Source organism: Mustelus asterias, chromosome 17, assembly GCF_964213995.1.
Source record: "Mustelus asterias chromosome 17, sMusAst1.hap1.1, whole genome shotgun sequence".
NCBI classification, from domain to species: Eukaryota; Metazoa; Chordata; class Chondrichthyes; order Carcharhiniformes; family Triakidae; genus Mustelus; species Mustelus asterias.
In genome coordinates this window covers 69,500,082-69,621,977 of record NC_135817.1, presented here as the reverse complement: position 1 = coordinate 69,621,977, position 121,896 = coordinate 69,500,082, and the positions used below count along the sequence as shown (strand labels likewise).

Here is a 121,896-nt window from a genome sequence, read left to right as displayed (position 1 = left end):
TGGGGTCCTTGATTATGCTGGCTGCTTTGCCGAGTCAGCGGGAAGTGTAGACAAAGTCAATGGATGGGCAGCTGTTTTACATGATGGACTGGGCTTTGTTCACGACCCTTTGTAGTTTCTGCGGTCATGGACAGAATAGGAGCATACCACGCAGTGATACAACCAGAAAGGATGCTTTCTACAGTGCATCATCTGTAAACGTTGGTGAGAGTTGTAGCACACATGCTAAATTTCCTTACCATCTTGAGAAAGTAGAGGCATAATCTCACTGCATGTCTTGCAAATACTTTCATCATACCCGGATAGAATTCAGAACTCAAGCAGCACAGAGGGGGCATCACAAGGAATGATGTGAAACCAGGAGAGAGAAAATGTACAACTTCCTCTCATAGGGACTGCCAAGCTCTTCTGGAGGACAAAGATGGCAGGAAGAACAAAGTCCTGGGTATGGGTATCCCAAAGCCACTCAGAAATATTGGTCATTCTATCTTGAAAGAGGCAATGACTCCTGTTAATATGTGGAAAATAGCTAAGAAATTCACACTTGCTCCTTGTTCTTCAAGGATAATGGTGTCAGAACTTCCTGAGGATTGTTAAAATGGCAATGTCATTATTAAATGATAAGTTTAAGAAGTAAAATTAGCCAAATTGTCAGTGGTAATGAAAGTAATTTAAAACCGTAGCCTTGAAAATATTATTACTTGATCAAGTAATTTACACTCGAGTTTAAAGGCAGAACTGCTTTATCTGGAAACAATTTTGACAACTTTTACTGCTGGTGCCATATCGAATTCGCTCTGTTTATGCTACAGGGCAAATACTGCAATATCAATGGCAATAAGCAACTGCCACATGCAAGATTGTGAATGCACACTTACTCATCAATCATGCTTTGTAACTTTACCACTGGCTGTAGGCATTTTCTAAAGGAACAGTAAGCACTTTGCATTGATATATGGCTGTCAGCCTGTAGAGGATATGCCCCAGTGAGGCACTGTGACTAAAGCAGAGCTACGTGTTAAGTAGCAGTTTCTAAGACCAATCAGAAAAATGGGTCTCTCCTGTCAGGGAAACACAGGGAAGAAAGAGTCTGGTAAGTGGTGTGCTGTGCATACTTTTTGCCATACTGTATTTGGATTTTCATAATGCATCAGAACTGAATTTATTTTGTGTTATTTAGGTAATATGACATTTGGAATGCATGTGTGCACAGGATTGAAAAGAATAGACCCTGTCAGTGTGTTGTAGTGGGATACAGTGAATAATTGTATCTGAGTTCACGAATGTGGAAAAGAAAGGTTTGATTGTGTAAAACTGTTAAACAGTTTGATTGACAACAGCAAAAATTCAGAATTGCTAAAATCGTGATGAGTAGTTTAAAGCAAAGTAGCTGGCTACAACTCCCCTGAGATATTTTACATAGTTCTCCAATTAGACTAAGTTTATGTTACAGAATCATATCAGCTAGAGGCAGCCCTGTAATCACTGCCAGCTTTTGTGCTGCAGAGTACCCTCTGGCAAAGTGATTCCACCTTGACTGCAAACAAAAAGTGCATGTGTAAGATTGCACGTGACCACTTGTTTGAAAGTTCTGCTACACAACAAGTTGTGGTGTTCAGAACATCTCAGAATACTCCACGGGTGGTCTAAGCAGGGTGTTGTATAACTGAAGCATGAATCTCAAACCCTCCCCCAGCCCGGCCTCCCATGCCTTGTATTCCATTTCTCTAGATTAAGTCCAGTATTCAATTAGCATTTTTAATTCAGACCTTGTTGTTTTAATTGTCTGTGTATGCGGAACCCCAAGTCTTTGAGAACCTCCACTGCTTAAGACTTTTCAACATTTAGAAAGCATCCTGTTCTATATCCTTTATATGTCCAAAATGGATGATGTCATATCTGCCCAATTTTAAATCCATTTGCACAGTTTTGCCCATTTACTTAATCTATCAATCTCTCTTTGCAATTTTATGTCTCCATCTACACTACTTATAGTGCCGCCCAACTTAATATCATCAGTCAATTTGGATATGAGGCTTTTTATTGCATTATCTAGGTCATAAATAATTACAGTGAATTGCTAAGAGGCTTCAACATAGACACTTGCGAGACACCACTAAGTTACATTCTGCCAATTAAAATGCTGTCTAGCATCCTCATCTTGTTTCCTATCACTTAGTTTGCTACCCGGGTCAATAATTTCCTTGCGTAGAGGTTACTGATGGGTGAATGATGTGGTGTGTTGCAATGAGCAATATGTGTGGTTGGTGTTGTGGTGAGGAGGAGATAGCATTTAAAGATGCATTCACTAATCTTGATCAGTTGTGTGAGATCTTTGAACTTATGATGATACAGTCTCCAGGTCCTCCAGGCATTGACTTCTGTGGCAATCTGCTCTTGTTGCCTTCACCGTGCATGTTTGGAGAGCTTCCTGACCTACTGCAGAAAGATGATTATTCCCCTACTTTCCGACTCCTGCACTATTGATCCCATACTGCATTAAAGAACCTCAGAGTCCTCAGGCCTACTGCTCTGTTACTCTGGCTTATTTCTTTTCAGAAAGTCCCTGCCCCTTTTAGCAATTGCTGCAGCCAGAGTGGACATCCACTTTAAGAGGTGCGGGTTGGCTTTAGGAAATGCATGGAAGTTTTAATTGGTGCTGGTCCCTGCTGAGCATGCAGCTGCATCCCCCTTGCAATCCCTCACAGAAATGAACAGGTCACTGAATGGCCTGCTTGTATGAGGAGTAACCATGAACAGAATTTGCCTACTTCAGAGAGACTTTATGAAATGTCTATTTTTGAATCCGTTAAAGAGCAGTTTTATGACAGCATAATTTTCTAAATATCCTCTCCATGTCGTGCTAATTGATCCCTCTGCCTATTTTTTTTTACACTAGTCATTAGCTACTAGTTATACATTTATCACCCCTTGGCTGATATTGTCTTCATTACTTATTTCTGTTTCAGTGCTGTTGCCGGACTAATATCGTTTTAGCCAATGTGAATTTTTAAAAAATCATTTACAGGATGTATTGCCCACCTCAGGGTCAACCACATTGTGTCACATGTAGACTAGGCCCAGACCAACAGATTTCCTTCCCTAAAGGAGATTAGTGAACCAGATGGGTTTTAACAACAATCATTCCATGCACTTTTAATTCAGAGTTTTATTGAATTCACATTTCACCATCTGACAAGGGATTTGAACCCAAGCCCCAGGTTGTCTGGATTACTAGTCTCGTGACAATACCACGACACCACTGCCTCCATATCAACTTTGAACAATTAATTAAGAACTATTTACAAAGAGTTACGTCATTAACATCATTATGGTCCAATTAGCATATCTACTAGCCTATTACTCTACATTTGATTTGATTTGATTTATTGTTGTCAAATGTATTAGTATACAGTGAAAAGTATTGTTTCTTGCGCGTTATGCAGACAAAGCATACTATTCATAGAGAACGAAATGAGAGGGTGCAGAATATAGTGTTACAGTCATAGCTAGGGTGTAGAAAACGATAAATGTAATGCAAGGTAGGTCCATTCAAAAGTTTGCTGGCAGCAGGGAAGAAGCTGTTCTTGAGTCGGTTGGTACGTGTCCTCAGACTTTTGTATCTTTTTCCCGATGGAAGAAGGTGGAAAAGAGAATGTCCGGGGTGCGTGGGATCCTTAATTATGCTGGCTGCTTTTCCGAGGCAGTGGGAAGTGTACACAGTGCCAGTGGGTGGGAGACTGGTTTGCGTGATGGACTGGGCTTCGTTCATGGCCCTTTTTAGTCCCTTGCGGTCTTGGACAGAAGAGAAGCCATACTAAGCTGTGTTAGAACTAGAAAGAATGCTTTCTATGGTGCATCTGTAAAGGTTGGTGAGAGTTGTAGCAGACATGCCAAATTTCCTTAGTCTTCTGAGAAAATTGGGGCATTGGTGGGTTTTCTTAACTATAGTGTCGGTATAGGAGGATGAGGACAGGTTGTTGGTAACCTGGACATCTAAAAACTTGAAGGTCTGGACCAATTCTACTTCGTCCCCATTGATGTAGACAGGGGCATGTTCTCCACTGCACTTCCTGAAGTCGATGACAATCTCCTTCGTTTTGTTGACATTGAGGGAGAGATTATTGTTGCCGCACCAGTTCACCAGATTCTCTATCTCTTTCTTGTCCTCTGTTTCGTCATTGTTTGAGATCCGACCCATTACAGTGGTGTCATCAGCAAATTTGAAAATCGAGTTGGAGGGGAATTTGGCCACACAATCATAGGTGTATAAGGAGTATAGTAAGGGGCTGAGAACACAGCTTTGTAGGGCAAGGTGTTGTGGATGATCGTGGAGGAGGTGTTGTTGCCTACCCTTACTGGTTGTGGTCTGTGAGTTAGGAATCCAGTCGCAGAGGGAGGAGCCCCAGGCCATGGAGCTTGGAGATGAGTTTCATAAGAATAATGGTGTTGAAGTCGATAGTTAGGAGTCTGACAATGCAGCTATGTCACTAGAAAACACATCTGTACTGATGAAAAGTCTGATCCCAGCTATCCTGCAAGGGAGGACTACCTTTTTGGAACATGCTAGCATGTTGTCATCTCCAAACCTGAAGCACGCTTTCATACTCCTTGACCTTGCGCCAATTTGTCTCATCAAGAGAATGCAGGTAGGAGTTAAGCCAATTCACCCCACACAATGTGGAACTGCAACCACTATCTAAAACTGCACAGTTAAATGAATCAGCCACCAAAATACTAATCACTGGATTATCCTCTCGTTGACCAATACAATTCCTTCATGGCAATCCCTTTCATCATTTCCAGCCTCAGAATTATCTGCTTCATGCGTTATTTCGAGAACTTGATACTTTCGCTGTGGGCAAAGCAACGATACTTGGAATCACACCAGTAACATTGATTAACCATTCCCTGTGGAGTTCTCAGGTTGAAGTGTCTGAGATTGCCATCCCAGACCTGCTTTTTGTCTCGACTCTCAGATTGGTTAAAAGTACCGGTGCGGCCATCTTCAGACTGTCTATTAATAAGCCCATCTTTTCTTTAATATTTTGTCGATCTTGAAACTTGGCCACTGCCGAATCCTCCTTCCTTTGGTTTATTACAGAGTTACCTGTTTTCAATTGGAAGATAGCTGGTAATGACTATTTTCTGAGCAATTTTTTTTAGGGCAGCAATCATTTGGTCTTTACTTCAGAATTGAGCCCAGTCAATACTAGAAGTCTATTGACATGAATCAACAGTCATGTAAGTTAAATCCGAATACTGACTCCAGGATATCAAGTTAAAATCTCTTCAGTGTCTAATAATATCTGTCAAAATCCATGATATATTCCTCCATGGACAGATTACCTGTTTTCTTAAATCTATCAAAGGCTTACCAAGGTTCATATGTGTAGCGGGATCCCTCTTTTTAACTCCACTGGGCTTATTTTAGGTTTGGTTCTCCGCCACCCAAACCCCCCCAATGCCCGAGTGATTCTCTCTCTTGCCGATGGAACAATGGCCACCTTGCGTCTACTTCACTAGAGTAGCGCTCCCAAGAGAGAGAAAAGGAAACTGCTGCCTATCCACTACCTGGCAGCCTTTCCTGAGTGGGCGGTTTTGAAGCGCCCAGAGTACCCTCAGTTCTAGACTCCGGAATTATGGTAAGGAATATTTATATTGTGACTTAGTCAGAGATCATTGGTGAGAAATTGAAAAGATCAAAACGGACTCCAACGGAAGAAAAAGATATATATATATATTTATTAAAACATCAAGGTCAAAGGTCACCAAACACCAGGAAAACAACACACCATGCCTTATGCTCTATAAGACTATAAGCTATGGAAGGAAATACTAAAACGGACACCTCGGAATTCTTACTTTATACAAGTTTACCAGTGTCTTAAACTATGAAAGGTGCATGCAAAAGCCCCCCCCTTTCCCCAAAGCCTCATCCACTATGATGATCTCGGGAACTTCGCGAATTACCAGGGGATACTCACAATCCTAGTTTAAATTGCTCAGTGGGCTTCAGGCTGCGTACTGGAGACGACCGAGTGGAGAGTGCTGTCATGCTGGTCCGAAGAGAAAAGAGCAGAACATGGCCGGCCTGACCATCCTTTTATATTGTAAACTTGAATTATTTTTCCAGCCAACTCCGCCCCCCTTCCAGCCGGCAGTTCCACAGACAAAGGCTTGCTCGTTATTTGCAGCTGCGATCTTACAGTCCATAGAGACCAGATGGTCCCATCCCAGGTGATAGGTCTCTTGCTGTCCTGTATTGTTCCATCGGAGATCGTTTAATTGTTTTCCCATTAGGGAAATGGGCTTCTCCTCGCTCTGGGACAAGGCCATTATCACCTGTATTGAGTCCAGACCAGGTGTATTGTCTTGCTGCCAGCCTAGTCTGGTGATGTCGTGAGGTTCTTTTTGTGCTGCTGATAACCTAATCAGCAGTCTGTCTGGTTTCTGGCTGCTTGCAATGTTTGGACTGGGCCCCTTCACACACACACACACAGGCTGGCTGGGCTCCCTGGGACATTTTTTGGTCAAGTCCTGCAGTCAAGTGTGGCCACTTTCACAGTTCTTTAGGGTTCAAGTCCTTTTCCCAGCTCATAAAAAAAGGCCTGAGTTGCCCGAAAAACTTACATATGCTTCCAATAAGTCATCCTTTTTGGAGAATTTATCCAAAAATTTTAACAGAAGCTCCAAACCCTCTTCATTATTCAAATTATTCACATTATGATCTGAAAACACTTTACTCTTGATTTTACTTTTTACTGGTAATGATAAAGCCAGAGACATATCTTGCTTCTTTTTGGGTAGTGAAGGGTGCAATTGTTGATACATTGACAGTCTTCGTGTTGTCTGTTGCACCACATCTGGAGCACTTGAATATAGATGGAAGGGTTCTCCCTGCCTCTTTGATGTTTTTGACGGCCTTTTCTCAGAGGTTTTATTGGATGGGGTTCCTGACCTTGCGCCGAAGCCTTGATGTCACTCTGAATTACATTCTGATTTTAGGGTTTTAACTCAGCTTGCCTGGTGAATTGTTCAGCCTTTTCTTGGGTCAAAAAACAGACTGTATGTCATTGAGGTCACTGACAACAATGCAATCTCTAACCAATTTGTGTTTCATGGCTCTGGAACTGCAGTTATTTACCAATTAGTATCGGTCATTGATGAAGGAATCAATGGATTCCTATGGCCTTTAGCTCCTCTGATTGAATTATATTCTTTCTAGAACCAAATTCTTTTGGGGGCTGAAATATTTCTCAAAAGCCTCAACAACTCATCATATAATGCTAGGATTTGTTGATGCCTTGCCACGTGAGGGCATCATCAGCTATGGCTCCTACAGCATATAAAATTGTACAGACCTGATGTTTCTGAGGTTTCTCTTGTAAACCTAATGCCATTTTATACCTTTCAAACTGTCTCTTCCAGAACTCCCGTCACTGTCCTAGCTGCAGATCCTGAATATGTTAGAAAGGTTGTGAAATGGGTATAGTTACTCAGTGACTATTAACATCATTGGTATCTCAATGTCCGCTCCACTCTTTTCTGAGTCTGATCTTCCCCACTGCAAATTTATTTCTTCACTGACCATCACTCTTGGGTTGCCAATCATTGGCCACAGTGTGATGAACTATGGTTTAGGGGGGATGCGAGGAAAAGCTTTTTTACCCAGAGGGTGGTGATGTCCTGGAATGCGCTGCTTGGGAGGATGATGGGGGTGGGTTGCCTCACATCCTCTAAAAAGTACCTGGACGAGCACTTGGCACATCATAACATTCAAGGCTATGGGTCAAGTGCTGGTAGGTGGGATTAGGTAGGAGGTCAGGTGTGTTTTGCATTTGGTACAGACTCGACGGGTTGAAGGGGCTCTTATGTGTCGTTTTGATTCTATGATTCTAATATATCCATTAACCCACTATTCTGCAATTTCCTCGCACAATTATTTATTATAGAGGATAATCAGATATTTGAAAAATGAAGCTCGTCCTTCCTTCTTTTAGAATCCCATGTTTATCATTGAAATAATTGGATATATTGGCATTGGAGGGAGTGCAGAGAAGGTTCACCAGGTTGATACCGGAGATGAGGGGTTTGGATTATGAGGAGAGGCTGAGGAGATTGGGTTTGTACTCGTTGGAGTTTAGAAGGATGAGGGGGGATCTTATGGAGACTTATAAGATAATGCGGGGGCTGGATAGGGTGGAGGCGGAGAGATTCTTTCCACTTAGTAAGGAAGTTAAAACTAGAGGACACAGCCTCAAAATAAAGGGGGGTCGGTTTAAGACAGAGTTGAGGAGGAACTTCTTCTCCCAGAGGGTGGTGAATCTCTGGAATTCTCTGCCCACTGAGGTGGTGGAGGCTACCTCGCTGAATATGTTTAAAGCGCGGATGGATGGATTCCTGATCGGTAAGGGAATTAAGGGTTATGGGGATCAGGCGGGTAAGTGGTACTGATCCACGTCAGATCAGCCATGATCTTATTGAATGGCGGGGCAGGCTCGAGGGGCTAGATGGCCTACTCCTGCTCCTATTTCTTATGTTCTTATGTTCTTATGTTCTTTTGCTGTATGATCTGATTGAGTTCAATTATTGACCTTTAACTCTTCAACATGTTCAATAATAGCAAGGATACACTGCGCATGATTTTTCACCCATATATTTCAGTGTGCATTCAGGAAATCCTTAATAGCTGTTGGGCACTATAATTTCAAATAGCATTAAAAATGTTAGAATTGCCAATCCTAACAAAAGTGTGATAGCTTAATCACTGGCTAAAACCATGGTACTGAGTGAATCATAGATGAGTAGGGTTCTTTTATATGAGATGTGTGCTAATCAGCTTCATTACATTTCTTTTTACAGAGATTGTGTAGTTCCTGTTCTATTTAGATTACATTACACATATTATTTTGAGAAACTATGTAATTTAATAATCCCTTTGTCAAATATTCACTTACTTTTCAATTTGGCCTGCTTTTATGTATAAATAAAAAGGGTCAGACAATGAGTCTCATTTCACAATAGGAGATTAGATTATCATGTTACAAGCATCTCTAGCAACTACAGATGCCCAAATCTATCTTCTCTGTTTCCTTATTATTGGCTTCCAATTTTCTCTATTTGTTTCTCAGTGGAGCTCCTGTATTATAGCCAACGCTAAGTCAATAGAAGTTGTGGCAGAATTTAAGCTTAGTGATCAGAAGAATAAGCATCACGCAATGGCCAGAACCTTACCACCATTCACGCTGGCAGGATTTTCCCACCCAGCTGCAGTGAACGGAGATTTGGCTGGCTGCCAAATTCTCCAACCTCGCTGCAGCGGGAGTGTGGAGTGAGCAATAGGTAAGATCACACCTAATATCTTACTTACTAAGTTCCACAATTAAAAATGCAGCAGTTGCTTTCCCTTCCCATTGACGTTTTGTGTTCCATGTGTTTTTTTTATTCATTCATGGGACATGGTAATCGCTGGCTGGCCAGCATTTATTGCCCACCCTTAGTTGCCCTTGAGAAGGTGGTGGTGAGCTGCCTTCTTGAATCGCTGCAGTCCATGTTCTGTCGGTTGACCCACAATGTCGCTAGGGAGGGAATTCCAGTTTGATAGTCTTATAAGCAGCTCCCGGTCAAAAAACTGTTGGGGTTTTGAGAAATAATGGCAATGGATCCAGATTACCTTGTGTGTTCCATCAGATAGCAGTGTTCCCTCTAATTTATCTTTTCTGTATATGCCATGTTTATTATCTTGCATGGCACATTGCAGTTTGCATGGCTGTCAGAGCAGCTTAGAGGAAGCATTGCCCAACACCCACCATAACTCCCCATTAATGCCGGATGCACGCTAACTCTGGGTGTTTGCAGTCACCCGCAAGAGATTCTGTTCCTGCCTCCTGCAGGAATCCTAGCTGACAGGACAGAAAACTCGGCGGACCATTTAAAGGTCCGTTGACCTCGGGTGGAAATTTCCGGTCTTGGGACGCATGCGGATGGAAAATCAGTGGCATTACTCTATGCAATATCAACATACGGACACATTAACATGTTCATAAAAGATTTCTCATCTTTTTTTAAAAAAACAATCAATCCAGATTGCGGAAGTTAAGTCCTGCCTCACTGCACTTTCAGCAGCAAATTACAGGACCCAAAATTTCCGCTCCATGGTATTTCTAAGATGCAGTAGCTAAGCTTTGGTTCCTTCCCACAGTCTGAAAGACATGCTGGTTAGATGCATTGACTTGAACAAGTGCCGGAGTGTGGCAACTAGGGGAACTTCACAGTAACTTTAATTTTGTGAGTCAGTTATTTACAGTCATAGAAATGCAGAAATCGGCACCTTCAATGACTCCTGTCATTGTAGGAACAATGGTCCATCCAGTTTGCCTTCTACCATCCTGGTAGTCACATGATTTGATTTGATTTATTATTGTCACATGTATTAACATACAGTGAAAAGTATTGTTTCTTGCGCGCTATACAGACAAAGCATACCCTTCATAGAGAAGGAAACAAGAGAGTGCAGAATGTAGTGTTACAGTTATAGCTGGGGTGTAGAGAGAGATCAACTTAATGCACGGTAAGTCCATTCAAAAGTCTGACAGCAGCAGGGAAGAAGCTGTTCTTGAGTCAGTTGGTACGTGACCTCAGACCTTTGTATCTTTTTCCTGACGGAAGAAGATGGAAGAGAGAATGTCTGGGGTGCGTGGGGTCCTTAATTATGCTGGCTGCTTTGCCAAGGCAGCTGGAAGTGTTGACAGAATCAATGGATGGGAGGCTGGTCACATGATACAATAACTATGGAGTTGTAGCAAATGTCAACAACAGTCAAATTAGTCAACAACAGACCCAGAGGTGACCTAAGGAAAACTTCAGTGGTGGAGAACTTTGGGAATCATAACTCCAAAGCCGCCTTCTTCCTCTTCTGCATGAAACATTTACCAAATTTCATGCCTCATATGAATCGTATATTTTCTCCCCAAATTTTATTTTATCAAATAAGTTTCTCCAATTTGTACCGAAGTGAATCAATCCCAGTCATTTCCATCATCCATCTTGGGAATATGTTCCATAGATTGACCACCTACTCACTGATTGGCTGGAAGTTTCCGGCCGTTCACACCAGCTGGATGTACATCACTGATGCAACAAGGTGAAATAGTTCGTGATGGTCAGCACTTTCTAATAATTTTAGAATCCTAAATACAGTAATCATATTCATTCTCAACTTTCTCTTTTCCAGTGAGAACATGGTCAATTTATATAATCGCTCCTCATAATCCTTCAATTATTCTGGCTGTACGTTTCAAAGGCTGTAACATCCTTCTTGTCCTGTGGTGAGTTACATAACTAATGAAGCTTGTAGCTGACCTTGTTACACAAGTAGATACCCCTATATCTGCTTCAAATTATATCAACCATCATATGGCAAAGGGTGTAGGGAATGATAGTATGGAAGTATTGTTGTATTGCATAATAACTCCAGGAGTGGGCTGTAAAGGAACAGTGCTTTATTGCACAAAATAAAGCAAAACCACAAGACTGTGGTGAACACAACAGGTCCCAACCAGGACTAAGAAATAATGGACCTACTCAGGATCCTGCTTTATACAGGCCTCGATATACAAGCTCCACCCAGTTAATTAATTGCCAATTCCCAGGGAGTTTGTATTCAATGAGTCCTACAGGGAGGTCAATCAATGATTCCCCATTCAAATCATTGGGGTTATCACACATTGTATGTGACTTTTTCATGGGATGTGGGCATATTTGGTTGGACCAGCATTTATTGCCCATCCTTGAGGGCAATTAAGAGTCAACCACATTGCTGTGGATCTGGAGTCACATATAGGCCAGACCAGCTAACAAAGACAGATTATCTTCCCCGTGATTCGAACCCGGGTCCCCAGAGCATTCCCCTGGGTCTCTGGATTACTACTTTGGCTACAATATTACTGCGCTATTGCCTCCCTTTAGCCCTGGGGAGAATGCACCTGACTTCAGGAGTAATTGCCACTTTGGAAGCAGGTCTATTGGTAGCAACAATGTAGACTGAATTAATGTTATTCATCTATTATTAATCACTAAAATCACTCAAAGCTTGTTAAATTCACAAAGAGCAAATTGAGAATAAAGCATTGGAAACTTCTTCCATGGCAGTGGAGGCCGGTGCCAACTGTTCAGTCTGCCAGGTGAAACCTGGTAGCATTGTGACCAGGACAGGGATGGTACCTTTTGTTTGGGCACCCTGTGCCTATTGAAAACCTGCCCAAGGTATTATCCCATCTCAATGGTTCCCCGCCCCCACAAGCAATTTACCTTTCCTCACCTCTACCCAATCTGCTTCCATATCCTGGTTTTCTCAGCTTAGATCATCCCTCCCTATTGTGTTAAAGTCGTCTTTAATTAACAGAGCCATCCCTCCAGCTTTCCACCTTTTCCTAGCTTTCTATCCTTCCTAAATGTCATATATCTTTCAATATTCAGGTCCCAATTTATTATATCCTGCATCCATGTCTCTGATGGGGTTTAGATCTTCCTTACTATTCTTTATTATCAGTTCATCAGTTATGTGCATTCTGATATTTTGTTCTAAAAAAAGATGCTTAAAACGTTTCTGCGGGCCAAAATTATATTCTGGGACATTGGAAAGATTGTACATATGTTGCCTTTGAAAAGAATGGAGGGGTGGGTTTTTTGAGAAGAGGGTGAGAGTAAAACATTTTTCAGGAAGTGTTCGAGTTTGATGAACATAGAACATAGAACATTACAGCGCAGAACAGGCCCTTCGGCCCACGATGTTGCACCGACCAGTTAAAAAAAAAATGATGTCATAAGCATGAAACTGATAAAGTTGTAAAGTTAGGAGTCTTCGTTTATTTATTGGACATGGGAGTTGCTGGCTGGCCTGCATTTGTTGCCCATATCTAGTTGCCCTTGAACTGAGTGGCTTACTGGGCCATTTCACAAGGCAGTTGAGAATCAACCACATTGCTGTGACTCTGGAGTCACATGTAGGCCAGACCAGGTAAGGGCGGCAGATTTTCTTCCCTAAAGGACATTAGTGAACCAGGTGAGCTTTTTCGACAATTGACAATGATTTCATGGTCATCAGTGGATTCTTAATTCCAGATTTTTTTTATTGAATTCAAATTCCACTATCTGCCGTGGCGGGATTCAAACCCGGGTCCCCATAGGCTGAGTTTCTGGATTAATAATCTAGCGATAATACCACTGTGCCATCACCTCTGGGGGTGCAAGAGTACCAAGACGGATCCTAAACGACATGAACCTCTCAGGGTGGGATGGATTGTAGATGTTGGGTTTATTATTGATTGGAAGAAGTGTGGAGTCCCTCTGAGGGGGATGGAAGCAGGAATGATCGATAATTTAAAGGACATTGGATGGGCACCTGAGGAAAGTAAACTTTGCAGGGATACAGGGATAGCGTGAGGGATGAGACTGACTGCATTACTCCACAGAGAGCTGGCATGGACTCGATGCATTGAATGATTCCCTTTTGTGGCATAATGACTCCAGGTCAGAGTTTTATGTTGCCTAAGGGGGTGTGTGCCCAACCCGAAATCTGGCGAGAAGATGTCGGGCACGTGATATTTCAGTCAGTAGGGCATGTGGGAGTCAGCAGCACAACCAATGACAATTCATCCATCCATTAAAGAAACTGACTGGAATAGGGGTGGCACGGTGACACAGTGTTAGAACTGCTGCCTCACAGCGCCAGGGACCCAGGTTCGATTCCTGGCTTGGGTCACTGTCTGTGTGGAGTTTGCACATTCTCCCCATGTCTGCGTGGGTTTCCTCCAGGTGCTCTGGTGTCCTCCCACAGTTTGAAAGATGTGCTGGTGAGGCGCATTGGCCATGCTAAATTCTCAATGGAATACAGAAAGGAGAGTTGGAAAACATGGTGACTGATCCTTGATTAAAATAGCTCAGAGAAATAATTGTTTGAAATAAGACTTTATTGCCTGTCTTTTTGAGAGAGGAGTTTGGACACACTTGTGTGACAATCATCTGGGGGTTCTTTGAGGAGAAATCCACAGAAGGTCGATTGAGTGGCATCTGCCACAGGGTTTTCAGAGTGGGTTGTGGTCTGACCCTGTTAACCGGTTGCGTTTCAGGAACTGTGTATTTACTGAGAACATTATAACATAAGTAATATTGTTTAACATGTATCATCCTTGAAATGTGTGTATACTTGTAAAGATAAGTGAGGAGAGAAGGAGTAATGTATTATAGTCAAATGTGTTCTGTTTAATTAATGATTTTTCTTGTTGTTAAAAGCTAATTGGTGATTCTGTACCTCCATATTCTCTAAAAAAGGTAAAAGTTAGAGTATTTTGAGCCAGGGTTATATTCTGTGACCTTCTTATCCAGTCAGAACATCAATGTAAATTGATGCAAGGATATGCTTTATAGGCATAATTAATGTGTACGCAGGGCAAATATATTCAGCATTGATATTTTCTTTCCCAAATTTATCATGATGGGGTGGATATTGAGCTTGGTGTAAAGTAATTTTTCCAATTCCAGTGTATGAGTGAGGTAGCCTGATGGGTATTCATAAAGACACCAGCAAAGTGAAGACACCAGCAAAGCCTGATGGTTAAAAGGGCTCAGAGGACCATGGGAGCAGCCAAGAACAGGATGTGCAGCTATGGAATAAGCACGAGATTTGATTGGACAATGGCTGTTGCTATGAAACAACCTGTGATTGGAGGAGAAGCGTGCAGGTAGAAGGTGTGTGGTGGCGGCGGCAAGAGGCACCCGAGGACTGGAGTGGCGTCGATGCTGAGCAAGACCCAAGTAGCAGAATGGTGATGGCGAGTGAGCCCTGAGATCTGGAATGGTGGTGGCAAGTGAGGCCTGAGAACCAGATGGGAACGGCAATGGTGAATGTGGCCTGAGGACTGGAGTAGCGGCTATGAGTGACATCCAAGGATGACCAACCATCCCATGCTGGGGGAAGACGCACTCAATGTTCAGGTTCAGTGGCAGGTGGTAAGCCTGAGTCAGCGATGGGTGTTCCTGAATGCACATTGTACCGTATGGGTTTAGGATAGGATACGAGTGAGAATAGCGAGATTGAAAGTGCCAGAACTGACTGGTGTCAAATCAGTGTTACTGATGTCCCTATCTGTGTATTTCTGACACATGCTCACAAAGCCTGTATTAATGTGCTCACCAAAATGAGTGCCTGGCGTGCGCTGTATCAGATATATCTATACTTGGCCCAGATGCTTTTTTAATTCCTAATGTCAAGTCAAATGTAGCCGCAATAGAGTTGAATTTTATGGGCATTCACTTCTGTTGGCAATGTTACCCCATACTGACGTGTAGAATAATGTCCTCTGAATTATCTGATTAATTTTCTGATATATTTGAAGTCCGCCCAAAGATTAAATTGATTTCAAGTACATGTATCTAATTCAACAGCTTTGGTTCCAAATTATTTTGAGAGATATTTGAAGTTTAAGTTTATTTATTCGTGTCACATGTAGGCTTACATTAACACTGTAATGAAGTTACTGTGAAAATCCCTTAGTCGCCACACTCCGGCGCCGGTTCGGGTACACTGAGGGAGAATTTAGCATGGCCAATGCACCTGACCAGCAAGTTTTTTGGACTGTGGGAGGAAACCGGAGCACCCGGAGGAAACCCATGTAGACATGGGGAGAATGTGCAGACTCTGCACAGATAGTGACCCATGCCGGGAATTGAACCCGGGTCCCTGGTGCTGTGAAGCAGCAAGTGATAACCACTGTGCCACTCTGGTATAGACACCCCAAAGTCTTTTCAAATTGTTGGAATTTGAAGTGCAACCACTGTTGCTATGTATAGGATGAAAATGAGCCAAAGAGTATTCAAATGTTGGAATGTGGTGCAAGAAAAGGAAGACGGAGACATTTTCTTTACGTACAATTTATTATATAATGGTCGTATGAATGACAATGTCATCAGAGTACAGCCCTGCAGTGCACATTGTTACTGAGGTATTACAGATCAAGAGAATGATGTGTTTCAGACTCATTCACTGGAGTTATCCATACACTTGTCGTGAGTTAATGTTACAGCTCGTTATTCCACTATGGGCAATCAGAGCTAGGGGGTAGCCCATTGCTCAGCAGGTGCTACAATTTACACTAAGAATGACTCAAAACTTATAACATATTATACAACTGCACCAGCTTGTGGACTTCTAGAACATTCTGAGTGTTTTGGTTTCTGATGGGAAAATCTGCTTTGCTTCTGCATTTCCATCGCCTCCAAAGCTTGAAAAAAATAACGGTTTTATGTTCAGGCTTCTCATTTGGCAGCGTTTTCTGTTTTTGTTTGCACAGGTTTGAACTTATTTAGGGTGCAGAATAGTTTTGATATTTTCAAAACTAAAAATGGTGAAAAAGGTGACCCAGGTCATTTTTAACATATTAAAAAAGTCTGTAGAAAAAAGCAAAAATGAACTGCAGGCTAGTAGACCTATTACTGTTAGACGAGGCAGCGGAACGTAATAAGCAATGGGTTATTTTCAATATCTAGATAATGTAGCAAATTGTTCATTAAAGTTAATAAAGTGCCAGGATAGTTCTAATAATTTTACATAGAATTTTAATGGAGCGCAACTTCTGGCTCAAACTACTGAGAGCGAGGCTTGCCATCACAGATACAATTTTGGGAAATTGCTCCCATCAGATAAAATATGGAGTAATGTTTCTGATCCTGAATTCCCAGCAAGAAAGTTCAGTCCACGGGGTAGAAAGCCTGTGCTTTTGTGATGGATTCCTTCTCCCAATGTGTTATTGGCTAATCCGTGTTCTTGGCATTGCCTGTTTTAGCATCATAGAATCCCTACAGTGCAGAAGGAGGCCGTTTGGCCCATCCATTCAGCACCAACCACAATCCCATCCAGGTCCTATCCCCAAAACCCCATGCATCTACCCTAGCTAGTCCCCCAGACACTAATGGACAATTTAGCATAGCCAATCCACCTAACCCGCACATCTTTGGACTGTGGAAGGAAACTGGAGCACCTGGAGGAAACCCACGCAGTCACGGGGAGAACTCCGCAGTGACAGTGGCCGTGAATCGAACCTGGGTCCCTGGTGCTGTGAGGCAGCAGTGCTAACCATTGTGCCACCGTGCGTTTCCTGTTGCTTTCGGGGGTGGTGTCAGCAGTGGTTCAGTTGGTAGCACACCTACCTCTGAGTCCGATGGTTTGCGTTCAAGTCCCACTTCAGGACTTGAACATAAACGTCATGGTTGACACTCCAGTGCAGTACGGGGGAAGTAACGCATTATTGGAAGTGTTGCTTTTTTTGTCAGATGAGACATTATACTGACACTTCATCTGCCTTCTTAGGTGGATGCAAAAAATCTCATGCCACTATTCTGAAGAAAAGCAGGGAAGCTATTCCCCCCCAGTGTCCTGGCTAATATCTATCCTTCAGTCAACATCATAAAAAAAACAGATTATCTTGCCATTATCATGTTGCTGTTAATGGGAGTTTGCTGGGTACAAGTGACAAGCCACAGTCCCTACATTACAACAGTGACAACTCTTCAAAATTATTTCATTGACAGTAAAGCTTTGGAGTGTCCAGTGGTCATGAAAGGCACTATAGAAATGAAACTCTTCCTTTCTTTTCATTGGACTCACTTTTTTGTCAGCATTTAATGCTTCATTTCTTTACAGGCAATTTTTGTTCCTGGCAATGTGGTGTAAAACAGACAGTTATACATTCTGCCCATTTTTCTTTTCTGTTATTGAGTATAACATCCTCATGGTTAAATCTTTGTGATGTTGAAGTATGCAATGAGCAGCCACTAACTAAAATACATGATACCCAGCGTCCTATGACCTTATAAATACCTAAAATGGAGCCAGCAACACTGCTTAAGAATTGAGACATGGTGATATGTTACTGGAACACTGATAGAAAAATGGAAACAAGTCATGTTTGCACAAGGACAACATTTCAAACTGTAGTGTGAAAAATACAGCTTTTCAAACAAAATCTGGGCGATACAATGAATTTGTTGACCTGTTGCTTCTGAGATAGAACTTCTGGAATTTTCCGGACATTTTCGCTGGCGGGATCTTCTGGTCCCGCTGGCTGCGAACCTGCGTCGCGGGTTTCCTGGCGGCAGGGGATGCATAGAACAGGCAACCCCGTTGACAGCGTTGGGATCAGAAAATCCCGCCACCAGCCAATGGCGGGCTACCTCCGATGGCGCGAAACTTGCTACGGGGTTTCAAATTCAGCCTGCGCTGATGGAATAAAAATCTCCTTTAACTATTGGTGTTAAAAGACCTACATGAAATAGGTTTTGGTAGATTCAATCCAATTCTAATGACAATGCACCCACAGCAGAAAACCGGTTTCCACTTGGCATGGAAATGACAACCTCACTTAACCTAGCCATGGTGTGGGAATTGGAAATATCATACTGATCCAGAGGGGAAATGTTCTTTTTCTGACCTGGGAATGCTTGATGTCAATACTGGGGTGCCTGTGGTAACAGTGCTCAGCTTAAAATCTAGTCAAAACATTCTCGAAATGTCGCAATGACTCACTATTTCTTATCTCCCTTTCATACTTAAGTTTAATGGATAGTTGTGTTCCATTCCCAAGTTAATATATCAAGCAGATGCCACCATTACTGCCAACTCTTCAGCTTGCTATCAACATTTTGGAGCCAGTCCCTCCTGTACCACCAACCTAGCTGATGTCCAAGAAATGGGACGTTACCTTAAACTATCGCCAAGGATTTTATGGGAATAATTGTGTGTTCTTTCCTGACTGTTGAATGGTAGGAAATGTAAATGAACTGGATTACAACAACATCTAGCAGGTCTATGCTTGATTCTTAGGATTTAAAAAAAAAATCTCATTAGCTCCTGCCCTAAAATAGCGTAATCAGGAAATATGCTAACCAACTGTATTATATAGATAAGAAAACCATACCCTGGTCTAGCTAGTTAAAAACAGGATTTCTGATTCCAGTTAAAGCGCTACTATTTTGCCGTTTCCTATTAAGAACGACAGAGGTTATAAAAAAGGAAATGGTCATCACACTCAGGATTACGATTCCAGAAACTAACGAAGTTGTCACAGAGTTGAAGTGAAAGGTAGTTTTTCCCATGTTGCCTGCAAGGAAAACGTAAAAAAGGTCAGAGATTTACCAATTGCAAAATATTTGTTTATCTAACAGTAAATTATCTTGTGTTGTTTTGAATAAAATTCCACTTCAACATTAGCAATTTGATTTTGAGGCTTAAGTGATTCTTTTATTTATCTAGGTCTATAGAGATCTGATTCAAGCATCACTTAAAGCGCATAATGTTTTGAGTATCTGCTGACTTCACGCAACCTTGGTATCTATTAAAGAAAATTAGGCAGTTGTTAAACACAACACTAAATTGTCCAGACTCTTCTCTCCTGATGATTTGTAGATGAATGTTGGTGGGCAGGGCAGGAAAACATAGGGCTGGATTTTATGGGGCACAAAGACCCCAGTTAGGAAGTCAGTGGGGAGCCCGCCCAGAGGAAAAATGGCTGCCCCACTGATTTAATGAGCAATTGGCCAAGAGGGGTGGGATCTCCACCCTTCAGGAACAGGAGATCCCACCTCAGAGAGCTGCCAGCCAATCAGATGGCCTGTAGCTTTGTGCTCCCAAGATGGTAGCCGCTAGTGGAACTACATGCAATGGAAATGGACAGCAAGGTAAGTCGGGGGGGGGGGAATTTTGCTGGGGTCAGGGTGGTGAGGAGATAGGGGATGCAGGTTTGAAAGGACAGGGAGAAGGATAAAGTGGAAGGTGTAAGCTTGGTGTGGGGGGAGGAGCTTTACCCCTGATGGGTAGAGAAGACCCGTAAAGGTCCTTCCCATCTTTGCCTGACACCTGTTTACCAAACAGAAGGCCAAATGCACGGGAACACCACCACCTGGAAGTTCCCCTCCAAGTCACTCACCATCCTGACTTGGAAATATCTCACCTTTCCGTCACTGTCACTGGGTCAAAATCCTGGAACTTCTGCCCTAACAGCGCTGTGGGGGTACCCACATGACATAGACTGCAGCGGTTCAAGAAGGCAGCTCATCACCACCTACTGAAGGGCATGTATGGATGGGTAATAAATGCTGATCTAGCCAGTGAAACCCACATTGTTTGAAATTAATTTAAACTAAAAAGTACTGAGGGGCTTGACAGGGTAGATGCTGAGAGAATGTTTCCTTCAAGACAGAATCCAGAACAAGGAGCACAGATTCAGAATAATGGATCTCCCATTTAGGACAGCAATGAGAAAGAATTTCTTCTCTCGGAAGTTTGTAAATCTTTGGAGTTCTCTTCCCCAGAGAGCAGTAGAGGCTGAGTCATATAATATATTCAACAGTGAATTAAATAGATTTTTGATTGACAAGTGAGTCAAGGGTTAAGGGGGCAAGTGGAGTTGAGGCCATGATTGGAACACCCATGACTTTACTGAGTGGTTGAGCAGGACCGAGGGGCCGAATGGCCTACTCCTGTTCCTATTTCTTGTGTTCAAATAATGGAACTAGGGACGTAATTGTTGATGTCTCTTAGGCAACTCAGGTAGGGACTCAGGGTTGGTGTGTTGCCTACCAGGGGCTGGGGTCCGGGATGTGTCTGACAGGGTATTCAGGACTCTTAGGGGGGAGGGAGATAAACCACAAGTTATTGTACATGTGGGGACACACGACATAGGGAGGATAGGGGAAGGGGATATTAGGCAGGGATTTATGGAGTTGGGGTGGAAACTAAAGGCCAAGACTGACAGAGTGGTTATCTCTGGACTCTTGCCTGTACCACGGGATAGTTTAGAGAGGAATAGGGAGAGGGAAGGTTTGAATTCATGGCTGAGGGGATGGTGCAGGAGGGAGGGGTTCAGGTACTTAAGCAATTGGGGCTCGTACTGGGGAAGGTGTGACCTCTATGAGAAGGATGGTCTACACCTTAATCAGAAGGGGACCAATATCCTGGGGGGTAAATTTGCTAAGGCCATGCAGGGAGGTTTAAACTGATTCGGGGGGGGGGAGGGATCCTGAGTAGTGGGGCTGAAAGTGAGGGATGCATGGATGGGGACTGCAATGCACGGCATTGCAGAGGTGGGGTGGAGCAGGGTTTGAAATGTGTATACTTCAATGCCAGGAGTATTCGCAATAAAGTGGGTGAACTTGCAGCGTGGATCAGTACCTGGGACTTCGATGTTGTGGCTATTTCAGAGACATGGATAGAGCAGGGGCAGGAATGGATGCTGCAGGTCCCGGGGTTCAAATGTTTTAGTCGAAGTAGGGAAGGAGGTAGAAGAGGGGGAGGGGTAGCATTATTGGTCAGAGATTGTATCACAGTGTCAGAGAGGAGGTTTGATGAGGACTTATCTGTTGAGGTAGTATGGGCGGAGATTAGAAATAGGAGAGGAGAGGTCACCCTGTTGGGAGTCTTTTATAGACCTCCTAAAAGTTCTAGAGAGGTTGAGGAAAGGATTGCGGAGTCAATCCTGCTTAGGAGTGAAAGTAATAGGGCAATTGTTATGGGGGATTTTAACTTGACTAATATTGACTGGAATTGTTATAGCTCTAGCTCGTTAGAGGGGTCAGTTTTTGTTCAAAGCGTGCAGGAAGGTTTTTTGACTCAGTATGTAGACAGGTCAACTAGAGGTGAGGCTATATTGGATCTGGTGCTGGGAAATGAGCCAGACCAGGTGCTAGACTTGGAAGTTGGTGTGCATTTTGGTGATAGTGACCACAATTCGGTTACGTTCACCTTAGTGATGGAAAGGGATAGGCATGAACCTCGGGCCAGTGGTTTTAGCTGGGGGAAGGGTAATTATGAGGCTATTAGGAGAGAATTAGGAAACATAGGTTGGACTAGGAGATTACAGGGACTGGGAACGTCCGACATGTGGAGTTTTTTCAAGGAGCAGCTACTGCGAGTCTGTGATAGGTATGTCCCTGTCAGGCAAGGAGGAATTGGTAGGGCTAGGGAACCGTGGTGCACCAAAAAAGTTTCTTTGTTGGTTAAAAAGAAAAAGGAGGCTTATGTTCGGATGAGACGTGAGCACTCGGGTAGTGCACTAGAAAGCTTTAGATTGGCTAAGAGGGAGTTGAAGAGCGAGCTTAGAAGGGCTAAAAGGGGACATGAGAAGACTTTGGCGGATAGGGTTAAAGAGAATCCTAAGGCGTTCTATAGGTATGTCAAGAACAGAAGGTTGGTTAGGGCAAGTTTAGGGCCAGTTATAGATGGCAGAGGGAAGTTATGTGTGGAACCGGAGGAGATTGGTGAAGCATTGAACCAATATTTCTCTTCGGTGTTCACGCAAGGGGACATGAATATAGCTGAGGAGGACACTGGGTTGCAAGGGAGTAGAATAGACAGTATTACAGTTGATAAGGAGGATGTGCAGGATATTCTGGAGGGTCTGAAAATAGATAAATCCCCTGGTCTGGATGGGATTTATCCAAGGATTCTCTGGGAGGCAAGAGAAGTGATTGCAGAGCCTCTGGCTCTGATCTTCAGGTCGTCGTTGGCCTCTGGTATAGTACCAGAAGATTGGAGGTTAGCGAATGTTGTCCCATTGTTTAAGAAGGGGAACAGAGACTTCCCCGGGAATTATAGACCGGTGAGTCTCACTTCTGTTGTCGGCAAGATGTTGGAAAAAATTATAAGGGATAGGATTTATAGTTATTTGGAGAGTAATGAATTGATAGGTGATAGTCAGCATGGTTTTGTGGCAGGTAGGTCGTGCCTTACTAACCTTATTGAGTTTTTTGAGAAAGTGACCAAGGAGGTGGATGGGGGCAAGGCAGTGGACGTGGTATATATGGATTTTAGTAAGGCGTTTGATAAGGTTCACCATGGTAGGCTTCTGCAGAAAATGCAGATGTATGGGATTGGGGGTGATCTAGGAAATTGGATCAGGAATTGGCTAGCGGATAGGAAACAGAGGGTGGTGGTTGATAGTAAATATTCATCATGGAGTGCGGTTACAAGTGGTGTACCTCAGGGATCTGTTTTGGGGCCACTGCTGTTTGTAATATTTATTAATGATCTGGATGAGGGTATAGTTGGGTGGATTAGCAAATTTGCTGATGACACCAAAGTCGGTGGTGTGGTAGACAGTGAGGAAGGGTGTCGTAGTTTGCAGGAAGACTTAGACAGGTTGCAAAGTTGGGCCGAGAGGTGGCGGATGGAGTTTAATGCGGAGAAGTGTGAGGTAATTCACTTTGGTAGGAATAACAGATGTGTTGAGTATAGGGCTAACGGGAGGACTTTGAATAGTGTGGAGGAGCAGAGGGATCTAGGTGTATGTGTGCATAGATCCCTGAAAGTTGGGAATCAAGTAGATAAGGTTGTTAAGAAGGCATATGGTGTCTTGGCGTTTATTGGTAGGGGGATTGAATTTAGGAGTCGTAGCGTTATGTTGCAACTGTACACAACTCTGGTGCGGCCGCACTTGGAGTACTGTGTGCAGTTCTGGTCCCCACATTACAGGAAGGATGTGGAGGCTTTGGAGAGGGTGCAGAGGAGGTTTACCAGGATGTTGCCTGGTATGGAGGGGAGATCCTATGAGGAGAGGCTGAGGGATTTGGGATTGTTTTCGCTGGAAAGGCGGCGGCTAAGAGGGGATCTTATTGAAACATATAAGATGATTAGAGGTTTAGATAGGGTGGATAGTGATAGCCTTTTTCCTCTGATGGAGAAATCCAGCACGAGGGGGCATGGCTTTAAATTGAGGGGGGGTAGTTATAGAACCGATGTCAGGGGTAGGTTCTTTACCCAGAGGGTGGTGAGGGATTGGAATGCCCTGCCAGCATCAGTAGTAAATGCGCCTAGTTTGGGGGCGTTTAAGAGATCCGTAGATAGGTTCATGGACGAAAAGAAATTGGTTTAGGTTGGAGGGTCACAGTTTTTTTTTTAACTGGTCGGTGCAACATCGTGGGCCGAAGGGCCTGTTCTGCGCTGTAATGTTCTATGTTCTATGTTCTAACTCTGCATCTATTAGTCCAAATTCTAGGCAATCTGTCTGGTTGTTTGCATACCTTTCCACCCCTTGGAGAAACAAGTAAAGAGGTGTGAGGGTTAACAGGTTGGATAACTGTCTCACGGACAAAACATCAAAGCTCCTTATGTGGTTGCCAGTTTGGTAGTTAATCCTCTATGATGGGCTTTACGGGTTGCCACATCTTATATGGTGGGGAAGCGAGGTGGAGGTCTGGGGATGGAGGCAGCATCCACACTCACCAGATGCGGACATCCCTGCCGCCTGAATTCATAGCCAGGACGGAACTCAGAGTAAAAGTACAAAGTAAAAGGCTGCTCTTGCAGCCTTTGTAATGATCCACAGGAGTACCCCGTGCACAGTCCTTTGCTTTTTAATTCCTTTTGAATTAGGCTGTGCTGGTTATAGTACATTTTACCAGTACAAGCTCTATTGTCCTTACAAGTTCAGAAGAAGCAGGTTCTGGCTAGACTTAATTTTAAGGAGCACAATTATAACATTGCTATATATAGCAAGCCAAGCAATTACTTTCCCTCTCCTCTGTTGAAGGTTTTAGTGAAGGATATTGTGAGGGACAATGAGACATTTTAAACTTGGGAAGTTTGTGGATGATGTTTCTCAAACACCATTTGGTCCTTCCATGTGGATGCTATCATTAAGAAAGCCCACCAATGCCTCTACTTTCTGAGGAGATTAAGGAAATTTGGCATGTCAGCTACGACTCTCTCCAACTTTTACAGATGCACCACAGAAAGCATTCTTTCTGGCTGTATCACAGCTTGGTATGGCTCCTGCTCTGCCCAAGGTCGCAAGGAACTACAAAAGATCGTGAATGTAGCCCAATCCATCACGCAAACCAGCCTCCCATCCATTGACTCTATCTACACTTCCCACTGCCTCGGCAAAGCAGCCAGCATAATTAAGGACCCCACACACCCCGGACATTCTCTCTTCCACTCTCTTCCGTCGGGAAAAAGATACAAAAGTCTGAGAAAAGAGCTGATGTTTTGAGTCATTTTATTTAATTTTTTACTGTTCTCTACCTTTTACTTCTTTATTGTCTCTCTTCATTTTTCTTCCCCCCCACACTCTTTCCCCCTACTTCATGCCCCTTACCTTACCTTTTCTCCCCCTTTGCTCCTCCTTTCTAAATCTTACCTCTGTCATATCCATTTTCCTCCCACCACGCTCCCCCCCCCCCCCCCCCCCCCCGTCCCCCCCCGTCCCCAACATCTTCATTTTAGCTTCTCTGATGTTTGGCCATTCACACCCTTTATTCTCTCTGTGGACAGCTATTAGTTTTTTCCCCTGGTTTCTGTGGCTATGACTTATCTTTCATTCCCTCACCCCGCAGTGTAAATATCTCCCACTTTCTATGCCTTTTAGCTTTGACAAAGGGTCACGTGGACTCGAAACGTCAGCTCTTTTCTCTCCTTACAGATGCTGCCAGACCTGCTGAGATTTTCCAGCGTTTTCTCTCTTCGTTTCAGATTCCAGCATCCGCAGTCATTTGCTTTCATACAAAAGTCTGAGGTCACGTTATCAACCGACTCAAGAACAGCTTCTTCCCTGCTGCCATCAGACTTTTGAATTACCTTATGTTACCTTATGTTAAGTTGATCTTTCTCTACACCCCAGCTATGACTGTAACACTACATTCTGCACTCTCTCCTTTCCTTCCCTATGTACGGTATGCTTTGTCTGTACAGCCCGCAAGAAATAATACTTTTCACTGCATACGAATACATGTGACAATAATAAATAAAAAGAAAAAAAAGAGAATTAACAGAGTATGTCTTACCAACTTGGGATTTGTTTGCTGCTGTGTCATCTGTCAGAGGCAGAAGAAAAGTAAAGAAATTAGGCAATACAGGTTTTATGCAATTTATAGATCTGCTGAAATAAAGTAACGTTTATTTATCAGTGTCAGAAATAGGCTTACATTAACACTGCAATGAAGTTACTGTGAAAATACCCTAGTCGCCACACTCTGGCACCTGTTCGGGTACACTGAGGGAGAATTTAAGCACGGCCAATGCACCTGACCAGCACGTCTTTCGGATGCAGACACAGAGAGAATGTGCAAACTCTACACAGACAGTGACCCAAGCCAGGAATCAAACCCAGGTCCCTGGCGTTGTGAGGCAGCAGTGCTAATCACTGTGCCACCGTGCCGCCTAACATGTTCACACCTGTATAAAAATAACACTCCATCGGAATATATCCCAGATGTTCAGCAATGTATAAAAACTTCAACAATTAAAATATTTACCCTGATGGAATTCTAACTTATTTGTGTCCCTGTCCTATTATGATTTTGTAGCAAAGTATTTTAATTCCCGACAACATTTGGTTGTCCCTTGCTAATAAATGTTTATTAAACTGAAAGGCAAATTTCTTTTATCGGTGTAATATTACATTGCATACATATTATTTTCTGGTAATCTTATAACTCCAGGTTGAAACACCCATTGCAATACTGCATCATAGTGTTCAATCACCCATTATTCTTCATTGCAACCTGTCATCTCAGTAATGGAGTCAAGTCAACCCAAAACAATGTCAGGCATTTTTCTCAAAGAGGACACAATGAAAGCAATCTTTTGAACTGGGTGGCACGGTGCGTTAATAAGCCATCTTTTTACTCCCAGTACCTGGATGTGAATCAAGCACAAAATGTTCTGATCAAAGTTTCTTCTCTGTGCTGATTGCGAGGATTCGATGTGAAAAGGGTTTGGACAATGTCAGTAATGTCCTGGATTGTGTGTGTTCACAGCAGAAAATTGCCCAAATTGTCAGTCGTACTCAGATTGAACATAAAGATGTTCAAAGATGGAAAACGGAAACATTCACATTAGAAGTTTGGGGAGCTTGTTGGAGCAAAGTAGAAGGAACTTAGTTTAGAATCCAGCTTTAACTGGTGTCATATTTTGCTGTTTGTACTTATTGACCAGGAGGGAATTTTATTTAATATATTAATGTAGTGATTTTCCATCCTTACCAGCTGCATGGTAATAAGAGAGAATAGATTTCCTATCCATTTTCATAACTGTCATCCTGTAATATCCCACGGGATTGACGATCACCAAGTTTAGTAAGTAAACAAACTATTTATTGCAATGAATAAACGATGTGCAGAGTGCAAGAACTGTGCTCCCGATTACTTCAACTCCAGTCTTAGACCGGGTGGGAAAGCTTGTGCTCAGGTCCCAGATCCAGGCGCTTCAACCTGATTGGCCAATCAGGTCACATGACCCCCAAAACCTCGCCCCTAAAACGGGCCTGCTACTACATCCCTTACCCCTTAAGTCCCTTATTACCATATACAGACAAAAATTAAACTATTTGCGATAAAACAAAAATAAACAAGTTTTTTAACACAGTCCATTATAAGCTCAGTCTGTCAGGGGACTTTCTCTTCTGCTGGGAGTGATTTACTTCAGCAGGTGGCATCTCCATAGCCGAGGTAACTTCAGTTTGACTTTCAGAAATTGGACTCTCAAGTTGGAAGGGTGCACCTGTGCTTATTACTTCTTCAGTTCCCACAGGAACCTTACTTGACCCTTCCTCAGGTTGACTTTCTTTGATACTTTCACTCACAACAACATTACAGATATAATTGGAGCAGACTGCCCCACTGGTTCTCTGTGTGACTCTCTTTTTCTCAACTGAGCCAAATGCTCTTTCAGGATTTCATCTTGAACTTCTACCTCATGTGATACCGGGCCCATTTTGGTAATGGCAACACCTCGGAGCCAACTCAGTCCAGTCCCAAATGTTGACATACACTAGATTATCCACTTTGAATGTCCTCTCGGTCTTTGTTGAATTGTAATTCTTCGTTCGAACACCTCCACCTTCCTTGCCAAATTGGGAAGCACAAGGTTCTACCTGGTCCTCATATGCCTACCCATCAGCAACTCCGCAGGAGTTACTCTAGTGGTCAGGTGTGGCATCATCCTTTTGTTAAGGAGAAAACGTGCTGATTTTGTCTGCGGGGATGCTGATGTTTGCTTTTTCATGGCTGCCTTAAAGGTTTGTACAGCCCTCTCAGTGAGTCCATTTGATGAGTGGTGGTAAGGTGTGGTCTGTATATGTTTGATGCTATTTGTTGACATGAAATGGAGTCCGAGGGCCCTATTTTACCATTTTCATTCGAAGTGCTGGGCGGACTTGAAACTGGGGTGTTATAGATCCGACTTTTAGACGCGTTCTGAGGCGCGACCCCATATGCACTCTGCCTGCAAAAATATCAGGGATTCTGAATCGCGCTGCACAAGCCTGTGGGTGGGGCTTAATGTGCTCGAAATCTTGCAGCTCGATCGGCGCCTCCAACTGCGCATGCGCAGAAAAAAAAATGATAGAATGCATGCTGCTCCCCTGCCACATCCCTCCCGGGCTGGATAATGCCTGCCCCTGGCCCCCACAGACATTGCCCCACCCCGACAACATTACTGACCCCCTTATCCCCCCACACACCCGCCACCCAGACTGATCGTGGGCCCCTCCTCCCTTCCCCCCACCGATCACACGCAGAATGGCAGCGGACTCCCCTGCCCAGCCCGTCACCCCCGCCACCCCTCCCCTCCCTTCCCACCCCCCCCCCCCCCCCCCCCCCCACCCCCACCCCCACCGCCCACAACCGATCTGAGTGGATCCATCTGACCCACCTCCCTCCCTACCGATCTGATTCAGAGAGCCGCCGGATGCTCGGAACTTACCTCCTCAGAAGCTGGAGCACCCGAATCGGACCTTTGCGGAACATGTCAGTTTTGCACCGAATCTGGACGGGCAAACGCGGTGGTAAAAGGGGAAATGCCAGTAAGTTTGGGCATGCAGCCCATTAAGTCAATTTAAATGCATGCAGATGCATTTAAGTCCCTGGCGCTGTGAGGCAGCAATGCTAACCACTGTGCCACCATGCTGCTCGTAGTTGCACTGCTTAACTATGCTCTCTATATCTGCATCTAGCCCAGGCCACCAAACATAGCTACAAGCCAACATTTTCATCTTGGACACCCCTGGGTGGGCCCTGTGTAACTCCTAAAGTAACGACTTCCTGCCACGCATGGGGATGGCCATCCTCACTCCCCACAGAAGGACGTCATCTTCACAGCTCAGTTCATGTTAGTGCATCCACTCTAAAGCCCAAATAAGTCACCTCAATCATCTGAAAACTACATTTCTCTCTCTTCAGTTTTACTCCAGCTTTCTGGAACCATTTTAAAACTTCCTCCAGGCTAGTTAGGATCTCCTCTTCTGTGGCTCCTGTGATTAGCATGTCATCCAAGTAAATGACTACTTTAGGCAAATCTTACAATAGGCCTTCCATTGTGCATTGAAAAATTGCACACGCAAACAAGACTCCAAATGGCAATCTGGTGTACAGGTACAGGCCCTTACATGTGTTAATAGTGATGGAAGCATCATCCAGTCCCAGCTGCTGGTACGCATGTTTCATGTTTAACTTGGTGTATATTAGATCCCAACCAGCTTTGTGTATAAGTCCTCTATTTTAGGTATAGGGTACCTGTGTAAATTCACTGCCCAGTTTACTGTTACTTTTTAGTCTCCGCAAAATCATATGATCTAATTGGGTTTGACTACTGGCACAATGGGAGCTGCCCACTCTGCAAATTGCACGAGCTTTTTGATGTCCAAATTTTCTAATCATCTAAGTTTGGTCTCCACCTTCTCATGCAACAAATAAGACGCAGGTCTGGCTCTGTAGAATTTAGGTGTACCTTCCAGATCCATATGAAATTTGGCTTTCAAGACTCAGATTTTTCCCAATTCATCCTGCTATAAATCCTGATACCTTCTGAGGACTTCATGTAGCTCTACGCCCTTCATTACTTTTAAAATTTTCTAACCAATTTAATTTAATTCCCTGAAGTCAATCTTGACCCATCAAGCTTAGTCCTTGGCCCTCAACTACAATTACGGTGAGCTGGGTAGATTGTTGTCTGTAACTTATAGGGGTTGTTGCTGTTCCCAATACCTGTATAGCCTGCATTTGCTATTTAGTGTGCAGTGTGGTGTGCTGGACCACAACTTGCCTGTTAATTCACATAACTAGCCTCATATTAACCCTGAACGTTAGAGTATGAAATAGATATTGTAAATTGTTTTATCTATCTGACCTCATATAGTAAAGTTTATTTATGTTTGTGGAATCCTGTGGCTTTATTCATTGAGCAAGTATCTTGAATCGCAAATGTTGTCCACTTCAACCAACACATAATTGGTCTGTAACTGAGGGCCTGATTTTACCGAAACTTCGTGCCCGATCTGCACCCGATTCCAAGCAGATCACGGCTTTACCGACACCCCATTCGGGCACGGGTCCGGCCCGCGCCCGAATCGGGTGGCCCGACGATTTAAATGCATTAGCATGCATTTAAATCGACTTAATGAACCGCGTGCCCAACTCTACCACCAAATCCCACTTTACCGTCTTCTGGCCCGATTTGGATCCACGCTTTTAACGACCTGGTAAATAAAAGTCTGAAGTCGTCGCTGCAGCTTCCAAAGAGCGGGCTCAGAGCCTGCAACGGCTCTCTGACCCGGGCGGGGGGTTGCAGGGGGGCGGTGGGAGGAGGGGGGGGTGGGGGGTGGTACACTACCAGCCACAGATTACTCCTCCCTGCAGGGGCAAGAGAGTGGGAGAGATGGCTGTGGCTGGTAGTGTACCAGTGATGGTGTATCCCTTTACAGGCCCAGCTTGGTCCTTCTCCAGTGTCTCCTCTTGGACTTGTACTGATCTTGTAGCCAGTTTTCATGCGGATCCACTGTGGAATCGGCTGGTTCTGCTTCATCTTCTTAGCGAGGAATCGCTTCATCCTGAAGGTTTTGTGGGATGGCATGGCCGCACGTCCACTCCGGCAGGAGGGATTCGTTCTTCCGGTGGGAAGGAGGGATCGCCCGCAGAATGGCAGCGGACCCCCCTGCCCCCTCCTTCCCCACCGATCGGCTGCAGACTGGCAGCAGACCCCCCCCCCACCAACCAGAGGATGATCTGGGTCCCACCCCCCCTCCTCCTCCCACTCCCCCTCCTCCTCCCACCACCCCACCCCCACCCCCAACCAGAGGATGACCGTCAGAGAGACGCTCTCTCCGCTTTCTGCTTTTTTTTTCTTTCGCGCCTGGGCGCGCTCTGTCAGATTTTTTTCAAACTGCGCATGCGCAGTTCAGAGCTCCGATTGGTCCACCAGTGCTAAGCCCCGCCCACAGCGTGAATCGGACCAGAGCAGGCAAAACGCGAATGTGCGCGCTGGAAAGAGCATTCCAGGCGCGGATCTATTTGACGCCCGGATTCGGCACTTAGACTCAAAATGGTAAAATCAGGCCCTGAATCTTATCAAAAGCATAATGGTCTGGTCAAAGATCGTAACAAAGTCTATAACCAAATACAATGGAACAAACACAGTGCCATTTGTTTGCCACTGAGTGGAAAATCTGGCCAATTAGAATGCTAAAGCATGATTCAGAAATTGGTCACATCGTGAAAGTAACAGTGATTAACAGCCATCACTACTGTTTCAAAGCCATTTAGTTGGAAAATCATGTATGGTACATATCCAATTTCGATATGGCTTGCGCATGAGTTCTCTCATCAAATTATCCTTGAAGTGTTCATCTGCTTATTATTGCCAACAGTAATTTCTAGCCTTACAGCACAAGATACAATCACATGAAATCTGAACTTATCTTAACACTGATAATGAATGTTTGTTGTCGCACTATAGCAGATTAACCTTACCACTTTCGCTCCTGGTGATAATAGGTCCTGCAGTAATTACTGCATTCCCAGTGGAACTGCGAGGGATTGTGGTAGTGACCTCCATTATGTCTCTTCGCTTTCTCTTGTAGCAATTCTGTCAATTGAAATCAAATATAATTTACTCAGTCGACATTGATGATACTTCCCGTAATGTGAAGTCGTTTCTAATGGGCCACGTTTCATCACGCATTCTAAAATGTTTGCAGTTAACAGTGACTGAAAATAAAATTGGGTGGTTGCACTAATTGGAAGACAGCCTTGATGGATCAGCTGGCTAAAGTTGAACCAAAGAAAGTAGGAATGTTGTTCATTGTTCCTATGGAACCTCTATATATTTTGTGGATCTTTATTCCTACAAAAATATCTCCGACCTCACCCTCAAACAGCTTCTGGACTTCATTTGTGACATGGGGGCTGGGGACGGGGATGGGGTGGCGGGGGGGTGGGGGGGGGGGGGGGCGCGCGGGGAGAGAGGCGGTGGTGAAAATGGCCCGGTGGTATTATCACTGTTAAACCAGAAACTCAACTAATGCTCTGGGGACCCGGGTTTGACTCCCGCCACAGCAGATGTCGAATTTGGATTCAATCAAAATATCTGGAATTAAAATCTACCGATGACCATGAAACCATTGTCAATTGTCAGAAAAGCCCATCTGGTTCACTAATGTCCTTTAGGGAAGGAAATCTGCCATCCTTACCTGGGTCTGGCCTACATGTGACTCCAGAGCCACAGCAATGTGGTTGACTCTCAACTGCCCTCGGGCAACTAGGGATGGGCAATAAATGCTGGCTAGACAGTGACACCCATGTCCCACGAATGAATAAAAAGAAACTGGTCTCCGAACTGGGACAGCAGCTCATCAATGCTCCATTGCTGACTCCACCCTACTCAAATCATTGTTATCCCATCATAACTCTGGACTCCTGGCTTTTATCTACCATCCATTTCACATTTCTCCTTTCCAATCAGGTTTTTCTGTTTGCTATTTTTATTCATGTAGCTTGGGCTTTCCCCTGGTTCATTCATGTGCACAATTCAGCTGCCTCTCTGGATCTGAGTCCATCCAGCCATTTCCATTTTTGCTCTTTTTAAAGTTTTTTTCTCATTACCTCACCAAGACTCCTCTTTACTATTATCATTTTACGTCTCCATTTTCAGACACTCTATCCTCCAGTTCCCTATTCTTTCATTAATCCTTGACATCCCTGCTCTTGTTCTGCCATTCCAAGCTTGATATCCTCTGAGCTGTGACTAGTTTCCTTCTGTGCCTCTATTGACATGCTCAGAAGAGATCACTGAGGCGCTTGGCACTGGTTCTTTGTGAGCAGCAGGCCTAATTGCCCCATCCCACTGTCCCATTGATCTTCCCACACAGTGCTCCCACTGGTCATTTATACTTCCTATCCTCTCCTGTCCAACTCACCCCTCCCACTGCTGACCCTTGGATTCCTTTAGTGGTTCTCACTGTCCTTCTATGCATCTCCCTCCAGAATGTCTACTTATTAATGTTATCCATTCAGATGGACTGCAGGTTGAATGCATAAAATGTATCCACTTTGTATGCACAGCCTGTACTAACCTGTACAGACTGATTTTCTATTATGTCAAGGTGGAAAACAAAGAAGCTGACCCAAACTGAAGGAGGGCTCAAATGGAGATCACCTTAAAGGGAAGAGGGTAAGATGAAATCAAAGACTTCTGTAACGTTCCTGCTTGCTCGCTTCACATTCATTGCTATGCAGGCTGACATACAAACATACATTCAAACAGATGAACTAAGAGCAGGAGCAGGTCATTCGGTCTCTCTAGTCCCCTCTGCCCTTTGAGGAGATCATGGCTGATCTGATTATGGCCTCAAGTCTACTTTCCTGTCCACCTTGTCAATCAAGAATCTATCTAACTCCGCCCTTAAAAATACTTAATGACCCTGCTTCCACTACTATCCAGGGAAGAGAATTCCATAAACCAATGACCCTCTGGGAGAAAAGAAAATCTTCTCATCTCTGTCACACATGTATTTGAAGACAAAAACCTGACATTTTCCCCTCTTCTGACCTCTGCATTCTCAACATGTGTCTCCCTGGCACATGAAGCACTGAACCAAGACTCTAAACCTACCTCACTTTAGATACCTCACACATTCTGAATGAAATGAACTGGAGATATCAAAGGGCTTAAGAACCTAAGAAATGGGACAAGGTTAGATTTTGCAACTGCTGTAGCATGCTCCGCCATTCAATAAGGTTTAGCAGTTCATTTATTAGTCACAAATAAGGCTTACATTAACACTGCAATGAAGTTACTGTGAAAATCCCCTAGTCATCACACTCCGGCACCTGTTCGGGTCAATGCACCGAACCGGCACGTCTTTCAGACTGTGGGAGGAAATCGGAGCACCCAGAGGAAACCCACGCAGACACGGGGTGAATGTACAAACTCCACACAGTTTGTAAGACACACCTTTAAAACATTCCAAGCCCGGAATCGAACCCGGGTCCCTGGTGCTGTGAGGCATCAGTGCTAACCACTGTGCCATCGTGCTGCCCACCATGCCATGGTTTTACATCAGCTTTCCCACCATTTCCCTTGATTCCCTTTATGCTCAAAAACCTATCGACCTCATTCTAGAATATTCTCACTGACTGAACATCCACAGCTGTCTGCGGCAGAGGATTTTGTAGATTGCCAATCCTCTCAATGAAGAAATTTCTACTTGTCGTTTCCTTAAATTTCTTGTCCTGGAACTATAACCGCAATTCTTGACTCTCCAGCCAGGGAAAACAGGCTCTCTGCTCTGACGAGAGGGTCACCCAGACTCGAAACATTGCCTCTATTCTCTCTCCACAGATGTTGTCAGATCTGCTGAGGTTTCCCAGCATTTTCTGTTTTTGTTTCAGATTCTGCAGTATTTTGCCTTTTTCTCAGCACCCACTGTGTCAAACACTCTAAGAATTGTACATATTTCAATGAGATCACCTCCCATTTTTCTAAACCCCAGAGAATATCGACCTATTCTATTCAATCTCTCCTCATAGGAGAGCCCTCCTAACAATGGATCAATGTAGTGAAACTTTCCTGAATTCTCTCTCAGACTAGAATGTCCTTTCTTAGGTAAGGAAACGAAAACTGTGCACAGTACTTCAGGTATGTCTTACCAGAGCCCTATATATAATAGTTTCTGGTCACATGAGGAAGTGTTGAGCAGGTTGGGCCTATACTAATTATGTGAGAGATGATCATGTTGAAACATTAAGATTCCGAAGGGGTTGAACAGGATAGATCTGGAGGACTTTTGGGACAATTGTGATGACACTGTGCCTTTGAGAAATGTATTTGTGTCATGTTTCATGTGTAGGGAATGTTTTAAACTTCAGCTCTGATTACGGTGTTGATTTGTCTACAACCGGCAGACAACATGCTAAGAATGCGGATGAATAATTGCTCCTAGTTAATGGGGTGTTTGTTTTAATCTGAGCAAAAGCATTTTTGTTATTTTTAGAGTTGTTCCCTGAGCTTTCAAAGTAGGGTTTAATTAGGTTGATTGACAGAAGAAAGTTGTGTGAATGGGTGGAGGTTGGCTTACAGAAGACATGCAGGTGGTTGCTGTTTGAATTTGAAAAAGGAGCAATAACTCTTTCTCTCTCCCCCTCTCTCTCTCTGGAAATTGAAGTCTAGGACCTGCTAGAAAATAGTATCTCTCTCTGGAGTTCTGCTGTGTGAGAGTCAGAAGACAGGTGTCTCTCTCTGTATCTCTGTCCAGAGGTGTTAAAAGATTGGAGGACTAGCAACTCACACACTAGCCTGTGTGTTTTGCTAACTGATTCTGAAGAGAAGTTGACATCTATGGGAATATTGCTTAAGATGGAACTAATAGAGATACCATCCACTTAGGATATATACCTTGTCATGTTTAAATATTTCAATTGGTAAAAGTTATGTTAGTTCTTTTTGTTACAATCAAACTATATGGTAAATAAAGTTTGTTTTAATAAAAGCTTCCTAGTGGGTCAATGGAGAAAAACCTGGAGAAAAACTCCTTATGCTCACACTAATGCCAAAATCAAAAAAACAGTTGCAGTCTAGGCTAACATCACAATATACTTTGGAGTTTTTGATCTGGTCCCTAACAAAACTGGGGGCTCCTGTGGGATTAAAATCTATAATTCCTTGTTTGTTTTAGGATTATTGAACTCAAAGACAGTGAACATTGAGTACTATCATTCCTTTCCAGGTGTTGCATTTAAATAGGGAGTGCCTTATACAATAATGGCTCTTTAAATGGCTCTCTTTAAAATTGAATTTTAAGTCTGCAAGAGAATGTTGCTTACCTGGACCTGAGACAGTGATAAGTTAGAAATTGAAGTTGTTTCCTTTCATTATTTTAAAATATTGTTCAACTGTTAATGGTTAAGCTGTTTCATTCATCAGAGTTATATTTAAACTGTGTTGTGAATAAAGCTTGCTTTGATAAAAGATCCCTAGTTTGTCAGTGGAATTATTCCTGGTGCAAAGCATCCTTTCCACACATGTATACCAAAGAAAATTGTTCAGATCTAGTCAGTAAATGGCAGAACCCTTAAGAATATTGATAGGCAAAGGGATCTGGGTGTACAGGTACACAGGTCACTGAAAGTGGCAATGCAAGTGGAGAAGGTAGTCAAGAAGGCATACAACATGCTTGCCTTCATTGGCCGGGGCATTGAGTTTAAAAATTGGCAAGTCATGTTGCAGCTTTATAGAACCTTAGTTCGGCCGCACTTGGAATATAGTGTTCAATTCTGGTCGCCACACTACCAGAAGGATGTGGAGGCTTTGGAGAGGGGACAGAAAAGATTTACCAGGATGTTTCCTGGTATGGAGGGCATGAGCTATGAGGAGAGGTTGGAGAAACTTGGTTTGTTCTCACTGGAACGATGAAGGTTGAGGGGCGATCTGATAGAAGTCTACAAGATTATGAGAGGCATGGACAGAGTAGATAGAGGCTTTTTCCCAGGGTGGAAGAGTCAATTACTCGGGGGCACAGGTTTAAGGTGCGAAGGGCAAGGTTTAAGGTGCGAGGGGCAAGGTTTAAAGGAGATATACAAAGCAGATTTTTTACACAGAGGGTGGTGGGTGCCTGGAACACGTTGCCGGGGGAGGTAGTGGAAGCGGATACGGTAGTGACTTTTAAGGGGCGTCTTGACAAATACATGAATAGGATGGGAATAGAGAGATATGGTCCCTGGAAGGGTAGGGGGTTTTAGTTAAGTCGGGCAGCATGGTTGGTGCAGGCTTGGAGGGCCGAAGGGCCTGTTCCTGTGCTGTAATTTTCTTTGTTCTTAGTCTGGCTTCCTAATGCAATTTGGGATTCTGGTCCAGGCTCCCAACAACAGAACAGTCTCAAAAACTCCTATTTTGAATAAATATAAATAATGCCACTTACTGGTGTCAAGAAGGGACAGTCATCTGCTTTGCAAAGCTTTGTTACGCAGTGTAAAAACACTGGAGACATCTTCTGGTTTTTGTGTTTAACGAAACGGAAAACTTCAAATGAGAATTTGCCCATCTGACTCCTGCCATTTTCTATAACCGTCGTCTGTGGATCCTTGGTACAGCTGGTTTCGCCAACAAAAAAAAAATCAGCCAAGTTAGCAAGAGTGAGAAACTTGACCAACGCCCACTCCCAGTAGATGTTAGTGTTTAATAGTTTTCACTTTGAACTCATCCACGTTGCTATAATGGTCACTATTCTCACAATAAAGGAATGAATGGTATATTGAGAGTATATTGAGGATCCAAGCAAACCAACACCCTGCATTTATCATTTGGATAAGTAACGATCTATATTTGGTTATTTAATTTGGTTTGACCTGGACTAACTTATACCAACCTAAAATGATTCCAGATTGAAACCACACAAATCAACATGCCACACTAAATTCAACTATCTTCCTAAGCATGAGTATAACTTTTACAGATGCACCATAGAAAGTATCCTTTCTGGTTGTATCACAGCTTGGTATGGCTCCTGCTCAGTCCAAGACCGCAATAAACTACATAGGGTTGTGAATGGAGCCCAGTCCAGCACTCAAACCAACCACCCATCCATTGACTCTGTCTACACTTTCTGCTGCCTCGGCAAAGCAGCCAGTATAATCAAGACCCCCAGGCACCCCTGATATAGTCTCTTCTACCTTCTTCCATCAGGAAAAACATGTATTGAATTTACTGGATTTAAATTCTTCAGCTACCAAAGTCTGAGGTCATGTACCAACTGACTCAAGAACAGCTTCTTCCCTGCTATCATCAGGCTTTTGAATGGACCTACCTTATACTAAGTTGATCTTTCTCTACACCCGAGCTATGATTGTAACACTGCATTCTCCACCTTCTCCTTTCCTTCTCTATGAACGGTATGCTTTGTATAACTTGCAAGAGACAATGCTATCACTGCATACCAATATCTGTGACAATAATAATCAAATCAAATCATTAAATTAATTGCTAAAAATATTATTGTTGGACATTTTGTTTACTTTGGGCACCTATCAATGTAAGATAGGTTTTGTAAATGTGCGCTTCCAGTGTACATTGGGAAGTTGGATATATACCCAGTATGAATTTCTATCCCTTCACTTTAGGTAGGTGTAAAATTGGGGTTGTAAACCCATGCTTCCATAATGTGCCATGGTGAAGTTCTGTTCAAATTCATGGAGCTCAAACTACTGTTGTTGGATTGGTCAATCACCAATTATACTGTAAAGTTATTGCAATGGACAGAACAGCATTGAGCATCTGAAACCTTCCCAACTGATGGAAAGTGCCGATAAGCATAGACGTATACAGGGAGAATTGGAGAATATCATCCGGTACAATTACTTTTTTCCCCCTTAAGGATGGGCGGGAAATGATTTTAATTCTACTCACAAAAAGAATTTTTCAAAGAAATTATTAATCCTGCAATGGGATATGGACAAGTTAACTCTGTGGGCAAAAAAGTGGCAGATTAATGATCATTTAGGGAAATTGTCCGCTTTGGTAGGAAGAATGAAAAAGCAGAATATTCCTTAAAAGGTCAAAAATTAGTCAACATTGGAATGCAGGGAGATTGGTGTGGAATTCTATACAAATTACTACAGGTTACACATAGGCAGAGCAAACGATTAAGAATGCTAATAATACAGTGATTGCAAAGGAGCTCGAGTACAAAGGTGAGAGAGGCTTGCTGCAATTATTTAGGGTTTTGGTGAGTCCTGCGTACAGTTTTGATCTCTTGACCTCAGGAAATATATATGTGCCTTAGATGGGGTACAATGATGGACACTAGATTGATTCCTGGGGTGAGAGGGAAGTCCTACGAGGAAGGTTTAAATAGAATGAACCTGTATTTTCTAGGATTTAGATGAATAAGAGTTAATCTCAGTGAAACACATAAATTCTTAGCAAGTTTGACGGGGACGGCTTTCTCTGGTCGGTGTGTCTACAACTATGGTTCATTGTCACAGAGATCAAGGGGTTCGCAATGTAGGACTGAGACTCAGAAAAATTTTCTTACTTGAGCAGATGTGGATCTTTGAAAGGGAGGGCTGCGGATGCTCAGTCAGTCAATATAATGAAGACTGAGATTGAGAGATTTTGGACACGAAGGAGATTGATACGGGGATAGGGTGAGGAAGCGGAGTTGAGATCGAAGATCAATTATGAACTTAGTGATTGGTAAACCAGGCTCAGGGGAAGATGGCCTACTTCTGCTCCTATCTCTGAAGTTCATATATGATTCAAAATGTGGAAAAGCTTAAAAATAGCTCCAACTTTACAGTTGCTCTAACTGTCACAGAAATGGATATCAGGAAATCGGTGCAGGAGTTTAAAGGTTTATTCGCAATTCAGTGCTTCTGAAAAGCTTTTAAAGTTTATTTATTGGTGTCACAAGTAGGTTTACATTAACACTGTATTGAAGTTACTGTGAAAATTCCATAGTCGCCCATTCCAGAGCCCGTTCAAGCACACGCAGGGCAAATGTAGCAGGGGTAATGCATCTAACCAGCATGTCTTTTAGACTGTGGGAGGAAACCGGAGCACCTGGAGGAAACCCATGCAGACATGGGGAGGAAGTGCAAACTCCACACAGACAGTGACCCAAGCCGGGAATTGAACCCAGGTCCCTGGCGCTGTGAGGCAGCTGCGCTAACCACTGTGTGCTGTTTGTGCTTTTATTCATTTATACTTATTTGAAACCTTACCAAATGCATCCTAAGTATAGGATATAATCTGACTTGTGGATAGACAGTCAGAAAGCAGTATTTGATTTGACTTGATTTGATTTGATTTGATTTATTATTGTCACAAGAATTAACATACAGTGAATATGTATTGAGAAAAGTACAAGAAAAGTATTGTTTCTTATGTGCTATTCAGACAAAGCATACCATTCATAGAGAAGGAAATGAGAGTGTGCAGAATGTAGTGTTACAGTCATAGCTAGGTTGCAGAGAAAGATCAACTTAATGCAAGGTAGGCCCATTCAAAAGTCTGACAGCAGCAGGGAAGAAGCTGTTCTTGTGTCGGCTGGTACGTGACCTCAGACTTGTGTATTTTTTTCCCGACGGAAGTAGGTGGAAGAGAGAATGTCCGGGGTGCGTGGGGTCCTTAATTATGCTGGCTGCTTTGTCGAGGCAGCATGAAGTGTAGGCAGAGTCAATGGATGGGAGGCTGGTTTGCGTGATGGATTGGGCTCTATTCACGACCTTTTGTAGTTCCTTGCGGTCTTGAGCAAAGCAGGAGCCACACCAAGCTGGCATGTAAGTACTGGTGCTTATTGATCCTATAGCTATGACTCACCTGAAGAAAAGATCATATCTATGTTCATCGTTTGGATTACCAGAAGGTGTGGTGTAACAATAATCCATAAAGACGTGCCATCTACGCAAACAACAAGAGATTTATTTTTAAATCCGGAACGTTTATCATATTTACAATGGATCAAATGAATGTGAAAATCGTGCTGTTACCTTCCATCTAGATTTGTAGCTTTCACCGCTGCGTACACTTTGGTCTTTAAAGGTAGGCCGACGGGTGGGATCACTAGAGGGAGATTATAGGCCGAATCCTGGAGAAATCAAAAGATTGTTCAAAGTTCTCAGAGATCTAGTTACCTCCACCTTCCAATTTGTAATATTCTATGTTAGTAACGTGTGAGAAGTCAGTAGCAAAGTGTGAAATGAGAAACGGACATTCAGACAATCAAGAAAACAACCAGAAAGTGCTGGAAAATCTCAGCAGACCTGTGAAGATTGGAGCTTCAGAGTCACAACCTTGTGTCACACTGTGTTACCTCATCATGCTCAGTAATCTCATCCCTTTACTCTCCAATCCCAAAGTTCTGATCAAATACTTTCCAGTTCACAATGCGAATCAAAATGAAACACCAGAATATCCTTTCAGCTCTGGCATGGAGGGCATTAGCTATGAGGAGAGGTTGGAGAAACTTGGTTTATTCTCACAGGAACGATGGAGGTTGAGAGGCGACCTGATAGAAGTCTGCAAGATTATGAGGGCCATGGACAGAGTGGACAGACAGGAGCTTTTTCCCAGGGTGGAAGAGCCAATTATTAGGGGACATAGATTTAAGGTGCGAGGGGCAAGGTTTAAAGGAGATGTACGAGGCAAGTTTTTTTACACAGAGGGTGGTGGGTGCCTGGAACTCGCTGCTGGGGGAGGTAGTGGAAGCAGATACGATAGTGACTTTTAAGGGACGTCTTGACAAATACATGAATAGGATGGGAATAGAGGGATATGGTATCCGGAAGGGTAGGGGGTTTTAGTTCAGTCAGGCAGCATGATCGGAGGGCTGAAGGGCCTGTTCCTGTGCTGTAATTTTCTTTGTTCTTTGTTCTTGTTTTCTTCTTTCAAGTTCTATCGCTGGCCTGCTGTCCTCCACAAAACTTCCTTCTTTCGCCACCCCAGGGCAGGGACCATCATGCCACGTAATGTGTTCATTGTCTGATTCCATACTCGACTACTCTGGATCCCAGGCAGAGGTGAATAGCAATAATTAATGATCCATGTATAAAGTTGTTGTGTTTAGTTTTGCTTCTTATTTAGAAAATCCAGCACAACGCACCTAAAAATCTTTTCTCTGTCTGTAATGTTGGCTGGTGATATTATTTTAGTGAGCGTTGGTGTTGTGTTTTTGTTAACTCTATCACACCACAAACTAATCAGATAACTGGAAAATAAATCGATCCGACTACTTTTAGCTTTCAGCACCGCTCTCCACTGTTTCTTTTGTTAACCTTCCACTCCAGGCACTTTGTCGGCTACTCCCAGACTCAATCCGTGGCCTCTGCTTAATTACATCCCAACCTAACCCAGACTTCTCCTAGGCAACGGTCTATAATGGTTATGATACTGGGCAACTATTTAGTGGTGGGTCTGGGTTAAGGATCTGGGGCTGTGAATTCACATTGTCCCCTGGTAGCTGGAGAATTTAAATCCAGTTAATTCAATACATCTGGAATAAACAGTGTCAATAACTGGGAGACTATGTAACAACTGGATTGCTGTAAAAACACATGCAGTTCCCAAACATCCTTTACCAAAGGAAATCTGTCCTCCCTACTGGTTCTGATCTAAATGTGACACCAGAAGCACAGCAATGGGGTTGACTCTTATCTTTGAATTGGTTCAATAAGATAAAGTTAAAAAGTTATTTATTTATTAGTCACAAGTAAGGCTTCCATTAACACTGCAATGAAATTACTATGAAATTCCCCTAATCGCCACACTCTGGCGCCTGTTCGGGTCAATGCACCGAGCCAGCACGTCTTTCAGGAGGAAACCGGAGCACCTGAGGAAACCCACGCAGACACGGGGAGAACGTGCAAACTCCACACAGGCAGTGACCCAAGCTGGGAATTGAACCCAGGTCCCTGGTGCTGTGAAGCAGCAGTGCTAACCACTGTGCCTCCGTGCCGCCCCTCACTTATATTCAGTTACAGGCAAAATCTCCTGGTCTCGCCAGTGCTGCCATATCCTCTCAATGAACTAAAGTAAAAACACTTCTATCTGTGCTATTTTCTTTTTACGCGAGATGGAATCTCCCCTTTCTCCTAGGCCCCAGTCACCATTCTGATGGCCTCCCTGCTCATTCCGGATCCATCCTGATGTGAACATGTTGCTTAATCCAGGCCCAAACCCTCCTAACTCCTGTGGGTCCTTAGGCCTGGCCGCTTTTCTCCCATCACTCTCTCCCTCACCAACGTATTTTGCAGTGCTTGTGGACATGACAGTATTGGGGCAGGGCTACAACTCTGAATCTGTTGTGAGAGGAATTGCAGCTCATACTTGATGTCTTCCAGCCAGGCCAACCTTCTACCCCGTCTCCTGTCCCCTGGACAAGTAACAGCACCCGCAACATTGTGTCTTGCTCATTTCCATATTTGAACAGTGTCTTCTATATATCTGTGAGCGGGCTCCTGGCCTTCATTGAATTGTCCCCTTTTGAAAGCATCTCGGACTCCTTGGGGACCCATTCCATTTGCAGCTTTGTAGTTATGAATGAGTAGATCTGAGGATTAATTTTAACTTTCCCTATGTAGTTTCATAGAATCCCCACAGAGCAGAAAAGACCAGTCAGTCCACCAAGACTCTCTGACAAAGTATCATTCCCAGGCCCTCTCTCCTACCCTATCCCTGTCACTCCACACATTTACCATGGCTAATCCATCTAACCTACACATCTTGGGCCACTAAGGGGCAAGTTAGCCAATGGACAATTACCTAACCTGCACATCTTCGACTGTGGGAGGAAACCGGAGCATCTGGAGGAAACCCACTCAGACACGGGGAGAACGTGCAGACTCCACACAGACAGTCACCCGAGGCGGAATCGAACCCAAGTCCCTAGAGCAACAGTGCTAATCATTGCGCCTCTGTGCCACCCAAATTTTCCTCCATCTCAAACCTTGGAAGCCAGTGCAAAGACTTTGGCCTGGCTTCCATCCGAGACATGGCATCTCCGGGCCACCCCTTGTTGGTGAAACATCTTCTGGAGGTTCAAGGTGGCAGATCCTCCCCTTCAGATAAGACTGCACATTCAAAAAAAGTGTCTGGGTCAATGTGAATACAGCCATGTGTGAGAACTGTTTGTCAGGCAATAGCCAGCTTGCCTCCATGAGTTTAGACACTAAGAATAGATACTCTAACTTTGTAATAATGCCATGTCTTTAGACATTGTGCCTTGTAAGCCATGACCATTAAACTGGGAATATTCACAGTAATTTCATCACAGTGTTAATGTAAGCCTACTTGTGACATTAATTAATAAACTTTAAAAAAAACTTTAAATAAAATATTAAGGCTTGGAGTGTGCAAACAGCTTCTGTCCAGCAGTCATGGCTCTTGAATGTTTTATCCGCTATCCCTTTTTACATGCCCTTTTCTGGAACAGAAGGCCGATCGGACCAACTCAAATATAGCGGCAAAAGGTTATGTATTTTTGCATGAATGCGCACCATTAGTTAAGGAGCAATGCTCAATGGGCATTTAAACCTCAACACAAATACTCAGCTGAAGCTTCAGCAAATAGTTGTGTCCCTCCATGTGGTGCATCCCTGACCTCGTCCACTCACTCCCAATGCAAACAGTAACTCCTCCCATCTTGTAAATAGCCCTGGGCTTCAAAAGAGTGTAAATTGGCTGAAGTGTTAGAGGCACAGAAAAGGACTGGAATAAACATCAAGCAAAGAGAAAACAGGGGGCAGAAAACACTTCCACTTGGAGAGAGAAGGAAGAGACAAATATAGAAAATTGAAATTGTGTGAGAGCCATAGAGAGAGAGAGAGAGAGGGGGAAGAAGATAAGTTTATTAAAAACAAGCCAGTGGAAAAAATTGTTGGGCGCAATCTTATAGCCATGCTCCCGCTGCAGCAAGGTCGGAGAATTTGGCGGCTTGCCAAGTCTCCTTTCACTGCAGCGGGAAGGAAAAATCCTGCCGGCGTGAACGGTGGTAAGATTCCGACGCGCGTGTGTGGCAGCAAGAGGCCGAATGGCCAACTCTTGCTCCTAATTCGTACGTTCGTATGACATCTTCTTCAATGCTTTATGTATCATCAATCCCTCTGAGGTCGTGCTGTGAAATGATATATATCCCCAGTTTTGAATTGCAAACCCAGCATGAGTCCTCGGAAACACCAGCTGGGAGTACATGTCGGGGTGTCACAGGATTGCTGCTCCTGATTTTTGTAGCCAATAAAAATTGACAGTGCAGCACTCCACCAAAGAACAAAGAAAGAGCAAAGAAAATTACAGCACAGGAACAGGCCCTTCGGCCCTCCAAGCCTGCACCGACCATGCTGCCCGACTGAATTTAAACCCCCTATCCTTCCGGGGACCAGTAACGCACTGAGGTGTCAGCCAGTTCATAGTGCAAGAATTGAACTTGCAAATTACAAAGTTCTACAATACGAGTCAAACAGAAGTCACTTAATGTGTTTGAAACTGTAAACATCTGGTCCAGGATTTTATTGCCCTACTGTGGCGTGCCTCCTCCTCCTCCTTCCCCGGCAGATGTGGCAAGCCAGTTAAATGAATAACCAAAAGAGAAAATGCTGGAAAATCTCAGCAGGTCTGGCAGCATCTGTAGGGAGAGAAAAGAGCTGACATTTTGCCGCAGTAGGGCCGTAAAATCCTGGCCCAGATGTTTCCAGTTTCAAACACATTAAGCCATTGAAATCTCCATTCAGTTCAGTAGCACTGGAATATCCTGCTGGATGGGTTGGGGGGGGGGGGGGGGGGGACGGAGAGGGTGCTAAAACCCTGGCCATGGTATGCAGAGATATGATAAGTACACAATGCAGAAAATGAAATATAGCATGACTTAAAGAATTGTTTCTCCATGACAATTTTGCATTCATTCCTTAATTTTGAACTGTTTGATGAACAGAAATATGGCTATATTGACTATTGCGAATTGAATTACAGTCGACAAATCGATGGCAAACTTACATTGTACAGGAGTAAGTTCAAAGTACTGATAAATGTACCATTGCTGTCTTTCACTGAAATTGCTGCAGATGATCTAAAAACAATGTTGTAAAAGTACTTTAAAAACTGTGCCAGAATATTTGTCAAGATCAAAGGCAAATGAGATATGTTTCCAATTAAAATGTATACTTACGAAGCCAGCTGGGTATTGTTGATAAGGTACTCCAGTGGATAGCTGCAGCTATATTTATACAGTAGCCCTGGCAGATAGCTAATAATGGTTGGTGGATCTGGTGTGTCAATATAACCTGAAATGTTCCCAAATTGCACCATCGAAATATTACCTAATGCATTGAGTCCTTGAGTAGCAGAAACCTACAAAATAGTTCACAAAATAGTTTTTATTGACTCCACAGTTCGAAACAGGAGGCACGTGTACCTCCTGGGAATATAATTTGTCAAGGGAGATTTTGAAAGCGATGTAGGAATGTTGGTTGATTTGCCATTCACTCGGGTAAAGATTAGTATGTGCTCGACCCATATTCCGGGAATACAACAATAACAAGTGTACCAATGTGAAATAATGCCTCAGAGGCTGGTGTCCCTTCACCAGATTCCCTTTATTTGCAAACTCAATTCCACTCCTAAGAGTGAGGTGGAGATGCGGCGTTGGACTGGGGTGGGCACAGTCAGAAGCCTCACAACACCAGGTTAAAGTCTAACAGGTTTAATTGGAATCACGAGTTTTTGGAGCACTGCTCCTTCAACAGGTGAGTCACCCGATGAAGGAGCAGCTCTCCGAAAGCTCGTGATCCCAAATAAACCTGTTAGACATTAACCTGATGTTGTGAGACTTCTTACTACTCTTAAGAGTGCTTTCAGATCCAATATCAGAATCCGGAATGTCAGTAGACCTAACGATCCTTATTATATGTACAGGTGAGGGTTCCTGATTCGGCAGCCAACCATTACCTCAATCAGGGAGCTCATACTCCAAGAGGCCAACCTCATGGGCCTCGTTGAGTTCATTACACAATGGGAAGGTCCATGTCCAATCTGCATGTATGTTCTGGCTGCTATTAAGTTTTTTGTGTTCATTTTCCAGACGTCCTGGCTATTAATTCGCTATTGGCTGTCCCTTGATTTGAGGATGATATCTATTCAGGGTCACAGGTTTCTGCCATAAGTCTTCATACGACTGAACAGGGAAATGTTCAATCACAGAGCTTTAGGCACATGGGGAAGGATGTCCGATGAGGTAGTGGGATCGAGTAGGGGTATATAACAATGAGGAACCTAAAGTCTGTTAGGGATTCCTTTGGAAAATTGTTTCCCATTGAGAGGAGCAGGAGGTGGGCCTGATCCATTGCGGCGTCTTCAAAAGCTGCTGCAGATTAAGGTGAAATTAGATGTATAAAAAGCATCTTGCTGTGGGATCAGGCAAAGCAGAAATCCTCTCCAAATCCACAATTTCCTTCTTGCCAATCCCCTCCCCAACCTTGAGGCTCCACCCTACCCAACCTTAACTTTGGACCAATGCCAATGATGTAAATGTCTAATATTCTCTTCCTGCGGATGGGGAAGACATCCATGGAGGTGAGGCAGACCAACTACATGGCAGCCCCATTCAATCAAAAGGTTCAAGACCCAATCTTAGGCTGCACTTGGCATTCCTGATTGAAAAGCATGTTGCAACTGCACCATCTGCTAGTCAAGAGTATAGGTCGCCATTATGATGTGCATGAGAGAAACCCAGGTGACTTTATCTCTGCTTTTCCATCTCCAATGTGACCTAGGTATCACTCCAGAATTATTTGCAAAGACAAGGCTGGTGCTATTAGCCTTTTTCTCTAGCTTTTGAGAGCAAGTGAATCATTACATCAAAAGAATCCGTTTAGAAGCATCGAATCTAATACTTTACAACTAGAGTGAGTCTTCCCACACATTCATACATGGAAAATCTTGGATGCTTAACAAGATGACAGGTTCACACTGCAGTTCAGTGTTTCTATGTCTCTGAGGTATTTTTGAAATATTACCTATAATCTATTGTTCACAAGAGAAAGAAGAGAGTTAATCTTACCACTAGGCTATTTCCACAGACTTCTAGTGTATTGAGGTTGATGGTGAATATGACAACTGTGGGAAAAGTACTGTTATTAATAAAACCCCTGCAATGTGCATTGCCATGTCTGCCATTTAATGCTAAATCTGTTTCTGAGTAGCCAGAGAATAGTACTGGACAAAAATTGATCTTGATTGTTATGGTCTGAACTCCACAAAAGACAAGGATGTCCTTTTCACCTGGAGGAAGAAATATTGAATTCAGTCAATTATAATCGGATCAAATAAGTTAAGTAAAGATTGACTGATATATATATTGCGAACAACATCGCCACTTACTGCGGTTAAATTTAATTTTGTTGATACATACTTGACAAATACTTATCTTGGAATATAAACATCATGTTATAAATGATATAACTTCATTCAGGTTGTCAGATGGTGACCATTCAATTCTTCTCTAGATTCTAGTGACATTATAAACTTTGCTAATGATGCCAATTGATATCGCTAAGTGATATGTATAAGGGCATAAGATAGCATTCAAAAAAGATTCAAATCAATTGCCTGGTGGAGCTGAAGAATGGTAATTCAATTTTAACAGGGACAATGGAAGGTTATTCAATTTGGAACAGGAAATGTGAAACATGGATTGGCAGTGTGGTGAGTCCGTTTGCAAAGTCGATAGAGGAAAAAATTCGGGCCTAATCTATCTTCAATTATCTGCACAAAATAACACACTTATCAGCACTGCTAATTGGGTGACATTCTTCCCTGGGGTTGAGCTGCATTAGCGACATTGTAAACACAGTGGAACAATTTACCTGATTGCAATTTCCTTGATCTTTTTGAATGCGGTTGTGATTTGACTAAAAATAGCAGACATGGGAAATCATCCAGCTATGTCACTAATGCATAGAGAGCAGAGGAAAAAAATCCTTCCCCGGGGCGTGGAAATGCATTTTGAGAATATTTCATTTGGTCAAATCAAGTTATTTTAACTTTCTGTAAATCACCTTTATGGACTCATTTACTTACAGCGTCAGAAGGCCATTAATGCTTGGAATAGTTCAGAATGGTACCCCAGTAAGAATCACGAGGGTGGATGTTTACTTTATGAAACAGTGTAACATAGCGAGTTGCAGCCCATTTTACAGATCTCTCCAGACTGGGAGAGATCGGTTGTGGACTCATTACCAATGACTTCATGTTATCGCATGAGAAAAATGTTCTTTAAATGTGGCACGATGGCACAGTGTTTAGCACTGCTGCCTCACTGCGCCAGGGACCCGGCTTCAAATCCGGCCACGGGTGACTGTCTGTGTGGATTTTGGACATTCTCTCCACGTCTGCGTGGGTTTCCTCCGGTTTCCGTCCAGGATGTGCAGGGTAGGTGGATTGGCCATGCTGAATTGCCCCTTAGTGTCAGGGGCATTAGCAGAGTAAATACATGGGGTTACGGGAATAGGGCCTGGGTGGGATTGTTGTCGGTGCAGACTCAATGGGCCTCTTTCTGCACTGTAGGGATTCTATGATAGCTTTCAGGAGAAAAGGGAGAGAAACCGAACTAAAGGAAAAGCTGTTACAAATGAACAAGCTGAAGATATAAAATACACTGCCGGTAGATAAATACATGGTTATCAAACATAAATCGCCATGCTGATTTCAGAGTGAATTAAACTAGTCTCTTTCTTCAGATAGCTTTTACATCCTGGCAGAAAGAAGACTGAGTAAAATTAGAAATTTTCAGCTTTGAACACTAGCTTTTCATTAACAGGCCAGACAGATGGGATGTACTGTTTGACACTAGCCCATAGAAAACCTATCTAACTCTGCTTGAATATATTCAATGACCCAGCCTCCACTGTTCTCTGTGAAAGAGAACTCCAGGTACAGATGATCTGAGAAAATAAATTCCTCTTTATCTCCAAGTGGGAGACCACTTATTTTTAAATTGTGTCCCCAGTTCTAGATTCCCGCATGAGAGGAAAAATCCTCCCAGCATCTACTCAGTTAAACCCCCTCAGGATCTTATATGTTTCAATACGATCACCTGCATCTTCTAACTTCCAACAAGCTTAGGTGCAACCTGTTAAATCTTTCCTCATGAGTCAGCTCTTTCATTCCAGGAATCAGCCTAGTGAACCATCTCTGAACTGTTGCCCATGCGAGTATATTCCTCCTTCAATAAGGAGACCAAAACTCTACACAGTACTCCGCCTGCAGTCTCACCCACACCCTGTATAGCAGTAGCAAGACTTCCCTATGTTTATTTGCAAATCCCCTTGCAATAAAGACCAACATTCCATTTGCTATCCTTGCTGTACCTGCGTGCGAACTTTTTTTGATTCACGTACAAGAACACTAGGATCCATCTGCACTGCAGTATTTCACATACTCTCTCCATTTAAATAATATTCTGCTTTCCTATTCCTCCTGCCAAATTGAACAACCTCGTATTTTCCCACAATATATTCCATTTGCCAATTTTTTGCCCACTCATTTAACCTATTTACATCCCTTTGCAGACTCATTATATCCTCTTCACAACTTGCTTTACATCTTTTTTTTGTGTTTTCAGTAATTTTTGTTACATTACAGGCTGTCCCTTCATCCAAATCATTAATATAGTTCATAAATAGTTGAGGCCCTAGCACTGATCCCTGTGGAGCTCCACTAGTTCCAGTCACCAACCTGAAAATGACTCATTTATGCCAACTCCTTGTTTCCTGCCAGTTAGCCAATCCTCTATCCATGATAATATATCACCCCAACACTGTGAACACTTTTTTGTGGCACCTTATCGAATGCTTTCAGGAAATCCAAATACACTATATCCACTGGTTCATCTTTATCCACCTTGCTTGCGACACCCTCAATGAACTCTAATAAATTTGTTCAACATGATTTGTCTTTCACAGAACTATGTTGACTCAGCCTGATTGTATTATGATTTTCTCAGTGTCCTGCTAATACCTTCTTAATAATGCATTTTCCCAAGGGCATATGTTGTACTACAGCTTCCTGTTTTCCGTCTCCCTCCTTCCTTGAATAGTAGTGTTGTGTTTGCAGTTTACTAATCCACTGGGATCTTTGCAGGGAATTTTGGACAATTAATAGATTCTTTCTATTTACTTTACCTTTGTATCCCATAGTTTGATACACCTCAATGAAAGCTTCCTTCAACCTCCTCTGTTACAAATTAATCAACTCCTGTCTATCCAGTATTGCCTTGAGTGAAAATTATCCAATCCTAGAAACATGCTCTTAAACCTACACTACCCTCTCTGATCACATCCTTTCTGCAATGTGGTAATCAGAACTGCAGGCAGCATGTGATATGTGGCATGACTAGAGTTTTATGCAGTCCAAGCATATATTTGTTGCTCCTATAGTCTATGCCTCATCTAATAAGGGAAAGTATCCCTTATGTCTTCTTAATGGCTTTCTCTATATGTCCCACTATCCTCAGGGTCTTTGGACATGCATACCAAGATCCCTTTATGTCTCTGAATTGCTCAGTATCCAACCATTTATTGTCTACCTTGTTTGTGGAGGCTTCCTTGTTGAATATGTTTAAATCGCAGGTAGATAGATTTCTGATCGATAAGGGAATTAAGGGATATGGGGAGCAGGCGGGTAAGTGGATCTGATTCGCCTCAGATCAGCCATGATCTTGTTGAATGGCGGGGCAGGCCCGAGGGGCTAGTTGGCCTCCTCCTGCTCCTAGTTCTTATGTTCTTATGTCCTCCCCAAATGTAATATCTCATTTCTCTGGACAGAGTTCCATTGGGCAATTCTCTACCAACTTGACCAATCCATTGATACCCTCCTGCTACAGCTTTCTTCCTCGCTATCAAACACGTTGGCAATTTTTGTATTACCTGCAAACTTCTAAATCATGCTCTCTGCGTTTAGGTCTAAACTATTGCTATAAACGATGGAAAACAAGGACTTAATATTGAGCCTTGCCGAACATAACTGGAAACAGAGATCCACTCACAAAACATTCAACAACCATTATCCTCGGCCTCCTGCCAATTTTGGATCCAACTTACCGGGGAACCTGCTGTGCAGATTAGCATCGCAGTTGTACCCATTGAATTGTCCATCTGCTGAGTGTATCTTGACAGCTAATAGCAGCAAAAAGCTGAACTGCTTCATTGCAAAGCTGTTGAAAAAGAAAGTGAACAAGTTGCGTAAGCATGACCTGTCGGTGTCAGCTGTGGCTCAGTTAGTAGCACTCTCGCTTCTGAGTTCGAAGGTTGTCAGTTTGAGTCCCACTCCAAGATTAGAGTACAAAAATTAAGATCGCTCTTCCATTGCAGCGCTGAGCGGGCTTCGGGTGGGATGTTTCTCCCTCTCCGTGGTTTGTTGCGCGGTGGCAGAATCTTATGGTTCTGCTGTTGTGAATGGTGTGTCCCATTGAATTGACCCCTTGTTGCCGGGAAACCCTTGGCGGGAGTGCGCCATCAGCGGGACCATAAGATCCCATTGGCGTGAACGGCAATAAGATCCCGGCGACTGTCTTTCACACTAAATGTTAAACCGACCTCCTTTATAGGTGAATGTAAAGGATCTCATGACATCATTTTAAATAAGAGCAGGGGAGTTGCTCCAGTGTCTTCCTCAATATTTTCCCCCACAATCAATATTGTGAATATTATTAATACAGAAACAGATTATCAGGCCAATTATCGTACATGTGGCTGTGGGAGTTGAGCATAAATTACCAGCTGCATTTCATGCATCACAATAGTGATTACATTTCAAAAGTACTTCATCGGCTATAATACACTTTGTGGTGTCCAGACGTCATAAAAGGTGCTATATAAATGCAAGCTGCTTTCTTCAAGTATAGTTTAAGAAGCATTTTGCTGCCATTGTATTCTACCCAATACAATTTTCCACAATTAAAATAATAAGGCACATCTATTAATTGTTATTTTATTATTTATACTATATACCCAAACAGGCGCCGGATTGTGGCGACGAGGGGATTTTCACAGTAACTTCATTAGAGGGTGAATGCAAGCCTTCTTGTGACACTAATAAATAAACTTAAACTTTACTTTGGATAAAGTGTTTAGAAATGTATTAGTGCAGGAGGAGGCCATTCGGCCCATTGAGTCTAAACTGACAACAATCCTACCCAGGCCCTATCCCCATAACCCCACACAATTAACCCGCTAACTTACGCATCCCGGGACACTAAGGGGCAATTTAGCATGGCCAAAGCACCTAACCTGCACATCTTTGGACTGTGGGAGGAAACTGGAGCACCCGGAGGAAACCCACGCAAACACGGGGAGAATGTGCAAACTCCACACAGACAGTCACCTGAGGCCAGAATTGAACAGCCTGGCGCTGTGAGGCAGCAGTGCTAACCACTGTGCCACCGTGCCGCCCTGTCATACCAGGCTGAAACCACCCCCAATTGTTACTTTACCACAGATGTTAATCATCTGCTAATCTAGAAGAATTTAGCTTGTGCATGATCATGCTGAATTTTCCTATTTCTGTTGCTGTTTCTAAAAGCGTTCCCTCATGAACTCAGTATAGAGTTCAGATTTTATGTTCCTGACGTGGGTCCAGTCCACTGTTTGGAGAACCAGTGGGAAACTCATGTTACCTGGTGGAGGAGGCCGATCAGATTAAATGCCTCTCCGACACTTAACTGATCCGCATCAGGCCTTCCCGGATTTAGGATCCTAGTGACAGAAACCCTACTTCCCCGAGAGCTGCTGGCCAATCAGGAAGCTCTCCATCGCCAACTACCCCTGCCGGCATTAGTGACCAGTACAATGGCGAGGTCTTCATCAGGGAACATGCCGGTTCTCTGGAGAGAGGTGGGTTGTGTGGGATATGTTGTGGGCAGGGATTTGCCAGTGAGGGGAAGGAGATGGGAAGTCAGATGCAAGGGCATAAGTTGGCTCTCAGCGGGCATCTTCCTTTTCTGATCCCTCAGTCAGTGCCTTTGAAAGAAGAAACCCCCTCAGAGACCAGTGGGAAACCCGGCAGGGTTTGCTGAACAGCCTTCAGGAGACACTGGAAATCTATGCAGGTTTGGGAGAATCCCTAGCAACCACTAAACCTCAGTGGGCTCAGGGATGATGACCATTATTGGCTCAATTATGAGCCTATTAGCCCTGGGGCTGGTTCTCCATTATGGCCTATTCCCGCTGCTGACTCCATTTTCCCGCTGGCAAATATAGGCTGCGTGGCAACTAGCACATTGCAGAAACAACTTGTTTGCATTTGCATTTGGGACAACAGCTAAAATTAAATGCACAAATATTTAAATCATATTATTCACATGCTCAGGACACGGGAAAATGCATTACTGCCGATGAAGTATATATTTTGAAAATGTAAAGTAGGTAAATGTTTGTATAGCGCGTTCCCACAGCAGTAATGATTGGTTCACATTGACTGAGGAATAATTGTTGGTCAGCTCACTCGAGAATTCCCCTGCTCGCTTTTGAATTTTGTAATGGGACCTTTTACATTCAGTGAGTGGGCAGATGGAGCATTGGTTTTAATATCCCATTGGGAAGATGATGTTTCCAACATGCAGCACTTTGCATCAACTCTACTGAGGAATCAGCCCAGATTATGTGCTTAAGCTGCTGCTTGAACCCACAATCTTCTCAATCAGAGCTCAGAGTGCTACCACTGAGCCATTAACTCAGCAGAGCCGATCAGGATGAATATGAGAGGGAGTTTTACAAAGTAAAATGACAGCCAGCTACTGCCAATACTAGGTAGTTCAACTGGCCAATGCATACTGACCTGGAAATCATCGTGGATCAGTGCCTCAAATTGCTCAGACTAACATATAGACAGTGACATATCTGAGCTGTCTTCTGGAAGAAAACCTAAAAACACACGCCACTATTGGTGGCAGCGATGAACACCACATTGCTAAATATCCACGCAACACATCATTCCTGTCAAGTGCTGGCAGTGGCATGTTATGTCAGCTCGTGTGTACTGCATATATTACTGCTGAGATTGCAAATATCTTATCCCACTCTGCACAGTGGCACAGTGGTTAGCACTGCTGCCTCACAGCACCAGGGACCTCGGTTCGGTTCCCGGCTTGGGTCACTGTCTGTGTGGAATCTGCACGTTCTCCCCGTGTCTGCGTGGGTTTCCTCCGGGTGATCCAGTTTCCTCCCACAGTCCGAAAGACGTGCTGGTTAGGTTCATTGGCCATGCTAAAACCTCCCTCAGTGTACCCGAACAGGTGTTGGAGTGTGGCGACTAGGGGGTTTTCACAGTCACTTAATAGCAGTGTTAATGTAAGCCTATTTGTGACTCTGATAAATAAACTTTAAACACATATATTCAGTTCACCGTGTACCAATTGCAAAAGCAGGAGAGGGTAACTAATTTGTCCAGCATTGCTGCCTGAATAAGACTGAGGTGAATTAATGAATGGACCAACGGACATCCCCAAATCATTAAAACTCAATTTTAACAGTGCACTCTATGGACCAACGGAACCATGCTTACCTTGTCTGCAATGCCCTGTTAGACATGAATGGAGAAGGATTCTATTCCATTAACGTCCAATGAGTGCACTGTTGAAATTGAGTTTTAATGATTTGGGGATGTCGGGGTGAGGGTGGCGGAACAGGAGGGATGGGAAAAGTCAGATCCTGAGAATTATTCTGTGTGTGGCATAATTTTGTTCTTCTAAGAATACACATCATGGAAGCAGATGAAAAGTATCGATAATCCAGGGGAGTTGGAACTCTCATTCCAGGGGGGCAACAGCAAAGGTAGGAATCCATAGCTAACGACTATGATATCTAGATATGGGCTACGATTCATCCATTGTCAGGCTAAATGCTCCTGCTGGTGTGTAAACGGGAGTGAATCATGCTGACGCTGGGACCGTCTGTCAGCTGGGATTCACCCACCCGATGGATGCAAATTTATGCGTCGCATGATTCATGCCAGCCAGCCCCGCTGTTCAGAGATTGGAGCACCATTGACCAATGGAGCATCACCAATCCCTCAGCAAAGGGACAAGCATCCTCCCCTCTACCACTCAAAGAGCGGCTCACCTGCCCTTGCCACACACACCATGCAGACATGAGGGTGACCCGACTCCCCCTCCCAGCCCCCTCTCAGCCCCTCAGCTCCCATCCTGCCTCAGACCCTCATAGCCCACCTCCCCCCCTCAGACCACCGCTCAGGCCCTCCTTCAGGCCACACGCCTTGGCAGTGACAACAATAAATTGTCTCCTGACAGATAAGCCCAGTGCCCACGTGCCCTCTGCTGCTGCCCGGCTGGAGAAGAAGGGTCCCCCAAAGGTTCTGGATTTGGTTGGGATTGGGCTGGGGGCTAGGGGTTGACCTCACCCCAGGAGGGGCATCTCATGGCTGGACTGCCCCTTCTATCTCTGGTAGACCCGAAGATCACCCCTGGCTGGAGGAAGCGATGGCCTAGTGGTTTTATTGTGAGACTATTAATCCAGAAACTCAGCTAATGCTCTGAGGACCTGGGTTCGAATCCCGTCACGGCAGATGGTGGAATTTGAATTCAATAGAAGATATCTGGAATTAAGAATCTACTGATGACCATGAAACCATTGATGATTGTCAGGAAAAACCCATCTGGTTCACTAATATCCTTTAGGGAAGGAAATCTCCATCCTTACCCGGTCTGGCCTACATGTGACCCCATGTGACCCCAGAGCCACTACATGTGACCCCAGAGCCACTAAACACAACTGACCGGAGGCTGAGTAGAAATCCATTGTGCTGCACTATGAAATTGAAACAGATCAAATGTTTTCAATGGAATGGAGAGGGTTTCAAAGGCTTCAGCTTTCTAGGAAGGCTCAGACTTCAAATAAAAGCTGTGTTAATACATTGCAGCTGAGTGAACAGCTGTGTTCACAGCTTTTCACTGGAACCTATCCCCCAGTGAAAGGGGCATCTCCTCCCTGTCAGAGAACTTCAAAGGAGTCTGCTCACATCTGCAGCTTCTGACAGAGAGAAAGGGAAATCCCTGCTGCAGAACGGAGTGAAGTGTGAGGTAAACGTTTGCCAGCTGTCCAGGGGGCATGGAAATTGAAGTGACCAGGCCACTTGAAATGTTCAGGCAGGAATGAAAATGTTGATCGTTGGGCTGCCTGAAATCACCATGCCAGGGGTGATCTTCAGGTCTGTCAGGGCTAGAAGGGACAAGACTCCCATCCCTGGGGAGGGTGGCAAGCTCAACCCTTTGACCTCAGCCCAAGCCCATCCAACCTACAGGACACTTGAGGGATCCATCTCTGCAGCCTAACAGCGGAAAAGGGGAAAGTGGACATTGGACCTAGCTCCTTGAACTCCTTCGGGGTCCAACACACCGAGTCCTTGCAGCTAATGCCCTTCAACAAAACCCAACTGGAGCATTTCCCGCTGGAAAGGTGGGTGAATGACAGGGGACTAGCGAATGTGCCGTCAGACCCGCTAATTGTATTATTACAATTAACGGGCTTGCATAATAATCCAGTTGACGGCGTCTATGAGTGGAAACCCGATCGGGACCGGCAGGGAGGGGTGAGTGAATCCTGATAGCCCGCATCCCAACTTTCGGCCGGCGTCCCACTAAACGGGGAATCGGGATTCATGCCGGTGATCTGATGAGGCAGTGAATTCATCCCCATAATCTTTGTTAAGCAGTTTGTAACAACACTGTCACCGCATGTCATCCTCTGCAGTGTTGTGGAAGGTGAACATGTGTTGGATGTCCAAAGGAAATGATAATAATTTTGCTAAGTTCATTTGCGCGACTTGACTGTCTAAAATAGCCTCCTAATTGCTGCTTGTGCTGCACATCCTATTCAGGATTGCATCTTACCTCATATTAATGTCAATTCTTGATTCTCTTAGTTATTTCATTGCATTTATAAATTCATCATGCTGTCTTTTGGGAACAAGCAGGTTAGGGTAAGTTCCTTTCATTTACTTATGACAAGTATGCCATGGACATTAAATTTAATTTGTTACCTTTGTAGCTGTTTTCAAATCTGACTTCTTCATTCAGATATCTTCCCTGGTTTGCTGTCTGAAGTCACATACCAACCGACTCAAGAACAGCTTCTTTCCTGCTGCCGTCAGACTTATGAATGGACCTACCTTGCATTAAGTTGATCTTTCTCTACACCTTACACCAGTGTGCAATCTCTCAGTTATTTTCTGCCATGGATGGAATCTCAAGACACTTGTGTCTTTATAAAGAATGAAAATTCTGGAGAAACACAGTTGGCCAGTCAGCATATGTAAAGAGAAAAGGCAGGTTGTGATGTTAAGGGTGTGTACCCAGATGTATATCTGGATGCCGATGTTATAGTTACGAAAGCCCACCAATGCCTCTACTTTCTCAGAAGACTGAGGAAATTTGGAATGTCAGCTACGACTCTCACCAGCTTTTACCATAGAAAGCATTCTTTCTGGTTGTATCACAGCTTGGTATGGCTCCTGCTCTGCCCAAGACCGCAAGAAACTACAAAAGGTTGTGAATGTAGCCCAATCCATCACGCAAACCAGCCTCCCATCCACTGACTCTGTCTACACTTCCTGCAGCCTCGGCAAAGCAACCAGCATAATTAAGGACCCCACACACCCTGGGCATTCTCTCTTCCACCTCTTCCTTCGGGAAAAAGATACAAAAGTCTGAGGTCACGTACCAACTGACTCAAGAACAGCTTCTTTCCTGCTGCCGTCAGACTTATGAATGGACCTACCTTGCATTAAGTTGATCTTTCTCTACACCTTAGCTATAACTGTAACGCTACATTCTGCACTCTCTGATTTCCTTCTCTATGAACGGTATGCTTTGTCTGTATAGCGCGCAGAAACAGTACTTTTCACCGTGTGCTAATAATGTGACAATAATAAATCAAATCAAATCAAATCAGATGTGAATGAAGAGTACACACCCATAACATCATAACCTTCTTTTCTTTATAGTGGCATGACCTGACCAGCTGTGTTCTCCAATATTTTTTATTTTCATTTCAGCATTTGCAATTTTCACTTTTTAATTTACTGCTTTTCACATGATGTTCCTCTTACTCCCTTCAGAACCTGAAGAAACTGGCTACCAAAGTTTATCTCAGTCTCCCACGTTCCATCATCTTTCTAACTCATTCTTAGGGTATTCCAGATGGATTATATTAAAATGAAGTGGCTGGTTTGTGTGTTCAATAGATGCTTCATCACCCGGCAAAAAATACATGTCACGCAGACTTAGCACTTCCTCAGAATAATAATGAGTAATTTTCTGGTGTTTATGAACAATCTCTTCTTAGTGAGGATTTTTTTTCTGTTTTGACATCCAGTTGTCTGTTTCTGTGACATAATGACATGGCAGGATAATTCAATCTCTAACCAGCACATTCATACCTTTAGTCAACTCAATGACAGTACAAAGCAGAATGACTAATGTATTTTCATTCCTCATTAGTAATAATGTAGGTAATTAGATTAATGTGCAGTATAGGATTTATAAAAACTCCTAGTGGAATTCCGTTGTCCATATAATTGGCTGCTACCAATCTCATATGTCTCTTAATTAATTTTGAAAGCTTTGCATTACCTCAACATCACTTGATTTGTTTAGACTTTCTGATTGACTACAACTTTAGACTATCCAACACGTAGGTAGACAAGAACACATTCTATGCTTGACAGGAACCACTTGTACTGACAAATTATCACCCTTAACATCTTCAGGCGGACAGTCCAAAAATTGATAGAATAAATAAACAATTTATTGTTGGCCTGGAGGATTTTCATTCAATATTGGAAATATTTTCTTTTATGCCTCTTCCATGTTTAAAAGATAAAACATGTTTGTCCGATCAACAAGTTCATGAAGGTTAATTTTTAAAGACAAAATCAGTGTTAAAAGTGTGTCTATCAAGGAAATGCACTGAAAATGTCCTATATTGTTGAACTTTTACAGTGCTGTTCGGAAAACAATGATAAGTGGTAAATAAGTTAGGCCGGAATCTTACTACCGTTCATGCCGGCAGGATTTTCCTATCCTGCCGCAGTGAACAGAGATTTGGCTGGCGGCCAAATATGCCGACTTCACTGGAGTGGGAGCGTGGCGTGAACAACAAGTAAGATCATGCCCTTAGTTTTATTCTTGTCCCTTTGTTCATTTTACTTTTCTGAATAGCTTTTTTAACCAAGGAAAGCACAACATCAGCTTGGCTATACAAGAACCCAAACTATACACAAATGGCAAAAATGGTCAGTGCTCCAGATTTCATGAGTTACAGATCTTGCAGAATTTAAATAGAATTGCAGTAGTGCATTATCTTCAGTGTTTCAATGTAAAAATGTCACAATGGGAAGTAATTCAACATTTTGACTTATTGACAATGAAAATATGTATTTATTAGAGCATTGCTCATATCTATCATGTCAGCTTTCTTAGTTTAATGTTTTCATACTTTTAATGAATCTATGCAAATATAAACTTATCGTCGATTAGGAAGAATGCAAATTGATAATTTTATATAATGCGCATTGATATAATTTACAAAAATGAATGACCTGTCTTAATGAAATATATTATGATCAGAGGAATCCAGTTATTTTTAAAACTCGAATTTGAATTAATTATGTTTAATATTTAATTCACAGGTAGTGGTTTGATTACCAGAAATAAATAACTGAGCTGATAACCAATGATCTGATCATTCAATACTGTGCTGAAGACAATTTTCAATCATGGCAGTTAATGTGATGCCTTAGCTTAGTGGTAATTCTCTCATGCCCGAGTCAGAAAGTCATTCATATAGCGCCTTTCAGAATCTCAAGATGTCCCAAAGCATTTTACAGCCAACAAACTGTAATCACTGTTGTAGGAGACATTGAACAGCAAGATTCCACAAAGAGCAATGAAATATAGAATCCTAAGACACCCAAAGAGGTTACTTGGCCCACCAAGTTATTGCCACTGAAAGGCCTATCAAATTAGTCCCGCTCTCTGCTCTTTCCCCCATAACCTTGCAAGTCCTTTCTTCTCCAAGTGTATCATCCAATTTTATTTTGAAGATTACCACTTCTACCCCCTTCTCAGGTCCATGCAGTCCAGATTATAACAAATGCATATAAAAACATTTCCCTAATTTCCTCTCTGGATTTTTGGTCAATGATGTTAAAGCCGTGTTGTCTGATTACCAACACCTCCAGTGGAGGCAGTTTTTTTCCATGTCTGCTGTATCAAAACTCTTCATAATTTTGAAGACTTTATCTCCCTCCATAACCATCTCTGCTCAGCGGCGAACAATCCCATTTTGTCTGGTTTCTCCATGGAATTGACCAGACAAGTTGCAATTTTTATTGAACATGCTGCCGAATTGTTATCACCCACTTTAAACTATCGCACAAGATGAAAAATAACCCAGTGGAGTTTTCCAGTATAGGGATTCATTTGACCCATCATGTGCTGAACATCTCCCTGAAAGACTTATCTATATAACCCATTCGTTATTTTTTTCCCCAGCAGACCACGTAAACATTTTGCTTTCAAATGGGTATACATTTAATGTTTAAAATCTATTTTGGATTCTGTCCCCGACACTGTTTCCGGCGAAAGTTTCCATTTCTTAACAATACTCAGATGAAGATGTCACCTGAACCTCTCCTTTGCTTTTTTTATTGGTGATGATATTGAATGGATGTCTACTAGTTACGGACTGACTAACTAGTAGGAATACTTTGCCCCAGTCCAAAGGATGTGCTGGTTAGATGCATTGGCCATGCTAAATTCTCCCTCAGTGTACCCGAACAGGCGCCAGAGTGTGGCGACTAGGGGATTTTCACAATAACTTCATTGCAGAGCTAATGCAAGCCTACTCGTGACACTAATAAATAAACTTAAAGCTTTAAACAATTTTTACCCCATCAAAACCCCTCATAATTTTGAACACCTCGATCAGTTGTTTTGCTTTTACTAATTCTGCTATAATAGAATAATCAGGGGTTCCAATGTTTTATCTCCTCCCAATCCCGTCCAGAAACAGTTTAAATGCTAAAAGGAAATTAAGTTACATTTTAGATGTTATTGATTGGATTTTGTGAAGATCTATGAAACACATTAGAAATTGTGTTTCAAGTTATTCAATTTTGAATTATTTTGAATGATCTTCCTATTGTCGATGTTTGCCTCAAGTTATACCATGGGCTTTACTGACTCTCTCCATTTTATCAATACTACCTCATTACTTGCGAGAATTCTCTCTATCTGCTCCTTCCAAGATGAAAATATATTGTCTCATTCATGCTTGCTCTTCTCTGATCGTTACCTCCGCTAAAATCAAGGCACATTCACATTTTCCAGGACCTCATGCCTACGAAGCTCTCTACCCTCATCACAGTCTCCCATTCCCCAAACAGTTCCTGGGTTTTTAAATGGCAAACTAGACTTCAGTGATCACATTTTTCCAATCTACGTTGACTTCCCTCCTACTTTGTTTCCAAACTTGATGATTGATGCCTTTGCCTGGGTTTGCCTACTGTATAAAAACATCTTTCTGACATCAACACAGAATAAATAACAAATTTGCAAAGGCAATATTATATTCCCCCTTGCTCATGAAGAGATGACTACAAATCAGACAGAACTAATTCAAAGTAGGATTAGCCTTTCATAATATCATCGATACGGAGAATGAGCAAACAAGAAATCTGTCGACGAACAAAATTATTGGAACCGTCACATTTTGTGGGCAGGTTCATTCTAAATCAGACTTAGGTTCGTGATATAAAATTATTTTTTTATAAAGGGCTTGTTGGAACAGCGAAGGTATATGCGAATTTTCATCCTTAATATGCCAATCAAATTAGAATTAAAATGGTGAATAGTTAAATCATCGCGTATTCAAAAAAACTGTTAAATAAGATTATTGGTAGGGAAATTAGGGTATCTTAAAGTTTACAATTTGTGAGATCCTTTTGCGGAATTCATTTTATGTTCTGCTTTCATTGGACTTGGCATCAATAACAGTAATCAGTAAGGGTTAGATGACAATTTTAGGTGTTGGCTGATATTAAGCGCTCCTTCTGAAGTGATCTCTGGATTCTGTAATTTTTTGGGGTATAAAATGGATGATAATGTTGGAGGATACAAATTCTTAGCTCTGTTAAGAGAAGAAAATAGGGGCTAAATTAGGGTCAACGTTACTTATTGTTTAACAGGTATGGAAAATAAGTGAGTAAAAGCATTTTTAAAAAAATAATCATCTTTCCACTTACCCAAGTAACTTGTAGCTGGCAGGTCAGCTGTGCTCCATATGCCTTGTCCTTCTTCATGTGATCAAGTTTTCTGCTCTCTTGCCATACAGAATATTACTGGGGGGGGAAAGAAATAAAGAGGAGCAGTGGTAACCTAAGGCAAACAGAAGAATTCATTATTTAAGCACGGCGATAAAAAAAAAACTGTACATGGAGTAACATGGGAAAAGTTACCAAATCTGAATTTATTGTACCATTCTTTTCAGCAGCCCAGAAACCTGAGTAGATTGTGAGGTCCGGGCTTTGACTGCGCTTTCTGTTTCATCTCCACCTTTCAATACACAATCTTTTTGTGAGATTTACACTGCAAGTTGTCGATTTAACGAAACGACTGAATCATCAAGACTGTTGACCATTCCTGTCTGCAGTGTGTACAATAAGTCTGGAAAGACTAACTGCTGAATAAATCAGACCCTGAAAGCGAGCCACAGTTATCAGAGTCAATTATGCATTTGGCCAAGATGTTTCGCCCATTCAGTCTTAACTGAACTGTAGTTTAACGTTTGTTTCATTGTGAAGAGGTGATTGTCTGCGGTGCATAAAAATGCAGAAATGATACCTGCAAGCAAACCATTAACCGACCCCCTGAGTATACCAGTATTTTCTCAATCTGTGTTGATTCTGCAAAGATAAAATCTGAAACACTTTCGAGCCCTGATTTTAACTCAGGGGGCGAATGCTTGGGAAGCGTACACAATGATGCCAGTTTGAGAGCTGTGCTATTTTAACACCTTGAGCTTCATCACCATGTAGGAGCTAATAATCCCACCCAAATCCGGTGGGAATGGTAAAGTGGCCGTCGGGCAGGGACGGGATTTTGCAGGTTCTGAAGAAGCGTTGACCTCAAGTCAAAGCGTTAACCTGTTTCTCTCTCCACAAATGCTGCCCGACCTGCTGTGTATTTCTCGCGTTCTCTGTTTTTATTTCAGGCTTTTGCAGGGCAGGAGGCAACTGCTGGGACTCTAGGGAGTGGTACCTGGTGGTTTGGTAAGTGGTGCAGGGAGTTGAGAGGGTTCTAGAGAAATCATAGGCAAGGGAGAGGAAGAAAAATCTGCTCCAGTGGATGCTGAAGGTTTTCTTGTAAGGCCTGGAGTTAACCATTAAGAAATGGTAACATTTAAAAAGGTTTGGTCATGTTATAGCCCTGATCCACTATGATTCGCTTACAAGCCCAGCAAAGTGGATGCCATTGGCATCATAGTACTCTGATTCTTAAATATTGTTCAGGCCTCCATTTGCCTTTGGCAAGTAGCTCTCATCCCTCTGGAATTCGGTGTTCAAATAGCAGCGAGAGCAATTATGCTGGGAATACAATGGAAAGTTCGCAACATCAACTTTAATAATCTGCCCATTCTATTCCTGTCAGACAAGCAGTGTTAAAATCAGGCCTTTCAAGTTGCTGGGTAGAAAGTTGCTTCTGGTAATAAAAAATATTCATTCAAAAGCTGTCGTAACATAAAAAATTCAACATTTTTCCAAGCAGTATGATTATAATTTCACACCCAAGCAATGGAATTTCTCAAAGTGTGGCAATGGCTGATTTTATTTCTCGTATTGGGCAATGTTGCCAAACACGGGAGCCTACTAACTTGAAGTTCTTCTAAATGATGGTTAAAATTCTGAGGCCTTTAAATACTTTCACTGAGGATGTGTGTGCTGAGCTCCCTTAGAATCTCAGGAGCTCCCAACTCTTTGTGCTGTGAGATAGCACAATGGGTTAATGCTGCTGCCTCACACAGGGACCCGGGTTCAATTCCCGGCTTGGGTCACTGTCCAGAGTTTGCATGTTCTCCCTGTGTCTGCATGAGTTTCCTCCGGGTGCTCCAATTTCCTCCCACAGTCCAAAGGATGTACTGGTTAGGTACATTGGCCATGCTAAATTCTCCCTCAGTGTACCCGAACAGGTGCCGGAGTGTGGTGACTAGGGGATTTTCCCAGTAACTTCATTGCAGTGTGAATGTAAGCCTAATTAGGTGTAAGCCTATTTACACTACTAAAATAAACTTAAACTTAATTGCTGGGTGGATAAATTAGGCCACCAGGTGTGGTATTGGTATATACAGGCCAGATTTGATTTTGAGTCCGCTACCAGTTAGTTAATCTCAGTCAGCTTTTGAAAACCAGCCACAGTGCCTTTGGCAGTTTCCAGGTAAATACATCAACCCGTGTCCAAAAGAGAAAATGCTGGAAAGTCTCAGCAGGTCTGGCAGCATCTGTATGGACAGAAAAGAGCCGACGCTTCGAGTCCAGATGACCCTTTGTCAAAACCCCCTGGAAACAGTGAGCTTTGACAAAGGGTCATCTGGACTCGAAATGTCAGCTCTTTTCTCTCCATACAGATGCTGCCAGACCTGCTGAAATTTTCCAGCATTTTCTCTTTTGGTTTCCGATTCCAGGATCCGCAGTAATTTGCTTTTATCCAGTATTTATATCAACCCGTGCCCTGGATTTTGGGCCCAGATTTTCGTTCTCGAGGCAGCTGTATAGAATCGGGATATTTCCTGATTCTGTGAACAAGGCTCGGGGAAGCTGCCTCGTATTGCAGAGATTTTGCTCTGAGGTGCAGACGCGTGCTGGAGTCGGGCCTGCTGCCCCCCGGTAACAGTGAGGAGGCAGCCATAGTGGCTGCTATGCACCAGGGTGGGCTGTTTAAAAGGCCCCCCCTCGGTGTCCAGGAACTTCATCGCAGTTAGCATAAAAAGCATAAAGCAGTCTTCTAGGCCCCACTCCTCACACCCCCTCATCCCCACACACTCCCATGACCCATCCATGCCACCGTGTGTCCCGCTAACCACATGACACCTCATACCCTCCATGACAACCTATGCCTCTCTACATTTCCTCCATGGCCACTTATAGCCCCTATGTCAACTTAGTGCCAACTTATGCCAACAAATGCCCCCCACCAACCTTCCCCCTTTGACCTTAAACCCTCCACGTCAGCTCGTCCAGAATCTACCATAGACATACCATGGAGCCATGCTGAGATGAAATTAAATGATGTTCAATGTATCTATCACAGACTTCACTATATGTATGTGCTGCCATGCACAGGAAGAGTGAGACTCGGTAACATTGGCCTCTCAATGTCACTGATGGCACAGTGATGCTTGGAATGGATGCCAGCTGCATTGCTGCTAGTGGCCTCATCCAGCATTCAAGGACACCAGTCGAGGAGGCTGATGAGGGGAAATCCCTGAGGGATCATCCGCTCCTCAGACTGGAAAAACATCCATGACACAAGGTCCCATGACTGAGGCTGCCCCTCAAATGACGCAGGCACAACAGCCTGCGGAGAAGCCCCCACAAGCCTCTCCCTGATGAAGACAGGCCCCACAGGCATCTTGGACGTGAGCAGAGACAAGAAGGGAGGCCACCTCCACCTCATCCTTAGCCACCCGAAAAGCACTGTGTTGAAGTGGATGGGAATGCAAGGCGCCATGGTATCAGATGGCGTGGGTCAGTTGGGTGATGTTCTCTGCAGTTTGTATGTTCATTTACTTTGCCTTTATTCTATTACTGATTGGGCCAATGAACAGACTTGAGTTTTATCATAGCTTGGTGTCAAAAGGGAGATGGAGTTAAAGGGGAAAAGGTCATGTCAGGCCACAGTCTGTGTTGGGGAAAACAGTTGGTGGTGGCGATCCTACTTTCTTTCAATGTGGGTATCGATGGGATGATTTAGATTTGTGAGCTTGCTGGCTATTTTCCCTCTATGATGGAAGCTGAGTGAAAGGGTCATCCCTGTCATAATGATGGGGAACTACTCAAGTGAAACCATGCTGAATTAGCGTGGTGTTCACGCCAGCCTGGTAATTGCCTTGACACCTGAAGAGCTCCAATGAACTTCTCTAATGTCTGGGCTCTGAACCCCTCTGGAACCCACTTAATCTTCCTCATCCACTTCTTCCTTTCTCTCCTCCTCCAGATTCTCCTTGTCATCCAACTTGGGACCTCTTTGGGCCTGATTTTACCATTTTCATTCTAAGTGCTGAATCTGGGCGTAATGCAGATCCGACTTGGAAATCTGCTTTCAGGTGCCCCCCATACTCACTCAGCCTGAAAAAGAATTGCGTGTCTGAATCGCGCTGTGGGCGGGGCTTAGCGTGGGCGAAACGATCGGAGCTCTGAACTGTGCATGCGCAGTTGGAAAAAAATTTGAAAAAGTGCACCCGTGTCAGATCGCTCCCAAACCGCAGAAAGCAGAGAAAGTGGTTCGGGAGCAAAAAGCAGGAGCAGTGGTGCACATGCACATCACTGTCCCCCTTATCCACCCCCCTTCACTTCCCACAGACATCGCTGTCCCCCCTTATCCACCCCCCCACTTCCCACAGACATCGCTGTCCCCCTTATCCACCCCCCCCCCACTTCCCACAGACATCGCTGTCCCCCTTATCAACCCCCCTCCGCTACCCAGACCGATCACCACCCCTGCCCCCCCCCTCCGCCCCCCACCGACCGCCCGCAGAGTGGCAGCAGACCCCCCTGCCCACCACCAGAGATCCATCTGACCCCCCCACCAGAGATCCATCTGCCCCCCCCACTAGAGATCCATCTGTCCCCCCCACCAGAGAACCGTCTGCCCCCGCACCAGAGATCCATCTGCCCCCCCCCCCCACCTGAGATCCATCTGGCCCCCCCCACCAGAGATCCATCTTCCCCCCCCCCACCAGAGATCCCTCTTCCCCCCCCCCCCCCCTGCCCCACCAGTGAGTGATCGGGCCTCCCCCCCCACCAGAGATACATCTTACCCGCCTCCCTCCTCCTCCTCTCAGAGAACGATCTGGCTTCACTCCATCCCCACCCCAGAGAATGGTCTGGCCGCACTCACCCCCCGCCCCCCCCCCCCCCCCCAGAGGAACACCTGACCCGCCTCCTCCTCCCTCCCCAGCAGACAACGATCAGCCCTCCCCGCCCCCCCCACCACTAGACAATGATCAGCCCTCCCCCCTTCCCCCCCCCCCCCCCCCCCCCCCCCACCAGAGATACATGTAACTCGCCTCCTCCTCCTCCCATCCCCAACCAGACAACGATCTGGCCTCACTCCCCCCCCCCCCCTCCAGCCAGAGAATGATCTGACCCGCCTCCCTCCTCTCCCCCACCACTGATCTGAGTCAGAGAGCCGATGGAAGCTCTGAACTCGCTCTTCAGCAGCTGGAGCACCTGATTCAGACTTTTATTTAGCAGGTCCATTTCGGCGCGGTTCCGGATCGGCGAACGTGGCGGTAAAGGGGGAAATGCTGACAAAGTTGGGCAGGCAGTTCATTAATTCAATTGAAACACATGCAAATACATTTAAATCGCCGTTGCGCCCGTTTCGGGCGCGAAGTGGATCACTGCCATTCCCGGGTTTCGGTAAAGTGGCACAGACGCGGATCGCGTGAATGGCCTCACACCCGACTTTACCATGTTTTCGTGCCTGAAAATGGGCGCAACGCAATGGTAAAATCAGGCCCTTTGTCTGGTCATGTTGTGCAGTGTGCAGCCAATGATCACAATACAAGCTACCATGGCTAACTTATACTGGAGGGTACCATCCAACTGGCAAAGATAATGAAAGCAATTCAAGATGTCAATAGCTGTTCAGTGCAGGTATATGGGGCGGTACGGTGATGGAGTGCTTAACACTGCTGCCTCACAGTGCCAGAGACCTGGGTTTAATTCTAACATTAGGTGACTGTATGGAGTTTGCACATTCTCCCCATGTCTGCATGGGTTTCCTTTAGGTGCTCTGGTTTCCACCCACACTCCAAAGATGTCCGGATTAGGTTGGTTGGCCTTGACAAATTGTTCCTTAGTTTTCCAAGATGTGTAGGTTAGGGAGTTTAGCGGGTTAAATACATGGAGTTATGGGAATGGGACCTGGGTGGGGTGTTTTGTCAGGGAGTTAGTGCAGACTCGATGGGCTGAATGGCCTTCATCCACACTGTAGGGATTCTACGATTATATATTAAATGATGTAAGCAGATGCTTTTGGTTATAAGATCTCTCTGCATCAGTGGCTGGAGACTGGACGGGCACCATGTGTTACCACTTCAGGGGTAATCCTTATGCCCCAGCAGCTCCCCATGGACTCTAGATGAATGGCACTTGGAGCTTTCAAAAGATAAAATCTCTCACCCACTGAAATCATCAGACACCCCCGAGAGTAATCAGAATCCTTCCCTAACCACCATCATTGGACACCATCACAACCCCAGCAATTGAGATCTATCAGTGCATTCCAGGCACCCTTGTGCAATTGTAGTGATCACTGCAGGGAACTGCACCTCTCTCATTGTCCCAATACACATAGCCGCTCTAGTAGACTTTGACCTTGTGAAACAGGCTTAATGCCTGAAGATCTCTAAACTTGACCAATCAGGTGACCCATGGTCATTCTGGGAGCCCGTTCCTCTGGAAATCACAACAGTCCCTCTGCACGGAACCTGCCTCGAGGCTGAAATCCAGACCAAAGTTCCCAAAAATGTGAGGCTGGATTTTACCAGCTCTTTGCGACTGCCCTAAACATGGTGGGGAAGTTGTTGGGATGAGAGCATGAAATCTATCCATTGTCACGGAATATTACCAGCGGCAGGAATCTCAGCAGTGTATCATTGAATCAAATAAGGGCTATATTAATGGCCACTTCCCAACCCTGCCAGTATTTTGCCCATGTTACCCAGTCTGCTGCTGTGTGGGGAGGCTGCCAAGTAAATCCTGGCAGCCTCTATTCAGACCTCAGCATGGGGGGGCACCTTCCCTAATGTTAATCCTTCGCCCATGGTGGATCCCCCAAGTGGCAATAATCATCACCATGTCTCAGGAGTCACCGTTGGAATATCCCCACCCCAACCCTGATCGCCAGGACTTGCCTGTTTGCCTGAACCAATCACTGAAATAAACTTATATTGTCTTCGGGCAAGCCACCCTCTCTTTCATCCAACTGCCTTAGCAGTGGGCAATGCTCGCAGAGCTCAGTGCCCGATCTTCTCTCTCTCCCTGATCATTGGCGCTTTCTCCTTCCCCCCACCACGATCATCATCCTACTTCACCCCCACAACCATAGGTCACTTCCCCCTCCACCACCATGAGGTTCCCACTGTGGCATGTGCCAACCTGGCAGTGCCAAGGGCAGTACAGGTGATATTGCCAGGGCACTGCCTGGCCATGTCCCTTTCCCCCATGCCCCTCTCCCCCTACTTATCTTTGCACCTCACAGGGAGACTCCCAGGACAGGTTCACATCTGCGTGAACCTGTTGTAAACCACACCAATATGACGTCATGTCAGTATGATTTGAAGATATGGCAGGGCGTCAAAATATGGCGATGTTTAATGATATCAGAATGCATGCAAAGGCATCCAAAGCAGGTTCATGCACATTATCGGCGTGAACCTGATGATGTTGCTGACGAGGGATGGGGACGATCCAAAGTCGTGTGCCCGCCAGCGAGAATTGCGACTTCTGGATCTTGAGCACCCACTGGCACAGTGGCACAGTGGTTAGTACTGCTGCCTCACAACGCCAGGGACCCGGGTTCAATTCTGGCCTCGGATCACTGTCTGTGTGGAGTTTGCAGTTTCTCCCTGTGTCTGCGTGGGTTTCCTCCGGGTGCTCCGGTTTCCTCCCACTGTCCAAAGATGTGCAGGTTAGGTAGATTGGCCATGCTAAATTGCCCCTTAGTGTCCCAAGATGTGAGGGTTGGGGGGGATTAGCCATGGGAAGAGTGTAGGGTTATGAGGATAGGTTGGGGGAGAGGGCCTGGGTAAGATACTCTGTCAGAGAGGTGCTGCAGACTTGGTGGGCCGAATGGCCTCCTTCTGCACTGTGGGGTTTCTATGGATTCTGGGAACCTTATAGATGGTGAACACAGGTTCAAGGTTTCACCACTAATTACCCAATAGGAAAAAAACAACTTGGACAATTATTCTTATTTCCCAGATTTTAATGTTTTCTTTCCTTCTGGGTAGGAACCAAAATCTTCTTGTGGAGGCAGAGGACTTTGCTGAGCTACCGAGCTACATTAATCAGCGCCTTCACTGACCAGGAAGATTGCAAAATGTTGCCCTTTTGTTCAAAAGCAGAAAAAGGATAAAACCTGAAAAGCGCAGCATTCATTCTAATGTTGGTGTCGGGCAGCTTTTAGTGACAGTGTGCAGCCAAAATGAATTGTCACTCGGAAAAACATTTGAATAGATGAAATACAACCTGACAACATTAATTTGAGGAATGTTTTTGATGCACTGGTTACTGTCCTTGTCCTCACAGCAGTGATTGGGCCCATAACTCCCTGGCCTGCCAGCCCCATGAGGTAATGCTCTGGGGACCTGGGTTCGAATCCTGCCATGTCAGATGGTGGAGTTTGAATTCAATAAGAAAAACAAATCTGAAATTAAGAATCTACTGATGACCATGAAACCATTGTCGATTGTCAGAAAAGCCCATCTGGTTCACTAATGTCCTTTAAGGAAGGAAATCTGCCATCCTTACCTGGTCTGGCCTACATGTGACTGCAAAGCCACAGCAATGTGGTTGACTCTCAACAGCCCTCAGTCAATTAGGGATGGGCCAGACTGTGACCCCCATGTCCCACAAATGGATTTAAAAAAATACATTTTGGGGGTACCTTTCTGATGCACTGGGGAATTCTTAGAATGATAGAATCCCTCCAGTGCAGAAGGAGGCCATTCGGCCCATCGAGTCTGCACCGACCACAATCCCACCCAGGCCCTGTTCCCATAACCCCACATGTTTACCCTGTTAACCTCCCTGAAACTAGGGTCAATTTAGCGTGGCCAATCCACCTAACCCGCACATCTTTGGACTGTGGGAGGAAACCGGAGGAAACGCACACAGACACGGGGAGAATGTGCAAACTCCAAACAGACAGTGACCCAAGCCGGGAATCGAACCCGTGTTCCTGGGCTGTGAGGCAGCAGTGCTAGCCACTTCTCCGAAGTTCCCACGTAAACATTGATCCAGCAATTGCCCAGGAGTGCTACCTTCCCCTGGACTGGGCTGGGAAGCATCCGACAAAGTGATTCAAATCGCAAACTTCTATGGTCCTGCCAGTTTTATGCTAACAGTTATTCTGAAAGAGTTAGAAAGGTATAAAGCATTTCTAACTTCAGAATAACTATTTTAAACACCCATACTGAACCCTGCATGGGTCACCCCCCGCCCCCACCCCCCAACACCCCTGATCTCTCAACTCCAACCCCTTCAATCTGATGTCTGAACCATCACCTCCAACATCCCACAATCAAACAGCGTGCCCTCTGGCCTGTCCTCCACATCTCCAGCGTGACATCCCAGCACTGGCCCAAAAACCCCTACCCAGTCTAGACTGACCCTTCACCCACTTCCTGTCCTGGTTTGGCCTCACCCCACTCCCTGCCATCGGGTCTGACTCTGACCCTCGTCTGGTCCTACTCCTGACTTCAACCCCGACCCCCCCCCCCCCCCCCCCCTCCCCAACACCACGACCACCCCTACCTCGCCCTCTGTCTAGGTCCAACTCCATCCCCCTAATAGCGTATCTGAACCACCAGCCCCACCCTCACTTACCTTCTCCCTTTGAATGGTCCCTTTAAACGCGCGTACCCTTCCTGGCTGTGCTTCATTTACCCCGCACTGATGCGGCCAGGAGTGGGCTTCACTGCACTTGTCTCACCCGGCCTGAGTGAGGAAGATCGGGCGAGACCAGGGGGCTTTGGAATTCCAGCAGAGCGGCTATCCACCGGTGATTGCCACTCCGAGGAAGTTACAGATCAATGATGATCTGATCTATTGCTGGGTTTATTGGAAGCTTTGCACTGTGGATTTAAACCCACTGGGAATGGTGAATTTCCAAACTACACTCATGTGGGACTCTGAATAATCATCAGGCTGAATTGTCTTAGAAAGCAGCTGGAGTGGAACCCAATTTTGATACTCGAAGGAGAAGTGCTTTAGGATAAGAGAGAAGAAAATGGAAATGTGAAAGACACATCGGAAATAGGCAGAAACGTCTATAAGAATTTGAAAGAAAATGCAGATTAACATGTCAGGAGGTTACCCTTCATCACATACCAATCTGAAGTGTTGACCTGTGATCCTTTTAGATGTTGACAGACATTCTGTGCACTTTCTGCTCTTTCTAAATTTAAGAACAAACATGCCAACAGTTAAATTTAGCGTTACTTTTAAAAAGAAAATGCAGATTCATGAGAATGACATCTGGAATTAGTCATTCAATCTCTGAAAAGATGTTTCAGAATTTGCTGGACATAATATCAGGCTACTGATAATGATGCCTAGGGAACAATGCTGTCATTCTCATTGTGTCAACCCCTTCACAAGCCATGTTTCTGTTATTACTGTATGTTTGAGTTGCCTTAAAGGTCAATGCTGTTAGGGATGTAATTGATATAAACCTGTGTTTTGAGATTGGTTTTTTTTGGAAGTCTACACAATAATTTAATTGTGGCGATTAAATAACACAAGCACCTTCTCCTTTGAAATATGATAATAAAATTACTCCTTTCAGTGAATACCTTGCTTAATATCCATCATCCCCGCATTGACGTTTGGACAGCTTTGCTTGAATGTTATTGAAATTACAATAACAGAAATGAGAGAGACAGGCACTCCCAATACTTAAACTGAGTTCCCTTTTGTTAAGGCACCGGATTACATCTGCGCACGAAATATTTTTATGCACTGAATCAACCCAAACAAAGAATTTCCCTTGTTGGAGAGAGTTGAGACGATTAACTCTGCAACATCAAATCCTATTACTTGGATTAAAGACGTCAGTCTCGATTTTTTTTAAAACTAATGTTATTGATGAGGAAAAATCAGCTTGGATGTGTTTGCGAAGAAATATGCACATCCTTCCTGCAGTCAATTCAAATAAATGGAAGGAAGAAGCACAGCCCGGGTGCTTCACAACCATGCAAGGCTGGAGAAGCGTGAAGAGTAAAGTCGCATAATCCTTTGAACAAGGCTCAAGAGCCTATTTCTTGTCTCGCAAATTCCTGGTCAGCTTTTAAAATCACTCACAGCATGTGTTGCTCTTAAATCACATCATAATTCAGAGCAATTTTGTATAATGGTCAGACTGGATATTCTCCCAGAAGCAGACAGTGTCAGCAAGAAAGACTCCAAATTGTATCTTCAGTGATAAAGATTGGCTGTCATGAAAAGTAAAGATTTTATAAGATGCACTTTTATCAAATCAGTTCCCTCTTTGTTCCTGACTGCTTCCTCTGACTCTTATCACTAGTTATTCAGCTTCAAGGAATAGCACACTTACTGCCGGCTTCATGACAGCCGCACCCTAAAGTAACCCGACCCTTCATTTCCCCTGTCCCCAAATCTGTTCCAAACACTCTTAATAGACTCCGCAATGAGTTCAACGGATACTTAATTGGAGGCTTGCTGGTTCCCCATCTCCTGCAATGGTGTAGTACTGCCAGAATGCAGCAGTGCCATTTAGGTACCTCTAACTCAGCAACATCTCCATGCCTCCCCTCAACCAGCCCCGGGACTCTTCCTCTCCACCCCTCGGACCCACCCGAAGCCCCATCTCCCTCCGAACAGCCTAATATCCACTGTCCTGCACAGTACTCACTTCCAGCCTGAAGAGAGAGAAAGGCCTCAGTCAGAATTCATAACAGCTGCCCACAGGAAAGAGGACAATTGCTAAAAACTCCAAACTCAAGAGCGTGCTGTATGTGTAATTGGGGGGGAAAAGAACGCACCTTCAAAACTGCCTGATAGCAACACAGTGGCCACTAAACAGAAAACGCAAAATCTCCTTCTTTCGTAGAGAAAGTGAAGAAAGTAAAGAACATTTGAGTACTGTCACACGGAATGATGATGGAGGGAGAAGTTCCAGTGTTTCTGGTGCCTCAGAGTCAGCGTCCAAATTGGCCGCACGTTGTACATCTGGATCTGAGCTTGGTGTAATGGCAGGTCTGTAACCCAGCACAGATGTGTGGACAGAGGGAATGTGGAAAAAGACAGCACACCCTTGATTAGACCATAAGGATGAAAAACATGAGTGTGAAGTATTTGTGAATATTAATAGCTTATCACTTTTCACATCTGAGGGGTGAGACTTTCGAATGATTGGCACTTGTACCAAGTGACGTTCTGGACAGGATTCTCTGGCCTCCCCTTGGTGTGTTTCTTGGCAGCGGGAGGTGGTGCATTGTTGGTTGGCAGTGGGATCTCCTGGTCCCACCATAGAGTCATAGAGGTTTACAGCATGGAAACAAGCCCTTCGGCCCAACTTGTCCATGCTGCCCCAGTTTTTACCATTAAGCTAGTCCCAATTTGCCCACATTTGGCCCATATCCCTCTATACCCATTTTACCCATTTTAAACACTTTTTAAAAGACAAAATTGTACCTGCCTCTACTTCTGCCTCTGGCAGCTTGTTCTAGACACTCACCACCCTCTGAGTGAAAAACTGCCTCTCTAGATTCTTTTGTATCTCTCCCCTCTCACCTTAAACATATGCCCTCTAGTTTTTTGGGAAAAGATGTTAACTATCTACCTTATCCATGCCCCTCATTACTTTATAGCCCTCCTACGCTCCGGGGAAAAAAATCACAGTCCATCCAGCCTCTCCTTATACCTCTAACCATCAAGTCCCCGGTAGCATCCGAGTAAATCTTTTCTGCACTCTTTCTAGTTTAATAATATCCGTTCTATAATAGGGTGACCTATCAATGGGATTTCCTATTCACTTCACCCCACGCTGCCAGGGAACACGCGGCAGGGATGCACCTTCTGCAGGACCGGAACATCCCGCCAAAGTGAACTGCTGGAAAGTTCCAGGCGCAATGGATGCAGCTGGAATGCAGGTTTAAAATGTGGAACATAAACTGTTGCCAACTCACACCATTGTGCAACAAATTGTGAAAATGCAGAGGAGGACACCCGTTGGAAAAGTTTGTGACCACCGGGTTACATTGTATCAAAAGGCGGGTTTGCGTTCTGCATACTGTCTGGTCCAAAGACAACACACCTTTACTCTGACCACTTGGGCTTGCTGGAACTTCAAAGTGCACATGGTGTTGACATGGGAATTGAGTTGTGTTCCCATTGCAGCAGAAATTATTGACCACACAGCTACCCAGCTGAGGAAGAAAATTTGCGAACAATGCAAAGTAATTGAGTAAAATTGTGATTCTTATTGTTGAATCTACAAGCCTCAGCAACAGAATTACTCCAGCAGTTTAAAGTAAAGTTTATTTATTCATGTCACAAGTATGTTGACATTCACACTGTTATGAAGTCACTGAAAATCCCCTAGCCGCCACACTCTGGCACCTGTTCGGGGAGACTGAGGGAGAATTTAGCATGGCCAATGCACCTAACCAGTACACCTTTGGACTTTGGGAGGAAACCGGAGCACCCGGAGGAAACCCACGCAGACACGGGGAGAATGTGCAAACTCCACACAGATAGTGACCCAAGCTGGGAATTGAACCTGAGTCCCCTGGCACTGTGAGGCAGCTGTGCTAACCACTGTGCCGCCATGTAGTTTACTTGAAATGTGAAAGTGATAAGAAGGGTGATTCACAGTACAGGTGGGACTTTCCGCCTGCACCCCCAGACCCATTAGCGGAAGATCCCACTGGCGGGAAAGGTGGAGAATCCCGCCCTTCATATTTTTAAATCTGATTGAACTTCCAGATCAAAAAGCTGATCCGATAGTTAAGTATCTTTTCGAATGCCTCACGAAAACATGGTGCCTCCTACGTGAAGCAGCATCTTGTAGTATTTGCTAGTGATGGAGCGAGTGTTATACTGGGCACTAAACAGGTGTAGCTCACAGACTCATTACTTGGCATTGCCTGAAGCATAGATTTGAACTTGCAGTGGGTGATTTGGTGACAGAAGTTGGCGGAATGAAACATTATCATTCCTTCATGGACAAAATAATGCCCCATGTATAACAGATCACCTCTCAATCAAAGGCACTGGAGAATGCACTGACAGAATCAGGTTTCCCAAATAGGCCACGTTTTAAGCATCAGATGGGCGGCAGGTTCATTTCAAGCAGCGTTGGCGGGAATCATTCTGATTTTCACGCTGGATCCGACACTCTGCCAAATTCTCTGTCCAATATCTCCTCATGACCTGGTGTCATGTTTTGTTTTCTAATAATCCTGTTTTATTATATTAAAGCAGCTATACGTAAGTCGTTGTACACCAAGAAACAATTAGATTGAACTCAATCTGCTAAGTGCAGGAGCATTGAAAATCATTGCACATAATCCATTACCTGGAAACTGTTTAAACTAGACTCGGTACTGGACTGTATTGCAATGGTTGCGGTCCGCATTTCTTGTCTGATAATGTTTTTGGGTCATGTTGCACTCTGAGTAGATCGCTCATGTCAATGTGAATCCAAGTTGCATTGCATCAGTGCAATTTGGGCAGTATAACGCACCTGGCAGTGTGGTGAAACGCAAACAGTGTAATAGTAATATCCTTTGGTCCTCTGTAGGGAGGGTTATTCAAAAGGCTTCCTGTCCAGTAATTGTTTAGTGTTGGAACAGTTGCTGATTTTTCTTATTTTTCTAGGCACAAGTTTTTAGCCAGGTCTTCTGTCATTCTTTGTTATTGATTCTTTTCATATTTTTCAGCCAAAAATAAAGCCGTAAATATGTCTCAGGGGCAAAATGGTCTCGAATATACGGGCATGTAGGTTTTTTTTTGCACATTACATCCATTTTTTAAAAAAGTATTGAACAGAATCCAATTGATTTTGCAGCCTGGTGCTTGTTTGTGTTTTAGGATAAAGTCTTTTGTTGAGTTACCGCAGGGTATGATTGATGGCCTTTTTGGATGAAGACTATGTGAGACCAGCCCCATACCTGTACAAGGAGGAAAGTAAGAAGCTGGATTTGATACAGCACCTTCCACTTCACGATGACATCTGCAAGTGCTGTACAGCGAATTCATTGCTTAAAAAATGTGAGCTTTTGTTGCTTTGAGAGTAAACACACCGGACGGAATTTTCCATTCCGGCAACTAGGGCCCTGATTTTGCCGGCACAACCGCCAGAGGCCCGTAAGATCGTGCCTGAGGCCAATGGGGAATGCCGTTCTGCGAGCCTCACCCGCCCTGGTTTCGGGGCGGTCGTGCCGGTAAAATCAGGGACTAAGGCTGGAATCTTACAATCGTTCATGTTTTTTGAAATGATGTAGGAAATGCGGTGAGCAATTTGGGCACGGCAAGCTCCCACAAACGAAAATGTGATAATTACCAGATAATCTTTTGTTGATTGAGGGATAAATATTGGCCAGGGCACTGGGGTTTACTTCCCTGTTCATCTGCGGGATTTTCTGGTCCCGCTGCAGTGAACGGAGATTTGGTTTGGGCGCCAAATTCTCCGTCATCGATGCCGCGGCAGTGGGTTGTGAACCACCGGTAAGATTCCACCCTAAGTGCAACGGCAGGTGGGGTTAGCACCATGTTTCCTGTCAATTGGCGGTCAGGGTTTCGTGCCCAAGCTTCTGCATGAAGTCTTGTTAAAGTTAAAGTTTATTTATTAGTGTCACAAGTAGGCAGCAGTGCTAACCTCTGTACCATCGTGTCACTAATTAGGGATAGGTGAGTTGCTTGTTGAATCACGTGGTAGGATGGGCACTGATTCGACTGCCTACTGTTTCCTCATGGGCTGAATTTTTCTGGTGCCATATTTAAATGCCAACCGAATGGTAACGTCATTCTCTGCAGCCCAGCTGTGTGGTTGGAGATTCCCGCTGCAGTGAATGAAGAGTGGGCTGAGTTCCAAATTCTCCATTCTCACTGGCAGTGGTGGCATCGACACTGGAGAATCCCAGCCGCTATCTTTTGTTTGAGGTGTTGAATCAAGGTCCGGTGTACACACTCAGGTGGATGGAAAAGATCCTATGGCAAGATTTTTGATGACGAGAAGGGAAGATTATCTGGTAATTTTCAAATCTATGTTTTTTGAAGCTTGCAAAAATGTGTGCACATTGCTCACTGTGTTTCCTACATTTTAAAATCACTTCATAGGTTATAGAGTGCTTTAGAGTGTCCTGATGTCACTAAAGGTGCTACATAAATGCAAGTCGGTCTTCACTCTTTGGTCATATACATTGACATTGCAAGTGCTGAAGGACTAGTTCTTACCTGTTTCAAACATGACTTTGGTTAAATACTATTTCTTTGTTGACATAAGTGAGGAAAATAAATTCTGCACCACATTCTGCACTCTCTCGTTTCCTTCTCTATGAACAGTATGCTTTGTCTGTACAGCGCGCAAGATACAATACTTTTCACTGTATACTAATACATGTGACAAGAATAAATCAAATCAAATCAAATCAAATTAATCCTTGCTGCCCCCATGTTCCAGCCAAGACATTGATGCAAAGAGGAGGGAGGGTTCTGTGCTCCATGAAAGATCCTGGGTCAGGCCTTTGGGACAGCAACCTGGGCAACAGATAGAGGATGTGGACGAGCAACTCAATTACATATCCCATCAGGTCCAAAAGAATAAGTTCATTGAGTTTTAGTCCCACGGTTACACATCGATTGTGTTTTCTTGTCATACTGTATTGCAGTTGTCTGCGCACTTGAACAAAGCAGGTTGGCTCCTTTATCAGCCTTACAGCTCGACCTGCCTGCATTTCACCGGGAGAGTTCTATGATGAACAGTTTTAATCAACTAAGGCCTTTGATTATTGGCTCTATTTCACAGTTCTGAGTACCTTAAAATTTTAATCGGCAGGAATAAAGACAAAGGGGGACAGTTTTGTGCCAGCATTCCTGTCTGCGGGAATGCTCAAAATCCGGAGAGACTGGGAAAACGTGATTCTCGCGAGTGAGTTCCGAGCTTCCAGCCCCCTCGCCGGCAGAGTGGCGTGAATCACGCCACGAGACTGCACAATGCCCATGTTAATACATTACCATATCACTAGCGAGCACTTTCTCTGGGACTTCCCTCCCCCTCATTCCACCCCCCCCCACCTGATATTCAGTGGGATGACATCATGTTAGCGCCATTTACAACAGCTCTGCATAAATGTGAATCCGGCGCCTTCGCCTCTGAGGGGAGGTGAATGATCAGGCAGCCAGCAGCCTCCAGGGTGTTCACTGCTCAGGGGGCGCTGGAAAGGCCACAGGGGACACAGAGAGTGCAATTCAGGGCCAGAGATGGGGGTTGCCATATCTGGGGGAGGGGTCCACGGGGGCCACTTGCAGGCCTTACCTCCCCTTCACACCAGGATGCCCCTTGCTTAAAAGGGGTTGTGAAGGCTGGTAACCAGGCAACGCTTCCCGGGTTTCTGTCCAAATCGCAGCTGAGGGAATGTCCTTCCTTAGTGGTCCTTGTTTTCCTTGAAAACAAGAGGCTCAGCACTGGGGAGGGGACTGTGAGTTACTCGGGTGGGGTCCCGTGAGAGGCGGGGCTGTGAGGGCAGAGTGGGGGATTCAGGACTGGGCTGTATCTCCCCTCATGCCTGCAGGGCCTCACACTCGGGGGGAGGATGACTGCAGGGTGATTGGAATCCAGACTCAGGCAGCCGTGTGAGTACAAAGGGGAGAAGCTGCCCGACAGTCCAAAACCAATTGCCAGAATTGCTTGCGTGCAATGGTGGATGTCAATGCGTCATGAAAGACACCTCTTTACAGCTTTGCACCTCTTGTTACTTGGGAGAAACAGGGTGCCTTCTGGGAATGAGCTGGATGCGCTAATCGCTGGCCTTATGATTCAGCTGTGCCTCATCTGTCATAACAGGAAGACACCAGGCTGAACAGCCACCCTAACCTTACCTCACTTGTGTTTATGTCAATAAAAGTTGTGCAGAGAAACAGCGGAGGGATTCTCTCAAAACTGCTGAATTGGCCAGAATTCTGGTGTAAATCACGACTGTTTTTTCCGTGCAACTTCAGACCTGAATCTCCCCACTCTGTGCAATGCAGAGGTCACAATTGTGAATCTCATTAAATGCTTGGGGGGGGCGGGGCCTACTCACGCCAAAGAGCCTGAAATCAGCGGGATGAACGGGAACCCGTCCATGTGCACATCTCTGGGAGATCGCTGAAAAGACCTCCCAGCATCCAGATCACGGCCATCCAAACCCCACACACATTGCTGGCCTCATCGCTGGCCCCAACAATACCCCCACAGACCTCGCTGGCCTCATCGCTGGCCCCCAAACTCCATGGCCTGGGCCTCGGCACCTCCCTCTGCGACTGGATCCTGAATTTCCTAACTCACAGACCACAATCAGTAAGGATAGGCAACAACACCTCCTCCACGGTCATCCTCAACACCGGTGTCCCACAAGGCAGTGTTCTCAGCCCCCTACTATATTCCTTATACACCGATGACTGTGCGGCCAAATTTCTCTCCAATTCGATTTTCAAGTTTGCTGACGACACCACCGTAGTGGGTCGGATCTCAAACAATGACGAGACAGAATACAGGAATGAGATAGAGAACCTGGTGAACTGGTGCGGCAACAATAATCTCTCCCTCAATGTCAACAAAACAAGGGAGATTGTCATCGACTTCAGGAAGCGTAAAGGAGAACATGCTCCTGCCTACATCAATGGGGGTGAAGTAGAAAGGGTCGAGAACTTCAAGTTTTTAGGTGTCTAGATCACCAACAACCTGTCTTGGTTCCCCCATGCCGACACTAAAGTTAAGAAAGCCCACCAATGCCTCTACTTTCTCAGAAGACCAAGGAAATTTGGTATGTTAGCTATGACTCTCACCAACTTTTACAGACGCACCATAGAAAGCATTCTTTCTGGTTGTATCACAGCTTGGTATGGCTCCTGCTCTGCCCAAGACCGCAAGGAACTACAAAAGATCGTGAATGTAGCCCAATCCATCATGCAAACTGGCCTCCCATCCATTGAATCTGTCTACACTTCCCGCTGCCCCGGCAAAGCAGCCAGCATAATTAAGGACCCCACGCACCCTGGACATTCTCTCTTCCACCTTCTTCTGTCGGGAAAAAGATACAAAGTCTGAGGTCATGTACCAACCGACTCAAGAACAGCTTCTTCCCTGCTGCTGTCAGACTCTTGAATGGACCTACCTTACATTAAGTTGATCTTTCTCTACGCCCTAGCTATGATTGTAACATTCTATACTCTCTCGTTTCCTTCTCTATGAACAGTATGCTTTGTCTGTATAGCGCGCAAGAAACAATACTTTTCACTGTATGCTAATACATGAGACAACAATAAATCCAATCAAATGAAATCAGATCAAAAGATGCTGGGCCTCAGGGTTCATTCATCCCAAGGCTGGTGGAGATGCATCAGGAAACCCGGGGAGTTGTGGAAGGGCTGTCAGCAACCATGCTGCCACTGGAAGGCTATTTAGGGGAGTCAAACAGAGTGCTGTCGCAGGAGGTGGTGCTGGCACAGTGTGCGAACCAGGCCAACACTGCAAGAGTGGCGACCGCAGTGGAAAGTCTGGCTCAGGGGTCTGTCCTCATGGGTGTCATCCTGGAGACACAACGGGCCATGGGCCATGGTGTTGCTGACATTCAGGAGGCACTACATTCCATGGCCATGGGTGTTGGGGGCATGTGGGAGACACTGCTGGCCATGGCTGGGACTCTCGCTGGCATTCTGGAGACACAGCAGGCCGTGGCTGTGAGCCTCAACAACTTAGCCCAGGCTCAGAGAGCTACTGCTGAGGGGCTCCAGCCTGGATTGCTCACAGAATGCTGTAGCGGAGGGGCTCCAGAGCTTGGACCAGTCTCAGAGGGCCAGGGCTGCGGGATCACAGATCATGGGGCAGACGCATCTAGGCCTTCAGGACTGGCAGAGCCAGGTGACGCCGGAGCTTTTGGAGCTCAGTCCAACTAGCCTGGCGTTCCGTGGTGTGTCCCCGGGGCCTCTGGGCATCCCAGGGGAGGAGAAATGGCTCGAGCCCATGCTGGGGCCTTCCAGCCAGGAGATCCCAAATGTCCCGAGACCTTCCGATTCCCCCCTCCCTCACACTGGGGCATCTCGGGGCCAAGACAATACCACTGCAAAGTGCCCTGGAGGAGAAGGCACGGAACCTCACCCAGAGAGCTCTGAGAAAATAGAAGCCCTCCCCCCACCCTCCAAACATCACTGGCCCACGGGCCAGGACCTGAAGACAGCAGGAGGAAGCCCACCAGGCATCTCCAGGGCCTGCTCCACTAGCAGCACTTACCTCCTCACACTAGTTCAAGGCTGCCACGTCAGGTTGAGACTTTTATATACCTACTCTGATTCACACCAAAGAGGTGGGAGACGCTAACGTGGGTGGAGATTGCCATGTCGACCCCGATAATGGCATGCTAATATGGTAAGTGAGGCAAATCAGCAGTACGCCGGTTGTCAGCTCAGTCCCCAGCAGCGCCATTTTTTTCCGGTTTTGGGAGGTGCGCGCGGATCGTAAATGCGCGCGGTCGTAAACGCTCGCGGTAAACCCGCGAAATGGCCAACACGCGCATCTGCTAACCCGAGGCGCCAAAAAACGTGCGCGTCGTGATGGCAAAATCGCCCCCCAGCATTGCTTTTAACCTTTTGCAAGCATATATCGCAAGCTTTGAGCTGACATTCCCAGTGAAGCTGCAACATCACACAGGTAACGCTATTGTGCCCCCCACAACTCCCTATGCAAAGCGTGATGATGATGTCTATCATCACGTACCACAATCAAGGTCATGGCAAACACTGGATCACAAGCAGCCACTCAACTGCCTCGAATGCGATGCCAGATTTCTTTGGGGGGGACTTGGGGTGTCTGGGGGAATGCGGACGTTTGGTGCCACTGAGACATTGGTGGGTCCATGCGTTGCATCCTGCTGGAGTTGACAGTGTCCGAGTGGAGAGTGTGAGGGATTGCATTGAGGCATCTACTGTGTGTGCTGTGATTGAGTGGTAGACCCAGAGGATTCGAGGGAGGAGGGTCGGGCCTCTCTCTCCAACCCGTATAGCTCACTGTGACTTTCTCTTCTTTGCTGTGCATGGTCTGGAGGTTCATGGAGCCTGTCGAGTTGTTATCCTACTTATTGCCATAGAGAGAGAGAGAGACCGACATGCCGCGGCCAGGACCTGTGCTGTATGTAGGGGGGAGAGACTGGACCTGTCACTGTCCTGGGAGCAGCACCGCAGATGCCTAAGTACCAACCGAGGGCATTCCGACGTTGGTCCTCGTAACTGGGAATGTCAGAGATTCAGTGCCATAGGAGGCCGTGTCTGTCCTAGGAGTCGGTGGGCCACCTCTGCCGGAACCTGCAGGATGTGGCGCCACATGGAATGGGGCGGGGAGTGGGGAGGGGGAGCGTTGGGGGGAGGTGGGGGGAGGGTGGGGGGGCACCCACTATCTGTGACCCTTAAACTTGCAGCTGCTCTGAATTCCTATGTGAGTGGCTCATCCCAGGGCAGCTCTTCTGAGGCATCTGAAACAAAAACAGAAAATGTTGAAGAATCTCAGCAAGTCTGACAGCATCTGTGAGGGGAGCATCAGGCTAACGTTTCAAGTCTGGATGAACCTTTGTCAAAGCTAAAGACAATAGAAAATAGGATGTTAGGGTGAGGTGGGTGGGGGTGCGGAGGGGCAATTGACAAAGATGTTACAGACAACAAGACAAAGGGAATGGAAATAGTGGGATGGCGGGACTGATGTATGAGGAGAGATTGATTTGGTTAGGACTGTTTTCGCTGGAGTTCAGACGCATGAGGTGGAATCTCATAGAGACTTATAAAATTCTAACAGGACGAGACAGGGTAGATGCAGGGAGGATATTCCCGATGGTGGGTGAGTCCAGGAGTCACATTCTGAGGATTCAGGGTAGACCATTTGGGATGGAGGTGAGGAGACATTTCTTCACCCAAAGAGTGGTGAGCCTGTGGAGTTCATTACCGCAGGAAGTAGTTGATGCCGATACATTGAATGTATTCAAGGGGTGGCTGGATATAGCACTTGGGGCGAATGGGATCAAAGGTTATGGGGAAAAAGCAGGATTAGGCTATTGAGTTGGATGATCAGCCATGATCATGATGAATGGCAGTGCAGGCTCGAAGGACCAAATGTCCTCCTCCTGCTCCAATCTTCTATGTTTCTATGATCATGGTTAAGAAGGGTGCTGATCACGGCTATTAAGAGATCAGAATGTGTAAATGGCAGAACAAAGGTAAGCAGAGTGTCCAAGGACAACCTGAGACATGTAACTCTTGGACCCAGTGGGGTGGGGGAGGGGAGACCATGGGGAGGGAAAAGATGGGGTGGCATGTGGCACAGGGGTGAGCACTGCTGCCACATAGCGCCAGGGACCCAGGTTCAATTCCGGCCTCGGGTCACTGTCTGTGTTTAGTTTGCACGTTCTCCCCGCGTCTGCGTGTGTTTCCTCTGGGTGTTTCCTCCCACCCAGTCTACAGATGTGCGGGTTAGGTTGATTGGCCATGCTAAATTGCCCCTAGTGTCAGGGGGATTAGCAAAGTAAATGTGTGGGGTTACGAGAATAGGATTTGGGTGGGATTGTGATCGGTACAGACTCGATGGGCTGAATTCCCTCCTCCTGTACTGTAGGGATTCTGTGCTTCTATGAGATTTAAAAAAGGTGGAAAAATGAAACGATGGAAAAAATGAAGAAAAGAAATAAAATAAAATGAAGTAACATAAAATAAAATAAATGGGAATGGAGTGAAGGATCATGCTCTGAAGTTGGTAAACTCAATGTTAAGTCTGGTAGACTGTACAGTATCTAATTGGAAGGTGAGATGCTATTCCTCCAGTTTGCGTTGGGCTTCACTGGAACATTGCAACAGGCCAAGGACGGACATGTGGACATAAGAGCAGGAAGCTGTGTTGAAACGTCAGCTCTTTTCTCTCCTCACAGATGTTGCCAGACCTGCTGAGATTTTCCAGCATTTTCTCTTTTGGAGGGAACATTGATTACTCAGTTGAGACTTGGGGGATGACAGTGTGTCTCGGGTTTGTCTGCGGCCCCCACTTCACCATCCGTGCAGGCATGCTCTTCCTCCTCCCCGGGCAGCCCGTGAGAGTTCTGAGCTCAGGCATGACTCCCGCTGGCTGTGCCAGCTCACGCTTGCTGTGGATGAGTTTGTCTTGCAATGACGCAGATAAAGAGGGTATATGTGGGAGTGAGGAGATTGAAGATGGTGATGAGGTGTGGCAGGCATGGGGCTTAAATGGAAGCTGGAGTGTGAGAAGCATAACAGCTACTGGGGGGAACATGGTGATAGGGGGAGGGGGAAGGGGGCCTCGTGCCTGGTGTTGGCAACCCCCGAGGTGGTTGGACGAAAGAAAGGGTTCAGGGTGCGCAGGGAGTGCGAGGGGATTCAACTGGAGACTGGGGGTGGTTCAGTTACCCTGGTTGAACAAAGAAGTTGTTCATATTCTTCTAACACTGCTACCCCGTCCTCTTCTGGAATGCTCTTGCACTGACCAGGATTGACACTGCATCCCAGGCAGAGTGATGATCCTGCTGGACAGCCGTCTCCTGGAGCAGGGGTAGAGTGTGTCCCGCCTCTGCTCCACTGCATCCAGCATCCTGGTGAGGACTCCCTCCAAAGTGAGGTGTGAACTTCTTGGCTGCCATGCCCTGCAGTCATTCTGGAACAAGTGCTGGGGGGGCTGTTTATATGGAGCTCCCCAGTGCTTGCTGCAGTGAAGTTGTTGTGGGCCAGGGGAACCAGAGGGAACAGGCCACAGGTCATTTTAGTGGACACAAAAATTATTGTTAGTGAGGCATAAGATTTGGTCTGAAATCACACTGGCATCAACAGGAATCACTCCGATTTTTGCTCTGGAACCACGCACGGATTTGATTTGATTTATTATTGTCACATGTATTAACATGCAGTGAAAAGTATTGTTTCTTGCGCACTACACAAAGCATACCATTCATAGAGAAGGAAATGAGAGAGTGCAGAATGTAGTGTTACAGTCATAGCTAGGGTGTAGAGAAAGGTCAACTTAATGCAAGGTAAGTCCATTCAAAAGTCTGATGGCAGCAGGGAAGAAGCTGTTCTTGAGTCGGTTGGTTCGTGACCTCAGACTTTTGTATCTTTTTCCTGACAGAAGGAGGTGGAAGAGAGAATGTCCGGGGTGCGTGGGGTCTTCACTTATGCTGGCAGCTTTGTTTTAGGTAAGTTTTACCACTGCCAGTTTTAGGTAAGATTTTGCGGATGTTTAATGCAATGTTTGAGTGAATTTTCATTGGAAACATGCCTGGTTGTTATCTACACAAGAATGTTTCATTAGTACTCTTTTTATCTGGTAATGGGATCCCGTTGAATTAAAATGCTGTCTCTACCTGTGCAACTAACAGAGACTTTTATTGTCTTCTTTAGTGTTCAGTCTGTTTGCAGACAGAATATGGATTCATTAACCTCAAAAGATGCAAAGCTGTGGTAAGTGAATATAAATGAATGCCATGTCAAGAGGATAAAAATCATTTTGTCATTCAGCCGCAGGCAACAGCAGCTTTGTTGCCCATACTGGCGTAAGCCGAATCCAGGCAACAAACATTGTGTTGTCAACAGGATACTCAATTACTTATCATAAAATAACCTTCACAGTTGTCTGTTCAGTAAAATTGACAACTAAAATTTAGGGCACAGGGTGTGACCGTTTGAAACCATGAAAAGCAAGAACCACATCAAGTTGTACATTTACCATCCGTAATCAGGCTCCTGATGATAAGTAACCTCCTTACCCACTTGCTTTTCGATTTGGGTGCCCATTACAAGGCAACTTATTCTTTCTATGGCCTCCATGACTTCAGCCGTGTTAATTGTATGTTAATGTTATGTAAATTGTATTATCAAAGTTAAGGACACATAGGTAAAGGGCATTGATTCAGTAACTTGGCCACATAAAAATAAAGACTTTTCTTTCTTTATTTTATTTATAGTTTTATTAAGAGAGCACATGAATAAAGAGTACTGGGCTAGCGGGTATTGGTTAAGGTGGAGGGAGGCATATGTAGCGTTGCATTCTGTAAGTAAATCTAGCATTAAGAAACAAAAATAGTGTTTGGTTTCCTACTTTACCATCCGGCTTTGGAATTAATTAATAACCCCTCTCTGGCACACGGTGACTCAGTGGTTAGCACTGCTGCTTCATAGTGCCAGGCACTTGGGTTTAATTCCTGGCTTGGGTCACTGTCTGTGCAGAGTTTGCACGTTCTCCCTGTGTCTGCGTGGGTTTCCTCCGAGTGCTCTTGTTTCACAGTAACTTCATTGCAGTGTTAATGTAAGCCTTACCTGTGACTAATAAATAAACTTTACTTTCCTCCCACAGTCTGAAAGAAGTGCTGGTTAGGTGCATTGGCCGCACTAAATTCTTCCTCAGTGTTCCCGAACAGGTGCTGGAGAGTGGCGACTAGGGGCTTCTCACAGTAACTTCATTACAGTGTTAATGTATGCCTACATGTGACACTAATAAATAAATTTAAACTATGTCCTCCAGCCCCACAACCATCTGAGATAACTGTGTTTATCTAATTCTGCCCTCTTGATCATTCCATTTATTGCTCTATGATTGGTTGCTGTGCTTTTGATTGCCTAGGCCCTAAGCTCTGGAATTCCCTCCCTTGACCTCTCTGCCTTTTTACCTTGCTTTCCCCTTTAAAGATACTTCTTAAATCTACTCCAAGTAAACCTTTAGTCATCTGACCTAACATCTCCTAATGAGACTCAGTATAATATTTTGTTTTGCAATGCTCCTGTGAAGCACCTTGGGATATTTGTTACATGAAAGGTGTTATCTAAATATACTATACCCTGGTGAATACAGTGGTAAAGGGGGAAGTGCCGGTAAAATTGGGCGTGCAGCCCATTAAGTCAATTCAAATGCATTTAAATAGCCGTCGCACCCATTTTGGGTGCGGTCCCGATTGCGGCCATATTCAAGCCTGGCTAAAGGGGGAACCGGCGCAGACGGGGGTGCGGGTTGCGATACTCGCCTCGCGCCTGACTTTACCAAGTTTTCATGCCCAAAAACGGGCGCAATGCGATGGTAAAGTGGGGCCCAGTGTGTTGTAAGACTGTCAGAGTCATACAGGGTTTAAATAAAATCCATGTCCCTTATAATGAAAGACACTAAACCTTATAAATAGGTGAGTCCTGAAATTCCCCTGGAGGCCAATTGCATATATATATATATGGTGCAATGTACAGAGGCCCATGTGGAGTGGTGGTAATGTCGCAGGACCAATCATGCTCTGGGGACATGGGTTCAAATCCAACCAGGGCAGCTGGTGGAATTTGCATTCAGTTATAACATCTGGAATTAGTTTCAGCAATGGTGACCATGAAACTATCATTGATTGCCTGGTTAATTCATGTCCTTGAGGGAAGGAAGCCCAACCTTCATGTTAGTCCAGATGCTTAACTGCCCTCTGCAATGGGCCTAGTTCAAGGTCAATTAGGGATGAGCAACAAATGCTGGCCTTGCCAGCGATGCCCGCATCCTATGAAAGAATAAAAAGAAGTCCCTACTTTTAGTTGAGATTCACGAGTCAATTAAGTCACTAAGGACCATTTATATGGATCAAATGGCTATCCACATTATTAATTACACAACTGGGGCCGGTTCTCAGGAAACCCCCATTGGGAATTGTCCACAGGGAAATGATGCTTCCTAAAGAACATAGAACATAGAACAGTACAGCACAGAAAGGCCCTTCGGCCCACGAAATTGTGCCGAGCTTTGTCTGAAACCCAGATCAAGCTATTTCCTCCCTATCATCCCGAAGTGCTCCATGTGCCTATCCAATAGCTTCTTAAATATTCCTAAAGTTTCTGATCCACTATCCCTGCAGGTAGTCCATTCCACACCCCAACCACTCTCTGAGTAAAAAACCTACCTCGGACATCCTTCCTATATCTCCCACCATGAACCCTATATTTATGCCCCCTAGTTCCCGCTCCATTCACCCGAGGAAATAGTCTTTGAACATCCACTCTATCTATCCCCCTCATCATCTTATAAACCTCTATCAAGTCTCCTCTCAACCTCCTCCGCTCCAAAGAGAAAAGCCCAAGTTCCCTCAACCTTTCCTCATAGGACCTACCGTCCAAACCAGGCAGCATCTTGGTAATCTCCTTTGCACTCTTTCCAGTGTCTCCACATCCTTCCTATAGTGAGGTGACCAGAACTGCATGCAATATTCCAAATGTGGTCTCACCAAGGTCCTATACAGTTGCAGCATAACCCCACGGCTCTTAAACTCAATCCCCCTGTTAATGAACTCCAACACACTATAGGCCTTCCTCACGGCTCTATCCACTTGAGTGGCAACCTTCAGAGATCTGTGGATATGAACCCCAAGATCTCTCTGTTCCTCCACATTTTTCAGAACCCTACCTTTGACCCTGTAAACCACATTCAAATTTGTCCTACCAAAATGAATCACCTCACATTTATCAGGGTTAAACTCCATTTGCCATTTTTCAGCCCAGTTCTGCATCCTATCCATATCTCTTTGCAGCCTACAACAGCCCTCCATCTCATCCACTACTCCTCCAGTTTTGGTGTCATCAGCAAATTTACTGATCCACCCTTCAGCCCCCTCCTCCAAGTCATTTATAAAAATTACAAATAGCAGAGGACCAAGCACTGATCCCTGTGGCACTCCGCTGGTAACCGGTTTCCAGTCTGAAAATTTTCCATCCACCACCACCCTCTGTCTTCTGTTAGATAGCCAGTTACCTATCCAATCGGCCAAACTTCCCTCTGTCCCACACATCCTTACTTTCTTCATAAGCCGACCATGGGGGAGTTTATCAAACGCCTTACTAAAATCCATGTATATGACATCAACTGCACTACCTTCATCAACACACTTAGTTACCTCCTCAAAAAATTCTATCAAATTTGTGAGGCAAGACTTGCCCTTCACGAATCCGTGCTGACTATCCCGGATTAAGCTGCATCTTTCTAAATGGTCGTAAATCCCATCCCTAAGGACCTTTTCCATCAACTTACCGACCACCGAAGTAAGACTAACCGGTCTATAATTACCAGGGTCATTTCTATTCCCTTTCTTAAACAGAGGAACAACATTCGCCACTCTCCAGTCCTCTGGCACCACCCCCGTGGACAGTGAGGACCCAAAGATCAATGCCAAAGGCTCTGCTATCTCATCCCTTGCCTCCCAAAGAATCCTAGGATATATTTCATCAGGCCCAGGGGACTTATCAACCTTCAATTTATTCAAAATTGCTAGTACATCCTCCCTCCGAACATCAACTTCCTCCAGCTTATCAGCCTGTGACACCCTTTCTTCCTCAAAAACATGGCCCCTCTCCTTGGTGAACACCGAAGAAAAGTATTCATTCACCACCTCTCCTATCTCTTCTGACTCCATGCACAAATTCCCACTGCTGTCCTTGACCGGCCCCAACCTCACCCTGGTCATTTTTTTATTCCTCACATAAGAGTAAAAAGCCTTGGGGTTTTCCTTGATCCGACCCGCCAAGGATTTCTCATGCCCCCTCCTAGCTCTCCTAAGCCTCTTTTTCAGCTCACTTCTTGCTAACTTGTAACCCTCCATCGAGCCAACTGAACCTTGTTTTCTCATCCTTACATACGCTTCCTTCTTCCTCTTGACAAGACATTCAACCTCTTTTGTGAACCATGGTTCCCTCACTCGGCCATTTCCTCCCTGCCTGACAGGGACATACCTATCAAGGACACGCAGCATTTGTTCCTTGAAAAAGTTCCACTTATCATTAGTGCATTTCCCTGACAATTTCTGTTCCCATCCTATGCTTCCTAATTCCTGCCTAATCGCATCATAATTACCTCTCCCCCAATTGTAAACCTTGCCCTGCCGTACGGCCCTATCCCTCTCCACTGCAATAATGAAAGACACCGAATTGTGGTCACTATCTCCAAAGTGCTCTCCCACAATCAAATCTAACACTTGGCCCGGTTCATTTCCCAGTACCAAATCCAATGTGGCCCCACCTCTTGTTGGCTTATCTACATATTGTGTCAGGAAACCCTCCTGCACACACTGCACAAAAACTGCCCCATCCAAACTATTCGACCTAGAAAGGTTCCAATCAATATTCGGAAAGTTAAAGTCACCCATGACAACTACCCTGTGACCTCCACACCTATCCATAATCTGCTTTGCAATTTCTTCCTTCACATCTCTATTACTATTTGGGGGCCTATAGTAAACTCCTAACAACGTGACCGCTCCTTTCCTATTCCTAACCTCAGCCCATATTACCTCTGTCGACAGATCCCCTTCGAAATGCCTTTCTGCAGCCGTTAAACTCTCCTTGATTAACAATGCCACTCCTCCACCTCTTTTACCAGCTACCCTACACTTACTGAAACATCTATACCCCGGAACGTCCAACAACCATTCCTGTCCTTGTTCTACCCATGTCTCCGTAATGGCCACAACATCGTAGTCCCAAGTGCCAATCCACGCCCCAAGTTCACCTACCTTATTTCGGATGCTCCTTGCATTGAAGTAGACACACTTCAACCCACCTTCCTGTCTGCTGGTACCCGCCTTTGACCTTGATACCCTTCCCAGTACCTCACTAAACTCACTGACCTCCGGACTACAACTCCTTTTCCCATCCCCCTGACAAATTAGTTTAAACCCCGTCCCTCGAAGAGCCATGGCAAATTTCCCTCCCAGGATATTTGTGCCCCTGTGGTTCAGGTGCAAACCGTCCTGTTTGTACAGGTCCCACCTTCCCCAGAAAGTGTTCCAATTATCCACAGAGCTGAAACCCTCCCTCCTACACCATCCCTGCATCCACGTGTTTAACTGCACTCTCTCCCTGTTCCTCAACTCGCTATCTCGTGGCACCGGCAACATACCAGAGATGACAACATGGTTTGCAAGTTGCAAGGAAAAAGGTTAATTTTTAAAAGTTGGTTTCTGAGCTGCAATCCAATGCATTATAGAAAACCCGACCTGAAAATGTAAACACTTTGAACACTAAGGTTGCAAGTCTTCCTCATATATCTCTTAATGGGAAAGTTCCCACTGTCTCCAAAGTGTACAGAAATTTTATAGGAGACCAAAAATTCTCCTCCATCTCCATTGATAGGTGGACGGTTTTGTCATTCTGGGGCAGAAACTTTCATCCCCAACGTCTAACACGTGGGCCGGAATTTTCCAGTCATTCACGCCCTGCCGCCACTGCCAGCAAGAACGGAGAATTTGGCGCTCAGCCAAATCGCCATTCACCACGGCGGGGCTGGAGAATCCTAACTGCGGGTGAGGTCAGAGAATCATAGAATCCCTACAGTGCAGAAGGAGGCCATTCGGCCCATCGAGTCTGCACCGACCACAATCCCACCCAGGCCCTACCCCCACATATTTTACCCTCTAATCCGTCTAACCTACGCATCTCAGGACTCTAAGGGGCAATTTTTAACCTGGCCAATCAACCTAACCCGCACATCTTTGGACTGTGGGGGGAAACCGGAGCACCCGGAGGAAATCCACGCAGACACGAGGAGAATGTGCAAACTCCACACAGACAGTGACCCGAGCCGGGAATCGAACCTGGGACCCTGGAGCTGTGAAGCAGCAGTGCTAACCACTGTGCTACCGTGCCGCCCGTAGTTTCTCAGGACATGCTTAAGATGCAAAGAGTAACTGTTCTTTCCTCCCCAAAATCTACTCAGTTTAGATTGTCCACTTTCAGACAGTTGGCAGTAAAACTGGGGCGAACTTTCCACAACTTCAAATGTTAACTCCATTTCTCACTCCACAGACGCTGCCAGGATGGCTGAATATTTTGTTTTTATTTCAGATTTCCAACATCTACAGTATTTCTATTTTGAGATTTCTTCTGCCTGAGCAAGCTGGAAGGAAAAATTGTGAATTTTTTGAATTTTAATTCATTTAAATGTAAGCATTGTGGCTAATTTTCTGAAAGTGATGCAGCCTCTAGGTATTGTTCAATCCTACCACGTACAGATGTTTAAAAAGCTTGGTAGCTTCCTCACCAATCAAGAAGTGATGTTTCCTAATTCCACAAGTTGATTTAAGTTTAAGTTTATTTATGTCACAAGTAGGCTTACATTAACACTGCAATGAAATTACTGTGAAAATCCCACAGTCACCACACTCCGGCGCCTGTTCGGGTACGCTGAGGGAGAATGTAGCATGGTCGATGCACCCTAACCAGCACGTCTTTGGACTGTGGGAGGAAACCGGAGCACCTGGAGGAAACCCCCGCAGACACGGGGAGAATGTGTAAGCACCACACAATGACCCAAGCCGGGAATCGAACCCACGTCCCTGGCGCTGTGAGGCAGCAGTGCTAACCACTGTGCCACCATGCTACCCCAGCTGAGACGTTACTCCCTCTAGTGATATGCTTCCCGTGGTAATTAAATTTCTAATCATGTTCTGTTGTCTTCAGCAATGATGGATTCCTATTTAATGTTGACATGAATTGTATCTACAGTTGTTAAATTAATGATGATGGCTATAATGATAGTGTCAACTGCAGCATTCTTGTCAGAAGAATGTCAGTCCAAGGCCCACACCAGTGACTAGGAATGTGTAAATCTAGGCTGACACTCCAGTGAAGCATTGAGGAAGTGCTGCAATGGTGGAGAGGCTGAGAAATGAAATGAGGCTGTTCTTTCAGTTGAATTCAAATGATTTCACGACACTAATTTAAAGAAGAGCTAACATTTATACTTCAGTCACAGCAACGCTAAAGAAAAAGAATTCCAAGCTACTAGCATTTGTGGGAGCTACCCATGTACGATTTGGATGTGATGTTTCCTAAGGACCAACCTTTCAACAGTAAAGCACCTTGTGGTGCACATAAAGGTCATGAAAGACACTGTGGGTGGAATTTTACTACCTCATCACGCCCGTTTTGAGGTGGGATAATGTCGTAAAATTGGGTGTGTTATGACTAGCGGGAATGGTGCCCGTTTTTGCGCCCATTCTCATTTTACCAATGAAAAAAAAATCAACGCGATCAGGAGCCCACCCAAAACGGGCGAAACCTCAATTTGCATTTTTTTTGTGTTCATCACAATGTAATTAGTGAGCTTCACTCCCAATCGTCCCAGCTCACCTGTCTTAACCACCTCAATAGCTGCAGCCCGCTTCTGCTACCACAAATAACATTTTTTATTCATTTGTGGGATACGGGCGCCACTGGCTAGCAAGCATTGATTGCCCATCCCTAGTCGCCCTTGAGAGGATGGTGGTGAGCTGCCTTATTGAACTGCGGGTGCAACTGAGTGGCCTGTTAGGCCATTTCATTCAGATAAGTGGGGGTGGCACAGTGGTTAGCACTGCTGCCTCACAGCGCCAGGGACCCAGGTTCAATTCTGGCCTTGGGTAACTGTCTGCGTGGAGTTTGCACGTTCTCCCCATGCCTGCGTGGGTTTCCTCCGGGTGCTCTGGTTTTCTCCCACAGTCCAAAGATGTGCAGGTTAGGTTGATTGGCCATGCTAAATTCTCCCTTAGTGTCAGGGGGAGTAGCAGGGTAAATATGTGGGGATTCAGGGATAGGGCCTAGGTGGGACTGTTGTCGGTGTAGACTTGATGGGCCGAATGGCCTCCTTCTGCACTGTAGGGATACTATGATTCTATGATAAGAACACGTGTGTGTGTGTATATATATAGACAGGTAGAGATTCAAAATGGAGGTGATAAATCTTGATGGATGTCATCTCAGATAGATAGCGTGTGGCTTACTGGATTTCCCCTCGCCAGTGAAATTTGTACCATTGAAGGGATGTTGGAAGTGAAGTGCCTGAGCTTCATATTTTTTTTAAAAAAGTTATTTATAAGGAGGATGGAGATGGTAAGCACTCATACGCTGGCTGGTCAAACATCCTAAAGCCACTGTTTGGAAGTGGTTTTGCTTTTGTCAATACCAGCCCACACTGACAAATTTTAATCATGACTTGCTCCGAATCTCACAAGAAAGGAGCCGTGGCAGCTGCCCATGCTGAGCATGTTTTCAATGGAGTTGAGAGGCGCTCTCTGACTCTATGACATGATTAAAACTTGCAAAGAAATGGAAAATGTTGATGCAAGATAGTTAATTAACTCAGATTATGAGCCTAGCTCTAAAGAGCAATGCATGAAGAAACATCACATTTTATCAGCAAATCCTCTTCTCTTACTTAATAGCTCAGCGAAGATCTGAATAAGTGTTAAATGAATCACTTTCACATGCTGAGGATTATTTACGGAAGGTGAACCAAGAATATTGACTCGGTAATCCTTTTGTGCAAAAGCAGAGTCCATGTCGCATCATTTATCTTGTTATAATTTCTACTGGGAGAAAAGAAAGCTCGGCAACTAAGGTGCTGAAATAATTGAACACAGAACATTCTGCCACAAGGAACAAGAATCCACTTGTGAAAAAGGTCACCTTAATTAATAATAAGTCGTGTAATGAACTGCATGACTTTCTCACTGAATTTAGTTCCTTTTTAATCACCCGAATATCCCATTAAAAACTACAGTCGGGTTCTATTGATCGAAAGTGGTGCAGTTTTTGAAAGCCACAGTTCAGGATCCGTAAAATACAGAAAATTATTTGTTGCAGGGGAGCTTTTTCACTGGTTTCCCGTCGAATTTTACGAAACCTTCGGTGCTGTTCTTTTTGCCTTCAGGTTTTTCAGAAGTATCGACTGAAATATTGACTCTTGATATGCAACCAGATCTGTTGTTATGGTTACCATAACTGGTTGTCAAAAGATATTTTAATGGCAATGTGTTTTGTGATCCAGTGTTCACATTTTGTGGTTCTTAACTCAAAATTACGACACGCAAGACTCGTATTAAATCCACTCTCGCTTCTTTAGCAATGACAAATTAGAAATAAAGACTTAGTTAATAAGAACCCATTTATGATAGGCATTAATCATATCCAGTCAGTCCGCTTGCATGGAGCCACTGTCATTACTGCAGTAGCAGTTGGAGAAGTTGGGGTAATTTTTATGAATTAAATCTAATACTTTACGATATGAAACCAGTTCATTGCTGGCTGTTGGATGAACCATTAATTTGCAATGTCTTGTTTCCCATCCTTTTGTTAACACAAAGAAGATGAGATTGTCTCATGGATTGATTGCTATGAATCAGAATATTTTATTTTACCTCGGCTGTTGTAGGCCTGGCATAATTAGTGCAGAGCCACGATCGTTGCGATGGGTCGTGGTACTGTGGCAATTGTGTGTGAGACATAGAAACCAGAAGCAGGAGCAGGCCATTCCGCCCTTCGAGCCTGCTCCACCATTTATTTTGATCATGGCTGATCATCGAATTCAATGATGTGGAGATGCCGGCGTTGGACTGGGGTGTACACAGTAAGAAGTCTCTCAACGCCAGGTTAAAGTCCAACAGTTTTATTTAGTTAAGAATGCCCACTATCGCCTCTACTTCCTCAGAAGACTAAGAGAATTTAGCATGTCAGCTACGACTCTCACCAACTTTTACAGATGCACCATAGAAAGCATTCTCTCTGATTGGATCACAGCGTGGTATGGCTCCTGCTCTGCCCAAGACCACAAGGAACTACAAAATGTCATGAATGTAGCCCAATCCATCATGCATACAGTCTCCCATCCATTGACTCTGTCTACACTACCCGCTGCTTTGGAAAAGCAACCAGCTTAATCAAGGACCCCACGCACCCCGGACATTCTCTCTTCCACCTTCTTCCGTCGAGAAAAGGATACAAAAATCTGAGGTCACGTACCAACCGACTCAAGAACAGCTTCTTCCCCGCTGCCATCAGACTTTTGAATGGACTTGCCTTGCATTAAGTTGATCTTTCTCTACACCCTAGCTATGACTGTAACATTACATTCTGCACTCTCTCATGTCCTTCTCTATGAACGGTATGCTTTCCCTGTATAGCGCGCAAGAAACAATACTTTTCACTGTATGTTAATACATGTGACAAATCAAGTCAAAAAATCAGGTCGCCCCTCAGCCTCCGTCTTTCCAGGGAGAACAATCCCAGTTTATTCAATCTCTCCTCGTAGCTAATACTGTCCATACCAGGCAACACCCTGGTAAACCTTTTCTGTACTCTCTCCAAAGCCTTCATGTCCTTTTGGTAGTGTAGTGGACATAGTATTCCAAATATGGCCTAACATGCGCATTCTAGATTGCCTGGTAATTGCAATTCATTGTTATTCATCTGGTTTAATTTTATGGAACTTTTCTGCAGTTCTACTTCTTGCCTTAGAGTTAAATTCTCCAAAATGCCAGCTGATTCTGATCCTTTCAACACTGAATTCCGATCACCTTCAAACTCTTTATATAGAACTGCAGCACAAAGGTAAGTAGGCATTCGATCATCTAGCTCATCCCTTCACTGAAACTTGCCTTGACATTTATCATAGTATCTAATTGTTTCTTGGGTCACTCCATATATTTGACCACCACCAACCCAGGTATTGATGACTCTTTAAATGTGTTTGCTGCCACCAACCCTCAACATGTCTTTTACCAATTTGGTATGCATGCTCCCTTACTTGTCGTTAAGATTTTGACTTGAAGTTCTGTTTAGGATTAAAATTTCCTTCTCTATCAGGATCACAAACAAGTTTAAAGTTTATTTATTTGTGTCACAAGTAGGCTTACATTAACACTGCAATGAAGTTACTGTGAGAATCCCCTAGTTGCCACACTCTGGCGCCTGTTTGGGTACACTGCGTTCGATTCCTGGCTTGAGTCACTGTCTGTGCGGAGTCAGTACGTTCTCCCCCTGTCCGTATGGGTTTCCTCCGGGTATTTCGGTTTCCTCCCACAGTCTGAAAGACGTGCTGGTTAGGTGCATTGGCCATGCTAAATTCTCCCCCAGTGTACCCAAACAGGCGCCAGAGTGTGGCGACTAGGGGATTTTCACAGTAACTTCATTGCAGTGTTAATGAAAGCCTACTTGTGACTAATAAATAAACTTTAACTCTTTTATTTTACGGGGGGAGAATTTAGTATGGCCAATGCACCTAACCAGCACGTATTTCGGACTGTGAGAGGAAACTGGAGCACCCGGAGGAAACCCACGCCGACACGGGAAGAACGTGCAAACTCCACACAGGCAGTGACCCAAGCTGGAATCGAACCCAGGTCCCTGGAGCTGTGAGGCAGCAGTGCTAACCACTGCGTCATCCCAAGTTCTCCTAAAGTTCTATTTAGTTCTCCCTAAATGATATATTGCTTATTACCAACAATAATAATATAATAATTGCATCGCTTTCCTTCACTAAATTCCAGATGGTTGTGAAATATTGTGAAACAGAAGGTGATGTTTGTCTAAACAGCTGGTTTATACTCTCCCACATATATTTTGCTGAAATCTAATAGATTAGTGTCAGGAAGCCTTTGCGGATTTCTGGTTGTTGCTATCGTACAGTACCCGTCCTCCCAACACACGCAGCTGGTTAAGAATGAGGTTGTCTTTGCAGAATTGTCATGCTAACCCGCCCAAGGAATATGACTAATCTAATGAAATGTTCCAGAAGATTAGAATCAAGTGTCGTGCTTTTTAATACAAGGCGGGATTCTGTTTTCTAGGTTGTTGCCATCCACCTGGATGCATTAAGCCTCCCAAGTGCCTCGAGGCCCTGTATGAATTAGCGTGGCGGAGACAGTCATTTTGTATGGCTTAATTAATACTAATTAGGTCACCTCGATCAATTTCTGTTCGGCTTTCACATCAGTGACGGGGAGGCAGAAAGTACCTCGGATAAACTCAGTTAATCTCCTGTGTTCGTGACTGGTTGCGTCGTGGCGCTTGGCAAAGATCTGAAAGCAAATCGCCTAATCTCCTCAGCTGGGGAAAGGGCGGTGAGTGATACCCAGAGTGAATTGATTTCTAAATAAGAAGTTTAAAAATGGATTAGAAATCGCGGAGGCCATTGCCATCAAAAACGAAGGATGAATTGAAAATGTTTTTTTGAAAATTCATGTCATTAGCATCATTTTAGTTATCGAGGTCAATGTCCGACTCAAAAAGCAAATTTCACATCCAAAAAAATGTTCTTTGTGCTCCTGGAATGTTTTGCATCATGTTGTTTACAGTGGCCGCAACCACTTGAAGAAAATGGAAATGTATTACCATCTGCATCAGCATTGCATTCATCTGTCTTATCTGTGACAGAGAACTAATTAAATGAACAGAGGGCATCATTTTTTTCTAGCTTATTTTACACTGCCATTTCATTCAGCTGTCTGACAATATTTCCATAATGGGCCAAAGGGTTAGCAAGCTATTAAACGCTAGGGGAAATTTGCCTGACCTCAATGGATCTTATACATATGTATTTTTCAGAGGTCATCAGTGGGTAGCAGTCAGCAATAATTGGTTATTACCCGTACCATGATCAATTGTAATGGCCGGGGCCTAGTGCTAGCGATGGTACACCCGCCACAGCACTGCCTCATTTCCCTGAGGGAGGACCGACATGATCAATGTGCCCTCAGGCTCATGATTGGACAGCTTTGGACTTCCCACACAATCAAGCCCATTGTTGGGCAGAAATCCGGCCCTTGAGTGTTAAAGTATAAAGTTTATTTATTAGTCACAAGTAAGGCTTACATTAACACTGCAATGAAGTTACTGTGAAATTCCCCCAGTCGCCACACTCCGGCGCATGTTCGGGTCAATGCGCCTAACCGGCACGTCTTTCAAAATGTGGGAGAAAACTGGAGCACCCGGAGGAAACCCACGCAGACACGGGGAGAACGTGCAAACTCCACACGGATAGTCACCCAATCCGGCAATTGAATCCAGGTCCCTGGTGCTGTGAAGCAGCAGTGCTAACCCACTGTGCTACCCTGATTCTGGCCAGTCCTAGACCATCAGCTGTCCACTGCCGACTGCGCCACCAGGGGGAGTGGCTGCTGCCAGTAATGCTCCGAGGCCCAGCCTGGGGATTGCCGCTGGATCCTTGGACACAGCTGAGTGGGCTGGGATGGGGGTTGCAGGAAAGTGGTGGGTGGAAAGGGCAGAGGGAGTTCGAGGCGAGAGTAAGAGGGGTGGCTTTCCAATGCTGGGTCACTTAATCAGGTACTGAGTGCCTCAACAGGGCTGCAGGGTTTGGTGGGCTGCCTTTGGAAGGCACAGGGAAGCTATGGGAATCCCATTAGATCAATGAAACACAACTAAGTTCCAGTAGCCTCAGAAGTAATTGTTCTCAAGTAGCTTATTGATGAGTCTAATTGACATTCTGGTGCCAGTTGGTGGAATTCTCACTTTGATTTGATTTGATTTATTATTGCTACTTGTACTGGGATACAGTGAAAAGTATTGTTTCTTGCGCGCTATACAAAGCATACCGTTCATAGAGTACATAGGGGAAACAGAAAAAGATAGGGTGCAAAATATAGTGTTGCAGTGATAAGTAGAGTGAAGAGAGAGTTCAGTTTAATAGATAATAGGACCATTCAAAAGTCTGATTACAGCAGGGAAGAAGTTCTTAAATCTGTTGGCACATGTTTTTAGACTTTTGTATCTTTTTCCCAATGGAAGAAGGTGGAAGAGAGAATGTTTGGGGTACATGGGGCCCTTGATTAGGGTGGCTGTTTTTCCGAGACAGCAGGAAGTGTAGACGGAGTCAATAGAAAGGTGGCTGGTTTACGTGATGGACTGGGTTATGTTCAAACTCTTTGTAGTCTCTTGCAGTCTTGATCAGAGCAGGAACTATTGGACCCTTCCCACCCCCAACTTAAACAATTCCCATGGTGGGAATGTGGTGCAGCTATTCCTGCCAGGTTCTCCCATTTCTCTCCCCCACAACCCCGACATCATGTCCAGGCAAGTGGGCTTCACTAAATTCCATCCAAATTTCAGTACTGAGACCAGCTGACTGGCATTTGCACCTTGTATGGCTCAGTTTCACACTGCGCAGAGCTACATTGGTGCACTTACCAAAAAAAAAATAGGGAAGTTGTTCCAATATGACTTTAAAACTACGTGATGAGCAAGTTTGTATTTGGAAGGTAAAAGCACTGACACAGAACGGTGTTATCTCTCACCATCAATGGTGTTTTAGGAGAACAAGAGGGAGTGATTTTTATTTTATGCCTTTCGTAAAGTACTTTTTTTCAGTGCTAAAATGTTTTCTCACAGCGATGGGTGAAATAATATTATCTGCTTGTCTATTACTCAGGGGGATGTGAAGCAGAGCATAGATTCAGATGGGAGAGAAGCAAAACTGGAAGTGTAAGGTCGGAAATTAGAAATCATAGACCCCCTACAGTGCAGAAGGAGGCCATTCGGCCCATCGAGTCTGCACCGACCACAATCCCACCCAGGCCCTACCCCCACATATTTACCCGCTAATCCACACATCTCAGAACTCTAAGGGGCAATTTTTAACCTGGCCAATCAACCTAACCCGCACATCTTTGGACTGTGGGACGAAACCGGAGCACCCGGAGGAAACCCACGCAGACACGAGGAGAATGTGCAAACTCTACACAGACAGTGACCCGAGCCGGGAATCGAACCCGGGACCCTGGAGCTGTGAAGCAGCAGCAGTGCTAACCACTGTGCTACCGTGCCACTACCGTGCCACTTAGCAAGTGAGGGTGAAAGAGGAATAAAAAGGCAGGTAAATGGACGACGAAGGATTGTTCGGTGATTAGTCTCATATCCTTCAGTGCTTGGAGACTAGTGAATAATGCAGATGAGCTGAGGGTGTAGGTAGAAACTTGAAAGTATGATATCATGGCTATTGCTAAAACATGGCTTAAAAGAAGGGCAGAAATATGACAGCTCTTATGTTCAGATGGAGTAGAAAGGAAATAAGGTGGAGATTACAATATTCCTCAAGGAAACAATCACAGTTGTGAGGAGGGGTAATATCCTAAACAGTCATTGAATGAGGCCATATCGGTTGAACCTAGAAAGAAAAAGGGGTAAGCCCACTGCTGGGAATACATTCTAAATTCCTAAATAGTCAGGTGGAGATAGAAGAGCAAATATGTAGGCAAATTTTAATATTCTCAACTTGCTTTTTAAAACCCTCCATTGCCCAATCCTTCCCTGGTTTTGTAATCGCCTCCAACCCACCAAAATATCTGCACTCCTCCAATTCTGACCTCTCTGATTCGAATCGCTCTATAATTGGCAATGCATGCAGTATTGCACATTTGGTCTTACCAAAGCCCTGTATGATTGTAACAATACTTCCTTACTCTTATACTCTAACTCCCTTGCAGTGAAGGCCAACATGTCACTTGATTTCTTAATTGTGTTTCTTGTACTGTTGTACTGTTTCTCTTGTACTGTTGTACTGTTTCTTGTGTTTCTTGCACTTGTACTCAAAACCCTGTGAACAATGTGTAGTTTCTATTGTTTATAACATATTCAGGCTTTCTATTCTTCCTACCAAAGTGAATAACCTCACATTTCCCTACGCTATACTCCAACTGCCATCTTCTTTTCCCACTCAGTTAGAGCTTGCAGACTCTTCATGCCCTCTGCACAGCTCATCATTTCCACCTATCTTTGTATCATCAGCAAACTTGGAGATATTACACTCAGTTCCTTCATCTAAGTCATTTAATCTACATTGAAAGTAGCTGAGGCCCCTACATAGGACCTTGTGACACCACACTAGTAACAGCCTACCAACCGGAAAAATAACCCATTTGTCCCTGCTCTGTGTCTCTGTATCCTCCATCCATGTTAATTATTCCCAAACCCATGGCATCTCATCAAATACCTGTTGACAATTCAAGTATACTACATGCCCTGCTGCCCCTTTATTGACGCTGTGAGTTATGTCCTCAAAAATATTTCATAGATTTGTCAAACATAGTTACCCTTTCATAAAGCCAGGCTGACACTGTTTTACCATATTGTGGTTTTCTCAGTGCCCTATTACTTCTTCCTTAGTGATGTAATCTAGCATTTTCCCAATGGCTGATGTCAGGTTAATTGGCCTGCATTTCCCTACTTTTCCGCTCCCTTTTTAAGAGCAGTGTTATATTTTCTAACTCCACTCCTTTGGGACAGTTTGAATGTTATCAGACCACAATCAGGGTATCCACTTTCTCTGCAGCTGCTTCTTTTCGAACCCTAAGATGTAGGTCAACAGGTTCAAGCCGTCTGTTGGCTTTCAGTTCCATTAATTTCTCTTCTGACCTTTTCCTTAATCTCTTTTACCTTAATCCCTTTTCAATTCCTCACACACAATAGACCCTTGGTTCCCCAGTATTTCTGGTACATTTTACAATGAAGATGGACACAAAACATTTGTTTAATGGCTCTGCCATTAAGATTTCTCCAGACTGAGCCTCCAAGGGACTCATGTTTACATTTGTTTCGCTTTTATTTTTACACCATTGGAAATTCTTGCAATCGGTTTTTAAATTTCTGGTGAGGTTACTCAGTTTATTTTCTCTTTTTTTGGGTCATCCATTTCTGGGATCTGAAACTCTTCCAAACCTCAGGCTTACTGGGGCAGTACAGTGGCACGATGGTTAACGCTGCTGCCTCACAGCGCCAGTGACCTGGGTTCGATTCCCGGCCTGGGTCACTGTCTGTGTGGAGTTTGCACATTCTCCCCGTGTCTGCGTGGGTTTCCTCTGGGTGCTCCGGTTTCCTCCCACACTCCAAAGATGTGCAGGTTAGGTGCATTGGCCATGCTAAATTCTCCCTCAGTGTACCTGAAACCAGAGTGTGGCGACTAGGGGATTTTCACAGTAACTTCGTTACAGTGTGAATGTAAGCCTACTTGTGACTAATAAATAAACTTTTACTTTATTCTTCCTGGCAATAAAACACCTCGGGCAGGATTTTCTGGCCACGCTCGCCCCAAAACTGGAAAATCCTGCCTTCGCATGGTCTGTTCCCATCCCCCCCCGCCCCCCCACCCCATTCGCGCCCTCCCCCCCCCCCCCACCCCCAAACCTGCTACAATTATCATGGCGGGTCTGACGGTAAAATTCCCCCCTCTTCTTTTAATGTAATAATATCCTAAACCTCTTTAGTTAGTTATGTATGGATCTTTCTTCCCATGGAATCTTTATTTCTCAATGGAATGTGCACTTTATGAGAACTTTGCAATGTATCATAAGGTCATAAGTGAGAATGTTTGCCAATGAATGCAAAGTGTTCAGTTCCAGTCATAATTCCTCCGATAACGAAGCAGTCTGGGAACACGTGTGGCAAGACCTGGAGAATATGCAAGTCTGGGTTGATAAGCAGCAAGTAGCATTTGTGTCACTCAAGTGCCTGGCATTGAGCATCTCCAATAAAAGAGTCCAACTACCTTGCCTCAACACTCAATTGCATTGACAAGTGTTGAATCCCCACCATCAACGTTCGGGGATTCATAATTGACTAGAACCTAACTGAACTAGCCGCATAAATACTGTAGCTACAAGAATAGGCCCGAGATAGGTCATGCTATAGCGAGTGACTCACCTTCTTGCTCACCAAAACCTTTCAATCACCACCAAAGCACAAGTCAGGAGTGTGAGGGAATGTTCTCCACTTGCCTGGATGAGTGTAGCTCCATTAACAATCAAGGAGGTTGGCAGCATGCCTATGGCGTAACTTGATTGATTGGCATAAGATTGGTTTAAGGTGATAAACCACCCGCTGTGCCTGCACTGTATAACATTACAAAAATCACCGTAACAATGCAACAAGGCTTTTCCCACAACACCTCAAAAACAAGAACCATTACTACCTAGAGGAGTAGGGCAGCAGGCTCATCGGAATACCACCACCACCTGCAAGTTCCCTTCCAGATCAGACATCATCCAAATGCCATTCCTTCACTGTCAAAATCCTGGCACTTCCAACCTAACAGCATTGTGGTAATATCTTGACCGCATGGACTGGGAGGGTCTATCACCACGTTATCCATGACAGTTATGGATGGACAAAAGATTCTGGCTTTGGCAGCCACACTGCCATCATATGAATGAATAAAGAAATAAATTAAAAATGAGCCTCAGTCCTCATGGGTATGAGGAATATTCAGTCAAACTTACATTTGTGGAACTATAGAATATACAGTACAGTACTCCGGTTTCTATTCTGCGTGTCCTTCAGGAAAGTACACTTCTGGATGTCAAGTGAATGGAAAATTCAGCTTTCGTTTAGTTCATTCATGGGACATGGGTGTTGCTGGCTGGGCCAGCATTTATTGCCTAATTACCCTTGGAGGGCAGTGGAGAGTCAACCACATTGCTGTGGCTCTGGAGTCACAGGTAGGCCAGACCAGGTAAGGATGGCACCTTTCCTTCCCTAAAGGATATTAGTGAACCAGATGGGTTTTTCCAACAATCGACAATGGTTTCATAGTCATCAGTAGATTCTTAATTCCAGATATTTTTATTGAATTCAAATTCTACCATCTGCCATGGCGGGATTCGAATCTGGGTCCCCAGAACATTAAGTTTTTTAAAAAAGTTTATTTATTAGTCACAAGTAAGGCTTACATTAACACTGCAATGAAGTTACTGTGAAATTCCCCTAGTTGCCACACTTCAGCGCCTGTTCGGGTCAATGCACCTAACCAGCACATCTTTCAGAATGTGGGAGGAAACCGCAGCACCCAGAGGAAACCCACGCAGACATGGGGAGAACGTACAGACTCCGCACAGTGACCCAAGCCAGGAATCGAACCCGGGTCACTGGCGCTGTGAAGCAGCAGTGCTAACCACTGTGCTACCCGGTCAACCTTAGCTGAGTTTCTGGATTAATAGTTTAGCGATAATGCCAGTAGGCCATCACCTCCCTTGCCTGTGAAGCCCTCTGTGGGATCCTTTGTATGGTTTGCTTTTGTTCGATGACTTCATGTTAAGGTATTTGTGCCTATGTAACTAACTATACTAAGCTGTAAAGCTAACTTAGCCACATTTAAAACTCAGCTGGGAATTCTGGGATTAGCTTAGAAGTTGGCTGTATTCTTTGAAAGTACGATGCAAGTTTTTCATAAACAGAAGCTTTCATGGTCACAGCTGCGAATTGTTTTTGTAAGTTACAGACACTGCTTGTTCCTGGTAATTTCATAACACAGATAACTCATATATTGTGGTAACAGCTATGTGTGTTCAATTGAATCCTGTACAAGTTCAAGATCAAGTCTGTATAGGGACCAGCTTTTGGTCTCTCTCTTTCTCTCTCCAGTAAATCAGACTCTTTTCATTTCTGTAGTTCATAATTTTAAATGACGCTCAATAAAAGAAGTTTCATTTCAAATCAGTTTTGCTTCCATCTATTTTAAGGAGACAATAGATCCTACATCTTCCATAGTCAGATTGCCAGCTGAGTCCAGGTGAGGGCAGGTCACACAGACAAAGAGGACTGCCAGTAATCGTGGAACCACATCTCGGAATGAGCCAGCCCCTTTAAGAGAGGAAGAGAGAGGACTGAGAAAAATGAAGTGGGAATGTTTGTTCAATGTGTTCTGGAATGCATCACCTATTGTACACTGTTAACAAAAATCTGACAGCTGCTGGAGCTTGCAAATTGCTTTTCGTCTCTTGCTGGAATTAATCAGCTTCTATGACTGTGAGTGCCGAATGCACTTTAAACTTTCGAGTCACTGTAATTATTCTCCTTTTTAGTATTCACACAAGTCCAGTTAATGTGATTTATGTAGCGAAGGATATCAGCCGGCCTATTTGCCTTCAGTTTTAACTACTTTAAACCTTGGAGTGCAGTGGACTGATTCATGTGTCAGTGTGATATCGAGCTCTGGGGACTGCCCACAAATAGACACAACTGGACAACTACTTCCGCCACTAGTGTAAAATGATGATGGTAAAAGATGATCTCTTGATAGTTCAGAAACCTTGTGCAAACGGTATTTGAACTGATGAAAGTTGAAGGCTTAATCCTTGGTCTGTGGTCATTGACATGATCTCAGATATGGCACGGATTGGGGCAATGCAATTGGCCTCAGCACCTTTGCATTAGCATTAGGGAATAAAGCACATCTCCTTCTATTAATTGCTGTGCAGTGACACTGCTGGAAATAGTTGTGGATATAGAGTCAAAAAATCATAGGCGTTTACAGCATTGAAACAGGCCCTTTGGCCCAACTTGTCCATGTTGCCCTTTTTTTTTAACCATTAAGCTAGCCTCAATTGCCCACGTTTGGCCCATATCCCTCGATACCCATCTTACCCATGTAACTGTCTAAATGCTTTTTAAAAGACAAAATTGTACCCGCCTCTACTACTACCTCTGGCAGCTCATTCCAGACACTCACCACTCTCTACGTGAAAAATTTGCCCCTCTGGACCCTTTGGTATCTCTCCCCTCTCACCTTAAACCTATGCCCTCTAATTTAGACTCCCCTACCTTTTGGAAAAGATGTTGACTATCTACCTTATCTATGCCCATCATTATTTTATAGACCTCTATAAGTTCACCCAAAGCTCCTACGCTCCAGGGAACGAAGTCCCAGTCTATTCAGCCTCTCCTTATAACTCAAACCATCAAGTCCCGATAGCATTCTAGTCAATCTTATCTGCACTCTTTCTAGTTTAATAATATCCTTTCTATAATAGGGTGACCAGAACTGTATACTGTACAGTTCCAAGTGTGGCCTTACCAATGTCTTGTACAACTTCAACAAGACATCCCGACTCCTGTATTCAAAGTTCTTACCAGTGAAACAAAACATGCTGAATGCCTTCTTCACCAGCCTGTCCACCTGTGACTCAATTTTCAAGGAGCTATGAACCAGTACCCCTAGATCTCTTTGTCCTATAACCCTCCTCAACGCCCTACCATTAACTGAGTAAGTCCTGCCTTGGCTCAATCTACCAAAATGCCTCACCTCACGTTTATCCAAGTTAAACTCCATCTGCCATTCATCAGCCCACTGGCCCAATTGATCAAGATCCTGTTGCAATCCTAGATAATCTTCTTCACCATCCACTATGCCACTAATCTTGGTGTCATCTGCAAACGTACTAACTATGCCTCCTAAATTCTCATCCAAATCATTAATATAACTGACAAATAACGGTGTACCCAGCACCGATCCCTGAGGCACATCGCTGGTCACAATCCTCTACAACCACCCTCTGCCTTCCATCATCAAGCCAATTTTGTATCCAATTGGCTACCTTATCGTGGATCCCGTGAGATTTAACATTATGCAACAACCTACCATGCGGTACCTTGTCAAAGGCCTTGCTAAAGTCCATGTAGACAACATCATATAAGGATGGGTTAGACATGGGGATTCAATACTTAGGGGAAAAGCCAGACATTTTTGAGGCTGTAGACATGATTGCAGGATGGCATGTTGCTTCTTGGTACTTTTGATTTGATTTGATTTGATTTATTATTGCCACATGTATTGGCATACAGTGAGAAGTATTGTTTCCTTTGCGCTATACAGGGAAAGCATACAATACATAAGAAGGAAAGGGTACAGAATGTAGTGTTACAGTCATAGCTAGGGTGTAGAGAAAGGCCAACTTAATATGAGGTAGGTCCATTCAAAAGTCTGATGGAAAAGAGTTAGAATAGAGTTTTAAAAGCAGCGAGAGAAGCAGGACCTTCAGAAGAGAGAGTGTGAACAGTTCGAGGCCGTGCTTCATATCAGTACAAATGAAAGAGGCAGAAGAAGGTCCTGTAGGCAAATTTCAGGGAGCTAGGAAAGAGATGAATAACAGGATCTCAGAAGTAGTGATCTCCAGATTGCTTCTGCTGACACACTAATAAACATAAGAGCATAAAACAGATGGGTGTGAGGCTGGAGAGAAGGCTTTAGATTCCTGGGACATTGGCACCAGTTTTGATGATGGGTGCTGATCCGAGGTGGGACCTGTGCAGGCTGGATAGGTTGCAGCTGAACAGAGCTGGGGCTAATGATCTCATTAGGTGGTTTGCTGGTGCTGTTGGAGAGAGTTCAAACTAATTTGATCTGGTTCCCCTGCCTTTGTACTCTATTCCTTTATTAAGGAATTTTCTTAACAAACTTGTTAACATGTCATATCCCTCTACTTCAAAGATTCACATACTCCTAAATCTCTCTGTTCTTTTTTTTGAACCATTCATGGGTTGTGAGCCCATTTATTGCCCATCCTTGAGGGCATTTGAGAGTCAACCACCTTGCTGAGGCCCTGGAGTTACATGTAGGCCAGACCGGGTAAGGATGGCAGATTTCCTTCCCTAAAGGACATTAGTGAACCAGATGGATTTTTCTGACAATCGACAATAGTTTCATGATCATCATTGGACTTTTAATTCCAGATTTTTATTGAATTCAAATTTCATTGTCTGCCATGGTTGGATTCGAACCCGGGTCCCCAGAGCATTACCCTGGATCTCTGGATTACTAGTCCAGCGACAATACCACTATGCCACCACCTCCTCTACCCCCTCATTTTGTTTAGATTGCTTTTCCTCATTCAGCTCTCTGTAAATTTCAGGTGTCTGTCCATTTCACCAGCATCCAAGAACCCTGCACCTATCCTCCACAATTATTACAACCGTTATAAGTTTTTTATCATTTCTAAACTTTGCACTTATGCCTGTACAGGCAGGTCAAGTTATTGATATATATTTCATACATAAAAAATATATCTCAAAAAGAGATTTGCCTTTCACAGATATATATTAACACTTATTCATTAATTCATTGTTTTCCAAAGCTTTCCCATCACTGATATTAGGGTGACTAGTCAGTCCATTTTGAATGTATTGCCCTCCCAATTTTTGGACGGGGTGCAATATATGCAATCATAGAATCATAGAATCACTACAGAGCAGAAGGAGGCCATTTGGCCAATCGAGTCTGCACCGATAACAATCCCACCAGGCACTATTCCTGAAACCCCACGTATTTCCTCTGCCAATCCCCTGACACCAAGGGGGTATTTAGTATGGCCAATCCTCCTAACCTGCACATCTTTCAGACTGTAGGAGGAAACTGGAGCACCCGGAGGGAACCCACGCAGACACGGGGAGAACGTGCAAAGTCCACACAGACAGTGACCCGAGACTGGAATTTAACCCGGGTCCTGTGAGGCAGCAGTGCTAATCACTGCTATTCCCTATATTGTGATGTGGAGATGCCGGCGTTGGACTGGGGTAAACACAGTAAGAAGTTTAACAACACCAGGTTAAAGTCCAACAGGTTTATTTGGTAGCAAAGGCCACACAAGCTTTCGGAGCTCTAAGCCCCTTCTTCAGGTGAGTGGGAATTCTGTTCACAAACAGAGCATATAAAGACACAAACTCAATTTACATGAATAATGGTTGGAATGCGAATACTTACAACTAATCAAGTCTTTAAGAAACAAAACAATGTGAGTGGAGAGAGCATCAAGACAGGCTAAAAAGATGTGTATTGTCTCCAGACAAGACAGCCAGTGAAACTCTGCAGTTCTAGGCAACTGTGGGGGTTACAGATAGTGTGACATGAACCCAATATCCCGGTTGAGGCCGTCCTCGTGTGTGCGGAACTTGGCTATCAGTTTCTGCTCAGCGACTCTGCGCTGTCGTGTGTCGCGAAGGCTGCCTTGGAGAACGCTTACCCGAATATCAGAGGCCGAATGCCCGTGACCGCTGAAGTGCTCCCCAACAGGAAGAGAACAGTCTTGCCTGGTGATTGTCGAGCGGTGTTCATTCATCCGTTGTCGCAGCGTCTGCATAGTTTCCCCAATGTACCATGCCTCGGGACATCCTTTCTTGCAGCGTATCAGGTAGACAATGTTGGCCGAATTGCAAGAGTATGTACCGTGTACCTGGTGGATGGTGTTCTCACGTGAGATGATGGCATCTGTGTCGATGATCCGGCACGTCTTGCAGAGGTTGCTGTGGCAGGGTTGTGTGGTGTCATGGTCACTGTTCTCCTGAAGGCTGGGTAGTTTGCTGCAGACAATGGTCTGTTTGAGGTTGTGCGGTTGTTTGAAGGCAAGAAGTGGGGGTGTGGGGATGGCCTTGGCGAGATGTTCGTCTTCATCAATGACATATTGAAGGCTCCGGAGGAGATGCCGTAGCTTCTCCGCTCCGGGGAAGTACTGGACAACGAAGGGTACTCTGTCCACTGTGTCCCGTGTTTGTCTTCTGAGGAGGTCGGTGCGGTTTTTTGCTGTGGCGCGTTGGAACTGTTGATCAATGAGTCGAGCGCCATATCCTGTTCTTATGAGGGCATCTTTCAGCGTCTGGAGGTGTCTGTTGCGATCCTCCTCATCCGAGCAGATCCTGTTTATACGGAGGGCTTGTCCGTAGGGGATGGCTTCTTTAACGTGTTTAGGGTGGAAGCTGGTTTCTCCAAGGCGGCCTTCGCGACACACGACAGCGCAGAGTCGCTGCGCAGAAACTGATAGCCAAGTTCCGCACACACGAGGACGGCCTCAACCGGGATATTGGGTTCATGTCACACTATCTGTAACCCCCACAGTTGCCTAGAACTGCAGAGTTTCACTGGCTGTCTTGTCTAGAGACAATACACATCTTTTTAGCCTGTCTTGATGCTCTCTCCACTCACATTGTTTTGTTTCTTAAAGACTTGATTAGTTGTAAGTATTCGCATTCCAACCATTATTCATGTAAATTGAGTTTGTGTCTTTATATGCTCTGTTTGTGAACAGAATTCCCACTCACCTGAAGAAGGGGCTTAGAGCTCCGAAAGCTTGTGTGGCTTTTGCTACCAAATCAACCTGTTGGACTTTAACCTGGTGTTGTTAAATTCCCTATATTCTCATGGCACTACTCCACAGGGGAATGGGAAGATTCTGGCCAGATTCACTTTCTACCCTCGCAACCATCAGTAATGTGGAATAAATTCAAAACATCGATTTTAGGCTTGGGCAAGAATATAACTCGGATCAGGCTTTGTTTATTTAATAGCGTCTGCCTTTAATTGTACATGGATGTGCATTGACAGTCATGAGGGAAGTGCTATGCAAACTAACATTGATTCCCTGGCACAGGTAGTACTGCGGATGTGTTCCTCATTGATATCAATGAAAAGCACTGCATGAGCTGTGAAAGTAGTGGCTTGCGGTGCTGCCAGTCTCCAAGGAGTCGATGTAAGTCAGCACAGTGCCCAGTGTACAAATTTCTTCAGCACTCTCTTTTAGCACCAGGGTATTAGCATCCTATACTGCCACCTTGTGGGGTTTAATATCACTATAACTAAACTGTAGTTTATGTACCGCATGTGGAATTACAGTCGAGTCATAGAGCCATAGAGGTTTGCAGCATGGAAAAAGGTCCTTCGGCCCAACTTGTCCATGCTGCCTCTTTTTTAAACCTCCAAGCTCGTCCCAATTGCCCATGTTTGGCCCATATCCCTCTATACCCATCTTACCCATGTAACTGTCTAAACGCTTTTTAAAAGACAAAATTGTACCCGCCTCTACTATTACCTCTGGCAGCTTGTTCCAGACACTCACCACCCTCTGCGTGAAAAAATTGCCCCTCTGGACCCTTTGTATCTCTCCCCTCTCACCTTAAACCTATGCCTTTTAGTTTTAGACTCCCCTACCTTTGGGAAAAGATATTGACCTATCTAGCTGATCTGTGCCCCTCATTATTTTATAGACCTCTATAAGATCACTCCTCACCCCCCTACGCTCCAGAGAAAAAAGTCCCGGTGTATCCAGCCTCTCCTTATAACTCAAACCATCAAGTCCCGGTAGCATCCTAATAAATCTTTTCTGCACTCTTTCTAGTTTAATAGTATCCTTTCTATAATAGGGTGACCAGAACTGTACTCAGTATTCCAAGTGTGGCCTTACCAATGTCTTGTACAACTTCAACAAGAGGTCCCAACTCCTGTATTCAATGTTCTGACCAATGAAACCAAGCATGCTGAATGCCTTCTTCACCACTCTGTCCACCTGTGACTCCACTTTCAAGGAGCTATGAACATGTACCCCTAGATCTCTTTGTTCTATCACTCTCCCCAACGCCTTACCATTAACTGAGTAAGTTAATCGGATCGATCGACCAAAATGCATCACCTCACATTTATCTAAATTAAACTCCATCTGCTATTCGTCAGCCCACTGGCCCAATTGATCAAGATCTCATTGCAATCTGAGATAACTTTCTTCACTGTCCACTATGAGATCTTGCACTTTCCCATCTCCAATTCCAGGTTGTCTCCCCTATGCGGTGCTAAGTTGTGGACAGCGCAGCAGACCACAATAATGCGGGAGACCCTCTGGGGGTTGCATCGTAGGGCACTCCCTAATCATAAAGGCACTTGAACTGCATCATCAACAATCTGATCGCCTGTTCCACCAAGATGCACATTGGCGTGTGAGCCTCATTGTAGCGAGTCTCCACGGGTGTTGGTGGCCTCCACAATGGCATCCTCAGCTACCCCTGAGTGGGTATCCCTTGTCCTCGAGGAGCCAATCCCTCCAGCCATCGCTCTCCCTCAGAGACAGCTGGGATTTGCAGTGTAACTGTCATGGGCACTCCTCGGGAAACGGGCACTCATCCAACGGGCATGATGTAAATTGTTTGGTCGCAGACATGTTGGACATTGCGAGAGTGGAATCCCTTGCTGTTCCTGAATGGCGTTACTTGTTGCCATGGTGATGCGCGTCAATAAGCACATGGAATCAAGGCTTCGGTATTGAAGGCTTTAATAAAGTAACAAGGGAACTACTAACACGAATACACCAGTTCAGACTGAAGGGGTCCTGCCGGAGCAGGGGGTCTTATACCCTGCCACCGGAGGCGGGACCCCACTGGAATGTGCCACGATAACTCTCATAACAGGTAAACACCCTAACCCAACAACATAGTACAACCCCCACAGTAATAACACCCTAGCCCAACAGTAACATGGTAACAAACCCCAGTGGTGAACCAACGATGGTTCACCACATTCACCCCTCCTTTAAGAACAAAAGGTGGCGGGGTGGACGAAAACAGGTCATATAACAGACAATAACAGAAAAATCACAGGATTCACAAGTCCAGACGGTCTGGAGGACCGCACCGACGCTGCGATCTCCTCAACACCGGTTGCGAAACCGGAGCAGGTGCCGATCTCTTCAACACCGGTTGCGAAAACGGAGCAGGTGCTTGTGGTGGCGCTCTTAAAGTAACGTCTGGCTGTCCCCTCAAGGACTCCCGGGCCGGCCGGCCCTGGTGAGGCGATGGTGCAGGGGATCCTGGAACGTTTGGTGGTAGTGGTGGTGGTGATGATGATGGTGGCGCCGATCTCCGAGTCTCAGGCAAGCTGTACATGGGAGTAAAAGTGTTATGCACTGGTCCCGGTGCTGACCGCGCCACGTCTGGGGAAGTAATGAGGAGTAGTGGATTTGTGACTGGGGGAATAGGAGCGACAGGGGTTGCTACGTCCCCTGCGGGCGCCAGGTCTCTAATGGAGACAGTGTCCTCTCGCCCGTCAGGATATGCCACATAGGCATACTGAGGGTTGGCGTGGAGGAGTTGGACCGGTTCGACCAAGGGGTCGGACTTGCGAGCCCTCACATGGCGCCGCAGAAGGACGGGTCCTGGGTACGTCAACCAGGCTGGCAATGAGGTCCCCGAGGACGACTTCCGAGGGAATGAGAACATCCTCTCGTGGGGAGTAGCATTGGTTGCTGTACACAGGAGGGAGCGGATAGCATGGAGCGCATTTGGAAGGACCTCCTGCCAACGGGAGACTGGAAGGCCCCTGGATTTCAGTGCCAGTAGGACAGCCTTCCAGACTGTAGCATTCTCCCTTTCCACCTGTCCGTTACCCCTAGGGTTGTAGCTCGTGGTTCTACTAGAGGCAATCCCGAATGAGAGCAGGAATTGCCTCAAGTCGTTGCTCATGAACGACGAGCCCCTGTCGCTATGAATGTAGCAGGGGTACCCGAACAGGGTAAAAAGTTCACTGAAAACCTTGATGACGGTGGCAGTTGACGTGTCCGCACAGGGGAAAACAAACGGAAACCGGGAATACTCGTCTATTATATTGAGAAAATAGACATTCCGGTCCGTTGAGGGAAGGGGGCCCTTAAAATCCACACTCAGCCTCTCAAAAGGGCGAGTGGCCTTGACCAATTGTGCCCGGTCTGGTCGATAAAAGTGTGGTTTGCATTCTGCGCAAATCCGACAGCTTCTAGTTACTGACCTGACATCCTCCACCGAGTAGGGCAGGTTGCAGGCTTTGATGAAGTGGTAGAGTCTGGTGACTCCAGGATGACACAGATCATTGTGGAGAGCCTTCAAGCGGTCCTCCTGCATGATGGCGCATGTTCCGCGCGAGAGGGCATCCGAGGGCTCATTGAGCTTCCCTGGACGATACATAATATCGTAATTACAGGTGGAGAGCTCAATTCTCCACCGCAAGATCTTATCGTTCTTGATCTTGCCCCTCTGCGTGTTACTGAACATAAACGCCACGGATCGTTGATCCGTGATCAGGGTGAACCGCTTACCTGCCAGGTAATGGCGCCAGTGTCTGACTGCCTCCACAATGGCCTGAGCCTCCTTTTCCACCGCTGAGTGCCGAATTTCTGGGCCTTGAAGGGTGCGGGAAAAGAACGCGACGGGCCTGCCTGCCTGGTTTAGTGTGGCGGCTAGGGCGAAGTCAGATGCATCACTCTCCACCTGGAAAGGGATGGATTCATCCACCGCGTGCATCGTGGCTTTCGAGATGTCGCTCTTCAAAACCTTGAAGGCCAATTGGGCCTCCGGCGTAAGTGGGAAGGTCGTGGACTTAATGAGCGGACGAGCTTTGTCCGCGTAGTTGGGGACCCACTGTGCATAATATGAAAAGAACCCGAGGCATCTCCTCAGTGCCTTCGTGCTAGCGGGCAAGGGAAGTTCAGTGAGTGGGCACATACGGTCTGGATCAGGGCCAATGACCCCGTTTTCCACCACGTATCCGAGGATGGCTAACCTACGCGTACGGAATACGCACTTCTCCCTGTTATAGGTCAGATTCAGGCGAGATGCAGTGCGCAGAAAGTGTTGGAGATTCGTGTCGTGGTCCTGCTGGTCATGGCCGCAGATGGTGACGTTATCCAGGTACGGGAAGGTAGCCCGCAACCCGTTCTGGTCCACCATTCGGTCCATAGCACGCTGGAAGACCGAGACCCCATTGGTGACACCAAATGGAACCCTGAGGAATTGATATAGACGACCATCCGCCTCAAAAGCCGTATATTGTCGGTCCTCTGGGCGGATGGGGAGTTGATGGTAGGCGGACTTAAGGTCTATGGTAGAAAACACTCGGTACTGCGCAATCTGATTGACCATATCAGAAATGCGCGGGAGAGGATACGCATCCAGCTGCGTGTATCTATTAATGGTCTGACTATAGTCGATGACCATCCGAGGTTTGTTCCCGCTTTTGACTACCACGACCTGCGCTCTCCACGGACTAGCACTGGCCTGTATGATCCCTTCCTTGAGGAGCCGCTGAACCTCAGATCTAATAAAGATCCGGTCCTCAGCGCTGTAACGCCTACTTTTAGTAGCGATGGGCTTGCAGCCAGGTACCAGATTTTTAAAAAGGGATGGTGTCGTGATCTTCAGGGTGGATAAATTGCACGCGGGGCGCTTTGGGCAATTTGGAGGCTGCGGCTGATTCCCTACTGCCAGTGAAGGGAGTGGCCCACCGTACTGTAGGATCACACTCTTCATGTGGACCATAAAGTTTAGTCCGAGGAGAATTGGCGCGCAAAGGTGAGGTAGCACAAGGAGCCTGTATTGCTCGTAAACTGTGCCCTGTACCTCAAGAGTTACCATACATCGTCCTTGGATCGGTACAGACCGGGACCGTGATGCCATGGAAATTGTCTGTTTGGCAGGGAGAACCCGGAGTCCACACCTTTGAGCAGTTTCAGGGTGTATGAAACTTTCGGTGCTCCCACTGTCAAACAGACAATTCACAGTTCTGCCACTAACCTTTACCTCCATCATAGAATGTTCCAGTCTGTAATGCCTGGTCTGATCCAGAGAGATCGATGCCACCGTTGGCCCCTGGGCGTCACTGCATGCTGCCGATGTGGATGCTGAGGACCCCTGCTGGTCGCTGCTGCATGCTGCCGATGTGGATGCTGAGGACCCCTGCTGGTCGCTCCTAGTCGTCGTGGACCATGATGGCCGCCCCCATGGATCGCACGTGGGCGAGGGCGCCAAGCGCAGCGACTCCTGGTGGTCTTCCTCCTCCTCTGTCTGCCACGATGGCGCCGTCCTGAGATCGCACGTGGTCGGACCTCGTGGGTACTGCGACGCCGAAAGAGATGGTCTCCGTTCTGGAGGGTTACAAGCTGCGCTGCCGTTTTTAGGTTTGGACCTGCAGACTTTGCCGTAGTGGCCTTTTTTACCGCACTGGCTGCAGATTGCCGTTCTTGCCGGACACTGTTGCCGTGGATGCTTGGCCCCTCCACAAAAATAGCATCGCTGGCCACCTGGAGCTGCCGCCGTCGTCGAATCGGTCTGGGAGCGCGGGTTCGCGGGGCGAGGAGGGAGCAGAGCTTGCTCCAACCACGTTGACTGCACGTGGTCCTCGGGGTACAGCGCCAAGCTCTTCGACGCCGCCTCCAACCTCACGGCCATCCCCATTGCCTGGGTCAAGTTGAGTTTCCCCTTTTCTAGCAATTTAAGCCTGATGTACGAGGACCCTACCCCTGCTACGAACGCGTCTCGGGCGAGGTCGTACATATACTGTTCGGCGGAGACGTCCTTACAGTCGCAACCCCTGGCAAGCTGCAGGAGCTCATTGGCATAATCCTCTATGGTTTCGCCCGACTGCCGACGTCGTGTAGCGAGGAGGTAACGAGCATGTATCTCGTTGGGTGGCATAGTGTATCTTTTCTTTAGGAGCTCGACGGCACCCTGGTAAGTGGGAGCTGCACGAATGGCTAGGTAAATCGTGTCGCTTACCCTCGCGTGGAGGACCTGGAGTCTATCACTGTCCGTAGTGATAGCTACCGAGGCTGCCAGGTAGTCCTCAAAGCACTTCCACCAATGGTCGAATGTGTTAGCTGCACCGACCGCACGTGGGTCCAGTGTCAGACGATCCGGTTTTAGGATCTGTTCCATACTCTCTGTTTTTTTTTTTTCTTGTTGCACAGTTGTGAGTTTTCTGTTTACTTTATTAAATTGATGCGCGTCAATAAGCACATGGAATCAAGGCTTCGGTATTGAAGGCTTTAATAAAGTAACAAGGGAACTACTAACACGAATACACCAGTTCAGACTGAAGGGGTCCTGCCGGAGCAGGGGGTCTTATACCCTGCCACCGGAGGCGGGACCCCACTGGAATGTGCCACGATAACTCTCATAACAGGTAAACACCCTAACCCAACAACATAGTACAACCCCCACAGTAACAACACCCTAGCCCAACAGTAACATGGTAACAAACCCCAGTGGTGAACCAACGATTGTTCACCACACATGGTGACTTAAGAGCCATGTGAGTGCAATCAATCAGACCTTGCCCCTGGGATATCCCTGATAGGTGGGTGAAGCCCATGTCCCTGGTGTCCTGGTTCGTCTGGTCTCTGTCAATGTTCATAAACTATCAGCTCTCGCATAAAGGGCATCTGTCACCTCCCTAATACATTAGTGAGTGACAGACTGGGAGATGCCGCAGATATCCCCTGTGCTGCCCTGGAACATACCGCTAGCATAGAAGTTCAGAGTGGCTGAAACTTAAGGGCCACAGACGTTGGGTGTCCTCCAGTTACATGGAGTGCCAGCTCATGCAGTATGTGGCAGAGGTGGCCCACTGTCCCCCGGGACAGATGCAGTCTTCACCAGCACTGCAGCTCGGACAACTAAAAGTAGGAACATTGACGCTGGAAGATTCTTGGCCATCGCTGTCTCTGATGTTCCCCCTCCATGTGTGGTCCTGCTCCCTGAGTAGCTGCAGGCCGTTGGTGCTGGCCACACACAGCAGCGATGTCTCTGCTTCTGGTCAATCCAATCAATGGAAAGGCCAACTCAACTGGCTCCATGATTCTGATGAGTCAGGGAATCATAGAATAGAATCCCTGCAGTGCAGAAGGAGGCCATTCGGCCCATTGAGTCTGCACCTACTAATCCCCTGACACTTGCATGGCCAATCCACCGAACCTGCACATCTTTGGACTGTGGGAGGAAACAAGAGCACGCGGAGGAAACCCGCGCAGACACGGGGAGAATGTGCAAACTCCACACAGACAGTGACCCGAGGCCAGAATTGAACCCTGATCCCTGGCGCTGTGAGGCAGCAGTGCTAACCACTGTGCCATCGTGCCACTCTCAAATCATGCACTAAAAGAGTAAGAACACCTCAGTGAGCTGAGGAGTCCCAATAGAGCACTGACTCTCATTGCTCCTTGCACCTGTGAGTTCCACCCCAGTGCTTCCTATCACCTGTGTGAATTTCTGCTCTCCCTCACAGCAACCCCTCTGACACTACAGCCACATCCCCACATAGCTTCCCCTGCACTCAAGCAGGACGAATAGTGTTTAGCATCTACTCATTGCATCTGACCCCCACATTCCACTCCCCGCCACCCTGCCAAAGAACATTCGTCATGAACTTGCATAGCACTAAAGTGCATCCAAGGGAATGCATGACAACAAGGTCTGCATTCTGACAGGGCACCTCAAAAATGGTGCTAGTCATGATATTGAACAGAGTGAATGGGGTCTCCTATCACCATCCTACCTTGCCTGGGGTCCTTCAATGTGTGAGCTGTGTACTACTAAAGCTTGATTTGAAAGGCACTTCTACATTTTTAGGGCTTGGTGTTCCAAAGGATTAATCTTTGTCTCCAGACTGTGCAACTAGATCTAGCTCTGGACATTAAACTGGCATGCTGGACTCTTCAAAGAATCAGTTTATTTATTAGTCATAGTGCCAGGGACCGGGTTCGATTCCTGGCTTGGGTCACAGTCTGTGTGGAGTTTGCAAATTCTCCCTGTATCTGCGTGGGTTTCCTTCGGGTGCGTCGGTTTCCTCCCATTGTCCAAAGACATGCGGGTTAGATGGATTAGCCATGCTAAATTGCCCCTTAGTGTCAGGGGGATTAGCTAGGGTAAATGCATGGGATAATGGAGATAGGGCCTGGGTGGGATTGTAGTCAGTGCAGACTCGATGGGCCGAACGGCCTCCTTCTGCACTGCAGGGATTCTATGGGTGGAATTTTACCGGCACGTCCGCCCGAGGTTTGTACGATTCCACCCGAGGCCAATGGAGAATGCCCTTCTCTGAGCCTCGCCCTCCCCCGGAATCTGTGTGGACGTGTTGGTAAAACCCCGGCCCATGGTTCTACTAGGTCCAGGTGAAACGTGTCCCAGGCTGCCAAGAGCAGCAAGGGAAGGAGTAGCAAAGACTCTGACCATGATTTTCCATTGATCAGACACAGGCGTAGTGGTTAATGCTGCTGCCTCACAGCGCCAGGAAAAGTCCGATTCCCGGCTTGGGTCACTGTCTGTGTGGAGTTTGCACATTCTTCCCGTGTCTGCGTGGGTGTCCCCCGGGTGCTCCGGTTTCCTCCCACAGTCTGAAAGATGTGCTGGTTAGGGTGCATTAGCCATGCTAAATTCTCCCTCAGTGTACCCGAACAGGTGCTGGAGTGTGGCGACGAGGGGATTTTCACAGTAACGTCATTGCAGTGTTAATGTAAGCCTACTTGTGACTAATAAAAAAAAACTTTAAACTGGTGCCAGAGAATGTGAGGATGGTTAACTTTGTACCATTGTTTATAAACCAAAGAAGGGGCTGTCTGGCTAATTACAGAACAATCAGCTTCACCTCAGTGGTGACAAAATGAATAGAAAAAATTCTGAGAGGCAGTTTAAGTCATCATTTAGAAAGG

The 121,896-nt window shown here is 45.1% G+C and overlaps 1 protein-coding gene and 1 long non-coding RNA gene across 4 annotated transcripts; one reads left to right on the top strand and one right to left on the bottom strand.

Annotated features, from left to right (window-relative positions):
* Nucleotides 1-985: 985 nt before the first annotated feature.
* On the top strand, nucleotides 986-79,383 carry LOC144506596 (uncharacterized). 2 transcript variants are annotated; one of them, XR_013499926.1, is made up of 5 exons: nucleotides 986-1,093; nucleotides 33,426-33,493; nucleotides 41,709-41,835; nucleotides 77,788-77,845; nucleotides 77,939-79,383. It is a non-coding gene; the product is annotated as an uncharacterized LOC144506596 (long non-coding RNA). The 2 variants fall into 2 exon arrangements; XR_013499927.1 differs by having other exon boundaries at nucleotides 77,788-77,949.
* zpld1a (zona pellucida-like domain containing 1a) lies at nucleotides 18,985-52,009 on the bottom strand. 2 transcript variants are annotated; one of them, XM_078232934.1, is made up of 10 exons: nucleotides 51,904-52,009; nucleotides 47,865-48,085; nucleotides 45,975-46,156; nucleotides 45,803-45,875; nucleotides 40,807-40,904; nucleotides 40,637-40,717; nucleotides 37,239-37,410; nucleotides 31,795-31,909; nucleotides 25,834-25,863; nucleotides 18,985-19,157 (listed from the first exon to the last, which is right to left on the bottom strand). In XM_078232934.1, exons 1-10 carry the CDS (start codon nucleotides 52,007-52,009, stop codon nucleotides 18,985-18,987), a joined length of 1,251 nt encoding a protein of 416 aa, XP_078089060.1. The 2 variants fall into 2 exon arrangements, with proteins under 2 accessions (XP_078089060.1, XP_078089061.1); XM_078232935.1 differs by lacking the exon at nucleotides 40,637-40,717.
* Nucleotides 79,384-121,896: the final 42,513 nt, after the last annotated feature.

What these genes read in the sequence shown, in the direction of transcription:
- zpld1a (XM_078232934.1), bottom strand. Translation starts at nt 52,009, where the DNA reads ATGAAGCAGTTCAGCTTTTTGCTGCTATTAGCTGTCAAGATACACTCA. An exon ending in TCTGCACAGCAGGTTCCCCG is followed by an intron (nt 48,086 to 51,903) that starts GTAAGTTGGATC and finishes TTCTTCCTCCAG; the next exon opens with GTGAAAAGGACATCCTTGTC. An exon ending in AGCAAACAAATCCCAAGTTG is followed by an intron (nt 19,158 to 25,833) that starts GTAAGACATACT and finishes TTTTCCTTGCAG; the next exon opens with GCAACATGGGAAAAACTACC.